At 35.0% G+C, this 114689-nt stretch overlaps 1 protein-coding gene and 2 long non-coding RNA genes across 25 annotated transcripts; 2 read left to right on the top strand and 1 right to left on the bottom strand.

The window, feature by feature from the left end:
- Positions 1 to 15346: 15346 nt before the first annotated feature.
- LOC116216438 (uncharacterized) lies at positions 15347 to 63620 on the top strand. Of its 23 annotated transcripts, XM_085220415.1 has the most exons (10): positions 15358 to 15487; positions 15949 to 16122; positions 19826 to 19882; positions 29922 to 30042; positions 31418 to 31583; positions 34951 to 35052; positions 35976 to 36082; positions 36913 to 37031; positions 51808 to 51862; positions 57286 to 57696. In XM_085220415.1, exons 1-4 carry the CDS (start codon positions 15431 to 15433, stop codon positions 30039 to 30041), a joined length of 408 nt encoding a protein of 135 aa, XP_085076541.1. In that variant the 5' UTR covers positions 15358 to 15430; the 3' UTR covers position 30042; positions 31418 to 31583; positions 34951 to 35052; positions 35976 to 36082; positions 36913 to 37031; positions 51808 to 51862; positions 57286 to 57696. The 23 variants fall into 23 exon arrangements, 20 of the variants coding, with proteins under 20 accessions (XP_085076534.1, XP_085076535.1, XP_085076546.1 ...); XM_085220402.1 differs by lacking the exons at positions 29922 to 30042; positions 31418 to 31583 and adding an exon at positions 60854 to 63620 and having other exon boundaries at positions 15352 to 15487; positions 34951 to 35132; positions 57286 to 57585; XM_085220411.1 differs by having other exon boundaries at positions 34951 to 36082.
- Positions 63621 to 95835: 32215 nt separating this feature from the next.
- On the bottom strand, positions 95836 to 102739 carry LOC146544630 (uncharacterized). The gene is made up of 3 exons (XR_014882345.1): positions 102651 to 102739; positions 98957 to 99068; positions 95836 to 97118 (listed from the first exon to the last, which is right to left on the bottom strand). It is a non-coding gene; the product is annotated as an uncharacterized LOC146544630 (long non-coding RNA).
- Positions 102740 to 102962: 223 nt separating this feature from the next.
- On the top strand, positions 102963 to 110876 carry LOC146544631 (uncharacterized). The gene is made up of 4 exons (XR_014882346.1): positions 102963 to 103051; positions 105788 to 105857; positions 106486 to 106631; positions 110799 to 110876. It is a non-coding gene; the product is annotated as an uncharacterized LOC146544631 (long non-coding RNA).
- Positions 110877 to 114689: the final 3813 nt, after the last annotated feature.

Genomic DNA, 114689 nt, shown 5'->3' on the forward strand with positions numbered 1-114689 from the left:
GACAGGATGCTCTGATGGCAAGACACAAGTTAACTATGAAGATGCTCTTCCTTCTTTTCTTGTGCATAGAGCCTGCCTTTGTTTCCTCCTGAATTAGTCTGGTCTTAATCAGTATTATCTTTACTTTCAATCACTGACCTATGGCTTTTCTCTTCCTCTGCACATCCTTATTTTAGGACCCCATAATACTAGAAAGTCATCTAAAATGTTCTTGTCTTTATTTTTATCGAATATTTCACATAAATGCTGGTATATGCAATATGTCAGGCTTTTCATCCAGTCAAATGATTGCAAATGGTGTTAAGAAGAGAAAACTGTTTTAATGAATGAATTTTGAGAGCAGAAGACCTTGAAACTCAATGTATATGTATTACAACTTTTGAGATAATATTTTGCATATGTTTAGGGTGATAAAACAGTGGGACCAATAGAATTTTCTTTTTCTTATTGCATTTTTTTTTCCTTAGAGACATGGGAGGATGTTCTTGATTTAATGAGTCTGCTTGTAGATTGAGGGGGATGAGTGTTCTTCATTTATAATAGTTGTAAGAAACTAGTAGACTCTGATTACCCTGTTCTAAACATAAGTGAAGGTCATCTTCTAAAAGTGAATCAAAAGGAAAAAACTTTTTTAGCCAATATTTATGTAATCATTCCATGAAATGAAAAGAAATGTCTGAATTGTCAGTAGCATGACTAAGAAAAAAAACCAACAGGACATTAAATAACTGCCGAGAACATGTTGAAGCTGTTAGCAAAGATAACATTTTCTCTTGTTAGATTCCTGATCTATTCAAGAAAATAGGGTTTAGGATATACTTTTTTAAAAACATCAAAATATCAAAGATGTTAGTTTTCTTCATTCCCTGCAACAGAACAACATGTGGGGCCCTGAATTTTAGGTACCTGCTTGTCTGAATGAATGGTCACAGACATCTTTGAAACTTACTGATTTATTTCACAAACATTAATTTCAAAAATTTACTTACAATTATATCATGCTGTTTTTTGAGCCATTGACATGGAATTAATAGCTTCAAATAAAGTTTTAAATAATTCAATTTCTAACTCATAGAACAGAATAATATCCACATACTTTCTTTGCTTTGGTAACTCAACACTGTAATACAGTGAGGTAAGTAGGATTAGAAATACTCTTCTAAACCTGGGCACTATGATACCTGAGCTTCAGAAGGGTTCACACAATTCAGAAAAAAAAATAGAATTAGTTATTAACAGTATAGTTCCTATACAAAAAATATTGAGAGGAACAATTAATGTTATATTAATTTTTCTTAGCCAGCAAAATGCTAAGTGCTTTGTTGGCAAATGATCAGCTTCTCCAGAATGCAGATACACTTCTGTGCGAGAACCAAAATCATGTTGACTTGAGCTTTTCAAAAATAAAGTGACAATATTAGAAATTTGAAGATTCTCTTCTTTATGGAAATACAATAGATATGTCAACATCAGTTGTGATACCACGGATAACATTTTAACAGTTCTGCTGCAAATATACAAAGCGTATCTAGTTTCCAAATATGCTTACTGCATACCCATTTACTGCTGATCAAATGAATGGAATATATCCTTCTGACAGAAATTTCATATGGACATTTACCCTGGGAACTCTTAGCATAAAACATAACCTAAATATTAATAAGAACAAATGTTCAGAATGCAGAACAGGTGTTAAGGCATGCATCTTGCAGATACAGCTGGTAGTAGCTGCTAAGTTAAATCCTCTTAAACATCTATAACATATTACCTTTTAACTGTTAGACTGTCCCAAAAGATTCAAAGCACTGAGTGATGAGTTTCTTTTATTATTCTCATGTTTCTTTGAAGAGAGCAAGCAGATTAGGTTGGACGACTTCTAAGTTGTACTGAAAAATAATGCTAAATGTCATAATATTAAGAATGAAAGAAATGAACAACTGGAAATCAATAGAAATGGAACCTGAGGGACTTGAGGGAGCAACATGAAGTTGCATTATACGAAGTTCAGATCAAATGTTAGGAGAAGATTCTTCACCAGAGGGTAATTTGGCACTGCATCAGGCTCCCCAGGGCAGTAGTCACAGCCCCAAGGTGGCAGAGTTCAATTAGAATTTGGATGATGCTCTCAAAAATATGGTTTGATGTTTACATGGTCCTGTGTGGAGCCTGGAGTTGGACTCAGTGATCCTCATGGGTCCCTTGCGACTCAAAATTATCCTGTGGCACAGCAGTTCTTTAATTCCTTGTCAAGGTGCTGCAAGTGTTGGCTGTTCCCTTCAGGCTGTGAGCCGGAAAGCATAGGGGATCTTGAGGCTGACAGAGAGCTGGCCTTGCCAACTAAGGCCTGTCCCTTAACCCACAATGAGGGCATATATTTTACTAGAGCACTGATGGTTTCAAACTGCTAATACCAGTAATTTTGAGATATTTATGTGCCAGACTCGGAACTGATAGTAAATCTTTTAGTGGATTGACTTTATTATAGTTAAAATCTGGATCTGTGTAATCTGAGGAGGATTTTCTAGATGGGGAAACAGTGATACTCTTTGGGATTGATATGGTAGTGCTGAATTTTTAGAATCAGTATATCCTCATCACTGGTGAAAAAAAAAAAAATAGACTTTTCTTCCCTTACATACTTCTAGGAAAATAATAAAATAATTCCTATTGATAAATGTAGGTTTTCATGAGCACTGATGATTATGACTGGAAGCACAAGCAACCAATCCTATCTGTGCCAATAGAAAGTAAGTTTCTAGGATAAACTGTCTTTCAGGCTCTCTGGAACATGGAAGAGTGCATTGGTAAATCTGGAGAGTAAAAGAAAAGAGAAAACAAAATTTTGGTTATATGCGTAGTTTGAAAGTCATTGAAAATGTAAGTTGTAAGAGAGATGACTCAATTCCTTTTCCATTTTTTTCCAGCATGATACCAGAAGGTCAACTGTGCTATTGCTATTGCCACTAGTCAGCCAAAACAGCATGCTGAAAACTGCATGAAGCCAGTGCTATTTCTTTGGGCTGAACTGTTGTATCACAGAGGCTTAGCTAACCTAGTTCCCTCTAACAGTACCATAAAATAAAAAATTGTGTGAACAGAACAGGTACTGTAGCTGAAAATATAATTGTAAATTTGTTCTTTTTGCATTTTTAGGACTATATAACAGTAAGTCAGAAACTGGTCACATCCAAAGTAATACCAAGCTATTACCTAGAATTGAACAACCACTCATATATAGAAGATTGGCAGAAGAGGAAAAGCAGTTAAAACCATGGAAACCTGTACTATTTTTTCTCCTTTTTGGAAAGACAGGAGATAAGTATCATCATCAGATGATATGTATTTGCAGTTAAACTATAGTCTTATTTTTTTCTGAAGTCTGTGTAGCATGATCCATTGAAACATTAATAAAGTTTCAGTGAAATGGTCAGTTATGCTGGAATTGATATGTAGAAGAGTTTGACAGTATCTTACCACACCTAAATATCAGTGAAGCTTTAATTTTTATAGAGTGAGTAGTTACACACACACACACACACACACACACACACACACCACACACACAAAAGCCTATATGGCTATATGATATTAAACTTGTAAGCACTTAAGAAATCATAAATCACAGAATTGTAGAGATTGGAAGAGACTTCTGACAGTCATAGAGTCCAACCCTCTGCTAAACCAGGTTGTCTACAGCACGTTGCACAGGAAAGCTTCCAGGCAGATTTGGATATCTCCAGAGAAAAAGGCTCCACAGTCTCTCCGGTCAGCCTGTGATAATAAAATTCAGCAACATAAAATATTAAAATAGAACGTGTCCTGAAGCCATTAGCAAGACAATCACTTTAAAAACCATTTATTCAAGGCAGCTAGCAAAATCTTGTTGTGATGTCCCTAATTCATCCTCATCTTTATATTCTCATATTTAATTCCTCTGTTCCACATGGAACCATGTACAAAATGCACTACTGTTGAACACTGGAGGAAAAAGAGCAAGATTTTTAATGTTCTTAACAACCCCAGAAGTACTCACATAGTAGAATAACATTAACTTCTGAAAATATACTAAATGATTGAAGTCAGAAAATCATATTAAAAGTGCTACCAAAATTAACAGCCAGTTTACAGATGGTAAATAGGCTGAGATAATAATAAGTTGACGTAGGTGTTTGAAAGCTGTGCTACAGATGCAGTGAGGAATAAAAATCAATGTATTGAAGCAGTTACCATTCACTGATGCTCAATATCCTACTTTGTTTCACTGACCACAGAAAACTTTGCAATGGTTTCTGAGTGGACAGTTTTAGCTTGGTACTAACACCAACAGATCCTTGTTTGAGTATCATAATGTACTAGGAAGTGTTTCAGGACCTGCTTTGTGAGCCATTCTGCCTTATGAATGGCCATGAGAGTTAAACTTTCATAAAAAAATACAAAAATCTTTTTAGTTCAAAACTCAAGTTTCCACTAAAAGTTGTGTTTGTTTGCTTTACTGTTTTATTCTTCATTACTTTTCATGTTATCATTTTCTTCTAAAACATATTCCTTCTTATTAAGTTCCAGTACTTGAGGACAGTGCACTGTCTTCATCTGCCTTTCCAATTCACGTGTAATTGTTTGCATGTGCTTTTTTTGCTGACTTTTTTCAATTTCCTCTTCAAAATTTTCTGTTTAAAGGGAAGAATATAGGAGAAAGGTGAATGGAGGGGAAGAAGTCTTAGAAAATCTTACTCCTTTTTTTTCCATATCAAATTAATTTGATATTGTCACCGTAATTATTTGAATATCTAGATTGGGTTTCTGATGATATAACATTGTTGTAATGTTGGCGGACAGTCAGACTTCTACAGAGGCTCTGAGAGACGTCTAGAAAATTGCTTTCATTAACCACAGACAGAATACATGTAACACTTCTTCCTTTCTCCGCTCTTCTACATAACAAGTAGCAATTAGTATATTCTTCTCAGTTTCCCCCAAGTGAACAAGAAACCTGCAGGATGCTTTCTGCAGTCTGCTTTCTTTCAAACATCATACATCAGTAAAATGTTCATAAATAACATGTCTTGCAAATTAATGAGACAGTGCTTCTTTCTCCATTTGCATCCCTGCAAGGAGACAGCTTGAGACCTATCCCACACTCATTGTTCCTTTCTTGCTCAAAAACGAACAAACAAACAAACAAATAACACAAATTACAGTTAATTTTTATCAGTAATGTGAATCAAAAATAACTGAGGTGATATCTTGGTGAACCTGAACATCATTTGGGTGTGTGTGTTATCGTGCATACAGAACATGCAGAGGACTGTAGTGTTAGTATTTTAATGTACTGTCATCAGTGTTGTGAAATACAGAGGTTATTTATCACAGATAATATAGTAAAAGCTGGTTTAATGACTTTTTTCATGTGTGTCTGTCTTTAAGGTCAAGCAAGAAAACTCTACTTTCAAAAGTTTATTAAAGAAAGAGCATTTGATAGCATTTCCATGGCAACAAAGAGAAACAGGGAAAGACATCATTTTAGCTGAGCATTGTCCTGAGGTGTTTTTATTTTGTTTACAGAACAAGGAAAAAAAATCAAAGCAGCACAAAAGCATTTTTTATTTTTTATTTTTTAATAAAGCCACTGCAATGAACCATCTATTTTTGATGTTAGATATTTAGTCTCAATCCTGTGGAATAATAAAGAGAAGAGCATGGAGATGTAGGTCACAAAAATTCCAGTCCATTTCCAATTTTCTTTTAAAACACATTTGTGGCATACTTCAATTTCAGTATCTGTTTTGACCTCTGTTTTTTGTTGTTGCTGATTTTTTTTTCTATTTGAATCAGAAGATTTTACAGGAATGTATCATGATCAGCACAGAGACAGAGACCAGGATACACAAGATAACTGAAACAGAGAATTGCAGGGGTTGGAAGGGATCTCTAGAGATCATCAAGTCCAATTCCCCTGCTCAAAAATGTTCCCTACAGCAGGTCAGACAGGCATCTAGTTTGGTCTTTGAAATCTTCAGAGAATATTCCACAACATCTTTGATCCTGTTCCTGTGCTCTGTCACCCTCACAGTAAAGAAGTTCAGATGGAACTTCCTGTGTTCCAGGTTGTTTGTTTAAATAATATAGGAAATTCATCTTTTTTTGTTGTTGTTTTGTTTTGTTTTGTTTAAAAGAGTTGCACTTCATGCGTAGTTATTTTGCCTTATATATTCTGTTTTAGAAAATATTCTTTTTAACAAACTGTGTTGTCATATACCAAACAACAAGCACCTTATGTAAATCATTTTTTGCATTACTTTGATGAGTGTAATGGGATGATTTCAGAGGATTGGAGAGAAGATAAGAGTGTATTGACCAATTCACCCTGCTGCATAGCAATTACTGAATTTGCCCCGACTTTTTGAACTTAAAACAAGATTTCTCTGGTTCTTGAACCACAAACAGACATGTAGCAAAGCTCCTGATTATCAGGCCAGAATATTCACCAAGTGAATATTTATCTCATTAACTGTAGAAGGGCACACAGATACATAATGCGTTACTGCTCACAATGTGCATGTGCAGCTTATCTTTCAAGCATCCTAGATAAATGTTTTGAAATCAATCCAGCCATACTGTGAGGGTGACAGAGCTGTATTCAATAATACAGATGTTCTGCTGTCCCTGGTAATCCCTTGTTGCCTCCATGCAAAGTCCTGGGACTTACCCTTAGCTTCCCTAAGGGTAATCAAAAGACACACTGTTATATTCCTATTAGCTTGTATTTCAATCTTCTTGAAAATGGATCTACACACACAGTTTCTTTTTCACCAAATGGTGAAGATCTATCAGTCAGCATGATCATCAGACTTCTATGATCCTATATGTATGGAAGACAGAGTCAAATATCTTCTGTTTTAGAATGCAGTTGCCTAGCAAAGTATTGTTATGAATGCTGATGCTATAAAGAAGAGTTCTGCTTTTTGTGGGCACATAATCAATCAATCTAGAAGATAAAATGCAAATGCAAAATAATAAAACTTGACTAAAGCATTTTATTTGGAAGATATTCTACAGCAAACCCCTCTTTCATTTTATGAAATAAATAGGATTGTTAGCATACCTCTGAGTTTTACATTTGTACTAATTGTAAAAGTGTTTCTTATGATTCAAACAAAATCACAAGGAATGGTTGAGTATGGAAGGGAGATCTGGAGAACATTGAGTCCAATCTCCCTGCTCAAACAGGAACACCGAGAGCACTCTGCATAGAATTGTGTCCAGGTCAGTTTTGAATATCTCCAGAGAAGACTCTACAGCCTCTCTGAGCAGCCTGTTCCAGAGCTCTGTCACCTTCACAATAAACAAGTTCTTCATTTTCAGATGGAACTTCTTGTGCTCCAGCTTGTGCCATTGCCCTTTTTTCTGTCACTAGACACTGTTGAAAAGAGCCTGGTTCCATTACACTTGACTTTCACTCATACTGATAAGATCCCCTCTCAGTCTTCTCCAGGCTGAACAGTCCCAGCTCTCTCAGCTTTTCTTCATAAGGCCCCTCATCATCTTTGTCACCCTCCACCAGACCCTCTCTAGAAGTTCCCTGTCTTTCCTGAGCTAAGGAGCCCAGAATTGGACACAGTACTCAAGATGTGTCCTCACCAGTGCAAAATTAGGGGGGAGGATCACCTTGATCTGCTGGCCACGCTCTTTCTAATGCATCCTAGGATACCATTGGCCATCTTGGTCAAAAGGACACACTGATGGCCCATGGCTCATGTCCATCAGGACAGCCAGGTCCTTCTCTGCTGACCTTATATTTGTATTTCATATATATAATACATATTTAATTATATTTGTTTGTCAGTAGTTTCCACTTACCAACATAGGTAGAATCACAGAATCATTAAGGCTAGAAATGACCTCTAAGATGATCTAGTCCATCTAACTCTGTTTACTGATCTTTCTAGTTCTTCTTGATAAGAGATTATTTGAGATACCTACTTGTATGTTTAGTAGAAAAATATAATGAACTAAGTCAAGACCTTCTTCATATCTACTTTTATTTCACTTTCAGTCACCTACTTAATCAATACTTTTCTTCTTGCATTTGCCACATGAAAACTTTGTATTTCTTTATTCTTTGACCTACATCCAAATTAGATTATTCATGTTGGAAGTGAGTTCATATTTAAAACTAAAGGAAGATATTGTCATTTGAGAGTGATGATTAGAATAAACAAACAAAATCTTGTATCACTCATCCGGTTTCTTACTGCCCAGCTCTCCAAATGGATGTGTAGTTAATTTTTTTTAATTTTTTTTTTTATTTGAGGAGTGTGGTGTAAGCTGTTACGATTGCTTGGGAACTTCACCAGCAAAGCATACTGAATTCTTAAAGATTTTATGTACCATATAGGCTTATGTCTAATTTTCTAGCAGTTATTCCAGCAGACAAAATTAGCAAGCAAATAAATGCACAACGAGCCTGCCATTGAAGATAAATATTTATACTAATAGTGGAGATTACTTTTCACGCTGACATTTTTCATATTCCTTAAAGCGTGAAAACAACTATCTTCTATTTACATATCCGGTATGTTACACTATGTCTAAACAAGAAATTAATCCATCTTGTTTGTTTGTGGGTTGGGTTCTCTCTTTCTCTCTTTTCTTCTTTCTTTGTTTCTTTCTTTCTTTCTTTCTTTCTTTCTTTCTTTCTTTTTCTTTCTTTCTTTCTTTCTTTCTTTTAATTCAACTTACTGGTGAATTATTTTCCTATTTGTGTCAACATAAGTAATTGCTCTGGGCAAGGGGAAAAGAGTAACAGAATTACATGGCTTTATTAACATGACTAAAAACTGAATTATGAAAACAAACAGTAATATTTATAACACAAGCACCTTAAAATAATGATTTAAAAACACAGATATGAAACAATATTTGAATGGTAAATTAATTTTCCACATTTCTCTTCCTGGATATTTCCTGTTAAATTTTTTTCTGTGTTGTTGATGCCAAAAATGATGAAAATGTGAAAATGATTATTTTAATAACATGAAATCATTTTATTGGGCATCTTCTCTTCTGAAAGCTTTCTGTGTGTTATTTACTCACAGGAAGACAAAGTGTTGTGGTGTCTTCATCTCTATTAACTATATAGAATATGGCCAATCAGTCATTTGATTAGTAACTTTTAATAGAGGTTATGTGACTGAGGAAGGGAACTATTCTGAGAGTTTTCAGAGGGTGTTTATTATCAACCCATCTTCTAAAATGGATTGCAATCTTTCCCTTGTCCTAAGGGAGAACACTCTTAAACTAGTAGCTGCATATAGAAACTGCACTGTTTTCTGTCATGTAAACATCTTTTACACACTTGGTCAGTAACAAACAATAATACTTTGCTCTGCTGAAGGTAATACTTTTTCAATTTAAAAAAAATTTTAAGGATTTGCATTACTCATCTCTTACATTTTGTCCTCTGTAAAAACATTACACTATCATGACTCTATTGAAGATGAATATGGCACAAAGGCAGGCAGAGGCACCAGATATGCTTCAGAAGAGTGCCAGGAGGAATAGCATCTGGCCTTTTTCTTGCACTGGCTCTGTGTGAAGTGGCAAAAGTGTGCCTGTTAGACTACTGGAGCAATTCCCCTGCATAGAAATACACTGAGCACAGGATGCAGACTGTCTCAGCGTTCTTTGCCAGAGTTTGTCACCTGACTCCTTAGAGTGATACTTTTTGGTCTGCTCAATCGTACAAATATTTGAAAAGAGTGCACAAGTGATAACAAAAGATAAATCAGGGTGGTTGAGCAGATCATACCTTGAACAGTCCCCATACTAGTAACAGGAGGACAGTGCTAGAGGTCGGCAGAGGAAGGAAGGAAGGAAGGAAGGAAGGAAGGAAGGAAGGAAGGAAGGAAGGAAGGAAGGAAGGAAGGAAGGAAGGAAGGAAGGAAGGAAGGAAGGAAAGAAGGAAGGAAGGAAGGAAGGAAAAGGCACCATCTATCCTCACCCTGAAGCAATCTTGTTCAGTAGAACAACTGGCTAAGCTTTTACTGGAAACCTTTGCCAAGAAAATATATGCAAATAAGTCTTAATTATGGTATAAGGATCTAAAACTGGATATACACGTATGATTGCATTTAAAAGTGTTCAGTGAGTATTAAAATGACTCCAAATAATGTTGTGATGATTAAAAGAAATCACAAAAATGCTTTGAAAATGTAATTTAACAAAAAGTATGTCTTTACTGCATAGAGAAAGGAATGCAAAGATGTACTTTTGTGTGTTACTTTTAATTTTTTTCTAAAACAGGACATAATACTTTCTTGAATTACATTCACAATGTTTTTCATTAATTTCCTCAGTCCCTGAATTCCTACAGAGATAGATATTTAGTTATATAGATGTACATTAAATGTAGAACAAGCAACCTCTATTTAATCCCACGATATACTTACGAAGAAAGAATTATAAGGTGGTTGATTCTGATATCACTATTCACAATAATTGGTGTCTGAGACCAGAAATTTTCTTGCTTAACCTGATGGACTGCTTATAGATGAAACAAACAGGCAGGATTTTGGTAGTATCTGAAGACAGTTATTAATATAAGAATTCTTAAAGATTTGGCTATTTAGATATTGAGTCCACAGACATTGGTCTGAATATATTACATAGTCTTCTCTAATTTCAGTTTCTGTACATTGATGTTGTTCTATACTTCTGTTACTATGACCCAAAATATAGACCATCACTTTCGCATTGAATCACTTTCATACAGCACTGTGTTTCTGGCAGCGAGAGAGAGGCTGAGGGACAGAAATCCACAATATCCATCTTAGTTTTCCTGCTATGTATCTGCAGAGTCAAGGACACATTTGTTTAATCTCTTAACCCAAGGAAAATAAACTGCATCAGTTAAAGAAGAAGAGAAAGTGACTGCTGAAATGCTGAACAAATTACTTCCCTATTTGCATAATCACAAAAAGAAATGTGTCTTATGCCAGAGCATGTCTAGAGAAGCCACAACTGTTTCTTCTTGAAATATTTAATCATCCATTGCAATGTCATTTCTGGATTATAAATGTGCCTTGCTAACTAAGATGTTGCAAGAAATGTCCCTTCCATGAAAGAGAGAGGAGATAGTTACGAAGTGTAAACGTATGGACTGGTAATTAGTCAGTTGCAACAAAATGATTTTAAGAACAGGGAACAAAATAAATAATTTCAAATTTTTTTTCTTACCCCTCGTTGGAATATTTACGCGTAACAAATTAAGCTCTCTACTTTCAGTCGGGTGATTGAAAACTAATTTTCCAAGGAAGTTATAATAAATTGTCATATAAAATATAATGTATCTGCTACAAAATTTTGAAATTTTGAATTATAGCAGAACGAATAAATTTCAGGTAGGAAGATGTGTAATTGAAAGAAAGACTAGTAGGACTACTGGACAGAATTTTCTGATTAATTTGAATAATAACAAGAAGTGGTTATGTTTACTATGTTTTTTTTTAGTGAAGTATTTGTGAACTTTAACAAGCACATCACTGAATATTAAGTATATAATGATGTTCCTATCTACAACATGTAACAATTTTTACTGTTAGTACCATATCAAGAATATACCAGCACATTTGAGAAATAATTCACATGCATATTTACTTATTTGACATTCACATAGTGCATTTGAACATCTTCTTTTCATAACAAAGATGCAAGCCTTAGCTTTTTGCATAATTTCATCTCAAATCACCACTCTTGAGCCTTACATTGTGACCATGAGCCAAGGGAGAGCAGGGAAAACAGCTGAGACACTGGATCGATATTCCTTAGCCTGTAGTGAGTGTACCTGTAGTAGCACTACAGTTAGGACTTGGAGAAGTAAATATCCCAGTTACCCCTAAGAATTATACTTTGTGTTAAATCATTTGAAGAACATGGCCTCCATTCTCTTAAGCTGAAAATGAAGAAGCAAGTGAGTTCCACGTATTTGCCTAATGCACTCTCATTGCTGTGGAGCATTTAGTCCACAAGTATAGACCGGTATGGAGTAGGTTTTCACCGTTTTAAGCATGCACAGCATCAGTGTCAAATCCTTAATGCCATTTGCTCAGGTCACAGAGATATGTTTATTTACTCCTTTACTGAGGGGGAAAAAAGCTGTCAGTTAAATGGTTATTATTTATTAGCAACAATGAATTCTTTTTTTACTCATATTTTGTTTAGATTAAGCAATGCCTGAAAATAATAGATCAGATTTTTCTCTTTTTTTTTTTTTTCTTTTTCCTTCGAAAAAAGCTCCTTCTAAAAACATTTCTCATTTCAGATGTAGTTCAAGTAATCTAATTTTTGCAGTAGCAGTGTATCTTATCCAAATTAGTCGGCTCTGCAATATAGAAGAAAACTGTCTTTGGTTAAAGCAAGTTATTTTCAACTTCAGATAATGGCCTGTGTTGCAGATGGTGCTTCATGATTAGGTAGTTAAAGTTCAGAATGTTTTTTTTTTAGGTTCAGCTGTCAGTCTAGGAAGAAAAATACTAAGTGATTTTTTGTTTGAGCTCCTTCTGACTTCCTGGTTCAACATAGGAGCTTTTCTGTCAAAAGCCCTGAAGACAAGAAAACAGTGGAGTGACTTTGGCTTATGAGAAGACAATGCTCTCCACAAATATATAACGAATAAAAAATGAACAACTCACTCTGCCAAATATTTTTAAATATTAGATCTTTCAGTTCAAGTAGAAGATGGCTTCAGCAGCTCTCACTACTCAGCCATTCAATCACTTCTAAAGAGCTGCTGCAGTGGATGAGGAAGGCTGTTGTCTTCGCATAATCCTGATGAGTCACACTGTGACACCCTCTGAACTTGATATGCAAAATTCTGTAGTCCTTTATCCTAAGAGTCCACGCAAATCCTTTGTCAATTTTGATATACATGAATTTGCAAACTGAGAGCCCTGCTCTGAATCTGGAATGCAATCATATGCTTACAGGCAAAACAAACCACTACACAGCAGCATTCCTTTTGTTTCGTGTGTAAGCCACGCAAAGCTCTGAATTGTGAATGTTTTTGATGTTAATGTATAAAGAGGATCACATTTGATTCTGGGTTATTTGAAAAGGTCAGTGAGTCATTAAAAATTATTCAATGAGCTGGAGTCATAATTGAGACTGTCAACACATTTGAGCCCTCATGAATGGGACTTAGGTTTTGTACTGAAGTTTTGTTAGAATGTGTTTGAGGATAAGAAAAAAAGATCATTTTATTTTTATTGCTTTTAACAGAAATATTGAAAGTGGTGTTTCTTGAGTCAGAGAAAGAATTGTGAATCCCCTTAAGGCATCTTATGTGTCTCTGTTTCGAAATAAGATCCTGAACCAACAGATGGTACTGCTATCCTCAATAATGACACTAGGTTGGAAACTGTGATATGTTTAATGTATCACTGTAAAAGAGGAATAAACCTGGAAAAGAAGTCTCTTATGACTGGATGAGCTGCTTTTAATCCTTAGGAGTTAAAGTTTCTTATCTGTAAGTGTGTATAAAAGCAATATCATTAAATGACAGAAGACAAACCTGTTGGCTATCTTTATTTTGCGATACAGAGTTTCTCTGTAGTCTAATTGTACCATAAATCAACATTTAAATATCTGACATACAATTGTAATATGCATTACATTGTTGGTGTGCTTGTATTGAGAGACCAGCTCTTGTGTGAACCAGGATTTGAGGCCAGATTTGTAAAGTATATACAAATTAATATCTGCCTTCCGTTCTAGCACTGGCTATAGCACCTCAGGCTAAACCTCTTGTAGGATGAGATCTAAGACAACAGTCAGACTTGGAAGATGAAAGAGGTGCAGGCTGCTACTAGTTCTGAGTGGACTAGAATTGACCATATAAATACTTATGTTTCAGAGCTTAGTTGAACACACTAGCTTCAACAACTTGAGGACTCTTCACTAGGTCAACATGATGGATAAGAGCTCTTTCTGTTTTTGACTGAGAGGTGGCACCAAGAATCACTGTCTTACAGTTAAACCAAGTATACATCAATAGCAAGGAAAGAACATGCTTGACTTTGAACTTACTTTTGTAGATCTACAACAGCTCGCACGCTTATTAGCCAAGATAAAGTTTCAGGATAAGAACAGACGTTTAGTGAAATCGTACATACTTGGAAGCAGACATTTATGGAGCCATAAAAGGTCTTTTGGGAAAGATTACAAATGCCTGAAATAATTAGGCTTTAGATGGGAATACAGTTAAATCTAAAGGTATAACTGAAGTTCATATGGATATGTCTGATTTAACATTAACTGCATCAAGGAATTATAAAAGTAATTTATGTCACTGGGGGATCAATTTAAAATGTAAATTCTGTCCACTGTCCTGGATAAACCCTTAGAAAGCTACACTGTACTCTACTACTTGCTTGACTGAATTATTAACAGGACTCAAAAAACAAATTTTCATACCACATTTTCTTCAGTTTGGTCAAAGACTAACAGTAATGCACAATGTCATTACCTTGCCTACAGTGAAATATGCAATTATTCAGATCCTGGATAGAGTCTGAATAAATGAAAAATGAAAAAACAGGGAGCAGAATAATATAGATGACATGACATTACTGAAATGTCATTTTGAGTCAGAAGTCATGCTCAGAACAGAATTAGTTTTCGTTGTGATATTCAAAAAGAATATTTTTTCTTTATCATGAATTTTATGCTCTTAAATATATAGTGCTAATCAAATCAAATGTCATGCAAGGTCAAGAATTATTTAATCTGTGTAAATTATAAAGTGAATAATCAATATAGTCTGTATTTCTGAGTCCATATGCAGAGTAGAGACTAGAGCCTTATTTTTTTCCATGTAAAAGAGAGCATTTTAAAACCGGGATTATAAAAACAATTGACACCTTTTACTCATCTAGACTATGTAATACTCTATAGTATACATAGCCATCTTGTTGTTCCTGTGACCAGATGCAGTATTTCCTGGGAATACAACACTTTCAATCTGTATTAACTACCCTTGGTTTCCCTGTAACTGTGTCTTGTCCACTCTCCTTGAAAGTAAAGAAGTGGATATGCAAGGGAGGTAATATCACGAGTTGGATTTATGCTTCCTTACTCTTTCCTCTCACTTCTTTTTGCTATGAAACAAACAAACAAACAAGCAAAAAAAAAAAAAAAAAGGAGGGCCAATGGATAAAGGAGACAGTGATTACTTATCTGACATTCAGTTTCTCTGACGCAAGTTACTTTTTCAGTGTATCACATTCAGTCTACTAGAATGATTGTAATTAAAATGCTTCATGTTGCTTCAGTGGAAACTTGGCATCATGATGTCACTGGCATAGTACATGGCATATAGGAGATACATGATTCTCTGATTTAGAGGCAAACAGGCAGAATGATGATTTCTGCATGAATGCCTGGGAATACTTCCCTCCAGATTCGCAATAACTCAGAGCTGATAATTGTCAAGGTATGGAGCAGAGGACAGCTGTTGAACTACTGAAGACGTTGTAAAGGTTTGTTCTGAATTAGAAAACAGGTGAAGGAACTGTGAGAGCTGATGAAAATTTAGTTTCATTTATCTTGTGAAAGACAGCATGCAACTTTTCAAAATTTGTATATAAAATGCCAGAGAAAACATATTGCTGAAATGGGAAAGCTCTACCTTTTGTTATTAGTTTTTCAAATAAATCCCTGCATGAACATTTTATGGGACACCATTATAATGTTCAAGATTAGCGTTAACATTACTGATTACAATTTTCTGTATTTACAAATGCATCGAAAACATAAATATTTCTACCAATTAACTTTAGTTTCTGCAGACAAAAAAAACATAACACTTGATTTGCCAACTGGTGCATTGAGTTGGCTTTATTGTTGTATGGGAACTGCTGAATCACAGTCTGAATCTCTGATTGATCACCTGAGGCAAGCAATGAGTCAGCCACGGGATCACAGGAGAAGACAATTCACCTGTGCTGCTGGAAGGGGTGGAGCCTGGTTCCACCTCTCCTAGACTCATTTAAGAGCCAACAACCAGTAGGGAAGGACATTTTTCTGGAGATCCCTTCTTTGGAGTTTCACAGCAAGCTCAGAATGAGGGTAAGCACTCTATTTATTCTCTTAGTATAATAGCCTGCTTAGCAAGTTCTACTATTTATTTCATAATTATAACATCTGTATATTCATTGATTATACAACTGTTCATTCAGTTTAGCAAGTTCAGTCTCTTATTGAAATGTTTTTTTTTAATTCGTTATCACTTAATCACTGCTATTAATTTAAGTATTAATTTTAATAACTGAGCAGACAAGTTGTAGTTTTTTATTACTTCTAATTTGTGACATCTTAGCAGACCAAGAACAGTGCTACTTCTTTATGAGGGTTCCCTATGACTGCAGAGAAGAAAAAAAAATCCAGTGGAAAATTGCTTGCCTGTTTGCTGGAAAGTCTCATATGTTTTTTCATACTGACTAAAAACCCTAGCATCTCTTCCCATACCCTGGCCCCTTTCTTCCTCTCTTTCTCTCTTGTAGATACTAAGTTGCACAATTAAAAATCATGTGTATGAAGAATAAAATGCATGCTGCCTAGCATCATTATACTGGTCTACATTTATGTGCTGGTGTGGGCTGGGATAGAGTTTTTTTCTTCTATATTTAGATGTGCGAGAAAAACCGTGGTAATAACACATCAGTGCTTTAGCTGTTATTGAGCAGTGTCTACACAGAGTCAGTTCAGCTTCAACCTCAATGATTGTTTCTGTGAAAAGTTTGAAAAAACTAGATGCCTGAAATAACATTACAAGGAAATAAATAAGCAAGAAAAAAGAACATATTCAGTCCAGACCAGGCTCTGAGTAATCTAATCTAGCTGTAGATGTTTCTGTGCATTGCAAAGCAGCTGGACTAGATGTTCTTTAAGGATCTCTTCCAACTCAAACAATTTTCTGATTCTATGATATTAGAAACAGATAACCTAATATTATGAAGAGATTATTTTTCCTATGAAAGGATAGTAACATTAAGACACATGGATTTCTGGATTTGGCAGCGTAAAAGGTAGACACTGGCTGACACTGAATGCCCACTCTTACACATCCACTCCTCAACAGGACAGAGACAGAAAATAAGACAGAAAAGATTGTGGATCCAGATAAAGACATTATTAACTTACCAGTTACCATCATTCCCTCTCAGACACTTCCTAGATACTGAAAATGCCCTATTCCTGGACCCTACAAGACCTCATTATTTTATAAACTTAAGATTTTAAAAAAAATTTTATGTTTAAAACTGTCACCAAGGTGTCCACATCAGTCCTGCTTTGGGGAGTTTGTGAACACCCTTGCGCTGTTCTCTGTGTAACATTACTTACTGCAGAATCAATTATAATAACACTTAGGCCTATGGAAATACATGCACAGCATGTGCCAGTTAAATTAAAACATCAATAGGTGTTTTTGTGTTTTGCTTTTCTGATTACTCATTCCTTTCCTCTCCCGGTAGTAATGAGATTGTCCCCTCAAAGATAAATAATATTCTAAAAACTGTATTTTTGAGGTCCTGCTTCTCAGTTTTATGGATATGTAATGCTAGAGAAAAGATGTGTTAGAGCACTTGCTGGTTCACAGTAAAGAATTTGACTAAAATCCACCCCTTTTGAAGAGAAGCATAGCTTGTTATTGTATTTCTACCCTCTTTATGTTGTGAATAGCATTGTACCCTACTCAATAATAAGGCTATCAGCCCTCAGGATGACCATTTATAACTGTTTGTAGCTGAAGCTGTGTTTTCTGCACTGCTGGAATTATGTCTCTTTACCAACTTAAGTATGACTGAAAAGTGTGAAAAACTGTATAGTTGTCTAAGAGAACTTTAAGCCCTCAAAATTCTAAAATTGTCAGTTCTCAGCAGCTGGATTAAGACTTTTTATTTCCCTGAGGTAAAAGTGACAGTTTCTACATGGTATATGGCTTTTCTATTGTAAATGTACCTGGAATTATACAGTGAAAATAACATAGGGAAATTATTTTCACTCCCAGTAAAATAATGAAAATGCAAAAATCAATATTGACAAATTCAAAGGAAAAATGTATCCTAGCATCAATATCGAGTCTACTTTTAGTAAAAATCTTATCACTTTTCCAGTATCAATTATAGACTTCTGAAATGCAACATTTCATAAGAATTCTCCAGAACTGTGCATTTCGTGAATGCTTTTATTGAATATAATTAGAAGTAGTTATAATAAAATCTGTACCCAGGTCATCAGCTACTGAACTTTTCTGTAATACCAGTTAAAACAATGAAATTGTAAGAGATTAAATAAATTACAAGATGAGTGATGGTTCTTTTCCTGCTGAATTCTGACTTCAACACAAGTAGGATTTGGTCTGAGATATTGATGTCACACTAAAAATGCCTTCATAATTGGCAGTTCACATACATATATATCATATATCATTTTGGCAGTTCAGTATCTAAAACATAGAGATATATTAGGTCAGTTGAAACACTAAACTAATGTAACTTCCTGGTTTGTTTCTCAGAAATAGCCCCTGTTCTGTTGTTTTTTGCAAAAGATTATGAAAATATATTCAAGGGGAGCATTGTAGTTTTTGTACCAGAGTGATGAAAATGAGAATCAGAGACTGGAGCAAGTCTCCCAAGGAGTGAGAGATTACTTTTTCTACACATTCTTTTTTTTTTTTTTTTTTCTCTGGAAGTAAAATCAATGCTATTTTAAACAGAAACACAATATGAGCTGTTGCAATTAGACTGTGTTTTGGGAGGTTTGAAGAGACTGAACCATTTCTTGATTTCTGAGTCCTGGGTATTTGCCAATGTACTGACCATGTGTGTGACTGGCTGGAGCACTTCTCTGCTGAGTGTCCCTTTTAGGGCTGTATAGCACTTAGTTACTCTTAGATTTACATAATACTGAAACCCTTCTGTGTGACTAGGCTATCAGAACCCTAGACTAAAATTTCTCTGTAGCCCAACAAACTATTTTTAAATGTTCTCGTACTAATCATACTTGAATTACTAGGAATAGCTATGCAATCAGATGATGTTAAAACTGACAAAGGAATGCAGCATGACTGACACTGTGTAGCACAGCAGTTTTTTGCACTGCATGGCAGTACCACAGCCTTTATTCTTCCAGTTCTTACAGTACCCAGAAGGTACTGTAGAACATCTTTTTATGGGTAATTTGAATTATGTAGCATTAAGCAAGAATGACTGAAATATCATCATAGGTAGTGATTTTAGCTTTTTTTTCCCCACTGGAGGCTGGATTATGTTGAAGGGTGAGGGGAGGAAGAAAACATATTAATTGGACTAATTCCTAAATTCTAACATGTGTTATCCGAATCTCCTCCAGGAGTCTCTCTTTCCACTGACAACATTAAAAAAAAAAAAAAGTCTGGTCATGACATTAATATTTCAGTTAAATTCTGTGGGTGACTGCATAGTCAATGCTTCCTTTCCAACCAAATAGATCACCTTAGCCTCTGTCTTCCCTCTAAAAACAAAGTGTTCATCATTTTCTTCCTCTCTTGTTCCTCTCTGTGATAAGTACATGAAAAAGAGCATTCCATTCAGAAAGCAAACTCTATCCATGAAAGTTTTAACCCACGATACTGGCTTTGCGTGGTGAAAATTAAGTGAAATTGATTGCATTTTTATACCACAAAAAATCACTATTGTATTTTAAAGATGATAGATTCCAAATTAATTAGCTGGTATATATTTGACTTGCAATAGCTCAGCAGTGAACAATTTGTTTTTTTCTTTTCAAGGTTCAAAAACAGATGGATTTTCAGAGGTGCTGCATGCTTCTATCTCCTACAGAAACTGTAAGTCATTTTCATAACATCATGCTGGCATAGAAACATATGTTATAAAGATCACAGAGTGGATTTTCTGTTCAGAAATAATTTCTGTTGCCAAAGAACAAAGAGTTTGGAAGAGGGAACTGATGCTTTGTGGCTTGCTATATAGTATCTATTCCTAACACATTAACCATTCATAAAGAAAGAGGAGAATTTTAGAGGGATTCTTCTCCTGGCTTTCCTGGACATCATAATTTCTATACATGTATTTATATTTTCTAGGTTAAATCATAGAAATTGAGTGAAATATACACCTAATGTGAGGCATAACTAATAGAAAATGTTCAGCTTAACTATACGCCTTGTTGCCAGCATCTCTCTTCAAGGTCAGGTTCCTGCTGTTTCATCTCTCAACACATCCTCTCCACTCTATGTAGAAGGTACTTGGGCAAATGACTGGGAGGTCTCTTGAGATTAGTGATGAGGGCAGCCACTCTCAAAGGCACAGTTTCTCCAATATTTTGATGCTATGATCTGTATCTTTGTTGCACTTTCTTACCTGTAAGACAGTGAGATAGCCTTGTGTAGATGAATACATATGAAGCTGTAAACCATGCAGTTATTATAGAAACAGAATGTTGTCCAAGTGGCGTTGAAGAAAACAATACCAACCAGGGGAGGTTTTAGAGTAACACAAAGAGCAAGGATTACAATAGAGAGATGCTACTTCTTTGTCTCCCCAGAAGTTTTCCAGCTTCCACTCTTCCTAGAACAAATTACAAGATCCAAGTAGATTTGTTTCATAAAGGAGAATACCATAATGATACCTAAATATTGACTATTTCAGTCTTTTGCCCATTCTTTTTCTCTCCTTGCGTGGATTCCAGGCTTTTCAAATATGTTCTGTTTGATATTCTTGTTTCACTTCCTTTCTTTTATTATCCCAGCTTTTATTTTGGCATCAATTCTGTTTTAACTTCACTGGAAATAAGCACAGTGGGAAGCAAATTCTCTGAGACAATCACTGTCTGTTCCACTTGCGTAAAAAAGCCTAGCAGTTATTATTTTTTTATGTAACTTAGTAAGTTTGATACACTGGAAGTAAAAGTGAAAGATTGTGTGAACTTTATTAAGGTTGCTGTGGTAGTCTTCTTTTCCCCACTGTTATTGCACAGGATGGCAAAAGTGAAACGTTACACTTACACAGCTCCTCCATCCCCCCTCCCCTTTTGGCACCCACCAAAAATGGAGCTGGATTTCAAAAAATGTTATTAATTTCTATTAGCCTCACCTCTGTGCTTGGGAAAATTGTGGAGCAGATCCTCCTAGAAGCTATGTTAAGGTACATACAAGACAAAGATGGTTTGAGACAGCCTGCATGGCTTCACCAAGGGCAGATCTTGCCTGACCAATCTGGTGGCCATACCAGCCTCGGTCGGCGGGTGAGGGGTGATGGATGTCATCTACCTGGACTTCTGCAAAGTCTTTGACTTGGTCCCTCATCACATCCTTCTCTCTAAATTGGGGAGGATTTGAAGGCTGGACTGTTCGATGGACTAGAAATTTGTTGACTGGACACAGCCAAAAGGTTGTGATTAAAGGTACTGTGTCAGAGTAGAGGCTGGTCACAAGCAGTGTCCCTCAGGGGTCACTTGGAGAAGAGAAGGGTCTGGGGACACCTCACTGTGGCCTTCCAATACTTGGAGGGAGCATATAAACAGAAAAGGGAATGGCTGTTTATGAAGGTGGATAGTGATAGGACAAGGGGGATTGGTTTTAAACTGAGACGGGAGGTTTAGGTTAGATGTTAGGAGGAAGTTTTTCACTCAGAGGGTGGTGAAGCACTGGAACAGGTTGCCCAAGGAGGTTGTGGATGCCCCATCCCTGTAGATATTCAAGGCCAGGCTGGATGTGGCTCTGGACAGCCTGGTGTGGTGGTTGGCGACCCTGCACATGGCAGGGGGTTTGAAACTAGATGATCATTGTTGTCCCTTTCAACCCAGGCCATTCTATGACTCTAATTTTTTTTTTTTTTTTTTTTTTTTGCCACTAGGACTACACTGAAATATGAAATATCACATCCCACATCTTTTTAAAAATGCAATAGACTCGCATTCATGGAGTCATCAATGGTTTTTGTAAATAAGACTCCTTTCTCTGCTCCAGATACTTTCATGGAAGAGTAAAAACACAACATGTTTAGGAAATGATGCTTAGCTGAGGAAATGTAGATGAGCAGTATAAAAAGCTGCTTAAGCTACGCACTATCAATCATCAAGCTTATATCAAAATAGTAAAATAGAATCTGAATATTGGAAATATTAATTTGAAGTGTAATTAACAACACTGATGTATGCTTTGCTGTGAGATCAAAAAACATGCTGTTCTTCAAAGCTTATTCAATATTCTTTTCATCCGAGATGCACCAAGATTAGTGTTAATAAATGTAATTGAAAAGAGTTAAACACCTGGAATGCCAATTTTTGAAGCCCTCATGCAAATCCTTTCCAAGTTGGTAGACATTTTCATTTACTTGGAAGATGTATAACACATGGCCTGATTCTCTGCTCCTCAGGTGCTAGAAAAAGTGTGAGAATGTCATGGGCTTATAAGTGATGTAATACACTAAACAGTTGCTTTAGTACACTACATTTGTCATTATCTTAATCTGTTTTGTTTTCTTAATATTGAACATAATGTACATCCCCATTTAAATGTACTAAATAGCATCATATATTGTTAAGAATAAAATGGAAGTGTGTATTATTGCTGGAAGTAAACCAATTCAGTAATAACCCCCTGTTGCTTTAACACTCCACATGATCACACATTGTTTCTATTTCCAACTTATTTTTCATGGTCCTCCTACGAAATACTTTATAAAGACACACACATGATGTTTTTGAGGGGGTTGCTGTCACAATAAAAGATATGTTAGAATGAAAGTTCCTGTATTTTAATTAAGGAAGATTAAGGAAACTTATTCCAGTATAAGAATTCGGCTATAAGAGTTCACAATGTATTATATGGCCAATAATTTTAATAAACAGAAAATTGTAGCCCCTTTTGATACCAGCTGTCATCTTCCAGTCAATATAATTTTAGCAGTAAGTAGTAAGCCTCAGGATCAAGAACTGATGTGTATTTTGTACCCTTAATTTTGAAAGAGTAAATAATTAAAAAAATGTTTTAGTGTAACTTTTAGACTCTTCCAGAACATGAGACTTGGTAGAACCATGTACAGTGATGAACAGTGCTTAAACACCTTGATCTCCAAGAAGACTGGAAAGCAGATCCACCAAGATTAATAAACACTTCTTTTTAGTGCTGTTCTATAATGTTTGCTCAGACTTGAGGGACATTGCAGATGCAACAAATGTCTCTCCTCCTACTTTATGTATATTGCTCATGAGAAAAGGAGGTTATGCTTCTGTTTCTAGAAATTGTTGTTTCTAGAAATTGTATGTGAAATATTTCCTTTATTTAGATAGAACACTGTTAAGGATCTGAGCAGATAAAATATCACGATTTTGCTATCTGTCTGTATCATGATTGAGGATGATGGAGTAGAGGTGGTAATCATTAAATTTTCGTAAAAAATCTCAATGATGTATATGGTTCTACCAAGTCTCATGTTCTGGAAGAGTCTAAAAGTTACCCTAAGACATTTTTTTTTTTTAAGTATTGTGTAATTTAGGTGGTCAACTTCAAAATTTTGGCTTCATTTTTCAGAAAACTGTTTTTTCATTGTTCTAATTTCAAATACATTTGTTTGCACTTCAGTACTGAGCAACCTTATGAAACGGTCTTTGAGTATTACATATGGGATACCTTTTTCCTATTTTAAAAGTTAGTCACAATGTTTCAATCATCTAGTCTGCTCATCTTTCTAACAGCTTATTTTGACCTAGATAATACTAAATTATCTGGTGTCATCTTCATATCCTGACAACTACTAAATATTCTGACATGAGGAAACTTCTACTAAATCCCATTTTTCTGGAATTCACACTACGAGTTGATTTGGAATAGAAACATTCCTTAGTTTTCTTAATTTCTTGTGGCTCTATCAGTATTTTACATAGGTTTCTAATTCTTACTAATAGTTTATGCTAAGACTATGATTTCTAAAATTTCTTTTGGCACTGACTTCTGTGGAATTATGCATTAAATTAGAAGGTAATTCCTCTTTCAAGACTAGATCTAGAATTAATTTCAGCAGCACTTTAAGGTCAGTGTTACATGTACACGTGCTTATTTCTTAATTTATAAAATTAAGAATATATATATTTGAGATATATTCCGAGGTAAAACAGGACTGTAATGCATTAATATATTTACTTTCAAGGTCCATTGATGTTTCTACAATCTGCATAATTAGAGGGAATACTGTCTGACTTAGACATCCCCACAATTATTTTGGAAACATCTAGCATACATGCTTTAACTAACAATCCAATATCTACATTAGAGCAGTCTCAAAGTTGCTTGTTTTGTTTTTGCAAAATCATTCACATTGCAAATTTTTTCATCAGTACATAATCTTTAGTTTTCGTGTGGGGCAATTACTACAATATTAATTCACGTTATATTTCATGTCTGAATCCTTGCGAACACCACAATCATCAAGAGTTATTGTGTGAATTTGTCAGCTTTTATGTTGAGATCTTTTCACTCTTGCTCCAGAATGTGTGCAAATCCCTATGTATTTTGTTCACCTAAGACAATATATTTTTTGCAAAGTTTTTGACATTCTATAAATCAAATTTCAATGATGATAGTTGTTTTGTCTTTTGGTAGTGTAGCTATTTCCAAAATCTTTATATTTACCTTATTGATTCCCTGAAGTATACACTGAATTTCATTTTAGTTGACTCAAATAACAGCGAACAAAAAATAACTTGGGATATGGATTAAGGCTTTTGTTTAATCTTCATGGAACAGCACTGCTAAATTAATTTTATTGATGCACAGGATACACTTTACAAATTTAGATCATGCTTATAGATGGCTTTCCTTTCTTGGTCTGGCATGGCTGCTGTCAGGAGGGTGTTCAGAGAATGCTGAGATTTCAAGAGAAAATTCTAATTGTCATAAAACCCTCTGCCAGTATGAAAAAAACTCCATACACTGTGTAGTTACCCTAAGAGTCTGGTGTGAATGGAATTTCTTGTTTGGATAACTAGGGATGTCTCTTTGTCAATGTGTGCTAGTATTAGTTGGGATAGTGCAGGGACTACTTGTGGGTGGGATTTTTGAAAGGACTCCACCTTATCATAATTTTCCCTGTACTATGACAGTTCTGCTGATATCACTGGCAGCACTGGGTTACAAATAAATCAGGGAGCATATTTTCCATTCCTTCTTTCTTTCCCACTTCCCTCCCTCCCTTCTTCTCTTCTTTTATTTCATTTTATTATATCAATGTATTTTTTTTTCCACTTTTGTAGTGAAACATTGTTCCTCAGCATCTGCCATCTAGCAACATCAGAGCAGTTAAACAAAATGAAACAAAACAAACAAACAAAAAAAACCAGAAGATCCTGTTACAGTTACAAAATAGCTAATATCAAAGGGTAATATAGGTTTAGATTTATGATATGCTTGAGCGAGGTTTTCAGCCTACAACCAGAAATTACTGTTCTTGTCAGTATACACGGCAAAGATAAGCTTGTGCTCCTTTAATTTAGAACAGCCAACTACTCTCAAACAGCAGTGCAGAATTTGAGTGCACAGATAAAACTGAAGATAAATACAAGCAGAGGATCCCAAATTGAGCAATGCTTTCATAAGTTATAAAAACAATTTTAAAATCAATTTGTCATTTGATCAAATTGCACTTCAGGCTTTGGAAGATAGAATTGAAATGCTGAGTCCACTCGAGTTAAAATCCTGCTAACAACAATTCTGCAGCTTGAATCCTATAGTATTTCTATTGAACGTTCAGGATGGTTCTGAAATACAAGCTCTGCACCACAGTACTTTGTAAATTATTTGTGATGATTGCCTTTCTGAACTTCTCTGAAGGGATTTTTTGGGTACTTTTATATGAGATGATTGATCATGGTTTCAGTTGTTAAGATGTGGGTGTGCAACTTGTCATGAAAATGGACAAGTACATATATTGCCATAGCAGCTCCCCTGGAAAAAAAAAAAAACAACAAAACAGTATGACTTTAAACATAGTTGTGAGTGGTGTTTGGGTTTTTGATGGTTTCAGATTTCCACATCCTATCCTTGCTTCAGGGGTGTATCTGAGTTATATCAAAACTCCTTCCCTGAATTCCTTGCAAGTTCTATAAGAGTAGTTGCTGCCATTTGTTTCTAATTGCTACCCACGTTAAACTGCATCATGGGTGTATGTCATTTTGGCTTTCCTAATCTTCACTGAGTGAGGAGGAATTGTTTTGGGCTGCACGATTACTCCAAAAGTCATGCTTCCTATTTATTTCCATGGAAACTACCACAGATACAAAGAGCACTCTTAGCTACAAAACATTATTTTCAGCACTCCCACTACTATTAGTTATGCATTTTTTCCAGCAATTAAAAAGAGCCACTGTTGAAACTCATCACCCACCATTTCTCTGTGTTCATATACACTTTTGGTCTCTATAAATGTTCAACAGGTGTTGATGAATGTCAATGGATGTCACTTCTTCTATGTGGAGGTATTCACTTCCATACCTATGCACCTCCACATTAGGCATCATTCTGTCAGACTGCCTCTCTGCTGCCATCTGTCACGAGTCAACAACATGCAAGGGAATATTGGTGGGAAAGTTCATCCTCTGCAGCCACACCACCAACATCTATCTCTGACACTGTGGGCCAATATAATGAAAGAGGAGATATTACTTTCAGAGCAGCCCTTGTAAAATATGCAGTGTTGTTAACATATAAGTAACAAAACATTTTATTTTTTAACATTTTTCTTAAAACAAACAAACATAAAACTAGTGGAATATTTGACCCTGTTTTTATGAAACAAATTCCTCAAGCTGGTCTGATATAGTGGTTGCAATTCTCAGGAAAGTCTCAAAGCGCTCTTCTATTTTTTGATGAAATTTTATTCTTTGCTTTATCCTTGAAACAGTTGTTCAGATATGTGCGTACTGCCAAAAAGTAATGACAGGAATAAGGTGAGATTGTGAAGGGAAAGATACTTTTCTCTGCTAAGATAGGAATTGTAAAAGTTTGAAGAGACATGAGCAGTATTATTAGTTGAATATTTGGTTGCAAGTCTATACGTTTCATTTGAAAATTTGAAGGTAATGTATTTCTATCAGTTGAAAGTTATGTCACAAGCATAAGTTGATGATTTTTTCAGTAATCTTGAAACCTATTCTCAAATTCCTTCATCAAACCAAAAAGCATAGCCATGTATTCTTTGTTCAGAGCTGTGTTCAGCCAGTGTATCAAAATGCATATAGTTATTTGCTGTCACTTGAGTCAGTGCTGTATAGCACTGCTCTCCCCATGCCCTGATTTTAGTTGACACAGTGTTAATAGCACACTGATGGTTTAGTTGTTGCTGAGTGATGGGTGTGTGCCAGGAGCCCCTCTGGGGGGGAACAGGTGCTGGCTTTATAGAGTGAGGAGTGGGGCAGGCTGCACTGTGAGCTGTGCTGGGCAACATGTGGCCCACGGGTCCTGAGTTGGCCATTCCTGAACTGTATGTTTCCTTTTGCAGTTTCCCTATACACAGGGTAAAGGGCACCTTGGACCCAGCTGCACTTCTAGCAATCTGCACAACTGTCAGGCAGGGCTGAGGCTCTCTTCAGAAGGAAAGACACAGTAAGAACTATGACAGAAATACAGAATCAGAAGAGTGCAGGACAGTACTTCTTTCCATCTGGAGGCAGGACTCTTAAGAGTCACCTCCCAGCAGTTTAGTGTCCCTGTTTTGTGGAGTTCAGAGGCCAGAGCCCTTCCAAAATCTTATATTTGAATCTAGGATACCAGTTCAGATCTAGCTGTAACATCCCACACGTGAAAGGAGGGAAGTGTGACCAGAATCACACATCCTCCCCCACCTCGTTAGATTGAAGTGAAAGTAACATTCTAAGTTCAAACATAACCAACAGTTTTAATGAACATTTCCGTACTAGAATTAACTAATCAAGTATTGGCAGTCTCACAATTATAACTGTCTAAGCTGGGTGGCTAAACTATGTGACTTTATAAGGAATTGAAACAAGACATACTTTACCTAACAACTCTGTGAAAGAGAAAGAAGAGGGACATGGAGCTGTGGGGGAGAAAGAAATCACCAATCTGGGTTCCAGCACTGAACCAGCTAGTGTGACTGAGTGAGGTTCTCAGTCTGTGAGAGTTCTCATCCAGAAGTTCCAAAGTCTCTGTCTCAAAGCCTCAAAGTGCTTCTCTTGGGTATCCCTTTATGCCGCCTAGACTTATGAGGTTAATCATCACCAAGTTGGCCATAAAGTTTGCATTCAAAACTTTGCAGTAAACAAGAGATTTTAGGATAGAGCAAGGCCATGCTGCTGTCCTGTCTACACAGTGCTTCCTCCTCTGACCAGGCCTTCAGTCTTTAACCTGTTGTCATGGCAATGATCTCATCTTTCAAGTGTGAGAAAATTTGAGACATAATACAGATGAAATTTTTTTTTTTTGCTACACCAGCCTCTTACTTAGAAGCTTTTATTCCATATTTTTCGTCCTATAGAGCTATACCTTAAATGGGAACCATAGGAGAATTTCAGTGAATCGTTGTATAATCCCTAGAGAAATATTCTCCTCTGCTTCTGTTTCCATATGGAAGGGTAGTTTTGTGTGCAGTGTAGAATGGGGGCTTTTCAGTGCAACTTGAATACTTGTGCAGGTGCGTGATTTTTCTTAACCTCAGAGATAATACATATTTATTTTCAATAAAACTACATTGAATTGCATCTTTGATTATATGGTCCCTACTGCATGTATGTATAAATATTTCAAAACTACGAAGCAGGAAGCTGGTGAGCAAAGATTTTGCTGAAAGTTATTGCAAAGTAGTATTTATCATTCTATTCAATTAATAACGTGTTTCTCTAACACTGTTGGGGAAAAAAAAAAAGAATATTTTTTGCATCTATATGCTCTCTACTAACAAAATTCTCTTCTGGAATTATATTTTATTTTTTATGTATTTAGCATGGTGGAAAATGAGATTTTTTTGTATACACATTAAATGAATACATTATCAATTATAATACAATTACATTGTTTACAGCAAGTATCATTGCTAGAATCACGATAATATAGTAATCCTGCTTTTAAATCAAGGTATTCTAGAGCTAAAGTAAATCTAAATACTTAAGTCTGCTATTTTTCATGTTTACTTTATGCTATGAGATTAACTTCTTATGCCATGCAAAATAACACGAGATTTTTCAGTATAAGATATTAAGTTGGAAGATAATAATTCATTACATTATTGTCCAATGGTTGTGTCATTTCTGTTGTATAAGAATATATTAAATCAATAGGCATATTTCCTGCTAGTAAGCATATACAGTATCCCTACTCATCTGCCTTGTTCATTGCATACAGAAACTGAGGAATGCTTTTCTTTAAAAAAAAAAAAAAAAAAATGTCTCAATGTACTTTCAATTATACATTAATCTTCTAGCAAATATCTTCAACTTCATAAGGCTATTTCTTAGATTATAAAGATAAGATGACAAGGAGTGTTCTACAATGAATGTTCTTTTTTTACAGAGGGTACTTGCAGTTAAAATTTTCCTTTGGGAACATGCTGCTCACACATATGATGTCTGATTACATCTATTTTTTATTTACTATGTAGATGTGATCTGAGATATAATAAAGATGTAAAATATTAAATCTTCACTCCATAGAATTTCACTAACATATGATATAGGGAAAAAAACACTTTCCTGAATTCTAAATGGCAAAAAAGTTTTTGATTAGCCTGATGACCTAGAACTGAACTTGGAATAAAACTGAAAATGCTGGAGGAAGGCTATGTTCAAACTAAGTGCATATGGTTTTCCATCAAAAATATATTGCTATTGTCCTGATGAACCCATTCTCATTCCAGCTAATGGACCCATGGAAGATGAAGGTGGGGTATGGACATCATTACGGAATGTGTGAATTGCATTCATTGTTCTCACTAGCAGAAGAGGAAAATGATTCTGCAGCTCTACTCAGTGACTAACGTTTGTATTTTCAGAATTCTATTTGTATTTTGAATTTCTTCTGTTGCCAAATTTACTTGAATCTGGCCTCTAAATTAAACAAAGAGTAGGAAGCAGGGAGGGGGCTGACAGATAAGATGAATGGTTAAAACATGCAAATGCATAAGCTTCATTTCCTCAGAAAAATAGAGTAAAAGAATGTCTGCATATACTTGTTTAAGGGCATACTTAGCAGTAGTTTCAGAACCAGCACTAGTTCCCATTAAGAGAGCAGATGCAGAACAAATCACATGATAAAGGCCATTAAATTTCTTTTCATGAGATGTTATTTTGAACTATTGCCACCCAGGGGACACAAGAAAGAAACAGGTAGGGAAAAATGAGAAAGTCCAGTTCTGGAATAAAAGACATGAGAAGAGCACAAAGCTTGTGCAATAGGGCTCGTGTCAGAACTTTCACTGAATGTACTAATGCCAGGGGGTTTACTAATAACAAGGGACTCAAAGGACTAAAGCTTGAAGTTTCAAAGGGAGAAATCACTGGCAGCTCCTGCGAACTTCAGATGAAACTGCATCTGAGAGAAATTAGAATCCATGTAAATGTATGTTTTGTTCTCTTTATCGGTTAGAACAACAAGTTCTCATTGGCAAAAGAAACTCCATGCAAATGGATCCCAAGATCTTTTCCAAACATGTTGCATATCTAACATAAGTACCTGATACTTTCCAAGTTGTGTGCAAATATTAAATAACAGCTTTCATCTGAAAACAATGTCATGTCTTGTTTTGTCGTACTATTAATAGGATGAAATTCTTTAGACAGGTAGACTTAATTTCAGCATGGCCATTTATTTCTGAGTACTTAAATTTAACTTAATGAACATATGAGTAGCAAAAGAAGAGAGAGCTACCCTTCTGTTCAGAAAGATTGGACAGTTAAGACAATGAGGGATATGGATTAGTGACATGGTGATGACTGGACTAGATGATCTTGGTGGTCTCTTCCAACATTAATGATTGTATGATTCTCAGACAAAGAACCTTGTTTAAAAGTGTAGCTTCAACTAGGCCAAAAGCCATACATGATGCATCTTGCCCAGGGACACAGAAAAACTCTGAGTAGTAGAGCTGTGATTAGTAATCTCCCAATGCAGATTCACCAAATGATGGTGAAGACTGCTGAATGCCTTTCTCCCAGTGACACAAAATTACTGTTGATAAACTGGGATACTTTTGGAGAAAGCAGTTGAGATTTTCATACCAAATGATGTGGAAGGAAGACAGAAAGAAACTATGTAAATTAGCCTTCATCCAAGACATTAACTTTCACCTCTATACTGTCAGAGTAACAATGCCACTCTTTAGATAAGACAATAATACTGTCTCATCCTCAATAGACTTAAACACCTGGCATGGATATCACTTCATTAGCAGCTCAGCAGGAAGGCTGCTATCTGCTGAATTTCTACTTGAGTATTCTCTAGAGGGATTTCATCTGAGCACCGAGTCAGCCTGATGCTAAGTATCTTTTGAGATCTGAACTCGCAGCTTGAGGTGACACAGGTACAACTAAACAGTAGTCATGGTTAGGATGTTATTTCTATTTTAAGGGCTTCATTTCTGATGCTTATAACTTTCCAAACCAAACTTTTTCATACTTTTCATATTGAGCTGAAATACTTAAAAATTTTGATTAAATAACTATTTGGTTGCTACTAAGGTATCTGAACATAAGGTTAAAGGGGAATGAGGAAGAATTTTATATTACACAGGTTATGCATTACAAATAACTTTTGTTTCTAGAAATTATCAGTTTAATTAATATTAATGCTGACACAATTCAAGCTATCACAAAGCTTCTATCTCTATCAGATAATAATTACCCCAAATACACTTTGGCTTATCAGAAGAGGCACATTTTTTTTTGTTATCTTTTGTTCTTTTTGCGTTAAAAGAACTCAGTGGAAAAAAAAAACAGAGAATATCTATTTTTGCTAGTGAAGGTGAAAATTGCTTTGCAAACAAACAAAAAATACCCTGGGAAGAGATTTTAGTCCTTCATTAAGATAAATAGTAAAACTGTTTCTATATTATTTTTTACATTTTCTTGTATTCTGCCAGCAGGAGAGCCTGAACACAAAACATTCTATAGTCTCAAACAATCCAAAAATTCCAAGAGTTTCTCTAAATTCTTTTGAAATCAAAGCAAATGTGTAAAAATCTTGTTTTTGAGCTTCAGTAATCCTGAAACAAGGTATTCACCCAAAAATGAGCAGAGAAGACCAAACAGAGGTCTGAAAAAAAAAAAAAAAAGAAAAATTATTTTTTAGGCTGCTTGAAGAGAAGATAATTCTTATATGCTACCTCTCCATCTGAACCACCAGATATATAATTCATTACATACTCCACAGTCCTTCCTGCCTGTTTTCCTGCATCTCCTCAGTCTGCCATATGGCTCTTATGCTCCTTTCAGAGGTTATTTTCTATCCATCTCCCTGCACTGCAAATTGACAATTGTTTTGCCTGGAGGCATGGTGATGGTCTCATTAAAACACCCAGGAAGTCGTGGCTCCTTTGTTAATAGCAGCTGCACTTCCACAAGATATTTGAAAAGGCAGTTATCCAGTTAGCAATGATTCTATCAATATTAATAGAGTATGAAAATCATATTGAAAAAGGAAAAATTCATAGACTTAGCCTTTAATCATGTTTCCATGTAGCAGGCAACTAAAACTCGTTAGGCATGTAATATAAAATCATTATAATTGACAGCACTGCAGCTGCATTCCTGGATCTTAATATACAAAGCTATTTAAAAACTACTGCAGCTTAGACCCTTGTTCACTGCAAAACAAATGCACTCTTATCAGGTTTCTATCTATTTCTTACACTGACATCACAAGGCTACAGACTGTAAAATGTGATCGCTTATAAGATACAAATTAAGACGACCTCTTGAAAGACAATAGTTATATACAGAAAAATATATAGAGAGGAATCACAGCACCTTCCTTCTTTGATAGGTACTTTGAAAGGAATGGATGGCATTCAAAAGTGCTCTGGGAGGGAGACGCTGACAATTTTGTTGTGGATAGATAGGACAGAGAAGCTCTTTGATTAACATGCTCCAGAGTAGCAGGCAGGAGGGAAGATGAGAAATATGAGGACAGTCAAAGATATAACTTCTACTTTTAGGTTGGACTTCTGTGAGGGAGAAGAGTACGCAAGCAAAGTGGAGATGCAGAATAATATGAGTTCATTTCTTGAGTCATGTGTACATTCCATTTCTCTATGACTCCTTGATGACCAGTGGAAGGAAAAAACAAGTTCCAGAAAGTACTAAAGAATTGTTACAGATTCCAGCTTCTGGGAGAAAACAGTGTGGGAGGCATTAACCAAGGAAACAAATGGCTGCTAAAACTCCTGGGCATAGGGATAATCATCATGGGAGAAACACTTCTTAACTGTGCTCCCCATAAAGTACAATTGAAATATGGGATACCCTCACTTCATGCAAGTAGGAAAATTGTCATCCAAAACACGTTAGGGTTTATGTATGACAGCTTTCTCCAATAATTAAAAACCAGAAAAAAATTCCATGTAACCACTAGTTGCAAAATCAGAAAATGTTTTCTTAGCCTAATCATTTATGATTTTTATAGGATTACTATGATTTAACTTCTTATACTGTTGGAGAGGGAAAAGGAGAAATATAGAGATTAAGATGAAGATAATGAAAATTTTAACAATTTTAATTAATTATAATAATTAATTAAATATCATATATATTTAATTAAAAATTAATTAATTATTTAATTTTTTTCTGGACTATGCAACTTGTTAGCCCTTCTGATGTTAGAAACAGTCTTGAGATGCTCTCTCAACCACTGTCAATGTATAGGCTGAGAAATAATTTCTACAAATTTCTACACTTGTCTTTTTATCCAGTTGCAGTTTTGTGCAATATCAGGTGGTCAGATAAAGTGAAACAGATGCTACCTCCCCATATTCACTTGTAACTTAGCATGGGAATCATAATCCCTTCTTGGCTTTTGATTTTCTTTCTGTATAAAACTTTGTTGGAATATAAGTTAGTCCTGGACTGAAAACTATTTAATAATTCAAAACCAAACTCCACATATTGTGCACAATTGTCCCTGTAGATACTGTATATACAGGAATACATTTGCAGACCCTAATAAGCAACAAATTCCATATTTTGGCACTGAGACTGAGTGCTTAGTCAGCCTTGAGCAATCAAAATTCAAATAGATTTATTCTTCTGCTATTATGGTTTGATTTTCTTTTTCTTTTGTTGCTGACTGCTTCACTGACAAGTCAACATAAAAATCAGGTATTTTCACTCTCCTCACACTTTACAGTAAGTTATTTTGCCAGTGAACACATAGCCTGGTAGATTATGATAAAAGAAGGGAAAATGGTTTCAAATTGAAGGAGGATAGATTTAGATTAGATGTCCAGATGAAGTTTTTCACTGAGGGAGTGATGACAGGCAGGCGCAGGCTGCTTAGAAAAACTGTGGATGCCCCATACCTGGAGGTGCTCAAGGCCAGGTTGGAAGGGGCTCTGGGCAACTTGATCTAATCTTGATTCAGTGGTTGGCAACTGCCCACTGCATGAGGGTTGGAACTAGTTGACCTTTCCAACTCAAGCCATTATATAATTCTATAATATGTTATTTTCAGAACATGATTATAAGCTCCACAGTGATTTGAATGGGTCACTGTAGTTAAAACTTTCCTTTTAAACATGCATTCTTTTTTTATTTATATATATACATTATGTATAATTTTATATGATAGGACACCCTACTTGTGGCCTGAAGACAGGACACTTTATTGTAGAAGAATTTGACTAAGTGGTTATCACTGTTGTGATCATTGATGTTTCTTGTTTCACGATCCTCCAGATGAGACTGCAAGATGGACAGACTATTCTGGTAGACCACAATCCTTTCTTCTTGAAATTTTGTGATTTCCACCCAGCATGTAAAAGGAAATATTCCTATCATGTGAGTGAATTCTGCTGCCTACTACTGAATGGTGGGACTATGTATTTCATTGGAGATCCTTGCTTTGGCTTTTTCTTGGAGTAAGTAGTGGTTATGGTAGCACAAGAATTAAGTAGAAAATGAAGCTTACTTATAATTCCAGTTTCTTACATGTAGATAATGCTGTTCTGGGGGGAAAGAATTGAAGAAATAAGCCCAGGATGGACATATTAGAAACTGGAAGATATTTGTATTGAATGATTACACAGAGTAAGCTTCTGTGGACTGAAATATGATTTTGAAATATTGTCATCTTCTAGATGCCTTGTTTCTGAAATATTGGGAAAAGAACTGAGATTTATATGGCTTAAAGCAACATTTAGGAAACAGTTAAGTTTCCCTCTCAATATTCTAGTGTTTGGGAATGGAATTATTCTATTCTGGAACTATATATATAATGGAACTATACTATTCTGATGAAAATATTTTTAGCTTTGAATCGTGATACACAACATATGATAGATTTACTGAGCTCTTTGAAGGTGACAGAACACAGTTGCACTTCAGAAAGGTGTTAAAATATAATGGTATTGAAAGGAGGGGAAAGGACAGAAAGCGTGGAAGACTTTTTTGAATATTGTCAAACTTCTTTAGAAACAATTTGTGCTTCATCATAATGTCTGTTTCTTCCTTGACACTTTCTGATGTATCATTTCTTGCTGTTAATTGCCAGTGAAAAGCATAGAGAAGTGTGAAGCTTTGGAAAATGTGGAGCAACACTCTTTGCGTATTAATTGCTGTTTACAGATACTGTCATATATAATGCACATAGGCTTTTTTTGTGAGTGTTCACTAAAGGAATATCTCAATAAGGTATTAACAATTAGTTTTTCTGCTTGTATATTTGATAAAAATTAAAATGGTCTTTCTCAATTTTCTTACAGCGATATTTAGAATGAGTGTTAGACCAAAACTCTTACAAAACCAGAACTCTTGGATGTCTGTAGCTAACAATAGTCATGGAGGTGAAGTTTATACTTGCATCTAAAAGGTATTTACATATGCAGTTGAAATAGATGATGAAATCTCTGCATAATTTTCCTTGCTTTGTATAAAAGTAGTTTGAAAATACAGCTACCCCAAAGTTTTCAATGTTACTGAGAAATGACAGATAAACAGGATAATTTCATTTTCTCCCTTACTCTTCCAATGTTATTAATGAATGGTGACATAAAATGGAATTAAACTCTAAAGGAGAGTTTAAGGAATAAGTGTAAAAATAACTGGCTTATGTTAATTAAAAGTGAAATAATCCTTATATTATATTATATATTATATTATATTATATAAAATTAAATAAATAATAAATATTAAATATAATAAATAAATAATAAATATTATTTTCTTTTTAAGGTCAGAAATTTCGATGTTAAGCTACCATTCTGGCTTCTCTCTTTAAAATTATATGTATATTTTTGTTTATTTATTTATTTTCATGTTCTGTAGGATTCCTGAACCACTGGTGTGTGTGCTAGTATTTCTTGATTTTGCTGGTGGCAATTTTGTATTATTACGAGACTGATTATAGCCCTAGTGATCCAAAATTCCTTGCAATGTTGTGGCTGCTTACGTTGTGGGTTGTACATAACAGTTTGCTTCCCAGTAGTTTTAAAGAAATCGATTTACTAATCTTCCATATTCTTTTGTAAACTCTGTGATAGCCTGTGTTTTGCAGACAGATGGCATTTCTGCTGTCAAATTCTGGAAATTAATTTTCTAGAAATGCTGAACAACACTTTCTTTTACTATGTAGAATTATAATTATTTTGACCACTGAAAAACTGCCAAACTGGTTTGTAGCTATATTTTTTATCTTTTCAGTGGGGAAAAGGTCTTCTTCTCGGAAAATGTTATAGTGCCAATTCTTGGCAATGAAATGTAAGACCCATTGGATTTCATCTGGTTCAAGTTAATTTTTCAGGAGGATAGCTAGAACAAGAGTAAGTTCTAACTGAGTTTCTTCTAAGATCAGACTGCTCATGAAACAAATTGTCTAGAAATTAACTGCATTAATTGAGAGCTGAATTCCTAGAAGTGGCAAAATACTGACAACATTCACCTGACATTCACCTGGAAAAAACATCTTTTCTATAGAAACCTCTTAAGCCTTTATTGGCTAGTAAACTGCAATGATGCCACTTAGGAGGGCATTGTAAAAATAGTTACTTTTTGGTGGGGAAAAAAAAAAAAAAAAAAAAAAGCAGGAGTCAAATTGTAGCAGATTCTTTCTGGCACTGGAATACAAGATCAGGAAAGAAGACAGAAAATTATTTTCCTGTTGTAGCACATTGTTGTTCCCAGTCACCTGATGTATTGTAAATGGATTTAAGACAAACTGTATTATTTTTTCCCTTCCCTTCCTTTTTTTTTTTCTCTTGCTTGCTACTCAACACTAGCCTTGAAGTGTAAAATTAAGCTGACTCTTATTGCCCTAGTTAAGAAACTTCACAATGCACAAGATGTATCCTCAGCAGTAAGATGGGTTTTCAAATTGAATATAAGGCTCCTGAATGCCACACTAATAGATGTACACTAATAGATGCCTTTATAAAGTCATTAAAATAGCAAATACAAATAAGTGGCATGCATCAGTATTTAATACACATAAGATAATGTTTCATTTCAACTAAAAGTTAAAGAAATGCCTCACAGTCAGTGTTGTGAGGATGACATAATTCTGGAGGAAAAATTAGATTAATCATTCTGTATTTACTTCTGTTGTACACTGATTCATTTTCCATCTTGGTATGTTTGCTAAAAGCATCTATAAACTACAATCATTAAAAAATTTCAGTTTCTATTTCACAAGATTGCCTTTAAGAACAAAAGCTCTCTCTCTCTCTAAAAAAAAAAAAAAAAAAAAAAAAAGATTTTTACATTGTACAATCATCAGCTCCCTCAAAATGAAAGATTAATTGAAAGATTAATCAAAATCTTGTGATACCACCTCTAAACTAAGTCTATGCAACATTATTTAGCCAATTTAAGCCATCTGTAACTACTTTTTTATATGCAGCTGGAGCACAATGAATCTGTTTCCAGAATTTCAATTTAGTTTAAGGATTAAATTTAATTTTAAGATTTCAATTTAATTTTAGGATTTCAGTAAGTGAAGAATCTAGGCAGGATCATGAGATATAATGCTGAGCCAGTAGTTCAATGGGAAATCTCTCATTGACTTTAATAGTATATATTTATGCTCATCATTATTTTGTATTTATATAACTAATCATAACAGTAATAGTATATAACATCAACAGATATATTGGGCTCTGATCCTGAAAAGACTTACATGGCACAGATTCCTGTCACTTAGAGAGAATCCTCTGATCAAGTGAGAGCTAAAACTAATCATTACTAACTTTTTTTTTTCCCTAGAGACAGATGTTGTTTATAAAAAGACCACATAGAGAGTCTTCAGCAAGAGGATTAAGAACATGTGGAAGCGTCTGGCTAACACAATCAAAATCATTTGGTTAAAATTTCACATTCAAATGTTGTGATACAGACAGAAGTATTTAAGAAGCAAGTTAGAATCTTATATGGCATGGATGTGTTATATTTAAAATAAAAATTTATGCAGATGACTCAAGATGGGAGGTAATGTCGATCTGTCTGAGGGTAGAGAGGCCCTTCAGAGGAAACTAGAAAAAGCTGGATTGTTGGGCTGAGGTGAATGGGATGAGGTTCAACAAGGCCAAGTGCCAGATCCTGCACTTTGGCCAGAATAACCCCATGCAATGCTACAGGCATGAGGATGAGTGGGTGGATGACTGTGAAGAGGAAAGGAACCTGCGGGTGTTGGTTGATGCTTGGCTGAACATGAGCCAAGTGTGCCCAGGTGGCCAAGAGGTCCCATGCCTTCCTGGCCTGCATTGGAAATAGTGTGGCCAGCAGGAGCAGGAAGGTAATCATCTCCCTCTACTCAGCTCTGGTGAGGCTGCAGCTTGAGTATTCACCATTTGAGTGAATATATTGAGTATGGAGTTCAGTTTTGGGCCCCTCACTACAAGAAAGACATTGAGACCCTGGAGCATGCCCAGAGAAGGGCAACTGTGGGAGGTCTGGAGCACAAGTCTTATGAGGAGCAGCTGAGGGAGCTGGGATTGTTTAGTCTGGAAAAGAGGAGGCTCAGGGAAGACCTCATTGCACTCTACAACTTCTTGAAGGGAGGTTGTGATGAGGAGGGGTTTGACCTCTTCTCCCGGGCAACAAACAGGACCTGAGGAAATGGCCATAAGTTGTGCCAGAGGAGATTTAGATTAGATAAGGAAAAACTTTTTCTCTTAGGTAGTAGTCAGGCACTGGAATGGCCTTCCCAAGGAGGTGGTGGAGTCACTGTCTTGGTATTTGGATGAGGTGCTACAAGATATGGTTTAGTAACTTGTGGTAGCAACAGTAGTGGGAGGATGGTTGGACTGGATGATCTTCTAGGTCCTTTCCAACCTTGTGATTCTATGACTCTATGATTTGCACTACAAGACAAGCAAGCATCAGTCCTTGGCATCCAGTGCCTAGCCTAGCAAATATGTTCTGGTTGCCTAGGTACTTCTATTTTGCTACATCACAACACTAACTAAGCTGAAAACTCAAACTTCTAGATTCACATCAGAGAAGACAACAACCTTTCTCTTTATACAAATAGCACCAGGATGCATATCAGTTTGAAGACTGCAAGGCACATTGTCAGACTTGGCTGGAATGTCTTACCATATCCCCTATACCGTCTGGATTTGGTACCTTGTAACTTCCATCTGTTCAGGCTGATGAAAGATGGACTGCATGTGCAACATTCTCCTAGCAATTATGCCATCATTGCAGATGTGAAACAGTGTGTCATCTGGTGCAGATTTTTGCAAGCACAGCATGCAAGCTCTTTTTCATCACTGTTGAAAATGCATAACTAACAGTGGCGACTATGTTGGAAAAGAAGTGCTTTGTAGTTGAGAATTTGCTCTGTCAAATAGTGTTTTTTGCTCTTTGCATCTGTTGTACTTTCCATGGAAATAAATCGGAGGTATGACATTCGGAGCAACCTACATAGCATATACCAAGGTCCAATCATTTCTAGACTGCATCAAACAATTGTACATAACTACAAAAAAGAATGGATGTCACACTACGTCCTCTACTGTGACTCATGCGGCTGTTTGACTTCATAATTTTTTATCTGAAGACAGCTGTAGCTAGCTAGATTTTTTGCAGCATTCCAGTCACAGTCGCACACTAGCGTCTGGCAGCTTTGACTGGGTTAGATGAAACAGACCTTTGGAGCTAATTCCCTGTTATACAACAGTTCACATCTCATTCTTCCCTTTCTCGTGGTCCCAATCTAGCTGTAGTAATACTGCTATTCTTATTATTATTTTTAGCAAAAAACCTCACTATGAAGCTGGAAGTTTCCTCTATTCCTTTAAGAATCTGCATGGAGTATACCAGTTAACAGGTTTTTTTGTTTGTTTGTTTGTTTGTTTGTTTTGTTTTTTTTGTTTTTATTTTTCCAGTTTTGAATCTAGTACAAAATAAGCAGTGAATACTGAATACTACATCTTGTGAATAAGAAATGCATTAAAATATATTTGGCATCCCACTTGTAAACATGTTTACTAGTACTTCTGATCCTTTGAACAGTTGCAAGTTACAAGGAATCCTTACTGAACACAGCACACCAAGTAAAATCTCTACTGTTGGAACAAACAAACCATAGGGATATTCCCCACAGGGGAAAAACCCAGATGAATTAGTCAGTCTGTCAGCTTGAGTGTTTCAGGTCTATATCAGTTTACAACAAAACACACTTTTTCACAGAGGAATATTATTTCTAAATTACTATATTGCTTTACTAATTTCTTGTCTCTGAGACCCAAGCATGGCATACAGTACTGCCACTTCTGGTACAGAACTTCAGAGTTTAACTTTGTGATCTCTCATTCTTCAGTTATTCCCTAATGTTAGAACTCTTTTGAGCTTTCTCATTTCTCCATAACTCTTGTAAATGCCTCAATATTTTTTTTCATGTGAGATGACTTTTCCCTAAAGGGAGAAACATTAAAGCACACAGTATAAATGAGCCAAGCTAGAAAAGCAAGAAAAGCTTTTTCAAAAAACATAAAGAAAATATTTTGATCCTTTTATTCCTTCATGGAGAGTTTTAATGCCATCAGAAAGAAGGGGCCAAGACACACATCTTAACTATGGATGTGAGCTCATTTGCTGTCTGAATCCTTCTTTGTTTTTGGTTCAAAGCTTGCTTTCTGAGGCATTTCTTGCGATAAGATTCTGACTTATCTGGGAGATGAGAGGTGGGTGTTGTCATGTGGCAGTAGACATCACTGCGTGGACAATTTTACATTTGGAAGCATTTTTCTGGAGCTGTCTGCCTTCAGAAGAGAGTGCTCAGGACTGTTTATTGGTGGAAGATCTGGCCTGTGACAAATAACTCCAGCTTGTTACGGGAGATTGTGGGGTGATACCATGGTATCCTTTGAAGGCAACATAGACGTAGGCACCTCCCCTCTCTCTTATCTGCCAGCAAGGCCCAGAAGATGGAAACAAAAGGAGTTCCTGATGAGGAAGCCGGAAGCTGTCACTCCAAAAAGAGCTGACTCTTTTATTTAATAAATAAATAAGTTTGTACTTCCACTGGAAAGCATTACCATTGTCACCATTGTAACCATTATCTCCACTATCACAGTCATCCATCATCAACCAAACAACAATGCCCAACAACCCACCACTACTGAAGATCAATGAACCACACTGGATCCATGGTGGTGACTATCTCTCTCTTGCTCTCTATAAAGACTCCTTGCTTTTATTTCCTCTCTTTTCTAACACTTGTCTCCCCTTCCCCGTCTCCCTAAATGACTAGGATTTCTAATAAACTGGTTGGAGCAACATTTAAACCATTGTTTCTTAATCTCACATTGGGTGAGAATTAATATCAAAGAACCTTCTCTCCCTCCTATAAATTGGGTGACATAAGTCCCCATGGATTTAAACATTTTAAACATCATTTTTGCTCTCATTCACGATTTTCAGTAAGATTTTTACTTGACAAGAACATGACGGGGTTTGTAGCAAATAATTTTAAGCTACCTCTGATGAATAGTTGTTTTAATGAAGAATTTTTGTCCCACTTTCTTGAAGAAATGAGGTGCATGCCATTATAATATTTTTCATCTTTATATTTGTTCTTCCTAACTACTTTGAACATGTTGGTCATTTCTTTTGAATTAGTCAGAGACATTATTCTACAATTCAGCTAATTAAAATTGGCAATTGAATAAAGAAACATTATTGAGAAAAAGCAGTGATAATTTCTCAGGCACAGGGAACTATGTTAGGAGAGGGTCAGATTGGGTAGTCTATGTGGTGCCAGGATTTGGACTTCACAATCCTTGTGGATCCCTTCCTACTCAGGATATTCTATGATTCTATGGTACTGATTCTATATCTTCCGGAAGAAATTTAACAGTTAGCTAATCAGTACACTTGTTACAGCTGTTTATTAAACCCTAGATTTTGTTTGTTTGTTTGTTTGATTGTTTGTTTTCTATTGATCATAATGAGAAATGAGAAGGAACCTTGTGCAAGAGAGAGTTTTAAGGACATCAGCAAGGACCAAAGACACTCATGAGATGAATGATTAGGAAAGTGTAACACTTCATTAAAAAATCAATTTCATGATCTCTGCTTTTTGAGTAATGACTTTTCTTGGAAGGAATTGTCTAGAAGGTTGCAGCCAGAGGATTTAGTCAATAGCTCTATGTTGAGCTGGAGGCTGGCAATGTGCAGTGTTCCCCAGGGGTTCATCTTGGGTCCAATGCTCTTTAACATCTTCACCAATTACATAGATAATGGGATCGAGTGCACTGTCTGCAAGATTGTTGATGACAGTAAGGTGAAAAGTGAGGCGATAGGGCAGAAGGGATGCCATCCAGAGGGACCCTGATTAGCTCGAAAGGTGGGCCCTTGTGAACATGATGAGGTTCAATAAAGCAAAATGAACTTGGGTTGAGGTAATCCCAGTTATGTATACGAACTGAGAGAAGAACTCCATAAGAGTAGCCCTGCAGAGAAGCACTTTGTGGTTCTGGCTAATAAAAAACTGAAGATGAGCCAGCAGTGTGTGCTACCAGCCCAGAAGGGCAATGGCATCCTGGGTTCCATCAGAGGAGGGGTGACCAACAGGACCAACAGGGGGTGATTGTCACCCTCTATTCTGCCCTCATAAGGCCCCAGAGGGAGTATTGTGTTCAAATCTGAGGCCCCCAGTATGGGAAAGATATGGAGTTTTTGGAGAGGAGGGCCCTGAAGACGATCTAAGGGCTGGAGCACCTCACCTATGAAGATAGGTTGAAGGAACTGGGCTTGTTCGTTAAGGCTGGAAAATAGAAGTCTGTGAGGAGACCTGTGGGTGGCTTTCCAATCTTTAAAGGAAGTTTATAAACACGGTTAGATAGTGATAGGACAATGGGAGATGGTTTTAAAATAATGGAAGGGAGATTTACATTAGATGTTAGGGGAAGTTTTTTACTGAGTGATAAAGTGCTGAAACAGGTCACCCAGATAGGTTATAGATGCCCCACCTCTGGAGATGTTTAAGGCCAGGTTAGAAAGGGCCCATGGGCAATCTGATTTAGTACTTGATCTAGCGGCTGGCAACTCTGCCAGTGGAAGGAGGTTAGAACTTGATGATTCCTGAGGTCCCTTACAACCCAAGTCATTCTATGATTCTATGATCCTGCGATTCTATGATTCTATGATTACCTTCAGTAGCCATATTGTAAAAATACCATCAACAAATGAGAAGGTAACAAAGATCAGAGAGCTAAGCTATTACAATTTTCATAGTTTAAGTGCCTTTAAATGTAAGGATGTAAGAAATTGATATATCAGATGTTCCTGGCAGGTAGTGCGGATGTCAAAGACATCATGGGGGGATTTCACTGAGTCAGGTTATTAAATGACAAATGGCAGCAGATTTACCAGTGAAGCATAGTATCTTGAGAGAGGCATCATTTCCTGGTATCCACTGATCAAAAAAAGGGAATGCTAACTCACTCAGGGTCAAAGTGCAGCAATTAAGATATTTGGACTCCTTTTGTTCTGAGAAGCTTCATTTTCAAGATTGCTGTTGCATTTTATCTTCAATCTGAGAATGAAAAAACAACACCTGACAAAGAAATTGTGAAAGGTTTCTGATCTTGTGTTGTGACATTTACTTTGGGTGAAATCCAAATAAAAACTTTTTTTTTTTTTTTAATTGGTTCTAATCTTTAATGAAGAACTATTCCTTTCTTAATTTGCTGCAAGAGAACAAAAAGTCTGGAGGTAAAAAATAAGCATATGAAATGTGCATTTTCTTCCAGACCCCTGTTTTAGTGACAGCTGTTGAAATTGAATCCAAACCAAAATTAGAACTCGATTCACCTCAAAGCCAAAACCTAATCTCCTATTTGGTGCCATTCATTTTGCATAGCTGTACTCAAAGAACTTAAATGACTCACTAGCACATTTGCTTCAAATCTTTCTGGAAAGGAAGTAAATAGCAATTTTGAATATGCTTCCACTGCATATATGAGAGCTAGCATGAACAGACAGATGGATAATTGGACAGACAGGTAGAATTAACTATGATCAAAATAAAAGGTGAACAGAGAAAGCTGTCAAAGATTATGTCTGCCCTCAAAATACTGGCTTTGTGGAGAGACGCTTGTTTCTGTTCCCCTTCCCTTAATGTCCAAGAGTAGAAATTATTAGAAGAGATTTTATATTGGCTTGCATATGTAAAATCTATAACCATTTTTATTTATTTTATAAGCGTATATAAAATAAAATATATTATATTTATATGGTAGAAACTCCCTGTGCAAATAGTCATGTAAGTAATATATAAATATGAATCAGCATATATGCAATAAATAGAGACAGAATTTCCCTCTCTGATCCGCATTGCAGATATCCTCTCTATATTGGAGAAATGTGTTAGATATTCTGTAGTCATTTTGAGTGCCACATAGTCTAACAAAATTTGCATTAGATTTCTACAATTTATATGATGGATATAGTGGCAGTCGTTTGCTTTGTAGGCATCTTGCTCTTGGTATTTATTTATTCATTCCTTAATTATAACACTTACAATGTAGAGTTTTGTAAATTGAATGTTTCAGAATATGAACATTAAAATATACGTTGTTGAAGAATTTCTGTTCCGTTTAAATTAAAAAAAAAAAAACAAAAAAAAAAACAAACAAAAAAAAAACAAAAAACAAAGTTCTGCCATGTACTCATGTACTCCAATTACGACTCACCTTATTTCTGAAAGAGTTTGCAGGATCATGATTTGATCCTGCAGGATCTAAGGCATCTTTTTCCCCAGTTAACACTTTTCAGATCTAAATGAATTATGTGGGTTTTTTGTGCGTGTGTGTGTCAATGAAAGGGCATTACATTTTCAAACAGAACTTAGTTATATTCTTGGGGATTAGTAATTTTAATCTTCAAAACAGTATTTCAAGTATATAATGGAATATGTACATATTAATATGTTCATGAGCAAACAAAGATATCTTAATGTCAATTGATTTCAGACAAAGTTAATAGATTAGTTAAATGGAAAGCATTTCACAGGAATATTGGTGGTACCCTTGTGTATAGCTGGAGTTAACGATGCCTCAGACTTTGTTATCAATAATAATACATCTTACTGAAGACAGAGGATTTGACACTTAATATTTTGACTTCTTCATGAATCTGCAAGCAAATAATACTTTTTCCTTCAAGGCAATACTGCAATAAAATCTGGTGCAATGAAAAATGAAGGTCTCAATTTTCAGAGAGCTTCAGGATATTGGTCTGAATCCTTATTGTTTTAAAGTAACTTCAGAGTTTCTACAAAGTTACAGCTTTTAGTACAGAATGAAAGCAGGAGTCATTCTTCATCTCACATGAACTTTCAATTGTTTCGCTGTTTTTAAGTCTTGAAAAGAAAATATAGTCTGAGAATTTATGATGGGAATTACTCTTTTGGCATGGAACTCAGTTTAATTGTTTGCATGTGCATCAACAAGTGTATTGCAATTACTTCAACCTTTGGCTGCCTGAAAATTCAATACAGATATTTTGCTCTACTGAAATGTTATGCAGTAAGTCTTTTCTTCAAATGTAAATCTATACAGAGACTGTATACTCTTCCTTTTCCTTGCATTATGATTAAATGTTGTGACATGAATCTGTCATTTTCCGTTGGCCATACTTTATAGGTTATTTGCTACAAGAAGTTTCCCAGCATATATTTATTTGTGTGGAAACCAGCATTTAAGACTGACACTGCTCTTCTTCACAAAATGTAGTAAAAACCTACTTAATATACAACATCATAAGCACTTTATGAGAAAGAAAATAAATAAATTATAATTGTGCTTTGGGATGTAGTGAAGAAAAAAAATTGTATCTCCATGACAAGGGAAGATCCTTCCAAATAAAAGAACTACAGGAAGGTTTAAATACTGTAAACAACAACCAAGTAAGTCCTTCATATCATATTTTCAAACAAAAAAAAAAATTCTTACCTGTCTAACAAAGCAGCACAGGACAAAATTACAAAGAGGTAACCTGCTCTTAATAGAGAACATAAATAATAAATAGTTATATTTCATACATTTTTAGCTTGGAAGGATTTGCATTAAAATCAATTCTCTCAATTGAATACAGTCTAAAGGAGAACATACTAAAAACAAATTCTTGCTCCCTTGAATTAGACAAAAGTATGTAAAAACCTTGTGAGAAAGGAAGAGGTTGAGACCAACTTTTCAAAATTTCAACTTATTTTACTTTAGCAAAAAGTATAAACATATTACTTACAGTCTCCATTTCTTCCCCAAATCTGCCTCTGTCATCACTCATTTTTTTTTTTTCAAGTAATAGAGCACGAATATGTGAGAGATGTATATATACATTATAAAGAACTAATGTATATAAAGGAAATTAAAAATCTGTACTCCTTCTCCTGATTTATGCTAATAATTGGAGATTTCCTAATGGACTTAACCAAAGTAACTCAGATCTTCAATAAATTTTCATTTTTCAGATATGAAACACTGATATAAAATTAGAATTATAGAAACATAAGGAGTAATAATTAGTAGTGACAATTATTATTTATAGGACACCATGAAAAAACATGAGAAGTTTAGATTCTTAATTAGATAAAGTCTTGGTGATTTGGTGAGGATAACAAAATTTTATGGGTTTTTAAGAATATCACTAATTCCATCTTATTCTTCAGTGGAAACAATGACCATGATGGCTTAACAAGGGCAGACCATTCTAATCTATGACAAAATTTATCTATTAAAAATACAACTAGCTAATATCTATTCAGGGTGTATTTTCTACTTCTTCATCATTCACTTTCATTCATTCATTCATTCGGCCTATAAATCAAAAAGAATTCTTCCTTCTACATCTTTCATTTTACAATTCTCTTCAAGGTAGTTTCATAGTGCTGCTTCTTCCAAATATAAAATTATTGTCCTTTGCTAGTTGTGAGTGTTCCCAGAAGACTATGTGTAGTACCTTAGGCAGCAAGACAGAATTCATCTGACAAGGGAAATATCATTCAGCAGATGATGTACGTTATGATGTTCTCAACATTTAGGAGGGACAGCAACAATAAAAGGCAGCAGTTTCCATTCCTCTGCATCTGTACAAGTCAGCTGTCATTACATTCAGCTATAGTAACAACAGCCTCCTGCTCCTGAGCTGCAGGTGAGGTATATTTTTCTCTATCAACTTGTGTTTGTACTCTGCTTTTTATTTAAGGTAGTGTCTCACTCCAATTTATTGGAGAGAGAGGAGGTTCTTTACTCGACATGAGATTAAGAAACAACAGTTCAAATGTTAGTCCGACCAGTTTATTACACATCCTAATCAGGGAGATGGGGAAGGGGAGGCCAGAGACTATTATGAATTAGAGTGATGGGGTAGGGAAAGCAGGCAATAGAAAAGATAGGAAAGGAGTAAGAATTGCGTAAAGTGGGGTCAGTCACTACCAGGATCCAGCAGCATCCTGCTGCATGCCGTTCCGATGGTCCAAGGCAAAAGCGCAGGGGGAGAACAGAGTGACCAGCCTTGGGCAGCAAGCAGGTCCAGGAGGAAGCAGCAGGTCTCAGGTATCAGGCTCAGGAGAGTCCATCAACATCCAAGCATCAGCTCGTGAGGCTTCTGATGTCAGAGACCTCTTCTTCTTCAGCACACAGGCATCACATGAGGAATCTATTGTCAGAAACCTATCCTCATGTTTGTTAGTCTCTTTTTTTATCCTTCTGCCAATGTGGCATTCCTGGGCGCCTGGGTAAGAGCCATGTGCTGTACCCCCTGAGATGGCCATCTTCTTCTAGATAAGCCCACACAGAAGACTGCTTCATGACCATTAAGTTGCGGCTTCTCTCTCTCTAGGTGCCCCTGGCCTGCAAATCTTCAGACAAAAGATTTTCTTCGACCAGGACTTGCCTGGACTTGTCCATCTGTGTCCTCAACAAGCTTTGAGACAATGGTGCAAAAGAATGATCTCATCAGTGATATCTCTTTATCTTCTCCTTCAAATTCTAACTCAGTGGCAGCACAAAAAACACAGCATGAGAATTCGGGAGAATAAAAATCAGCTTTGTTTTCTCTTCAACAAAAGGAAACAGCAAGAAAACAACACCAAAGTTAAAGCAAATAAATGAAATGAAATACAAAGCTGGCTGAGTAGGGCACAGTGCTAGATAAAATATACAAGAAAACAAAAAAGAAATCAAAAGCTTTTAAGAGACTCAGTTAAAATGTCAGCATTTTCTACAGTATAGCATAATAGAAAAAAAAGTTACAGGCATACCTCTGCAATCAGTTGATGAACAAGGCCTTTTTTTAAGGAACCACAGATAGACAAGTCTTGTATAGATCTTCTATTTATTTTCTTTCAGTGTTTACATGTATTCTCTACCACAATAAAAGCTGATCATGAATATTTGACTCAGATGAGAACTACAGAGCAAGAACAAAAGAAGCTCACACAAGAACTGCCAATAGATTCAGCTAAAGCTAATCGAGTGATTGAGGAATGTAATGTGAAATGAGAGCAGCCAAAGCAGGCTCTTGGAGATGGATTCTGACTCAAAGATAATAATTTCTTCCTTAGTGTTCTCCTCTCACAAACGTAACTCCATATCTTCTCTGGATAAACTGTAAAGCAGAAGAGAATACTGTACACATCTACACATACGTACATACATATGTAGTAGTAGATCTTGCAACGTATTAGTACATTTTATCAAACTGAGACTGCTGTTTCTATAAGTGATTGATCTAGTTGTGATTTCTAAATGTAGACAATGATGTGGAACTTTTCTCCATCAGTGTCTCAGCTGTTGTTCTAGAGCCAAATACTGGTATCTGTGATTCAAAGTCAATTTACTGAAGCTATCTTGAGTTGCTACCATTCTTCTGGAGAGAGATCATATTCTCTAGACTCTAAATTTCTTGTAGCATTGAATTTCTAGAGAAATTTTAAAGCACTCCTAAAATTTTGGGGTTTTTATTTGTTTGCTTTAGTTTTGTTTGGTTGGTTGTTTTGTTGTTGTTGTTGTTTGTTGTGCTGTTTTGTTTTGTTTTTCTGTCATTATAAAATAAGATTTCAAATATTTGAAAAATAAGACATCCTTTTGAAGTGTCCTTTCCAGCATAGCCAAAGGTTTAAATGCTTCTTTCAGATGAGGAATTTCCTTCTCTGTATACAGCAACTTTTTCTCTGAAGGACGTAGAAAAGAGACAATACACTGATGAAGACTGAACTGTATTCCAAGATTTCATTACAGATGTACATAGGTCACTCCAAAAGAAATGCTTCCTATTTCTATGGAAACTATGACAGATGCAAAGAGCACAATAACATTATTTGATAGAATTCTCAGCTACAAAACCCTAATTTTCAATGTAGTCATTACCATTAGCTATGTATTTTCACCAGTGTTAAAAAAGAGCCTGCATGGTTCCCTCATAAAAATCTACACTAGTGGAGCAGACCCTCCATCACTGTCTCCGCTTCAGAAATGCACCACCCACCACCTCACTGTGCTCACATCCACTGTTTCATGTCTGTAAATGTTGCGTAAACATCTCCTTTCTTTGATTGTGACAGTTTTCTTAAATGATTTGAAATTGGCCTTGCTTGTCATTTTCCACTGGCAACAGGCAATCAATCCTGTTCGGCAACTTGAGCTTCCATAAAAGTGTTAAGGACTGTGATGATCATATAACCTTTTTTAATAAGCTCAACATTACAATGGCACTTAGGCTTCATTTATTCAGGAACTGAAATAACTTAAGCCTTGTTGATTAAAGAGTGACGTGATAGACTTTAGACAACTACATAAGGACTGCAGTGTATCATATATCACATATACTCAATTTCATACCCGTACATACGATCATTGTCTGCCTGGTTCAAGTACCATTTGTTTAGAGCTTATAAATATTCTGAAAATAAATATCATGAATTGCAATTTGCAGATACAGTAAAATTCATTTGAATTACATGCATCTTGTTCATTATGCAGTCTTAATGACATATTAACTCTGTTTAACATTTAGCTCAAATGCTTGTTTGCATTTTATGAGCTTACAATCAAATAGATCTAAACTGTTACATCTCAGGTTATCTTCTCTCATTTTCTTTAGTTTTTTGGGTTTGTTTTTTTTGTGCACATGGAAGAATCCTTACAGAAATAGTATATAAGGCTTTGTTTTTCTACATTTCTTCCTTGTGAACTCTGAAAAGCATTCTATGGAGACTACATTGCTGGCAAAATCTAAAAGCTACTTGTTAACAAGGCATCTGTAAAAGTGACGATAAGGGGATGATACATATTTTTGCTTGACAACACTTCTTTTCAATTTAATAAAAGCAAGAAAGTGCATCTTTAATTGCCTTAGGTGCTGTGAATAACCACACAAAATAAGAAATATCACCTCTATTTGAAGGTTCCTTTTTAAAAAAATAATAGTTTTATTTTATTATAAATAAGAGCAACTACAGATACACAATGCAGTATGTCAAAGCCCATTGTTACATAAATCCTTCTGTGCTGTGCAAAGCTTTCTGCACTGTAGGACCATTGGTGAGCACAATAAAATGTTCTCTATCAATCTGTGTCACAGCACATTGTTTGTTGCCTTCAGTATAGTGTATAAGCCAGCCAGAAGGCAATCTTTTTTCCTGTAGAAACATAACAGCTGTGATCCAGACTCTGTATTGCAACTGTCAGAAGTTCAAATAAAACATGGATACTGGATGACACCTACAATGGTTTGGGAGGAGACAGCAAAGCCTTTTAACCAACTCTGCTTTCCATGCCAATTTGCGAGATTTTAGAACTATCCAGAAACATATATATGTGAAAATATTTCATTCTCTCTACAGTATATGGATATTTCTGTTATCATGTACATAATCCACACGCACTCTTTTACTTGGGATAATGTATTCCACCTGCAATCATTGTAGTTATGTTTGTAGTTTAGATACATTTAAACACTTTTTTTTTTTTTTTTGGACAATCCTACAATGCCTCCAGAATTGCACATCAGTATTACTAGTTGTTTAAATAGATGTAGAAGATAGCAAGCTCGCTAATAAGACTTCTTAAACTAACATTATTTTTCACTTAGGTTTCACTGCATTCACTGCACCAGGATGGGAAGAATGAGGAAAGTTAACTGTACGGTAGGCACTTAAAATTTCATGTGATAAATAAATACTTCTGTTGATGAAAATAAAGGAAAAATAAAAACAATATTCATATATGCCTCACAAATCAAAATAAAACAAAATGTAAAACAGTAGCTACATTGTTTGTTGTCACATAGACTGTTCAGGTTGCCTTTTTATGGATTTGATTTAGTGAGCTATAATCACACAGCTGGAGCATTACTGAGCTCTGTGTACCCATAAAAAGCTCAAGGAAGTTTAAAAAAGACAAATTTATATTTATAGAAGAATCACACATGAATTAAATATACCTATACAAATAAAAATTGTTTTGATCACAGTTGAGAAAATTATGATTTAGTAAAGCTAATTTTTGCACATATTACTGAGTTTGGAGAATAGAAAGGGTAGCCCTAAAATTTGAATATGTATTTTTTTTTAAATATATATTTTTAAATACAATATCCTATATCATGCTCACATTTCATAAGTAAAGTAAGAGAGAAAAAAAGAATATACACCTCCAGAAAGTGATTAAGAGTTCTCACAGGTCTCACATTCTAGGTCAATTTTACAAAAGCACTTTTCACCTAACTGTAATATCTAATCCTATAAGGGACAAAAAAGTGTATTTTCTCATAGACAACTTTAGACATAGGTACGCTGTGCATCCACAGTTCACAGATTAGGTGATTTGCTCATTGTCATTCATCACACATAAAAAATAGGTCTCAGAAATCATATGGCATCAGACCCTATGCTCCCTAGAAAGCTAAAGAATAGATGACGTTTTCAGATTGATGAAGATCAATGAAGTTTTTGAACCTCACGAGTAACTTCACTAGCAACCTAAGGACATGCCCGGAGAAAATAATGTCATCAAGGTCATTTGACTACTTGTCAATTTGCTGAACTGAAACCCCAAAAGGCATTACTCCAGAGATGCACTGCCAAAGTGTGGCAGGTAATGCTTCTTGTAACAGCTGCAGTGCTTCCAAGGAATTCCTTTGATTTATCTGTCCAATTACTTTTCATCTGGTGTCTGAGATGGCACTTAGAACACACCATGCATAAGCACTACAAAGTCTTTGTTAAAGACAGTACTTCCCTTCACTCTGAGTGATCAAAATCCCAAATATTTTGACAATACTTTTCAATTAACTTGAAAACCTTTCTGTGAGTAGGAGTCCGGGAGGCCTCTGTGCTCCTCAAGCAAAAAAAGTATAATCAAAACATAACATTTTTCCCAGCAGCTGCTGATAAACTGCATGTCTTAGATCCAACAAACTCAGAAAAACCTTTTGCAAAGGCCAAAGCTTATTCTTCACTTAGAGGCTACGCTGACATAGTTTGGAATGAGAAATTAAACTAAGAATGCCATAACATTAAATCTGTACTTACAGTCTGCCAAGAGGCCAACTATCTTTTCTATATAAACATCTCTCAGTATTTATGTATGCATGCTTTATGAAACTGCATCCAGTGGGAATATTAATTTACATGAATGTTTACTTTAAAAAAATACACATTTAAATGCACTGTTTTTAGTTGTCAATCTATAACTAACTCAACAGAATCAAATCATGAGATGCATGAATTCATCTTAGTAAACATGTTATCAGAAGTGCAGGATCTGTTGAATGGGACTCTGAGCAGCCCAATCTAGGGGAAATGTCCCTGTCCACAGCAGGGATTTGGAACTGGATGGTCTTTATGGTCTCTTCCAACCCAAATCATTCTATTATTCTGTGATTTAGCATGTTTATCGAGCAAGGTTGGATTATTGTGTGTGGCTCACTTTTTAATTGGTTAATAATTGTGCTAATTAATTTTCAAGGCTGAATACTTTTTTTGCAGGAGAATATGAGCATATTTAAAATGTAAATTTAAAACCAAATTTTAGGTCAATGTGTTTTACTAGGAAATCTCCAAGAAACCTAATTTTAACTGTCATACACTACAGACATTATGGACATCTTCAGTGTTAGATGCTATCAGACTGTAAGCATTTTTCCCATTAAACTCTTTAAAATGTCAGATTGGAATTGAAAAATAGAAAAAAAAAAAAGCACACATTAAAATGGAAACTTTTTCCTAAGTTAAAGAATACATTTTAAATCACTAGTGGAAAGTTAAGTAGGCTTTTTTGTTTTTTATTTTTTATTTTTTTATTACACCATACGAGCTATGCAAAAAGAGGAACAAGAAAGAAAGTGGTGCTCATCTACATACTATCTTTAATTCTTGACACTTATCTTGCTCTAAATGTAGTTAGTAATTCCAATATATTTAAATATTTGTTGATCACTTCTATTTCAGTTCAGTGGGATTACACTACATTTTATGCATCATTAAACATGAGAACACACTGTTGTCTTCAAAATGAAGACTGATCTACATACAGAGAAAACTTGCTGCTTGCTCAGCAAAGGCACCAACACCATTCTTGACCATTTCCTTGGCTGTTTTCCACTCTAAATGAGTAGGTTGGTTGTTAGGACAATAAAGTTTTCTTACATGTCCTAATGATGTGATAATGCAAATGACAACAGTCCTGCACTAAGGGCTTTCAGTACCAAGCTCAGGCAATCCTTTTGAGTGTTCTCTAAGCAAAATTTCTCCACCTGCCCACCCTCTGCAGTGCACTGCTATCCATGTTAGAGGAAGAGGCAAAACATCCACATTGAGAAGCTGCAAATTGCCTCCTAGAATGTTAGATGGAACTCAATTTTTAATGCTATGTTAATATGCTGAACTACCAACCATGGCAGGTGAAAGATAGCCATTCCACCCATTCTGCAGCCTATAATGCAACCATGTAGTTGAGAGCTGAAATTTGCTGTCTTTTAGCTAGTAAATAATGCAGGACTATAAACTAGAATACTTACATTCATGATACTTTGGTTTGGTTCAGCTAAATTAATTGTGGCTTCTTCATATCAGTTCACATTTTTTGAAACAGCTCATTGAGCTCATTTTTTATTTCAACCTCTGTCCTAAAATTACAGGCTTGGATCAATAAGAAGCTCAACAGGCTCTCCAAATAATTGAAAAAAATAAATTCCCTTTTTGAAAGTACAAATTAGCATTCTGCAGTAGCAACAACAGCAGGAACAAAATAGTCAAGAAAATGTCTTTTTGAATTCTGACCTCCACAACTGCTTCCTACTTTTTTCTCTTTGCCTTTTTTTAAGTAGTTAGAATTTTGCTAAAATAGCTTGCACAGCTGTGACATTTTTTTTCACAAGAGAATACATTCAGAGCACTGGAAGGTTTCCTTGCTTACATCATCCTCCATGAATGAAGAACCTTACCTTATTAAAGGTTTGTAATGCAAAATTAAAGAAAAGCAAAAATCATTTAACTCTTCCATAGAACTTTTCACTCTGTCCACTTGAAAGTTACGTTTCTTCTCAAGGATACCAACTAAATTAAGATTCATCAGGTATAACAGACCAATATCTCTTAGTTTAAAAGGTTAAAAACCATTTACCAATACAAGACATGGTGCAGACTACATAAATAACTTATTGCTGCTGGTTTACCGATTGAGGAGATAAATATTTGATATTCAAATATATAACTGTGAAAGCTGTAGAAAAAGCAGGAGTTATTGCTATTGTTTGTTTTCACAAACATGCAGAAGTTCTTTTCACCTATGAATGCATACAGAAGGAAAAAGTATTACATTCCTGTAAGTATCACACAAACAGAAGTCCTTGTGTACTTGTGTATGAAGAAAATTTTACTAAAATTCACAGGTGATGAAATAATGCTGAAGGAAATGTTCTTGTACCATCTTGAAATGAGATCATAAATTCTGAAATAAATTAGTTTGGAAGATACAAGAACAGTTTAACAATTACAGTTGAACAGTGGGGCGCGATATGATTATGGTGGAAATGTTTGTAAGCAGTTAATTGCCAACGCTTGACTGCCTTGGTTGGATTGCTCTCTTTGCAAGATGAATTGATAAAGAAAATACCAAAGTTGTGTACATATGAATTTGTTCAACAATGCTTTGTAAACAGCAAGATATTGAATATAAAATTTATTGTGTAGTTCACCAACATTACCCATTTCACCTGGGAGGTGCTGAATGCTTTTTTTGTTTGTTTGTTTTTCGTTTTGTTTGTTTGTTTGTTTGAAGAACCAAGACAGAGGAACTGTGAAAAGGAATTGAGATTTTCCAGTGTCATTTTCTTACTCAGTATTTTTATCACAAAGATCACTGGTTCTGTTAAGAGAAATTGTATCCGAACACAAGGAAGGATTCTAGTTGGGTTAAGGTCCCAGCATCTGATATTGACTTTATCTCAATACAAAGAGGACACAGTGGTGGCCTTAGATTTAGATAAGCAGCTATCAACAGTGGGTTGTATCAACCAGTGGTAATCATGTTTCTTGAAGAGCTCATTAAAAGATTGTTAATGTCTCTCTGTGTTAGTCAAAAGAGCAGGAAGAGCAGTGAATATGTAGCTCAGCCCAAAATGGGAAATAAATCCTAAACAATAGATAAAGATAGCAACAGGCCTGAGTTCATTTCAACCTACATATTCTTTCCTACTCAGCTTTTTGATGGTAAATTTATAGAAAATGATACTGGGAATTGTATTTGTACTGTGTTCTAACCACACCCTGTGATTGCTACATTCTGCTTGTACAGTACTTGCAGTACACTGCTGTATACATTGTAAATATTGATTTTCTAAATTAATATATTGTGTAATATTAATCATTTTCTAATAAATAACTACAATATTAAATATTACATCGTCCATATTTGGAATGTCTAAAAGTACCTGGTCAGAAAGTATTGGACTCTGATGTTTTTCTTTCACTCACAAATTCTATTTAAAATATAAGAGTTAATCGGAGAAATGATTTCAGCTATCTGTACATCCAGTACAAAATCCAGTAAAATGCTACATAGAAACAACCAAACCTCATAAACATCAGACAGAAATGCATGTCAATTGTTAAGCATTGCTGGTGTATAATTATGGGCAAAGATTACAGCTGAATAATGAAGATGTTATAAAATCTGCTAGCTAGCCAGCCAAATGAAGAAGGTAATACTTCTGGGAAACTTCTTTTTAGTGACCAAGCATGCAGTGCTGGATAAATGGTGAAATGATACATTCTGCAATGTCTCAGTTGGTTAAAAGTCATGCTTATTGCTTTGTCTTTTTAAATTAAATTTGTTTTACAGTAGTGCATATGAATAATAAAACAAGTACTAAAAAAAAAAAAGCCATAAAAGACCTAATGTTTGGAACTTTACTGTTCTTCTCAGATGGCTTACAATTTGCATCAATTTACAGTGTTGTTGGTGATGCACGGATATTTCAAGCTTAAGCTTAATGTCATGCATAGCGTTTTGCAGGAAACCACATAAAATATCCTTAAACTCTTCACATTGGTATCCTTCCCCACAGGTCCTATTCCAGGATTTTTTAACTTTTTATTTGGAATGATAAGCCAAATAGTATTTTCAGCATTTCAACATGAATACCACCTGTCATTTGGAAAGGAACACCACGTGCCTATGAAGAATAGCCATTTTGGAAATTTCTAAAAATGGACAAATAGAAGTTCAGTCCACAAAAATACTGCATGGACTGTAATTTTGAGGCAACGTACACATGAACTCTAAGAACTTTTCTCAGTACTGATGTCAGATTGCCAGAATGTGACCTTATCTTACACCTAATAGAAAATCTGCTATAGTTGCTGAGGTATGTCTTTCTATTTTTACTATAAATAAAGTCTCTCACACTGAAATCATGGCAAATAATGGAGAAAAAATCTTTTGTTATTAATTATGAAGGTGAGCAGAATCTCTCAAATTCAGGATAAATTTGTATACTGCTTTACAGTCATGCATGTTTCATTACACTAAATTCAGAAAATGATATCTGACACGTGATGAACTCCATGGGTAGTCCAGTTAAACAAATATGATCTCTCGTGAAGTCCCATCTGGATTACTGCATCCAGACCTGGGTTCCCCGGTACAAGAAAGACACAGAGCTCTTGGAGTGGATCCAAAGGAGGGCCACTAAGATGATCAGAGGGCTGGAGCACCTCTCCTACGAGGAAAGGTTGAGGGAACTGGACTTGTTTAGCTTGGAGAAGAGAAGGGTCTGGAGGCACCTTACTGTGGCCTTCCAGTATTAAAGGAAGCATATAAACAGGAGAGGGAATGGTTGTTTATGAGGGTGGATAGTGATAGACAAGGGGGAATGGTTTTAAACTGAGACGGGGAGATTTAGGTTAGATATTAGGATGAGGTTTTTCACACAGAGGGTGGTGATGCACTGGAACAGGTTGCCCAAGGAGGCTGTGGATGCCCCATCCCTGGAGGCATTCAAGGCCAGGCTGAACGTGGCTTTGGACAGCCTGGTGTGGTGGTTGACAACCTTGCACATAGCAGGGGGTTGAAAGTAGGTGATCATTGTTGTCCTTTTCAAAACAGGCCATTCTATGATTCTATGATCACTGTCATATATAATCCTAACAATAGTCAGGAGTATTTTCAAGATCTGACATATAAGCATATTAACATTTTTAATCTATTACAGAAATCTAAGCATATAAAAATAAACTGAAAGTATCATTTTGCACAATATTTTTCATAAATGATATTGGATGAATATCACAGCATAACTTGTGAAATTTCATTATTAACTGAGGAGCATAATTAAACTCAAGATTGAAAAACTATACAAGGATTTATTGTGACAGCCAATTTTTGAATAATAATATACTGTATTTTCAGAACAATAGTGAAAAGAGCTCTGTTTCCCCTGAAAGAAATTTAATTAAGAGTGCCCTATATTGAATCAATTTCCAAGACTTTCAGTGATTCGTAAATATATTTTTGCAGCATTTCATATTTTATTGTACAAGTTGTTGATGTCCAGTCCTTTAAAGTGTTGATTTTTCTCCAAAATCTAAAACTCAAGAATAAAAATATACCTCAGGTTTTACATTTAATCAGTGCCAGCTGTTCAGTTCCTTATTGTTCTGAGAAAACTGCACTATCTTCGCATCTGAAAGAAAGTTGAAGTTACTTAATTTGGAAATACTAATCTACACCTCTTCAAGAAATTGCCTCTTTTTAGATCAACATGGAACAGAAAGCTAGAAATACTACACTGAACACAAAATAGAGGTTTAAATGTTCATAAGGGACATTTCATGGAGTGATCATTGAAGGTTATCAAGCATTATTAAGTCTTTTACTACCTAAAGAACCAATTCCAAATCTTGCAAAGAAAAACCTTTTGCAACTCATAAGCCTTAAATTAATTTCTGAAAGTCATCTCTACATTTTTCACAAGTCTGTGAAATATAGTTCTTTTTCATCTAAATATCTGAATACTAATGACAGTTACTTATGTTATTTGTTTTTTTATTACTTTCATAAATTTGTAATTTTTAAAAATACCTTATCTTGGAAATTCTACAAGGTTTAGTTTTTTTTGTTTGGTTTTGATTTTTTTGATTTTTTTTTTCTTTCTTATGGCTAAGCACAAAATGAACTAGAGAGTGATTAAAAAGAGACAGCTCAGTGATCCTGAAATCAAACATAATAATGACTAAAACAAATACGGTGAATAATTCACATGTAGATTCACTGTGTTACAATTGACAAAAGTTCTTTGGAAAAAAAAGTCTTTCACAGTTCTTTGTGCAATTAGATTATCTTTAGAAAGACAGGAATGAATAGCTTCTCAAATGCTTCCTTGAGCGCTGACAGCTTTCAGTCCTGACATCTTTTCTCCTGTTTCTTTAAATGACATGTCAATTTCCCAACTCTTGGCAGGTATACGCTCATACAGTCATCAGTGAGTCTTTGGCATCCCATTTTTCCCTGCCCCTGTCAATAATCACTCCCAAAGTTGGCAGATGCTGATGATTTCTCCTTTGCTTGCTTTAAAATAGCTTATCTCATTTCTATGACTGGATCATGTTGCATTTTCTCTGGCACTCTTTGTAGCATGGGAATCCTCTCACGTCATTCTTTACTAATGTCACTCTACTGCACAGCTCTAATGAGCTATTTAATTTCCTGATTTATGATGACTGTCACTACCAATGTTTTCAATACTTACCAGTAAGCTGATTCCCATAGACACAGATACTCATTACTCAAGTTTTATTATGAGTGGCTGACTGTTTGCAGATGCAGATACCTGTTTTTCATATCTTCAATTGTTCTGTGAGTCTACAAGTACCTGAACAATCATTTGCCTTAAAAATTTAGTGGTAGACAGAATATTCTACAAGCTAATAATTACAATGGTCTTTGAAACACAGACTGGGAGCCTATATATTTTACCAAATTTCAAAAATGTTGACACAGGCCAAGGCATGTAACTAACATAGTTTTTGTTGTGAACACTATAGCTTTATAACTCTTTAATTCTTTTAAGCAGGTTGTTCTAAACTTAAAATTACATGATATTAAATTTTACATTTATTAATTGACCTATGGACTGATGCAATGTATGCAAAAGAATAGGCTGAGGATTCACAAAACACAGTAAAAAATGGGGTTGCTTTTTACTTTGAGAAATATATTATATATCATTCTTCTGGGCAGACTGACTGTTCTTGGCCTTCCACTAAGGTTTTCTTTAGCACCTGATTTAGAAACATACACATTTTCCATAAGATAGAATTAAGAGCTAAAAGCAGTATTTCCTTGATGTCAAATATTTTACTCAAAGAATCAGAAGAGGAACATTGAGAAGATATTAAATAGGAGGAATTTAATTCTGGTGGAAACAGATCCCTGAGCTCATAAATTAACGAGATCAATTTTAGGATAGAAAATTCTTAGTTTTTTTTTTGTTTGTTTGTTTTTGTTTTGTTTTTGTTTTTGTTTTCTTTTCCATCTGAAATATGTGTTTACGAAAAAAACAGTAGTTTTGGTATGCTTCTCAGCATTGCTACAATCTTGTTTCTGTTTCATGGTTTCCATACTTGCGTCAGAAGTAGCGGAAGTAGATGTGACTCCACTGTGACAACACCCATCAAGCCTGCAGGCAGGACTTCTTTGAAAAGGATGCCTTGCATAAAGCTTACATAAAGAGAAATACTGACTCTGCTATACAGACTGATAAAGGGTTGGTATGAGCCTTCTCTTTTTGGAAAGTGACTTAATTGCAACCACGAAGTCATTTAATTTGTTTGGTATTTTGTTTAAACTACCAGATCCATTTTCTCAAAAAAAAACCATAAACAGAATATGCAATCAAAAGTTGGCTCCAACTTTAATTATACATACTCATTCAGAAAAAGAAATGAAATATAAAAGTTCCTACTGTGATTGTTTCAATGAGAAATGCTATTTTGACTCATTCATAGTTGATATATTTTAAAATATTACTTTAATCAACCTATGTAAGTCCACACAAAACAGTTCCATCTATCTCGGTGTTCTTTCATTAGAAGCTAACAAAATGGATGATGCTCAAAGGAATCATTCCTTAAAATGCATTGTTTTATCTATATTCTTTCCACAGTTAAAAATTGTTATTATGTTTTGAATAACTACTGGCATAAAGCAAATATCTTGAAAGAAGTCATCCTAATTACAATCCTTAAATTGAATACAGTGAATGTTATAGTTACTATACTATGAAGGACAAACATATGAATAATATCTAGACTTTCAAAAAATGCATTGACAGTTTGATTGATGAGATTTGGCCACATTGCTCTGGAGAACTGCAGAGAATACTGTGTAATTACCTGATAATAAATCGACTGGAAATACCAAAGGAACTGCAAGCGAAGTCTGCGGTATTAGTCTAGTCAATGCCCACATTTCTACTTCTATTGATTTTTAGAAATGATCATCTGTTTCATCTTGGGCATGACAGTCAGCATGGGACTGAACCTGTTAACTCAGATAATTTCTTGCTAAGGAAACAATGAAGTGAAAAATCTCTGTCACCTTTAATCAGCATTTACTCTTCAGTTTCTACACAGGAAGGTGTTAAGCCAAAACAAGAGTGTATGGGAACTGCTGCATCACGGCCTGAACCTCTGATTGACCACCTGAGGCGAGCAATGAGTCAGCCACGGGAGCACAGGTGAAGAAAATTCACCTGTGCTGCCGAAAGGGGTGGAGCCTGGCTCCATCTCTCCTAGGCCCATTTAAGAGCTGGTTACCAGCGGGGAAGGATCTCTTCCGGAGATTCACTCTGCTGGAGTTTTATAAGTGAGCCTAGGATATGGATAAGTGTCCTATCTTTTCTGTTTTGGTGTAGTAACTATCAAGCCAAGCTCTCTGATATATCTCATAACTATAGCATCTTAATATTCATTGATTGTACACAAGAGATAGCTCAAGAGCCTTTTCGTTTAAGAAAAATACCCTGGTTTGACAGGTGAATTCCATTCTACTTCTCAGACCTTTATGAGGTACCATGTATTTTTTTTTTTTTTCTATATAATTTAGATAATATATATCATAGTAGCACATCAATATAATAGAAAAAAGTGTTCTTATTTTGATTTGAGCAGTGCAACTAGCTATTTAGCTGAATATGTGTAATATGGGTGTTGAAATGTTTTAAGTACCACAGACATCACCAAATTTCATGCAAGATGTGATTTTGTAATGCTGTATTAACATGGTAGGGATTTAAAAGCTATTTGCTGTTGTCTTGGTTGTTGTTATTATTATTATTATTATATTTGTTAATCATATTGATTCCAAAATAGAATGATATATTTCACCTTCACCAGCCCTAATTTTTGCCAAGGCTCAGGAAGCACAATATCAATTCTGATAACTGGGCAACTGTATCCTGTCCCTTGATAACAGTCCTCCTACACTGTGCTGTTTTATCAGAAATTCAGTGGAGTCTGAATTGGTATCTATAAAGACAAGACTGCTTTTAGATTGGGTTAAAGTCAAGCAGCACTCTTTTTTTTCTGTGTGTAGATTTATTTATTTATTTTACTTTGTTCCAAATCTCACATGGGAGATTTGCCTTCCTATAATGTCCATTCTTTGTCTTTATTCATTCTTGATTCTAACAGCCTTCAGATCATATAGTAAGACATTACTCAGCCATTTGCTACAAGCGAAACAGAACAACTGTTTGAAGAAGAACATAATCTATATACTGGAGAAAAACCCAGGGAAATAAAACTCTAGGAGGAGTTTACAGGCAAGGGAAAGATACCCAAAGGCAACAGTACTTAATGCAGTAGCCTGATTTCAAGAATTCCTTTTAACTTTTTTTTCCTTTCTGAAGACTTGAAAAACAAAATATTCTCAACACAGTACAGCCTAGGATTGCTGCATATGCTATAACTTTGGTAAAGTAACCATTCAAATCTCAAGAAATTCAAGTAGACCAAAAGCCAGAAGCTTATTCTCTCAGTCTCTCTTCTTCATCAGCCTTGGAAGAATACTGCTCTTTAAATGAAGAAGCATGGATTGAAGTTTTGTCACATATACAAGTAGGATATCTTTTTCATTTAGTTTTCAAGGTAATTATAGCATGAAACATTGATCATGTGAATGCAGCACTGAGTAGAGTTGTCTGGTACCACTGTAATAAATCCTTGCTTTAAGATTTTCTATCTCAGGTGTTGAAATGCAATTTGGTTGCTACCTGACACATGCGAATTCAATGTTTGGAAGAATGGTTTATACTGGCTGTGAGGCTGTGACTAAGATGTTATTCGTTTCTTTCTAATTATTTATAGGCTCATAAAATGCATTTTCTCCAGAGGATTTCTTGTTTGCAACTACAAACACACACAAAAACCAGCTATATTCTATTTCATAAGAAATACAACTCTTTGTGTACAGAATTCTGCCTGCTGTTTTTCATAGACGGTAGAAAAACATCTAATTAAATATGCACAATGATTACTTTTCCTTATGATAATCATTATTTTACTGAAGATCTTCAGATACAGTTCCATATTGTTAAATAATTAAAAAAAAAAATCAAAAATCCTGAGAGATTTAAAAAGTTTTATTGACTAAGATCTTAGCTTCTCAACATTTTGAATTGTATGACTAGATACCTATGGTTTCAATTTTTAACTGGCATATTTGTTTTACTACTTAAAGTAATATATTTCTGTGAGTTTTTCATTTATTTTTTGACAAATAGTTAGCCTGTTGTTTTTTTTTCCAAGGGAAACATTGTCAAGATGCTTTTTTCCATGCAGTGAAGTTTGTTTCACTATGGGTAGAAGATACTATTTACAATGACATGGAGTTTATGTGAATAATAAACTGTATATTACAACTAATGAATATTACCATAGACTCTTATAAGGATTGTCATTAAATTCCCAACAGGTCAAATTAACCCAACTTCATTTCTGCTACAATTATTTTTGACTGTTACTACAAAGGGAAATGGTTACCAAAGTAAGAGAGAGATACTAAAAAAAATTAAGAGGAATTTTTTTCTGACTAATGAAAGCGCTTCACTGAAACTGCTTTTGCAAAATTAGATCTGGAAGACATAAATGACGCATGCATATTGCTGCTTTTATTCCTTTAGCTTCCATTTATTTTTTTCCCATCTAAAGACATGGAATGTACATTTTCTCGGTGTTTTTTTAAATGCCAAAGTATTTTTTATTTTAATCAATGTGGTTTCTGTTTGGTTAGCATTTTTGTAATAGTACTTGCATTTTTCACTGATGAAAAGGGATTTTTACGTATGTACATAAAACTTTATGTGAAGTGTGCGATTTTTCAGTGTAAAGTAAGATATGCTGCCAAAATCAGAGCCTTTGAAGTTAGTTAGGCACCTAAAACTGCTGAAGTTAAGTTTTGGAATTTGTCAAATGCCAAACTATATCTGCCAAGTTAAACTTGTTGAAGCTCTGCATTTTATATTACAACCAAAAAGGCTTTTACATACATGAAAATAGCTCATTCCAGTGAAAATTTTGTAGAAAACTTATGGGTTTCTTATAGCTCTAAAAGCATTTCTCAACAAACTGTTTACATGCCAAATAAATCATCAAAAAGATATAAATAACTATTTGTAAGCAATTTAAAAGTGATTTAAAAAAAAAGAAATGAGTAAGTAAGCATATTTTCAGGTAAATTTCAGTGAGAATATGCTTTTCTAATTAGTGAAGGAGTTGACAGAATACCTTTTTGTACTTGCTCAGGTAAATTAGACATGTTACATTTAAAATTGACTACTTATATGGAACTTTATTTACTGAAATATGGATATATGTAGTTTATTTAGAAATTCACCTTTTAAAATTTATCTCCTGCAGAATAGTTCTGAGCAGAAACATCTAGAAGGCACACAATTGCAGACAAGATGGATACAGGAAAAAAAAAAAAACATAAGCAAACAAGCAAATCTTCCTTTCTTTTTTTTCTCATTTAATTTATTTTGACATTTATTGATAATCTGGGATGGGCTGGTAATAAATGTTCTGTTAACAGATATATTCAGGTTACTGCAAAGTAAAATTGCAAATGCTTAAATGTTCTGGAACACAGATAAGGATAGGATAGAATACATTTGACTGTAGCCTGTGTGTTAAAAGCTCTTAATACAGCAATAAAATTTAATTTTTAAATCATACTTAGACTCTGAACAATAGTTAGTAAACTATAGTAAAAAATAGTTAGACTGACAGATAAAAATTGACTGATATTGGTCTTGCTTTATGCTTTACCTTTCTTTGAGAATTCCCTCTTTCTAGTAGGCAGGATATAAATCAAGTTAATTCTTAGGAATACACAGAACTCATCAAAGTACTAAAACAAGTATACAGCTGAAAATGTAAAGAAACATCTTGGAACAGAAGCAGGGTTCAAAAACATCTGGTTCTTGTGTACCAGCTTGTGCTTTGCAAGTACTTTGCAATTTTTGTCATGAATTTTCTTGAAAAATGACAGAGCATCAAGAGAACTTACATTTGCAATTTTTGTCATGAATTTTCTTGAAAAATGACAGAGCATCAAGAGAACTTACAGTTACAAAGAAAGCACTTGAAAAAAGTATAAAAGTTGCAGCAATCAGCTGTGTACCTGAACAGCAGTAAAATCAGTTTGCTTTAAGAGACCTATTCAATGAGGGCAGTATAAAGAAATACCCAACCAATCTACTATTGCTGCATATTAAATGGGAGAAACAACAAATATATGCAAGGAGTTTCTTTCAGTGTTGTAAATTGCCCAGGAAGAGTACTCCTTGTGCCTCTTCCAAGGACAGAAGTGAAGGCCAATGATCTCACTCAAGCCCCACAGTCATCTATGAGAAGGAAGCCCAGGAGAATGATGTGTGGCTGCAACATAAATGCTAGGGCTTTACAGTCTACATCAAAGAGCTTCTGATTCTCACTATCCTATGGCTGATCACCTGCATTTTGGGCAGCAGTGAATGAACTTCTTACCTTCCTGTCTTAACCTTCAGGATAGAAGGAGAGGTTTTAAATGCTTGCCTAGTTATTTTTTTTGTTATTTACCCCTTCCTTCCCCAGGCTCTTCCAGAGGTGCCCATCTGTGATGGGGTCACTGGAGCTGACTGGAACTGTGTGTCTGGCATGGAGCAGCCCTGCAGTACCCACCACTACCAGCATCTGGGCACCTACTGCCCCTCAATCTTGCAATCCCACATTCCAAAATTTGTTATTTGGTGGTATTTTGATATTAGAAATCACGTATTACAAGATCTTCTGCAACAGATTTTTTTCACTGCAAGTATGTGTGTATACACATGTACAACTCAACCCAGGAACTCAGTTGGTACTTGTTCTATTACCCTAAACCTTCTTTTATGGCTATGACCATGAGTAGAATGACTAAAATAAGAAAAAACCTGAGAAAACAAACCTCAGCTGTCACACCAATCATAGAATTGTTTCAGTTGGAAGGGATATTTAAGATCATCTACAGGATATTTAAAATCACCTCCCTCTAGACCACATTCTCAAAGCCCCACCCAGCCTGGCCTTGAATGCTTCCAGGGAGGTGGCATCCACAACTTCTCTGGGGTTTCAGTGTCCCACCACTCTTAGAGTAAAGAATTTCTTCCTGATATCTTCCAATTTAAAACCATTTTGCCTTATTCTGTCCCTGCCTGCCCTTATAAGAAAGCCTTCTCCAACTTTTCTGTAGATACCCTTCAGGTACTGGAGGACTGCTATAAGATCCCCCTGAGCCTTTTCTTCTCCAGGCTGAAGAGCCTAAACTCTCAGCCTGTCCCTGTAGCAGAGGTGCTCCAGCCCTGTTCATCTCTGTGACCCTCCTCTGAACCTGCTCCAACATCTCAATGTCCGTCTTGTGTTGAGGGCTCCAAAATTCGGTGCAGTACTCCAGGTATGGTCTCACAAGAGTAGAGGGGCAGAATTACCTCCCTCAACCTCTCTTGATGTAATGCTGGATACTATGGAAACTTCCAGGAAGATGGAGTTGATGCCAGCTACTACAGTCAGACTAGGGCTGCTGCTGAGAGTGGGACCAGTGTGAGTGAAGTAAGTGAGGGGCACTAAACTGAAAGCTTGAGCTAGAGTGAGTGAGCATCTGTGTCTTGATCAAACCATTTGTGAGGGGTCTGTGCATGCAAATTTCAAGTTGTACAGAAAAAAAATAGTTGCACTGAAATTTCTTGAGTAAGTTTACAATCTTGTGATGATTTTTAAGCTTCAACACTAAAAAACAACACACAGAAAGTCTCCTTCTTCTTCATACATAGGTTCCCAAATTCAAACATAAAAATCATATACAAATAAATTTTTGATGATTTTTGATGAGTCCAATTGGCAATTGATAATCTTTACTGATCTGTGTAGTAGAAAATCTTCCTCCCCCCCCCCCCCCAAGTGTCATGTGGTTCATTGGATTTTATATAGACTGAAAAAAAAAAAAAAAAACAACAAAAAACAATAGGCAATACTGTTTAATCAAGTCTAGCATGAACTACTCCATGAATGAAAAACATGTTAAATTACAGTGCCAACACTTACATCTGTTACTCAGTAGATTTCCAGAACAAACTGATGCAAGATGATGATAAAAATGTGATACGATAACTTGAAATGTGATGGTCTGTACTTATCACATGAGATCAGGCAAGAAAAACAGGCTAATTTTCTTTTCTCTTTTTGGCAGTTACTTGATTAAAAAGACTGGCATTTTCTTATCACTTTCAAGATGAACAGCCTCTGCAAATTGAAATAATCAACAAGCATAAATCACATAAGAGGAAATTACTGTGAACTTCTCAGTTTAAACTGTTCTATCTATGTAACTACTGAGTCTATAACCAATGCTAATGATGGCTTTACTGCAAAAAGCAAAAGCATCATGGATGATAAGCAGTAAATGCTTTAACCAGACTCCCTTAGAAGTCCTAAATTTTTAGAGGAAGATTGGACTACATGTGTAGCTGCTGGCATATTTTAATGGAAAGTTTGGAGTAATGAGCTAACCAGAAAGGGGAATTGAACTCTTCCTTCACTTAATAAGACCTCTAAGCTTGAATAGTTTCTGGACTCCCAAGAACAGACTACATGTTTGTGCTAATTTATATGGGCAGTTGCAGATTGAGTGGCTGATTTTTCCAACCTGTGTTGCAGAAGTAGGCAGATACAGAGCTGCACAGCTCTCTGAACTTCTTATATATACACTCATGGTATAGCATAAATCTCCAGTCCTCTGTTATGTTGATTAATTAATGTCAGAGACATTGACTTTGTGAGGATTGGAAACAGGCAGATATTAAACACCAGGCACCTCACTTATATCACGTCAGTGCTAGAATAAAATTAAAACTGGGGGGAAACATTACACATACTTAGTAAAAGGTGAAATGTTTTGTAATTACTTGTGATGCTTTTCTTAAAGTGGAATAGAATCTGATAAATGCGTCTCCACTCATTTTTTTTACTCCAGCTTCTAGACTTGGAAAACTGTAATTGCCACTAGACATTCAAAGAGCTGGCTTCTGTCTGCTAGCAAGAATTTGCTTAGTATTAAGAAGGGATGTTGGCTTTGGAAAATACTTCAGTTGCAAAGTAGCAATCTTGCCAGAGGACCTCTTCAACTCAATTTTTCTCAAGTCTGAACAACAAAACCAACCCAGGTCCCAGTTTTGACTTTCAAAGATCCATCCTTTGAGGATCTCTTACAAGCTAGCTCTGGTCGCAGACTGCCAATAATACCATGGCTTTCTTTGTGGAAAGTCTTGGTCCACATCTATAATTTTTAAAAATATTTGATGAGCAGCCCCAGACATTTTGTAGCTCAACTGTTCACATGAAGCAATGGTTTGCCATAATTCCATCAAATCCAACAGCAGTGAGTCACCAAACAACCACAAACAAACATCTCATACCCTGACCTGATTCTGTACCACTAGGGCAACACCTATTTATTTTTGAAAAGTTTCCTAGGCCATGGAGATTGTTATGAAATGGGTGAAAGAAAATAAATCAAGGAAAATGCAGTTGTCATTGGTGCTAAAGAGGGGTCTCTCACATACCCCTTTTTTGTCTGCCACAGATAGAGGAAATTAATCCTTTAAGTGGATTGGGCCCTCTGGTGTGAGACTGAAATTCAAAAAGTAGAATACCAGAGGCTGAACACCAAAGTGAATGTGAGCATTCCCATACCCATTGGGCAGCCAAAACAAGAATCTTTATTTCATCTCTCAAATTCACTGTTTACAACAACAAAAACCATAGGGGAGATTTTAAAATATGTTTTACCTACAAACTACGTTGCTTATATATTGTATTTCCTGTCCTGATTATGCTCTGTTATGATTATGAGGCTGTAGAACCAAATGAACAAGAAAAATAAACTTTTTATACACATATACTTTGCAATGAACAGGAAAAATGAAACATACAGAAAACATCATATTGAATGAACAGCTGTTCCCAAATATGATGGTCTTTAAAAGAAAAAATTTAATGAAGTACCAGCAGTTCTTTATAGAGGCAAATATCCATTCTTGATGCCATTAGCCTTCCCTTGCTATAAAAAGCTTAATGGTGCATAGAAATTTACACAAACCTTTTTCAATAGACTCTATTGGATCAATAACATAAATGGGGACATGCAGAAGCAAATATACAGGTGTGGAAAGAAATCACTTTAGGTTAGATCTGCTATAACAGAAACCTAAAAATTCACCAGATCCTTAACAAATGCAGTTGAACATATTTGATTTCTTTCTTAGTACTTTATGGTGTATATATATATTTTTTTTCTTTCTGTTAAAACGCTTGCTTCTTAGTGCTGTCCTGGTAGCTCCACGGGAAGTGTGGTAGAACTATATGGAGAAGGAAGAACTTGCTTCTGAAAAAACTCTCAAATATTTGTATAGATAAGCTTTCAGAGCATAAAGGAAAGACAGCCATGAGAAGAGGAGATCAAGTGTATGAGAAATGCAGGCAGCACTTAACAGCACAGTAGAGAACAGAAAAATGTTCCAAAGCAGAAGGCATTGGAACAAGGTGTCAGTGTTAACACAATGAAAAAGACTCAGGAAACCCAGAAGTACCTGTGCAATGTCCACTGTAAATCAGAAAGTCTCCAAAAGGCTGCTGGCCTCCATATACCAGGAATAAAGTCAGATTTTTGATAGAAATACTGAAGGAGAGTAAACCTCCTTTACTGTGTCACTTCTGTTCAGATGTCCTTATAGTATGAAAGAGGTTCAGTCAGCACTATGTACAACAATTTAAAGCATAGAGTTATTACTTATTCACTAGTATACACAGTATGTGTGTAGGAGGACCATGTTACTATGGCTAGGTATTACTATATTGCTGTGAAAATCTTTCAACTATGTCTTACACTCAGCTCTTCTGACAGAATTCTCTTAAGTTATTCCACTTGCTCCCAAAACTGCTAGCACACTGTAGTTCTGTAGATCCCGCTCCTCATTTTCCCTTATTTGTCTCAGATTTTCCCTTAATCTTTCCTTTATACCTTAGCTCTTCTAATTCCATTAAGTCTGTCCTTTCCAGGTACCTTCTGTCATTTTGCCTGCTCAGATACTTGCTGCTTTCCCTCCCACTACTAGTTCTTACTCCAACTCATTAAATTCCCCCAAATCAGCTGACTTCTGTGAGGGCAGGAAGGAGGGACAGGGACAGAAAAGGATCAGCCACCTGGTAGTGCTCATTTCTTCTGCAGCTGGGGCTGTAGAGCTTCCCAAGGAGACCTTTGTCAGGCTTTGGAAAATAGCCACTGGATTGAAGCATGCGAAGTTTCTGAGCATGTATAGCACATTTAAGGCAGATGTGATGAGGGCTTTATTTGCTGTAAACACAGCTGCCATGTACATTGCTGCTCCTGAAGAATGAAAACCTGGCCAATGTGATTAAACGCTATAATCTGCTGGAAAAGCACATCTGTGATATAATTTATGAAAACAAGAGGAGCAATACTCTTGCCCAAACACTGACATCTAGCGCCATTTTTTGGTGCTCTGGGTTATGTGAGATATCTCCATGGGGCCAGATAGAGCAGAGAGGAAACCATGTTTTGTAGATCACAAGGTATTGGAGGCCAGACAATAGACATTACTATCTTCAGTGGCATTATGTTTAGGTACTGGGCTACTGAAATTGATTCCTTGACTATTGTTTGCACAGTTGTGAAGAGTATGCTGTAAACACTGAGAATAAATTGCAATTATTTTTTTCTTCTATTGCAATTTTCATCCATCTAGTGCTTTGCTTATTATAATAAATTTTATTCCAAATATGTGTGTTGCTCTGTTTTGAATCTGTGCAGTTTTGATTTCAAAGGGATTTTTCTGCTATATTCATAAATTCCTTATAAATACACGTATCTATATCTATTCCTTTCTTTGTAAAACTGTGATAGAAATACATATATTTTATTGTACATTATTCTCAATAATAAAAAACCATAAAAGTTACAACAAAAATTGAATTTCTTAAACCGTAGTGCAACCAAGTGTGACAGGAGTAAGCATATGAGAAATAAAATATGATGTAAAAAAGAAAAAATAACCCAACAAGACTTAACAGAAGCAGGCAGCTTTACTGTAAGTTGTATGTGGTGACTCTATTACTGACTGCACAGGAGTTAAAAGCATAAAATCACACACTAGAGCTATAAACATGAAGGAAATTGTCATTCCAGGCACACTTCTATACTGCTAGTGTAACTCCTTCCTTGTGTCAGCATAACTGTGAATACGATGAAACATTACAGGGAATTCATAGAGTTAAAAGATTTTAGTGCAAACAGAAGAAAATATTTCTCAACTATTCTAGTTACTGTTTCTCCAGTATCACTCTTTGTATAATTGCACAAAAAATGTTCCTACAAAAGACATTTTAGAGAAATGGAATGCAAAGGATGATAAATAAACAGAGATGGGTAGGGGTTCCTCACTAGTCTGGGCAGCTTTACCATCAAGTGTTAAACTATAACCAGAAAGACAGAACAAAAAGAGTAGAGATTGTTCTCTTGTTCTGTATTTTTTTCTTTTATTAATGGAGGAATAAGTAAAATTAATGTGAAGGAGTTTGCAATGAGCCTGATTTGCTAAAAACCTATGAAGTTTCAGACCAATTATTTGGTTATCTGAAAGGTACCTTTTGTAGATATTGATTTTTATGGAAAGGGAAAACTACCTTACATAGTTTTATGACTGGCCAATGAAATAAGCCACCCCCAAATTTATTGTTAAGTCTATGTAAGTAAGTAGGCACATTGCTAAAGTCTTCATTACAAAAAGTAACATTTAAAGAGAGATTCCTCTCAAGCCTATTTTTCATTTTTTCCCATTAGATAAAAAATATATTTTTTTACTTCGGAGTATCACATTCTTGCAAGATCTTTTCATAGTATTCTTTTTTTCATTGTATCCCTGTGTATAATCAATGAATGTTACAGTAACAAAATAAACAAGAGAGTTAGGCAAAGCATGTTTTAATAACAGAAAGAGAATAGAGAGAAAGCTTACCTGTAGCCTAGGCTCACTTACCAAACTCCAGTAGAGTGGATCTCCAGAAGAGATCCTTCCCCACTGGCAATCAGCTCTTAAATGGGTCTAGGAGAGGTGGAGCCATACTCCACCCCTTCCTGCAGCACAGATGAATTGCCTTCACCTGTGCTCCTGTGGCTGACTCATTGCTCACCTCAGGTGATCAATCAGAGGTTCAGGCCATGACTCAGCAGTTTCCATACATCCTGCAATTCAGTCTCTTGCATCTTCCCTTCATTTCTCTAGCAGCTAACTTTCCACACACTAACCCTTCTATGCTGGAACTAGCCTTTCTGGTCTAAAAAATGCTGCAAGATTATGAAAGAGGCAAGTCTGTTTATGAGGAAAAACTGGAAAAAAAACAACTGCATCAGTTTATGACAGAGTTTTCCTTTTGTATTATTTTTATGTGACTTTATCATCTGAAAAATGTGATAAACAGAAGGCAGAGAGAGGTGCAAAAGTAGGCAGAAGAAAGATACTCACTATCTGGTAAACATGCTCAACTCTCCTTTTGAAAATACAACCTTTTTAAAACAGTTCTTTTCTATATATACATCCTTCCTAAACTGGAATGTTCTGGCCCTACAAGGTGCTGCAGTAAGTTTCTGAGATAGAGGGTGAATTAAGGGCTCATTGTTGGATTTTTGCCCCATACTCAAGAATGAGATTGTTAAGAGAATTGGATCTGCCTTTCTCATTTCAAACCTTTTGGATGAATGTTCAACTAGCTTCACAGCTTTGAAGATTTTCAAAGCTGTTGTAATAACATACTCTTGAAATTGTTCTTAAGATCATCTCCATGCAACAGCTATGTGCACAATTAGCAGTTGCATCAAATATCTAGGACTGTCTGCATTGCAAATTCCCCGTATTGTCCTGTGACTGGGGAAACTTGTGATTGCTACAGCACTGTGTGAATGGAATATGCAGAGGGCAACTTGAATGGGAAAATCACATCTGATAGGAATAACATCAGCTTTATTCTCGGGAGCATTACTGCGGGGATAATAGTTAAGGTTTTCTGAAGTGCTAAATCTACATTTTCTTTGTGTAGTAAATTTCTGCAGTTAGAAAAAGAGTATTTCAAAGAGAAAAATGTGTCTAAACTACTAAGCAATGTCTTTGAGTGCATGTAAAACTATCTGGGGAAAATACTATGCACTGGGAGGTCTCTACATATCTTATGGTATTATATTTAAGGAAAACAGAAACTTTACAGATATCAGAGGCATAAATGTTGGGAAACTCAAGTTCTGAAAATGAAATAAAGTTATGAAACATGATGGCTTCTCTTTAAAAATCATCTGATAGTGCCAAATATAGTTGCCAACAAAATGCAGCTGTTTTAATCTTCCTGTAATATGGAATGCAAGATACCTTAAAGCAATGTACAACAGACACTTCCTTTCTCTTCTTTGAAGAGGTAAGCCAAGAAGAAAAAAAAATAAGGGGTGGGGGGGAAATCTATAGTATGGATTGTGGCTTCAAAGCTAAATGGCAGCACTTACACCAAAGCTACTCCTGGAAATCAGGAATGAACATGAGTTAGACAAGGCTGAGACCTGCAGTAGATCAGAGAGAAGTATGACTCCACATTCCTAATTCCATTCATGAACTCATTCCTGACTTTATCCGTCAAACAATATTATATCTGCTATCTAGAGTGCCATTTGTGACATATACCTATATTTCCTTAATTATCTATCTATTTAATTAGTTGGAGAAGTCCATCTTCTCCTTAATTATCTATTTAATTAGTTGGAGAAGTCCATCTTTCCTACTTTGTTCATGACACTTTTCAAAAATAATGAGAAGAGGAACGGGGCAAACATCCAATCATATTTCCTTAGTGTGCTTTGTTGGTCTGCAGTGGTTTGTGACTGAGAATGTCTGGATCCTATACGATATCTTGGTTCTTTCTCATTTTTTGTTTGTTTGTCTTAGTTGAGTTCGATTTGGTTTTGGATTCAGTACAAGCACTTCGATTTCATAGCGTGATTCTGTGCAGCACCTATCTAGGACACAGCAGATCATCTGCAACCTGGCATGCACAAAGATTTTCAACCTGTAGTGAAGTATTGTACTTCCTCTGGGAACTACTACAACACAGCAAGAATAAGATCAATCTATAGTCAAAATATAGAGCTGCTTTATTTTTTATTAGCATTCTTGATTCCAGTTCCCTTAAGCTAGAAATACTTTTTCACTAAGAATGAGCTTACCTTTTCCATTCCCCATTTTCTTTCCAGTAATACAAAATGAAATGCATGGATTTCATGTAACACTATTTTGAAAGTATCAAATATTATTTTTATTAGAATGTATGCAATCACATTTTCACATGTATGTGACTGTTTTCTGGGTTGTCTTTAATGTTCTATTTTTAAACAATTATATTGGCTTGGGAATTCAGAGAAATCTAACTCAAACTACAGTTATCTCTAAATCCTCTAAATACAAGTTGAATGTACATTCAAGTCCTTTAGGATTTTGTGAAGAAACAAAGAAAAATAATCATTTATCAAATGCACCCAAAGACATTATGTGTAATTGCAGAATACTGGACAGAGCAACTCAAAATCTAGAAGCTGCAAAAGAAGGTAAATGGGGTAGAAGGAAATTTTTGAGGATGAATTCAAAGCTTGCTATTTATATAACATCTAGCTCCACTATCAACTAAAGTGGGAACTCTGGAGACAGATGTGTTCACAATGTCATGAAGAACAATTATTTTAAGTATAGAACTTCTAGGGAATGAATGCTAAGAGTATTTGAGGACAGAAATAGGTTGCTTCAGCTAAGAAAAGCATGGATGGATTGTTACCATCAAGCTAAAACTAATCATATCTTGTATGTACTGCAAATATATATACCAAGGAAAAATATAATAAAATAATTTGAAAATTCAGACTTGTAACCTCAGTATTACTTTAACTTTCTCTACTCGCTATATTTGGATGGTACTACTGTTAATGCACTTATAAAAAAGAAAAAAATACACTTTTTTGAAGCGTTGATACATTTACTGCAAACAGGAAAAAAGCTGCATTTATTAGTAGGATTTTACTTGCGTCTGTCAAAGATACATCAGCAAAATGCTTGATGTGTCCGCTGGAATGTCAGTGACTCAAATGAATGCACAGGCATCTGCAACCAATCTGTATGAGCACAAAATCTCCTGAGTAATTTCAGAATGCAAGCTCTGTTCCAGATAGAGCCAGGAACAAAATCAGGTTAAAGAATTACAGAGAAAGAACAAGAAAAGGACCCCTTGAAATACTTCCAGGAATACTAAGCCTGCAAAAATGCAACTAATATAGAAAGAATAAATTTTAATTAAGGAACTCAATCTGCACTTATGCTGTTAAAGGGTGCATGTGAATTCTGATTACATCAGTATATGATGACTGTGTCTTCAAACGCCTAATAGATGGTAAGCAATGAGTAGAAAGACTCATGTATTGGATCAGTTAACACTTTTGACTACTTACTATTGTGTAAATAAAAAGAGCTGCTTGTGCCAGTATATAAGAGACATCGTAACTGTTTTCTGCTTTATATGTGTATGTCACCTTCCCAGAGAGAATGCATCCAAAAAATTTGCAAACGCAAAACAGGAGAAGATTAGGCTTGGGATAACTCAAATGGGGAAATGAAAGTAGTATCAGATCAGTTCATTGTAGTCGTGCAGGATGTGAAAGTGAGGATGTACTTTTTTTTTTTACCAGCTGAAGTAGAATGAAACCATGTTTGATGGAATTTAGGGTAAAGTATGTCAGAAGGGTTTCAAAATACTCAGAAATGCATTTAAGGAGCAGATGTCATGTTTGTACTCGGACATTTTTCTCATTGAAAATCTGGATGAAATGAAGTGTAGCTAGTCAGGAGAGCTCAAAACAGCTCAGTGTGACTAAAGAGGAGACAGGTCTTCCTAAATTGCCACCTAAAAAAGAAAGAGTAATTATTGAATGCTCTGATACTAGTCTTCTATTATTTTCTTTTTAGTTAACAATTTAAAGCTCCTTAGAGACACTCTGAGTTTCTAGACCTTGCGTCTACTCAAGGAAGAAAAATTTATACATGAATGAATTGCTTTCATAAGCTGACACTGTTCATATGCTGTCTTTCGTGTATGTTTGGAGTATAAAATACTACCACAGTCCATAATCAATTTATTGAGTCAGACATCTATTTGTGTTTAATGTGTTAGATAGTTTTCTTTCAAGGCTGATTGAACCTTACATTGTAATACAAAACAATAGATTTTACTGTTTTGTAATATAATGCCTTCAGTTAAACTTAAGAGCTATGTCAGTGTACGGATCTTAACAAAGAAGTATTCACTGAAACCCATTTAAAATAATGCTGCTACATTAATCCCAAGTGATCCAAGTCAACTTTTGCACAGAGTAAGCTTGTATCTCCTGTACAAATATGACTGCTCTATTTCTACTTTACAGTGCCTATCTTGACATTCAGAAGAAATGTGTCTTCATATATAGTTTTAATTTTTTTTCCAGATTAAAATATAAATCTGATTTAATCTTCGGTAGTTTCTTTCCAGATTAGGAACTGTTTAATCAATGGATATACAGATAGTACGTAGTCAATAGATATACAGATGGTATAATATATATATCCAGGAGCTTGGCTAATATAATTTATATTGGAGAAATGAGAGAAAGTCACTCACCCTGTCCTGGGCTCGCAAGATGAACTCCTGATGGAGCAGATCTCCAGAGAGATCCTTCCCCACTGGCAGTCAGCTCTTAAATGGGTCTAGGAGAGGTGGAGCCAGGCTCCACCCCTTCCTGCAGCACAGGTGAATTGCCTTCACCTGTGCTCCTGTGGCTGACTCATTGCTCGCCTCAGGTGATCAATCAGAGGTTCAGGCCATGATTCAGCAGCCCCATACAGGAACATAATCAGTACTTATTATATTCAGCAGTCATAAGACAAGGGGTGGTTTCTGGTTTTGGAAAACTACTGTTTGTATCTTGGGCTGATAATATGCCTTAAGATATTACCCTGCCATCTGCACACTGAAGTTATCTATCTCTCCTACAGCATTTTCTTACATTGTGCTTCGCCCCCCCCCGGTCCTTTCTCCCCGTCACTGTCCCCAGAATAGATCAAATCTCTTACTGATTTAGCATTTCAGTTTTTAAATTTGTTGTTTTGAATAATAGGATTAGATTTCATTGTCTACATGATATGCCTATTGGAATATACAGATAAAGAATGGTTCTACTACAGGAAACCTATTTTTTCCCTGTTCATTCTGTGCTGATTGCAGTATGCAAACAAAGTACTTGTAGCAACACTAGAAAATATATAATTTAGTCTTGTGAGAAAAATGCAATGTACTTATTTGGAAAAGATATAGACATACTGTAAGATATATATTTTCTAAATAGTCATCAAAATACTTGAAATTGTTTGACCTAGAATTTTAATTATTCTTAAAAATAAACTTAAGAGTAAAAAAAAATGCCCCTAGGTATCTTTAGGAATTGTTCATTTATCTGCTCACAGTAGATAAAAATAATGATCTAAACAGCTCTTTTTATTAGTCAGATAATATTAATAAAAGTTGCATAGATGGAGGAACAAATTGACACTGAGAAGGACTAAGAAGTTTTTCTTCATGTCTTGCTGAGCACATTGAAATGTTCTAGAAGTGAAGACACCACTGAAGACACCAAATGTTCATGTTGCTGTGCTGAGCGATAAAGCAAAACAAAAAAACCTAAATCATATATATAGTAAATTTTCAGTTTGCATAAAATAAAACAATTCTTTTTATTCTGTTACTCTGCAGAACCAAAGGTAATATAATTGTCTATCTGGTTCTCCACTGACTGTAATTAAACTTTGAAAAACAGTTATCTAATTGGACAGATGTCGACTGAAGTTTTGTAATCTGGACTGAAGGTCCACTGAGAATCTGGAAATCCTTCATTGTGTTAACATACAGAAATATATTCTGAATGACAATGGAAGTATAATGAGCTTAATAAATGTCATTTCCCAGGTTATGTAAACCGCAAAAATAAGTTCTAATATTGTGAAATATTTATATGTATATCACGTTATTTAAAACATGAATTGCCTAGAAAGGAGAACACTGGAAGGGGATCTTAACAATGTTTACAAATATGCATCAGGAGAGCAATGAAACAGGTTCCCCGGGGCATTAGTCATGGCCCCAGGCTGCCAGAGTTCAAGAAGTGTTTGGATAAGGCTCTCAAAAACGTGACTTGAATTTTAGGTGGTCCTGTGTGGAGCCAGGAGTTGGACTCGATGAATCTTATGGGTCTCTTCCAACTTGGGATATTCTATGGCTCTATTATTCTATGAATACTGGTGGAAATGAATACTCTTGTCAAAGATGCAAGAGCAGAAGTGAATATGGATGACTTGAACATATTTCCTCATACTATTTCAACTTATTTTCCCTCTGTAGGAAAAAAAAAGCCTTAAACAGCCTAAAAACTTCTAAGTATTTTGGAAAAGGCCTTTCTGTCTCTAAAAATCTGTGAGAAGGAAAGAAAAAGATATCAATACAATTTCATGTTATGCTTTAATGACTTGCTGATTCTTTCTGTTTTCAAACTTAAGGATGTGGGAAAAAAACACAGTAAAAAACAGTAGAAAAGTCTGCCCATTTCTCAATTATCTGCTAAAATTTAAAAGCAAGCAAAAAAGAAAAAACTTCAGATAATAATGTTTCCCACTAAATTGTTGAGAAATTTCCTATCTTTTCTATATTATGTCATGCTGGGTTTTATCAGAAAAAAAAAGATGAAATATGGAACTGAATCCATATATTGCTAACTTCAGTGAGAACATTGCACACACTTCTTCCATTTCTAATCAGAAAGCTTTAGTATCACACTGGCCTGCAACTGTAGTCTACTCCCACATATATTTTTACAATAGAACAAGTGTAATCTGCGTATTACTCATTCAAAACAGAGAAAAGTATATTTACATTATATAAGGTATTTATTTTTCAGTCCAGTGACTGTTTTTAGTATGACAAAAGAGCTCTTTCTATCTTAATCTTCACGTCGCAGCTTAATGGTACAATCTGATTAATATCCAGCATTCTTTTCTTACTGAACTGATATACTGGTTGTACAATCAATGAATATACAGATTATATAATTGCACAATTGTACAGTCCATGAATACACAGATGATAAAGTATATCCAGGAGTTTGGCTGATGTAATTACTATACTAGAGTAGGAAAAAAGGACACTCACCCTATCCTGGGCTCACACAATTGACTCCAGCAGAGCAGTCTCCAGGAGAGAACCTTCCCTACTGGTAGTCAGCTCTTAAATGAGTCTAGGAGAGTGGAGCCAGACTCCACCCCTTCCTGCAGCACAGTTGAATTGCCTTCACCTGTTCTCCCATGGCTGACTCATGGCTCACCTCAAGTGATCAATCAGAGGTTCAGGTATAATTTTCTTTAACTAAAATTATTTGGTGCTTGAAGACAATAATCTCAACGTTTCACCAAGGTAGCATATGCTCCCAGATAGGAATTCAGAGCCACTAAGCAAGATAAAACTTTATTAAATGTCAAATTGTATATGTCCTCAAAATATATATTTCTCCCCAGCCTCCAGTTTTACCTCTCTGCATTCGCATTTCAGCTTGTCTAATTCATTTCAGAACCACTGCCTCTGTAGAAAAAAAATATGTGTACTCTAGAAAGCAAGAAGTTCAGATAGAGGTTTCTGTTTGTGGACTATGAGTGTTGTAATCTACACTTTTGTAACGTACACTTTCGATTGTGGACTGAATATCAATGCTGAAAGGAGTCTCAGAAGAATTATGCCTTATGGAGTTCAGATGGTAAGGCATCTATAATTAATTCATAACTAGGATCTTCTCTAAAATAACAATAAGATCCACTTCTAATCCTTTAAATATGTTTACAGTAACACAATCAAATCACAGAGCATTCCTATTGACACTGATGACAGTAAACATATGCTGTCACCACTAAAGGCAGTGCTGTTGACAGATGTTCATAAGTGTCTCTGAAAGTAATGCCTCCTATTTTTTTTCATGGAAACTACAATAGATACAAAAACACAACAATACTACTTTTGTAGAGAGCAAATTCTCAGCTACAAAACATTACTTTTCAACACAGTCACAACCATTAGTTATGCATTTTCACCAGTGATGAACAAATGCCTTCATGACACCCTCATAAAAAAACACATCAGTGGAGATGATCCAGTGTTACTGTTACCATTGCTGAAACACACCACCCACCAGCTCCCTGAACTCACATTCACTGTTTGGTCTCCATAAACGTTCAGCAAGTGTTGATGAATGTCAATGAGTACAATTTTTTTCACTATATTATTATTATTATTATATTATTATTATTATTATTATTTGGACCATGAAAAGCAGTCTGTAAGCTATCAGTAGTATGTATCTATGCTGTCTATTGAACGTGGTCACCTGGGAAAGGAAAGTTTTTAAAAATATCTGGAGCATAGAAGAGGCAAGTTTATACTTATCCCCTGTACAGACTATAGAAATACTCTGAATTCTAAAATAATTCTCCACCTCTCACCCATTACCCCATTTTAAAAAGAGCTTGTTGCATAACATGAAAATCATTGAAACTTTTCATGACATTTCTTTCAATTTTAGTTTTGCACACATACACAGACGTGCATTATTTATGTTTAATTTTTATTTTAAATGTCAAGAAATCTATTCAATACCAAGTAATAGCGTTTTTAAAAAGTTTTTAGGATTTAACAAGAAAATTCACACTATTATGATTATATAAAAATAAAAAAACAGTATTCCAAAGTAAAATCACACATGTATAGTGATGGCCCCTGTATTACAACTATGCTAAGAGTATTGAGAACATTTTAAAAAAATTTATTCTGTGGAATATTTTTGCTTGTAGAAATTAGACAGTCAGTTGAACTGGAGTTCAGTTATTTGCCTTTTCTTTCCATTTTGGTAACTGCAGATCTCCATTAAGTGTAAATAAGTTTTTCCTCCTATTTTTTTTTTTTTTAAATTTCTGAAAAATAAAAAATTCTGGATCATTAGAATTATAGATTTATAGAATCATTAAGGAAAAGAACACTAAGATCTGTTTAGATAGAAATCTTTGCACTGAAAATCTGTATCCAACTAAGGACACATTTAATTCTGGTGCAGAAAACTAAGTATTTTTGAGATTCTGATCTTAGTGCCTCTGCCTCATTGTGATGTTATTGTAAGTGTTACAGAGAAAAACTGAGCTGTTCTTTAATAGAATTATGGACAAAAAAAATATATAATTATTCTGGTGTTTTAAGTCTTTCTTTTTAAATATTATTTTATATTTATGTATGTAATACAAGCATATATACATGTATGTATATATAGAGACAGATCTCATCAATTGAACTTTTTAAATATATATAAATATATATATATACACAGCTGGATTAGTGACTGTGCAGTTCTAGATGAATAAGAAATAAGTTGCATACTTTATCTCATTGATAAAATTAAATGTGGAAGACAATATGAGATATTTTGATGTTTTCTTATGCTTGTCCGTTCATAAGATTTCTTATGATAATTGAAATGATGCATAATTGTCTGATATGTATAATTTGTATTGCTTTGCTTTTACTAATTGGTTCCTGATTCCTTCTCATTTGACTTCCATAATTTAAATAATTACAGACATCCAGCAGTCATATAAGCCAATATTTGCAAATTAATCTGTAAACTGAGCTCATCATTTGGCAACTGATTAAATGTTTTCATCTACTTCTGTTTCTCAGCCTCTTCTTTCTATTTTATCCGCCTCTGACTTCCTATGGTTTCTTCCATATGTTCTCCTCAGAGGATGATGTTATGTATTATTATTTATTAATTTTTAACATTGTCATAAATACTCTGCATTTACATATTATGAATAGTAGTTTTTCTCATTTTTGTGTTGTTTGCTTTAACATATACCATTATTAACTGTATTTCTGTTTTTCTTTCACTTCATATTAATACATACAAACATTTAAGAGCGAACTTACAGTGTTAATTGTACAACATGGAGGAGTTCACTGTTAGTTTTGGATCATATTCTGTTCAGATGTTATTAACTTTATAGTTGACACAAGTTTTGTCTTCTTATTGGCCAAATGGTGTTTAGAATTTTACAAGGAGACTAACAATATTCATGATGGTAGAAATTTCCTTCTACTGAAAACAAGGTTTTGGTTTTGATCCCAGAAGTATCTTCTCAAATAAAATAGTTTTTCTTGCAAATTACTTATCTTGATGGAATGCTTACTGGTCTATAGAATTTCCTTTTTCATTTAATATTTCAACACAGTCACTTGTTTAGATACTGTTAATACTTAAAACATTATATATATAGTGTGTGTTCAAAATACATTAATAACCAGATTTAAACCATTGTGGTCATAGTCAGAAGAAACCTTTTAACAAAGCTTCTTAGTGTGATGCATGACACCTATTCAGTCTAAAGCAGATAGTGTAGAGGTTCAGTGCAAGACAGGGTCTACAGGTGGAAAACAGCAGCTCTGACATGTACAGAAAGGAAAACAGGCAGTTCAAGACAGTTATATCCTGAGATGGTCTTCTGCAGACTGAGAAGGAAAATCAAGTATGTCTGATAAAAAGGTTTGTAGAATGGTATTTACTGGCAACTCTAGTAGGTCTGGCTGAGGAGTTATTTTCTTCATGGCATCCTATATTGTGCTGTGTTTTATATTATCATACAAAAAACAATGTTGATAACACAGAAGTCTTTTGGTAATGGATGGAAGGTGCTTGCACACATCAGGATCTTCTCACCTTCCCACACTATTCCCCAGAAAACAGACAGCAGTAGGCAGCAGACTGGGATGGGGTGCAGTTAGGGCAGCTGATCCAACAGAGCATATAAAGTCATGTTCAGCGCTAAAACTGAGGGGCTGTTTTTCCAAAATATTTGGAAAATTCCAGAAATTGTCTGGAAGTAACTGCCTGTCTTTGCACCTCGTCTTTTGTTGACTTTTTCTTTGTTTCTTCATTTATTAAAATGTCTTTATCCCCAACCCATAAGCTGTTGCATTTCTTCCTTGTTTTCTCTTTTTTTTGTTGTTGTTGTTGTTGTTTGTTTCTGTTATTTTTTTCCTTGTTTTTGCCCTTCCAATTCTATCCCTCATCCTGAGAAAAGGAAAGGAGTGAGGTAGCCCTGGAGATTACTGCCGGTCAGGGTCAACCTTCCACACCAGTATAAAGCTGACCTTTTCACATGAACTGCTGGAGTGGCTCTTAAATGGTTCAATCCTTTGTGATGCAGGACAATGGTGTTTTTCATCTGTGTAAAGACTCTTAAAGTTGATTTCAGTGAACTGTTAAATGTATCTTCTCTCTGTGAAAGGCCTAAAGTTTCTAATTCTGTAGACATATGAGTCTTTGTGATCTGAATTCAGATTTCCTTTGTGATAAGCTAACTCTCCTAAGCATTAGGGTGAAAGGGAGACACAATATCCTGTGATTCCAAATGCAGGACACTGACTAGGACTGGAATAGAGTAAAATAAGATAGCTTAGTTGGAAGGGATCTTCAAAGAGTGTGTAGTCCAGCTGCTGAATTTCTTCATGGTTAAATGCTTTTTTAAAAAAGAAAGAGAGAGAGAAAGCATCTTGTCAACATGTAAAGTATGATAGTTAAAAATTATGAAAAGTATCTAATTTTCTTAACTTTTTTTTTGTTTGCGAATCTCTTGGAATCCATATTTTTAATTAGTTTTTGTTTATATATTCATTTTGTTGGATAAAACTGAGCTGATACTGGACCCTCAGAACTCTCTGGAGAGAAACAATAGTGACAGCATGAACTGCACGGACCAACAGCTGTCTGGGGACTGGCAGGGCCTGGATGGTAGGACCCATCCCAGTGTCCCACCAGGAGCAGGACACTGGGGGCACTGGGGCACTTCCCTGAGGTCGGGAATGGGCTGAGGCTGGGCCATGGGCCCAAAGGGGGTTTGTCTGGGATGGGGCCCAGATATCATAAAGATATAATGAATTGTCAGAACCCCCTTATATATAGTCTTAGACACTGTATAGAAATAGCATAGTAGTTGCATAGATGTTCTTTCATTGGTCTGTGGTTAGAAGAAGACCAGAGATGAGAAACTCTACCAGCAGAATAGTTCTTTATCTTTTCTCTCCCCTCTCTGTTGCTTTCTGTAATGTACAATTCTTCAGCTAATATATGCTGCTGAATTCAAAGTTGGCCCTTGGTTTTATTTCCTACAGTATACAGTCTGTGAATGGAAGACATAATCAATTCTCATCACAAGCAGTACATTTTGTTTTCTTTCTAAGGAATATACTGAATATTATTTGAGGCTTTATCACTTTCTCTAACATATGGGGCTTCTTTAGAATTCACCTAACCTAAATGTGGTTAAAAACTAGGTCGCAATAGCTGATAAGAGACTATGATACGTTACATTCCCATGTGAAAGAATTAATATTTGTTTCTCTTTCGTAGAGTGAATGGGAAACTATTCTGCCTGCAGAATCATCCTTAAGCAAATGCATAAAAAAGAGGAAATCTACAGTGATTTTCTAAAATTATGATTGGGCTTGCTTCAAAATTTTATTCAAATGTCTGATTATACTGGATCGTAGTAACTTGGAATTTTGACTTCATAGATCTTTTCCTCTAAAATACAGTAACAAGAAAAGTTTCTATATTAGCTAGCAGTGATTAATGGCAAATGTCTGAAATCCTAGGAATTTAATCATTCTACAGTTTCTTACTCCAAATATGAATGAGATCCCATGGGCTGCATTGCTTGGCATTGTGGTGTTTATAATTTTCAGTTACACTAGGAACAGCAGTAAAGCTCCTTTAGGATTTAAAATACAGATCACATCATTTTTTAATTTTTTTTTCTGTAAAAGTAATAACTTCTTAGTCATTTTATGGAATTATTAATATGCAATAATACTTAAATTAACCAATACATTAATCTTTCTAAATCAAATAAACTATTTTGTAATAAAGCAAATAATTAGGTCAAGAACACACAGTTTATTTATTCTTCAAATTAAAACATAACACTATTAAGAAATGAGCAGGTGTTAATAAAAACTTCCAACTGTGAGCTAATCAGTAACTGGCTATACAGTGTACACATTGCAAACAAGGTGTTGTTTAAAAAAAAAAATAAAAAAAAAGGAAACACATGAAATGTACAGAGAGCTGAAAGTTAAATCAGAGTTATGCTATTCAAAAGAGTAATCTTTTAAAAGGATACAATTCTAAGGGATTACATGTACCACAGCAAATTTCTTCACTTTACAGAAAATTCAAAAGCAAACATTTAGACAAATAGTTAAGTGAGCAGTTGTGCCAATGGGAACATTTTTTTTCCTCTGGGTTTGTGTTTCAAATATGAACTCCAAGTGGATTGCTTGAGATATAAACGAGGCTAAGTCCCCAAAGCAGACTTCTCCTTATTGTGGGGTTTTACTTTTCCCTTATCTGCTCACAGAAAAAAATGCTAATGCAAAATTAATGCATTCCAGCCACTTCTCTTTCTGTGGATTTGTTGTAATTAGATGGCATATTTAAGAAATATTTGAGAGTTAACAAATAGATGGACAAACAGCATAAAGGAAAGAACAGATGATCACTTACATTTTATTTTCACTTGGCCTTCTGATCTATCTCTGTATATTGAAGGTGGATTTTGTTTATTTGGAAATGAAATACTCTGAGACTTTTTAAAAGAAAATTCATGAAACTTATAGCAGTAAAATTTGTTTTATTCTTTAGTTTATAACGTATGATTGATGTTTTGTCATATCAGTCACTATTTTTGTACTTTAGTAGGCTGAGGAGACAGAGCAATCTAAAAACTTTGTTCATATGTGCAACAGAGAGGTTATATTGATGAGCTATTTTTGCTCATCAGCAGTGTTAGTTATTTGTTGGTGTTAAGAGAACAGAGATGTGGAACAAAGTCAACACCATTTTTATAAGATCTGTAATCTATACATTCTGTGTAAATGAACAGATTGGATGGGAACTTCTGCAATTTGGTTATGTGACAGACCCATAGCAAAATGACTGTATGAGAGCAGAGATTGAAGCACAAATTCTGATGGCAATTTGGTCAATACATTCACATATATCAGAGTGTCACTATGTTCTTCACCAAGGCTGAACACACATTTAGTCTATGCCTTGACTGACCATAATGGAGTAAATAGCAGACGTTGAACATATTGGGATCTGCTAAGCACATTCAACCACCTTTAACTTTTCAAAGCTTCCAGATCCCAAATGAATCAAATGGTAATCAGTAACTTTGTTCAAAAAACATGGCAACTTGAACACCAATGTTTCTTCATGTTGTTATTGTTGTTGTTTAATATAAAAAGTATAAGATATCAAAATGGCCCACCTGCTTTCCAAAGAATCACTGTAGTTTTGTGATGTCTGGAAATGTTTGAATGTAGCACTTTCCTAAACTAATATACTTCCACTATATGAGTGAATTAATTCACAAAGTGGCATGCTTGGATTTTCAACAGCTTGTAGCAGAACCAAATAGTTTTGACTAATGATCATTGAGAGTGGCCTTCAGTGAGCAGAAAAGATAAGCAAGTTTAACTTGGTTCTAATGATCACTTGCTGGGATAATTCTCTAAAGATTCAAATACATCATCTACATTCAGAGAAAAGAGATCTGAAACTCCAGCTGTCTTTCCTAGTGAGAAAATTTGCTGTGATAATATCATTTTTCTCAACACTGTACTTTATTCAGAACTTTTAAAAATGTATGTAGGATGTAGATTTTTTTTTTTTTTTTTTCCAATGTTCAGACTTTTCTGGAAACATATAAAAGATATGCAGATATTTAATATATGAATTGAGTACTTGAGAAAGGCATATGCAAAATCTATAATATCAATATGAGGCACAAAAGTACTTGCTTGGCAATAACACAGCTATGTATAGTCCCAGGGGATGCTTCATTTCACACACCACTTTGTGTCATTGCTCAGCTTGCCGTATGGAAAATCTCAATCATACAAGTGCTGAACTATCATAGGGAAAGAAAATAGGAAATACTGTTTTGTGGAATTCATTTTCAGACAGTAGAATTAGGCATAATAAAAAAAAAAAAAAAAAAACAAGGAGTCACGCAAGAGTAGTGATGACAGTTAACAAGCTGCTAGACTGCTGGTAGAGTCCAATGACTTTTAGCAATAGAAAATGTGCAGCTATATTGCAAAGTTCCTATAGTTTGTCAGGTCCCTTTTCTTTCTTTTCAGTTTTATTAGAATCTTGAAAATTTTCATCTGACAGTAAGAATAATGCAGAGGTCTTATTTTTTTATGGTGCCCAGATTTATTTATTTATTTATTTATTTATTTGTTTGTTTGTTTGTTTAGTGACTAGGATCTAATCTGCCATAAATTCTATTAATACACTTTAAGTAACAATAATGAAGTAGCACTACCTGAGTAGTATCTGAAACAATTAAAAAAATTAAAAATTAAAACAAAAGTATTATAAATTTATTATAAGTTATGAAGTTTCTCTGTCATAAATTGAAGTGATTTAGCAAAACAGATAAACAAGTGTTATTTTCAGTCTTATTCTTGTCTATTAAAGATGAAGCATATAAATAAATTAATTTGCAAAGTGAAGAAGTCAGCCTTGCTGCCTTGTTCTCTCAGGAAAGCTTGCTTTCTCTGCAAATTTGTGTGGATATCTTCTACTCAAAGGCCACTATTTTAGAAAATTTGAATAAAGAAAATATGAAAATATAAAATCTATATATGTTTGAATCATTAGCTTTTTCTAAAATATATGTAAGAAGTCTACAAGCACATCTTAACCATCTTTCTATATTATTTTTTGCACTAAGTAGTAAAAAACCTGCTGCTTTCCTATATTAAATTTTCTACTCCCTATTCCATCTCCCCTTCTCACATTCAATTCTTTCAGTCATCTCCCTTAATTACCCAGGGAAGAGCAGTAGTAGAGGCAATGATTATAAGGAAATTCTGCATTGACTCTTATAGAAGAAAAAAAATTGCCATCAGCAGTTTCTTCTGAAATATCTGATGCTAAAATATCTTCACAAAATAATAATGTCATTCTCTGAGGCCTCCTGCCTTAGATAAGGTAGTAGAAAAATGTGGTCCCCAATTGCTAACTTTAGTCTCCTAAATCACTGGAAGAATAGTTGTTTTGATTCAGATGTTAAGATGAAGGACAAAACCAAATGCTTACTCTCTATATCCCAAACTAATGTGCCAAACACTGAAATGTTCCATCTTCATGTGTAACACCACAGAATAAATAAATGACATCAACAAACCAAAAGAACCAAGTTTGAAGGAACTGCAAGACATATTTGAAGGAGCACTCTCTCAGAAATCTAGCTCATCTCTTGGATAAGAATTTGGTATGATTCCAGAGCAGCAAAAACCCCTCAAATAGAACACTCAATCAAACAAATGGAAAAATAAAGAAATAAACAAACAATCAAGAGATGGAGATTCAAAGTAAAAATGGAGCTTTGATCTATATTAACAGCTAACTTCTCTGCTATCCACATAGAGTAATCAGAAACTTCCACTATTCACATAACTTATATCCAAGTTTGTTTTTCAAGGACATTGTAGTATGAGCCTAAGTCCCATCACTGGAATAGAACTCAGTGACTGTACTAACAAAAGGCTTCTATATTTTCATTTTTGCATTAATTTCAGAGCAGTTTATGTAGTCTAAAGGGTAATTTATGAATTCAAGGGCATTTTATGCTGCTACCTAACTGTTAAAACAGCATCATAATTCAATTTACAATTGTGCAGAATTCAGGACCTTTCTTTCATGTTAGTTGTGTTATTTTAAGTGAACTGTGTCAGGTAATATATAAATGTCTGAATAGCAACACATTTTAGATTTGTGTTAAATGTTAAGTAGTTCTTTCTATATTTATTAAAGGACTTGACTGCCTGATTTGATAAAGTGAAAATTCAGATTTTAAACATCACTTTTTGGCAATATATCTCCTTTGATGTGCACAGACCTTTCTGAGATTTTAAATTACCCTCATCTCCAACATTCCTTAGAAAAGCTTTTTAATCATTGTTTTGGAAGGTCTTATTATCATAAATATCTGCTACTGTATTCTTTTCAGTTTTCAACTGAAATTGCAAAAAAATCCTACATGGTTGTTTCTTATCATTCGATCTATGGTTGTTTCTTATAATTCCATCTACTATCTAATATCTAATCATACAGATTTCCATTGTGATTCCCATAGTGGCTAATCTTATTATTATTTTTTAAATAACTTTCAGGGATTCTCTTTCTCTGCATAGCTTTCAGTCTCTCAGCCAGTTTTGGAACTGAACAATCATGAATCCAGCACAAGAATTTTGCTTTTTGGAAAGAGGAGAGACTTAGATATTTAAGTTCTTTTATAACCCAAGAAATTCTATGATTCTATTATTTTATGACTTTATGATTCTATGATTTCTATGATTTCCACCATTTCTAAGAGTGGAACTTACAAGTTTGTATTCTCTTTTATTTTCAAAGAAATAAACATTGTAAAGAAGAGATTCACAACATTTCATTTAGGCAATGGGTATGATCTACAAAAGTGGAGCCCAGTTTAGCCTATTTTTAATACGTTATTTTTTAAAGGAGAGAAGTTCCATTGCAATTACAAAAGAATTAGAAGGAGGTGGAAAAACCTCTCCCTTGCCCTTTTTCATGTGATCCAATTGATCTCAATATCATTATTTATATATAGATATAAATAACAATAATAGTATAGTTATAAAATTTGTAATACACTAAAGCAATAACTAATTTATTAATAACTAATATATGTAATATATAATGATAACTAATAATTATTCAGGATAATTATTTTGTTAGTCCTTTTCTAGCACTGCAGCTATGTCTCACTATTAGAGACAAGTGGAATTGTGTTTAAGAAAATAAGGGAAAAGATCAGTATAGCTTTGATGGGCCAAAACATACATGGTAGATCATGAAGGTGGTGTTGAAACACAAAGGCTAATGTATCACCTTAAACATAATCCTGAACAAAACCTGATGTGCCCCAAAATCTTCTAGAAGATTAGTAATTAGAGATATTTAAAAAAAGAAATTTGCTGTTAAGACTAGCTGAATATTTTGCAAATCTCTGTGCAAAAGGCTACTTAAAATATCTTTTCCAGATGAGGTTTATTTGTGAATAACTGCACAGTTAGGTTTGATCTAGAATGGCTTAGTTACATTTTAGATTGTTGTTTTTTGGCAGCTACTGTGAGTAATCCCTCCATAATCCCTCCATAAACTAAGCTTCCAGGTCTTTTCCCCCCGTTTTGTTATTTTAATCTTTAATGCTCCCAATCTCAGGTCCCTGGATGTCTTTGATAAGCAGACTTGTGCTCAGATTCTCTACCATTCTGATATTACTGGAAAAATAAACAAAAACGTAAAACAAATAACCAACAAAAAAAGGCAAAATGGATAACTGACAAGTTCTATACTTTCTATACTAATCCTAACCTCATTTATTGTTATTTCACATAATGTATTCTGTCACGTCCATTCTTGAAACTTGTTCATGTTTTCCAGTGTCATTGGAATATTTACAATCCACCATACCAATCTTAGAAAACACGGACTGTTGGGGAAGAAATTTCTACACGTTTTGGTACGGGATTTGAAATTACAATTTTCACAGGAAATGGGGAGGGGAGGCCTATGACACGTGGTGTTTTCTTCTGCTGACAAAGACAGCTTCCCTCAACTTCAGTGGGATAATGAGAGAGTTGGTAGAGAAGTTGTAGCTCTTTGTAAATATTTCCTCTTAGAACTGTTTTGCCTCACATGTTTCATGAACATCTAGCACACACAATGCATGCTCCTTTTTTTTTTTTTGTGTGTGTGTGTGTGTGAAAAAATATTCTTTTGTTAGTGTTTCTGGAAGGATGGGGAATTGTAACTTGATGGTAGAGGACCCAGTAGCAGATAGGAGGTAGCAGGTAGCCAAGGCATCTTTGCTTACATTATCAAAATAGAAAGGATTATCAGGCCCTAGGCAGGGAACAAGACACTTTTAGATACATCTAAAGATAGTAGGGCCTGACCTGAGAATTGTAACAAAACAATATTCTTGATGCTGTAATAATTTTGCAAATTCAAGCAGCTGCATTTTGGGGCAGTTTTTCTTAGATTGACCAACTCCTTGCTATGTGAGATGCTCATTAACAACTTTAAGCATTCAAGTAAGTGCTGATGTGCCCTCAGGTGCTGATGCACTTTCTCCTGCCAAGTGTGGGAGAGTCCTCTAAGCTTTCTGACCTTTGTGCAAAAGCTGCTTTTCTCAGAGGTTTTGGAAAAGTTTCAGACTGCTTATACACTCCTACTTTGTTTAAAAAGCATTGTGATTTCATATGAAGTTTATGGCAGATAGTAAAGCTGATTATATACCATTCAGATTAATACTGTTCTGCTACATAAAATTCATATTTCATACATTTGGAACACAGCGGTTGAAACCTTAATTACTGCTACTACTTCTGAACATTACTGTGGCTGCAGAAAGCACTCTTTTTATTATCTACTGCTTTAATGCTCACAGACCTTCATTATTCTAGTAAACTAAAACTAAACTAATATAAATCCTTCTATTTAAACTCTTTTCTGCTGAAATGTTCATAACTGGAAAAGATCACCATTTGCAAACAGCATTTGTTCAAGCCTTAATAATTTCTGTTTTCTTACATCTTCCTACTGTTGGAACAATGATGACTCAAATGCATCTCAGATGTGGGTGAAGCATTTCTATTTTCACGAATCATTTCACTATTTTTTTTTTTTCCACTATGGCTTCAAAGCAGTATTAAAATGAAAATGCATTCCTTAAGAGAGACTACTGTCCTGTAAGTTACTCTTTCTTTATCTTAAGAAAACTGTATATGAATTGTGTTGTCCTTGCTTTATTTTCTTTCTTTTTTTTTTTTTCACTAAATATGAAGTGACCAAACATATTGATTTTAGCTAATAATATGAAATAGCTTTCTTTACATTTTCTTTTTTAACTGATACAATTTTTGATATCTAAAATATGAAAGGCTACGCTTGATTAGTATTAGTGCTCTTTTCTCTTTTGCCTTTCTAATTCTGACAGATTCCAGAAATTTCTCAAATTCAGTGGATATTTATGCTTATTTATACGCTTATGTTTCAAGGTTGTGGTAATGAGGCATTATTAGTAAGTCTATATCCATTAATTTTGAGCTAATATATAACTACTTTCTGAAATAATAGTTTCCTTACTCTGTTTTCATCTTCTTGCTGAGCCACATCTCTTTCAGTATCACCTATGATATTTAGTATTTTATTCCCTTAAAATAAACTCAAATCTAGTCATCTAGTCATAGATTAAATGGGATGTGAGATAACAATTAAAGCACATAGAACAAATTTAATATTATGTAGTAGTATTGCACCCCAAAGTGGATTTACATATACAAAAAATCAATACAAATGAAGTTGAGGTGTGAATTTAAGATTGATTGGTTAACTGCGCTAAATCCTTGTGTGGACAGTGATTTAAGCATATTTTTATTTTTACTTAATTTGTCTTTATTAACCTACTGAATTTTCCAAGTAAGAAGGTAATGAGATTAAACTAAGCAAATTTGTCACTCTAATTAATTTTCCTGAAGGTTCTGTAAGTACTTGCTTACAGAAACCCTACTAGCAAGAGCTGTTCCTTTACAGTATTTCCATTCTTCTGAGTCTGGAAAGCACAAGATGTGAACAACTGTCTCCTTTAAATGACTGAATTTGATTTCATTTCAGAAATGATCTCAGATTAGGGGAGATGCACAGTATTTCTCCAAGTGTTATTTTATTTTTTATCTATCTAGAGAAGTTTTATGCCCATCCCTTTGGATTCTGTCAGACGTGATTTGAATTCAGCGGACTTAAACCAACAAAAGCAGAATCATTCTCACTCAAAACAATGTCTAAGAAAACACAATTGAAAATAGAGAGATTGTGACTCAGGATGTGTTAAAGTCACTGCATCTGGAAACCTAGTGACATCTAATTTTTGCTTCTTTTCAAGGCTTACAGAAACGATCGTGCTACAAAATTTTCTACTTCTGATTTCAAATGGAAAAATGCAATAAAACAATAAAATGGTGTTTTTAATTGTATTTATTTTCCAAATATAAGCAAAATATGAACCTTACTGTGTTTTTAAAGATAAAAATTGAGGTAGCTGCCGAAACTCAGTGGAGCTGGACCTTTATTTGCAGACTTTTGTAAAGCAAACCATTTATTTGCACACTCTGTTTTCAGTTATAAGATGTCAACTGAAGTATTCCGTGACAGATGTGAATTTTTTCTCTATTTTCTTGCTTTAAAAAACTATATTTTCTTATTCATTAATAAAGCCTTTGTATGTTTGTGAGGGAGGGAAAGGATTTAAAACACAAACAAACTAACAAAAACATTTTAAAATTTGCTAGATAGATCAAGTAAATTTAAGAAATAAGTTATATGGAATTTTATCTTCATTTCTATATGTTTCTAAGTATCATACCACTTGACAAACTATCTCTTCACGTAGCATGCTGTGCAATATTTTTAGTTAGAAAATGATGAATCTGGTGCAGAAGTCCGCAGGTTTTCAAGCACCTGGAATGTATATTTTTGTGAAGTGTCAACTACAAAAATTTGAATTTTGAAAACAAAAAGTGCACAACTGTTATTTAGATTGGGACGGTAATCTCTTTTGCTAAGTGCGATAAGTACCGAAATCATTTCTGTCAAATGTTGTCTACTGACATCCTTTAGTCTCAAGCAAATAAGACAGGTCTGAGCAGACTTGTAATTGCTGCAAATATATGAAATTGAAATAAAATAAAAAATGATCTGAAATAAGACTATTAAGCTAAAATAAATATTATTGTGATAAAAATTTTGACGTTGATTTAGCTCTTTCTAGTGCTCATCAAATGCAACCCCCATTTCTACTGCTATATTTCTAACTGACTTTATATTAAAATATATAATTTGATCTACTCTTTACCACTCCATTCACCTACTAGCACAACTAGTCCACAGGTATTATCCTTATAGGAAAATAGATGAGAAATACATTCCCGCAGCTTTCTTTACAATATATACTTTGACTAGTAAAACTGCATCCTCTGCATCTTTTACCACCTCCTCTTTCTACTTCTCCTCTTTCTCCACTTCTCCTTCTCCTCCGTATTCTTTTTTCTTTAAACTGAAAGTAAAAACCTTTTTTTTTTCTTTCTTTTTTTTTTTTTTTTTCCCCTGAGAAGTATGTTGTGTAGGCTAGCAAATAAGATTTAGATTTGTTCTGGGGCATACAGAATTTAATGTCCTTTTGGAGATCTGCTGTTCGTCTGAGAAGAGGGAGAGAAGATTTTTGTTTCTTTTTTTTCTCTGTCACTCTCTTAAAATCATTTTCCACTATATTGCTGGATGTTCTATGATATTTGAATCATATTAATTATATGATGCTTTCTACAAATCTGTTGTATACAATGCATGTGATGTGCATTGCATTAAAAATATTCATTATAGGCACATGAAAAACAGGTCAAAGAATATCCATATGTTGCTCACCTAAAAGACAATTTCGATGTCCTTCATCATTGTCAACTATTACTGACACTTAACACTATTATTCTATATTTGGACTTGTTTTTTGTCTCTGTTATATCCAAAGATGTAAAAGCCAATATCTTCATTATTTCTTACTCACTAAAGTCAAAAAATTTGAAGATATCTATTAAAAGTGCAGGTGTACACGCAGTGAAAAACTATCACATTTTTGGCAGAGTTTCTTTTTTTCAGCTTTTTTTTGGAAATAATAATAATTGCATACTATTCATTTTTCTGCTAGTGCATGAGGCCTAGGTGATTTTGTAACTAATTTCTGCCGTCACTAGACTTCCCACAAAAATAATCATCAGTTACCATATTTTCTGAAGAGGCAGGCAGGAAGGAAGGGAGGGAGAAGGCACAGAATTGTTAACAGTTTGACAGAGATAGTCCAACACGTGGCTGAGAAACATGTCTATTTTTACTGTTTTTTTTTCTCTTATTTTTTTCTTCTCCTTACCTATTGCCTTCAGTTTATGAGACTAAGAACAAATGCTAATGAGCTTATAACTGGTTTAAACCACAGCAGGTCAGTCACTTCAGGGAATTTGTATTTCAAGTGCATTAGCTAAATTTTTGCAGATAATTAGCAGGTCAGTTAAACAAAATAATTTCCTGCTGCTGGTAGGCATATAGAATTAAGTACAGCCTTATTTTGTTCCTAGATACACCTGCTTTAAAAAAGCTGAGAATTAAAACCAAAGAGTGAATAGAGGAGAAAATGCGATTATGGTCAATAATGATTTTATTTTTAAACTGAGAGGTGATGCTCATACAGTTTTTGCTTTTTTACTTTTATGCATGTTTTTCTTGGAAAAAAAAAATATTGCACACATCAAGGCTTTATTTCCTTTAACCAATTCTGGCATTGCTAGAAAAACAGATGCATACTTAGCTATTATAATGCAAAAATAATATTGTTTTTATAAAATTGTCATTACATATTTCCTCCCTACTTGCATAAATTTAGGAAATCCTAAAAGGAAAGATACTTTCACAAAATTCTCTCCAGGACTCAGCATCTTTAAGGGTCAGAGAAGGCCAGGAATTAATATATTTCAATTAAAATAGTCTATTTCAGACATAACTAACTATAGGACAGGAATTAATAATGGCCATATAAAGAGCTTATTTATTCCAACAATTTTGCATTCACAAATTCACCATACAGAATTCCAAAACCAGATATTTCCCTGCTTTTCTAACTCTGCTAATATGAATAGAATACATCTTGTATCCTTTGCCAAAGGTATCCATTTTGGAGTTCTGTTTCCCTACTTCAGTTATGTTCATCACTGAGGTGAAAACTTTCTAGAAGTGAGTTTGTACTTGATACTTCTCTGTCCTTTGAAATCTTCATTGCTCAGTTTGAATTGGTCATGGCAGTATGAAGGAACAGGAAATGTAGCTGGAGAGATTTAAACTACTGCAGAACCTCTGGATACTATTCAAGAAGAATAATAGCAGATTGAGCATGATCAACTGCCAGATTCCCTGTTGTGGAAATAAAAGCATATACGTTAATTTTCCAGATATATGGGCGTTCATTGCTCTCCATTTCTAGCAGCAATAACAGTGGGATTTCATGGCCAGGAAAGATGACATGAATATGCTATAACTTCAGAAACATACACTTAATTCCTGTGTCAAGAAGTTCTTTCATTAGAAAAAAAAACATCCACAGATTGTTCAATGTCAATGTCAAAAAAGCTCATCAATGCTACAGGAATGTGTGGGTATCACAGGATGGAAAGTGACAAGCACAGGCTACTGCTGGACCATAGCTAAGGTCATTATACGAAATTATATAACACTTTTTGCTAATGTGTCATTGGTATTTCTTTAATAAGACCTTCTAGAAAAGTCACATTTTCTATTTATATTAGAACTGGACAGCTAACAGCTCAAGGGAGAGTGAGTTTTATTAAATTAGAGACATTATTAAACATAGCACAGATGAGAAATTGAAAAATTCCTAACCATATAAAAGAAATCAGAAATGACAGAACTGATGAAACTGAGGGGGAAAAAAAAAAAAAAGGTGGGGTGAAATTGAATTAGATAAAATGATTTGAAATTGTTCCTACAAAACAACAAAAGAGGTGGACATCTGTTAATCAAGTAACTATATATGAGGGATTCAAATAAAGCATCTATTTGGAGAGAGCAGTAATTCCAATTCCTACTAGTTACAAAGTGAATTAAATGATATAAACTAGTAGTTCATATCATAAAACCTCATTTTAAGACCATCCTCTAAGATGTAGGACAGAAAGTGGTAATACCTACACAGTCTTTTCCTATTCTTCTCTACCTCTTTCCCATGGGTGTTTGTGATGTGACATAATAAGTTGGAATAGAAATGAGTATAAGGGCATGAAGAAGAAGCAAGAGATAAAATACGACCATCTTCTACAGGGTGGAGAGAGAGAAAAGAAGGCAGAGAAAAGAAATTGCAACTTACGAAATACATGTATGTTAGATTCCATATTTTCAACTTCAATTTAATTCCCTGACTGAAGCTGAAATGCAACTGACACTAGGCCTTAATACTTACAGTACATTTGATTAGTAAATTTGTTAAGTATAAATATTAGACTACATTTAACCCTCAAGAGCTGATGTCAGCATACTGCTGAGGCCTCAACCAAAGATCTCCTACTGTACTCCACTTTAGTTGAGTCTATGGTTGCAGTATGGTGCAAGTGTCCAGGTTAGTTTCAATTAGGCACAGGTTCAAGTCTATGGTTGACCATTGTGCCTAATACTAACCTGTCAAATGACAGTCATTCTGCATTTATGATATTTTTAATGTAATATAGCACTTTTTAAGTTTAATTTTGAATCTGTATTTCTGTGGGGTCCAGACAAGATCATCTTTACTTGATACCTAAAGCACTAAACCACCAAAACTCCTGTGAAGTTCTACAGAAGTCCTCCCCATATCTGCATCCACTGAAAAAGCACAACAGAAGAATTCTTTGTTTTACATCACTGTAACCTAATTGCATAATGGGTACGTACGCATGATGGGAAGAAGCTCTTCTAAACATTCTCTTTGTCTGTAGCCAGACAAAATGCTATATCATCTCTGTAAAGTTTCCACTCTTGCATTTTAAGAGATTTAGAAAGCAGGAGTTGATTCCTACATTACATTTTTTTCGCTATTTAAAATATAGATTTTAAAAAGCCTTAGATTAATATCTGTCAGCTTTAGAGATGTGAAGAGAAGGTTGTAGAAATGAGAAGTAATTGAGCAAAAACAAGTAAGGTACAATTAAATAATGAAACAGTTGATGTTCTAGCTTATTCCTATAGGATGCCAAACTCACTCTGATATTTCCAAGTTTAGGGCATGCGACATGCAGAGGCAACCTTGTAGTTTGAAGGGAGTTGAACACCTGGAGACTTGGTGACAGGAGAAAAATCATGCTGAATGTGTCCCTAAAAAATGAATTTTATAAATAAAAAATGTGTGCCTTGGGCTTATTCTTTTCAAATAGTAAAAAACAAACTTTCAAATATGGTTGATTTAAAATTATTACTTCACATTCCTTTAGACACAAATCTTCATTCTTCCTCCTTGAGCTCATCAAAAACACTTGCTATAGTCAAATTTTACATAGTGAGAATAATCACAAAAAAAAAAAAAAAAACAGTTGCATATAAGGTGCTATAGTGACAATATAAAAATGAAATGCAAAATGAGAAATGGAATGACTTTAAGGAAAATTTGTCTTTCTTGTAGGCAGATTGACTCCACAAGCAATTGCTTGTAGTAAAATGTATGAATTACTAATAGAAAAGCAAAGCTGAAGTTGATCCAAATGATAGAATCTTTTCTAAAAGAATTTTGCTTATGTTGTGCAATTCATTTCTGCATTTGAAAATAATATGAATCAAGTGTTATTATTTTAAAAGAGGCATGAGAAAAGAAAAGCTTTGTTCTTGAGACATCCACTGTAAACTATTAGGAAAGAAAACATATTTTCATGTTAAGATCAAGAATCTTAAATGCCAGTGTGTTAAAAAGGACCGTGACACATTGCCATTTTATTCTTCCCCACACACAAGATAAAACCAAAGTCTTGTGCAATTTCTGGAAACCTTTCTGCAGTAAGAGATCTTCACACTTTTCATACTTCTGTGACATTCAGAAATGTTTTTCACTAGCTAAATAATCCTTTTTTTTTTTTTTTTTTTTTTTTTTTTTTTCTCTTTAGTAACACACAAATGCTTTTTCTTTCATTCCCATGATACATGTAGGAACAAGAGACTGAAGGTGTTACATGCAATATGCAAACCATTTTCTGGAAAAGGTGGATGTAGCAATGAGGAAATACCTACCACTTCAATTTTGTTACTATGTGTAAACTAGGTAACTCTAGAAATTAAAGTGTTAGGGAAAATGGTCTAATTTCATATCTGAGGTATTAAGATATAGTTATGTATAGTCTAACATATACTATAGTATATTAATATATACTATATATAGTCAACCGTGCATGAATTCAAGGTCAGAGGAAAGATTAATTATATAGTCTGCCCATAACATCTCAAGTAGTTAGTGAACATTAATGAAAAATTCCTCATATATTTAGTACCACAATAACTTAAAGAATTACAGGCCTGCTGTAGCTCATCCTGGGTTAGCATCCAGCGTATTTATTTACGTCATTAATTGCAAAGAGATATCTAGCTTGTTCTTAAAGCCTTCTGGCATCACTACTGGTGAATCAACAGATCTCTTAAAATGCATCTTCCAATTATTTGTTCTTACTCGATAACAGTTTTTCTTAATGGTTTAACTTTTATTATTATTATTATTATTATTATTTATTATTTTTATATTTATCTTACCTTTCTTTACCATAGCTATCTTTTATATATCAAAAAGCTTCCTTGCCTATCTGGCTTGTGAGCTTAAAGTCTTATTTCCTGTTCTGTTGAACCACCACTTTCCCATGCTGCTTTCCATTCTGTACCCTTTTGCAGTGGATTATTTCTGCACATATTACATTTCTAAAGTATTGTGAGATGTGATATATATAATACGAACATTGAGTATACCAGCAATCTATGAAAAAACATCATTAATTAGTTTACCTTTCTTGATGTAGACTTCCCTTTCTACTAAAGAGCAGACCACCTTTTTTTTTTCTTTTTAGTAGTAGTTCCTGCTACTCCTTGTGTGATTATATTTTATAATTTTCTTGTCAATGTTCTGCATGTTAATTAGCTGTATTTCAATATGTGTTTTAGTCTTTTTTAGTTTGTTTCTAAATGCTACTGGTGTATTTTTCTGTTTACTCTTAGTCATCTGATACATTTTTCACTTACTATATGCTTATTTTACATCTTTATTATCAATGGAATACTGTAGGTTAATCTTGATATTTTATTATGTATGTTATCTATCTGCAGGGGAATGCTTGTTTTTATTTCTAGTACTGCTTCTTAAAGAAATGGACAACTCTCCGTAAACATTTAAATATATGAGATCACATGTCAGTTCTCTGCAAATCTAGTTTCATAGTGTACATAGTGATTCCATTCCACTATCGCTTCTTCTTCATTGAGGAACATAAAATCTTATCAGTCAGTTCGAGTTTGTGATTTTTTCTTCTATATTAAATAAAATCAGAATCTACATGTCACATTACATTACATTATTCTAGTTTTCCTTTTAGAGTCTGGCATTTGGCTTAAAAATAAGTAAAGAAAGGAAAGGAAAGGAAAGGAAAGGAAAGGAAAGGAAAGGAAAGGAAAGGAAAGGAAAGGAAAGGAAAGGAAAGGAAAGGAAAGGAAAGGAAAGGAAAGGAAAGGAAAGGAAAGGAAAGGAAAGGAAAGGAAAGGAAAGGAAAGGAAAGGAAAGGAAGAGGAAGAGAAGAGAAGAGAAGAGAAGAGAAGAGAAGAGAAGAGAAGAGAAGAGAAGAGAAGAGAAGAGAAGAGAAGAGAAGAGAAGAGAAGAGAAGAGAAAGAGAAGAGAGAGAAGAGAAGAGAAGAGAAGAAAAGAAAGAAAAGAAAAGAAAAGAAAAGAAAAGAAAAGAAAAGAAAAGAAAAGAAAAGAAAAGAAAAGAAAAGAAAAGAAAAGAAAAGAAAAGAAAAGAAAAGAGTACATCAGATGCTCCTTGTAGAACAGAAATAAAATTTTTTGAAAAAGATAGATTAGAGAAAGTATGGTAAAGGCTGAGATCAACCACAGAACAAAAAGAAAGTGGTTAATGATGCAAGATGGCCTGGCATGTAGTTCATGGACAAAAATGTTAAGTACTGAGAGGCAAGGTTAATATCATTATGTATGGTTATATTGTGAACATAAAACAAAGAAAGATACTAAGAGAAGAGGACAAGGAAGGACATGGACTTAACAAAGCCAGCTGTTAAGAAGGCAGTTAAGAAAGCATTCCCATGAGAAGTTTAGTGAATTGTGCTTGCAGAAGAAAGCATTCAAAAATTCTTGGAATACCTGTTTATAATCATCTATAATGATCTTGATTATTTGAGTTTAATTGAGTAGTTACTTAATATCTTTCTAAGACCGTTCAGTGTACTTTTATCTTAATGAGAAAGTTAAATAAATGCAGATGTATATCATTTTAAATAAAATGACTATCTACTGCAGAGTTGTGAATATGCTTAGTCTCAAGCATCTATCAATACTATCTGTCATTGCATTTCCTGTCGAAAAAGCAAAGTTGTTTGTCATATAATGTATAAAGTCAAATTTCCTAATAAATGCAAAATTTATATTCATTGAAGTGAAATAAGAGTACATATAGCAGACTCAAAATCCTGGAAAAAGCTTTTAGAGACTTAATCTTTTAACAGAAATTCAATAAGAGGATCACCACAGTGGATCAGGGGAGAGAGTCAGAAAGGAAAAATGAGAAAACTTGTGGGTTGAGATGAAGACAATTTAATTACTGAAGTTACATTCACAAGCAAAGAAAAATAAGGACATCATTCACTATTTTTCATAAGCAAGCAGCCACTTATAGGATACCAGGGCTTCATAATACTTACATGAGAAGGCAGACACCATAACTCTAAAGTGTCTCCCCTCCCTCCGGCTTCTCACATATTGCTAAATACAATGTTATGTGGTACGAGATATCCTTTTAGCTGTTGCAATCAGCTGTCTTGGCTGAGTACTCTGTTAATGGGCAAGCATGAGAAACAGAGAAGACCTTGTTTCTGTTTAAGAACTCTTCTGCAACAACTGAAACATTCCTGTGTTATCAACACTGTTTGCATCACAAATCCAAAACAGCAACATATGTGTTATGATGAATGAAATTAAATGTATCTGACCAAACCAGTACACAAGTAAAGATTCTTGCAGAATGATAGTGAGGACAACTTCCCAAGACACCCTTTTCAATCACTGACATTCTAAAAGAAGAAGAGGGGATCTGAACAAGCAGGTCAGTTTCTGTTCTTCATGATCTCTTGGTGGGTTCTCAGAAAGCTAACAGCAAAATTATAGACATTCTTATAGGAGGGTATGATACATTTGTCTATCACTATCTATTTGTTCTCTTTTTATATGTTTATGTCTTTTTATATGTTATATATATATGGCATATATTTTATATATTATGTATGTATATAATACATAAATTAATATTATATATTATATATGTATTGTATTTATATATATATATATCACTCCCTGTACTTGAGCACATCTTCTATCCAATCTTCTAGATCTGAATTTGTATAATGTTATAGTTCTCTGTGCTCTACAATATAATGTATATAATGTATATTGTTTTATTATTCCTTCTGTACTTTTATCATAACTATTAAAATTACCTTGGCTAAGGCATGACTCAATACTGTCACTGAAAATTAAAGGATTTTATTATTATTTGATGATCTCATGTCCAGACACAACAGATTCTCGATGAACCTCTTCCTGTAGTACCTATTGATGACATACAGTGCAATGGAGCAGTGGAATGAAAATAATGCTAAGTTTACAAGTTACACATAATAATTGGTTTTAATATTGTTGCTTTTTGCAGCAGTGACTTCCCGTATCTTTTTTTTTTTTTTTAATAAAACCATTATGAGAAAAGAATAGTTTCCAAAAAAATGTTTCAACATAATTATTTTTCAAGGTACAATAATGAATTAGAATTGTTCTGAATCAGTATTAAATTGCACATGGAACTGGAAATAAGTTTTCAAAGTTTAGATTGGTGGGGGAAATTGGTAGAGGGATAACTTGAAGAATTTGAACTAGTTCTTTCAAAAATAACATCTGACAATTTAGAAAATATTATTTTTTATTTTAATATTTCAAGTTACTTTACCTTTGTTGTCAGGTATATCACAACTATGATTAGGTATCTAAGCCCCTAAAGGAATGCTTTCCATCTTAGTTTTCAAAATTTCCCTGATATAGAATTCCCTGTGATATAGAATCAGAATCACAGAATAGTTTAAGTTGGAAGGGATTAAAGGTCACCTAGTCCAACTCCCCTGCAGTGAACATGGATACCTACAGCTAGATCGGGTTGCTCAGAGCCTGGTCCAATCTGGCCTTGAATGTCTCCAAGGATGAATGTCTTATTGTCAGCTATGATGGAATTGTTTTCTTCAGAGTGTATGATACAATGCTATGTTTTGGTTCTAAAAGAAAAACAATGATGGTAACACACCATTATTTATAGTGGCTGCTAAGCAGTGTTGTACAAAGCCAAGGCCATTCACAGCAAAGGGCCAAAGAGCTGTGAGGGAGCAGAATAAGGACAGCTGGCTTAAACTGGCAAAGGAGATATTCCATACCATATAACACCATGTAAGTGGAGTTTTGAAGGAACTAGGAGTTCATCTTGCTCTCTTCCACTGCTTGGAGGGCTAACTGGGCATCAGTCAGGGGGTAGTGGAAATTCCTTTGCATTACTATAATATACGTATATATATATATAGTCATAATTATTTTCCTTTCCCTTTTCTGTCTTAGAAAATAGTTTTATCTCAACTTTTAAGTTCTACTTTGTTTTGTTTTGTTTTGTTTTATTTTATTCTCTCCCTCACCTCACTGGAAGTGAACAGTTTGCATGGTGCTGAGATGCCTGTTGAGTTAAACCACAACAATGGTGCATCCATCACCTCTTTGGACAATCTGTTCATGTGCTTCTCTACTCTTATCATATATATATTTTTTTTCTTACATCCAATCTAATCTCCCCTTTTTTAGTTTTAAACCATATCCCCTTATGCTATCACAACAGACTGTGCTCAAGAGTCTGTCTCCTTCATTTCTGTAGCTCCCCTTTAGATACTGAATGGCCACTATCAGGGCACCTCACAGATTTCTCCAGGCTGAACAGCCCCAGCTCTCACAGCCTGTCCTTCTCATAGGAGAGATGCTCTATTCTATGGATCATGTTTGTGGCCCTTCTCCAGACACACTCCAACAGGTCTATGTCTCTCCTGTATTGAGGATTCCACATCTGAATGCAGTACTCTTGGAGAGGTCTCTCCAGTGCAGAGTGGAGGGGCAGGGTCACCCCTCTCAATCTGCTGACTACTTCTTTTGTTGCAGCCTAGGATACAGTTGGCTTTCTGGACTGGAAGGGCACACTGCTGGTTCATGTCCAGCTTGCCATCTCCTAGTTTCCCCTAATCCTTTTTAGTAGGGCTGCGCTCAAGCCTTCCATCCCCTGGTTTGTATTCATAATGGGGGTTGCCATGACCCAGTTGCAAGATCTTGCACTTGGCTTTGTTGAACCTCATGAGGTTCTCTTAGGCCCACTGCTTAAGTCTGTCGAGGCCTCTCTGCATGGCATCCCCATATCAAGAAATACAAACCGGGAGTGTTAAAGTCTACCTTTTAAGATTGAAAAGTGAATGGTTACTATCTGTGTCATCTTTTACTTTTTTAGCACCACTTATGGAAATCTCTCATTATTCTTCTGCATGTCTAAACGTTCAGTGGTATATTAAGAGTAATGTTGTTTCAGAGCCCCCTGTAAAACTCAACACAGTTAGCATTTAGATATAAGCTCTATATCACTGCTGGTATTCCAGATTTCACTACATTTTAACAGTTTTCTTAGTAAAACTGTAGTAGTACAAAGGTTCTGGAAAACAATACAAAAGCTAAGGTTTCCCTCATAATTTAATTGAAAATATTTTCTTGTCCCTAGCTTTGTGATTATAGCATTTTCCTGTTGTGCCTCTGCTTGACTTGTGAATCATCAACAATTTCTAGCTCTGGTATGTATTCACTTTTGTTGACTTTCCTCTCTTTTATCACATATCAACTTCACTGAAGCTGAAATAGGTATTCTCATTTTTTTTCTGCAAACCTAGACTTTTGTTTGTTATGCAATTTACCTTGTTCCTAAATTTTGGGATTATAGTCTTTTAAGCACAGAACAAAATACTTCTTCTCAAATCTTACTTACTTCTCACATTTTTCAGCCCCACATATGCACATCTCCAAGGACATCTGGACTGTTTTCATACACACCATATCCATACCAGTACTCCCAAGTCCTTTTCTGCAGAGCTGCTCTATATCTTCTTGTCATCTAGCCTTTATTTATGTTTGGGATTTCACTGTTGATCTGTGTGTTGTTTGCAGGCCCCCCTACAGCAGGCTGTACAGGTAGGCATTCAAGTAGGTCTTGAATATCTCCAGAGAAGGAGAATTCACAACCTCTCTGGTCAGCCTGTTCCAGTGCTCCACCACTCTTACAGTGAAGAAATTCCTTTGTATATTCATACCCTTGTCTTGTCCCCAATGACCACTGAAAAGAGGTTGGCCATGTCTTCTTGACTCCCACACTTCAGATATTTATAAACATTAATAAGATCACTTCTGTGTCTTTTTTTTCTCAAGGCTGAATAGACCTAGGTCACTCAGCCTTTCCTTACAGGGGAGATGCTCCAGGCCTTTATCATCTTTGTGGCCCACTGCTGGACAGTCCCCAGAAGATCACTGTCTTTCTTGTACCAGGGAGCCCAGAACTGGATGCAGTACTCCAGGTGAGGCCTGACCAGAGCATAGTGAGGGGGAAGATCACCTCCCATGACTATGTTCTTTTTAATGCACCCCAGCATCCCTTCTTGGCCACAAAGGCACACTGATGGCTCATCATCAACCTGTCACCCACCAGGATCCTCAGGTCTTTCTCTGCAGAGCTCCTCTCCAACAAGTCATGCCCCAACCTGCACTGATACTTGCGGTTATTCCTTCCCAAGTACAAGACTCTGTACTTGCTCTCGTTAAACCTCATTTTGTTTATTGCTGCCCAATTTTTCAGTCTGCCCAGGTCTTACTGAACGGCAGCACAGCTTTCCAGTGTGTCAGCCATTCCTTCCAGCTTTGTATCATCAGCGTACTTACTGAGGGTGGAGTGGATCCCCTCATCAAGGTTGTCAGTGAAGATACTGAACAAGACTAGACCCAGTTCTGACCCTTAAGGATATGGTTGTCCCAAAAACTCCATATTCTCCAGTTTGGAGTCAAGGATATCATGTGGAACTGTGTCAAATACTTTGCACAAGTCCAGGTAGATAGCACCAGTTGCTATTCCCTTATTCAAAAATGCTCTAATCCCATTGTAGAAGGTCATCAAATTTGTCAGGCACTTTATCCACCAGATGAAGTCTGTAACTTCATCCATTACATCATCTAGTTCAAGCACCTACTTAGAGCAGGGTTGCCTAAATGAGGTTTCTCAAGGCTGAAATCAGTCATATTTTAAATACTGCAAAAGACAGGAACTCCACAACCTGTGCAGACAACTTACGTGCTTGATCATGTACCCGAAAAGAAGTAATGGCACTATAAACTAAATATCAGTGAATTCAACTGTCCAAGAAATCTCATTAACTGGTAAATGCACACTTAAATGTAATGTATAAAACAGTAATTTTCACTGTTGCATCCAAAGTTCTAGAAAAGGTTGCTTGAATTTCTACCAATTTTTTATACTTAAAAATGTATTGCCAAGAAGAATATGCCATATAAAGATTTAACCATCCTATCAAAGAATAACTGTCATCTCAGTGGGAGCTACACTAGCACTTTTCCTTATATACAGTTAAAATGAAATACACACAAACTTTTTAGTAACTAATTTTTTCTGGTGTTAAGCTTATCCATTTAAACTTCAGGCAATCTGTCAGATCAGCATTTATGGCCAGTCGTTGGCATCCAGAGTCCTTCACCAAGTAGAGTAGGAAGTTGAGATTTGTTTTCTTCCTTCATACGTTAGGATACATGTAGTAATTTTTGCACATTTGCATGTACTTTACTCCTTGCTTTTTCTCCACTAGTCTGTAAGGCTGTGTTACATACAGATATTTTTTTTTGATGTTGTGTTTTTCATATGTTGGAGCCTTGCTTTTTATTTATCTTGGTATCTCTAGAACTCCTAAGGATGCTTTCTTCTTGTAAGTGACAGCTGGATAACTGGTGAAGAAGAGTAATTCTTGGAATATTGCTTCTTAAAAATTCTGTGGGTAAATAGATCTACTTTTGAGAATAGGATCAAAAATGAAATCACTAGCAAAAAAAAAAAAAAATAGTTTTTTCATCTTTAGAAGCCTATGGGGAATTTTTTTTCTGATTGATCATTCTACATTTAAATAATCTAGAGGTTGATTCATGCTAGTATTAATCTATTAATCACTATTTTTTTTTTTTTTTCACTGGGAGCTAAATTTAGTAAAGGATATAGAAGAGGGAGAAACCAGACATAAGAGAAAAATTTTAGTTAGAAATCTACAGGGCAAAACAGTAATAATTTTCTAAAAGATGCTTTCTAATTATAACATTATACATGTAAAGCACATGGAAAATGTAGAAATTCCATTCATCTTCCCTACCAGATTATTTCTAGAAGTAATGTCACTTGAAAAAAAGAAAATACTACTTTCATAAGACAGGTAACTACATATAATTGGACCTGGAAGAATAAAATTATAGTGGCCATAGATAAATCTTTTTTATGAATTTCAGACATTCATATTATTTCTTTATTACCTCACCAGAATACAAATATCTGTGTAAATTTATGAAATTTGTTAACGAGGTAAAATCAAGATTATCAGGAAAGGCAACAAAAGCTAACATAGTCAATATAACCTCTGGAATTGTTTCTCTGTGCTATGTCATTGATGGTATGTTTAAAGAAACAAACAAACAAAAACAACAAAAAAAAAGCAAAAATAAAAAAAAAGGAGTATTGTATCTCTCTAAGTTGTTAAATTCAGTGCATTATCTATAAGTAGCTAGACTTACTGACAAGAATAAGAGATTCCCTTTTTTTGGGTCAGTTGGTCCCATGGAACGTTTAGGGATCAACGTTGATGAAGTCGATACATTTTGTGATTGTTCTGACAAAAAGGCAAAGTCAATTATAGCATTTCTTCTCTTGGAAGTTCCTATTTCTACCATAACATAATTAAGAGGTCTGCTTCCCTTTAAAACAGGCTTAGTAAGCATGAGAAGAATCTGTGTATGCGTTCCTATGTGTTTATGTACATGAATGTATGTAATCATAGTGTAATTTATTTTACCCTCAGTCCTTTGGCAAGATGGTTAATTCTCTCTCAGAGAACCTTTCAGAAGTGTCAGTGACTAAGCCAGCCCTTTGAAATCATTTTTGCTTCAGGAATTTAAGTATGTCATTTTTAGAATGCAGATTAACATTAAACTAAGTGGACAAATTATGTATTGAGGCATCAAATCATTTTCATCACAATGAGCTCCTTATGCTTCACTGTATTTTCTAGATAACCTGAAGTAGATAAAATATGAAGAATTCAAGACCACTTAGCATACTTTCTTTAAAAAGAATGATGTTCCAGCAATATTCCATGAAATAAAAACTTGGAGAAAAACAGCCTTAGCAACTTATATAACAGTACTGCATAGAGATCTCTTTTCAGAAGATATTCTTAAACAATGATGTTCTTTTCACAGAGGACTTAAAGCTATGTGTAATTTTTAGAGTGAAGCCATACATTTCTCCTATAGGTAATCCTCTTTTCTGCACTATACTTATCCAATGCTTACATCCTACAAACACTTCTTTCTGTGCTATGATTTCTTCTAGCAGGATTGCACTGCTGTTGTTTCCTGTGTTGTTATTCTCTCTGCATATCATTGTTACACACAGACCTCTACAATAGGAAACACTTGGAAATGCCTGTTCTGCCTAAAGAGCAGAAATCAGAAGCAAACGTGGTATGGAGATATTTAAAAACGTAGTTTCTAAGTGTGTAACTGACTGCTGCAGAGACTGAAGAGTATTTTTTAATGCACATGGATGAAGTAGTTGTCATGGCTTACTTCAATAAAGGTAATACCATTAGGACATTTCCACTAGAATAATAGACTGAATATACTGATTGCTAAAATGTGGAGTCTTCAGCTAGAGAAAGTTTAAAAAGAGATTGGATAGACACCTTACAGAAATAACTAAGGTATCTGTGATCCTTGTTCAGGGCACAGAATGATCTTGTTGGCCTCCTGATGTTCCTTCTGATCCTATAGTTTGTGAATCTGACTGATGCAATGATGCCATGAACAGAAAATGAAGACATTGAGATGAATGTCTATGCAATCTGAAGTCTCTCATGAGTAGAGTATTTATTACATCAAATATGTGAACATGACAGTGGCAAATTACCTATGTGCACTTCCTATCAGTGAATAGAAAAAGAAGCCACCAAAAGCAATATCCCTCCAACTACAATGCATAAAACATAAGAAGCTACTATTACTACTGCTTTTATCCCCATCAACTTTCAAATCCAGCTTTGGCACCTTGTGTTCTTTCTCCTGACTATTAAACAAAATACTACCCCCAGGATTTCACTGTCCATCTACAACATTTAACAATTATAACCAATAAAGAAAAGTAAAAGAATAAAATGTTATTATTTGAGAAAGATGACTGTCTTTGGCATATGTCAGTAGTCTTGCTTTATTTCCATTATATTCTCTACAAATACTTCAATAAGCAATTATGTACCAGGATCCATAAAAGTACAGAAAATGACATTCATCAGAATATTTACAAAATACCATTGGAGAAATGTTTATGAACTATAAAGTAACATATTCACGGCTGGTTGAAAACAGTCTTTTTGCATCTACACAACAAATGCTTAATAACAAATACTTTTTTTTTTTCTTAGTACAGGAAGATCCTTCAGAGCAATATGAAGAAGAGATGTTTAGTTAAGTATAAGCTGAAAGATGGTATGGATGCCAAAATTGATCTTATGTAAGCTGTTCTGCACTTTTCATAACTGTATGAAAAAATAATTTATTTTATGTACATAAAATACCTACTGTATTTGTTCAGGTAAACATCATCTTTCAGACTAAAATTGCTAAGCACTTAGTGGTGTATGTAACAAACAGTAGATAAGCACTTACAGTAATTTGTACAGAGGCACTGCTTCTTTAGTAACTTTATTTGCAATAAAGAAGTACAATGAGACAGATTTCAATTTATCAAGCCATTAAACCAGAATAAATCTATTGAAGTCGACACAGAACACCACTGTAAAAAAAATATCATGTCAGGGGAGGACAGTAAAACTAATACTGTGGGATATGTTGAAGATATCATAAGGGTTGGAAGGGATTTCTGGGGATCGTCTACTCCAACCTCCCTGCTAAAGCAAGTTCTCTATAGCATATTTATGGGAAAGATTCCAGGTGAATCATGAATATTTCCAGAGAGGAAGACTCTATAACCCCCCTGGGCAGCCTTTTCCTTACAATGCTCTGTTATCCTCACAGTAAAGAAGTTTTTCCTCATGTTCATTTGGAATGTTCTGCGTTCCAGTTTTTCCTTTTGTCCCTCATTCTTTTGCTGGGCACCACTGGAAAAAGCCTGGCCCCATCTACTTGATACGCACATTTTGGTTATTTATAACTGGTGATGAGTTTCCCTCTCAGTCTTCTCTTCTCCAAGCTGAAGAGTCTCAGGTCTCTCAGCCTTTCCTTGTACAGGAAATACTCCAGTCCACTAATCATCTTTGTGGCCCTCTGTTGGACCCTCTCTAGAAGTTTCCTGTCTTTCTTGAACAAGAAGAGCCAACTGAGAACTGGATGCGGTACACCAGATGTCAAATCACCTAGGGCAGAATAGAGGGGGAGGATCACCTCCTTTGACCTGCTGGCCATGCATTTTTTGATGCAGTCCTGGATACTATAGGCTTTCTTGATCACAAGGGCACATCGCTGGCTCATGGTCAACAAGTGGTCTGCCAGAACTCTTAAATCCTTCTCTGAAGACCTTGCCAGAAGGCCAGCCCATAATCTGTTTTGATGTTCACGGTTATTTCTCCCCACACGCAGGACTCTGCACTTGCCCTTGCAGAATCTCCACTCATGTTTTCCATGACCTTCCAAAGATGACAGGAAGTGGTTTGGCAGTCACTCCTGCCAACTTGCTCAGCACTTCTGGGTGCATCCCACCAGTGCCCATGGATTTGTGTGTGTATTGACTTTACCTAGATGACCTCTGACCAAATCTTCTTTTCTCCAGACTCTCTTTCCTAACTCCAAGGGCTGGAATTTCTGACGAGCTGTCTTAACAGTAAAGACTGAAGTAAAGCAGACTTCTCAGCATCCCTTGTTATACCTCACTCAGCAGCTGGCCCACATTTTTCTTAGTCTTCCTTTTGCTACTGGCATACATTAAAAAGTCTTCCTTGCCTTTGAATTCTCTAGTCAGAATTAATTTCAAGTGGGTCTTAGCCCTCCTCATCACATCCCTGTGTGCCCTGACATTGTTCCTATACTCCTCTAAAGGGGTCAGACTCTTCTCACATTCCACAGATCTTCCGTATGAGCTTTTCATGAGCTCCGTGCTCATCTATGCAAGTCTCCTGCCTACTTTCCATGATTTCTTACTGATGGGGATCCACCAATCTTTAGCTCAGAAGAAGTGATGTTTAAGTGTTGACCACCTCTCTTGGGACCTCTTATCCATGGGATACCTCCAAGAATGTCCTTGAAGAGCTCAAAGTTGGTTCCCCCGAAGTTCAGGACTGCAATCCTACTTATCAACTTGTTTCTTTCACATAACATCCTGGACTCCACTGTCTCATGGTCCAATTTTTCCAGGCATGAAAGCTTTTCCTCACATTTGACTTCAATTATGTGATACCATTTTAAATGATTCAATCATTAAAATTACAGTGACAGGAAAAATTATGTAAAAGGAAAAAAAAATAATTGATCAACATAGTCCTTAATATTGATAAAAACTTCCAAAATGATGAAATTGTTATATCTGATCTTTTCTTTTCTAAAGCTATCAGTATAATTTCTCTCTTCCCTTGAAGCAGTTCCAAGCAAAAAGTGGTTCTGTTAGGACATGTTCAAACATCTCTGCTCACGAACAACTAATCACAATTAGGTAAAATGGTTCAAGGTTTCATAGCTATAGGGAAAGTGATTTTCAAGAGATTCATGTCATTGGCAGGAGGTAGCAATCAGAATGCTCCAATCTGTGTATTCTGTGACATAGAATTTTTCTTGAAGCAGGAGGAATTTTCCTGGGCAAATAAAAGTGTGTCATCCATGGTTTATTTAAGACTCAGAAGAATAATACAAATTAATTTATTGAGAACTTTCTAACAACAGCTAATATTCTACTTGGTAAAATTGGCTAATTTGCTAATAAACATTGATAAGCACTATAGGTAAGAGTACTTTAGTGTAGGCTTCATTTCTATGCTAAAAGTTCTAAGACAATGTTAGGCAATGGCTACTACAAAGAATGAAAGAATAGAAGAAATAGAAAAGATAAAAAACAGGGAAAGAAAGACAGACAGACAGATAGATATACAACCACAGCTAAGCAAAGTAGTTCTCCACTCCTTGATCCAGCAATGTCTTGGTATCAGGGAGTGCTGATCTTACATTTACAGTATCGTATTATAACTCTCTTCTATCATAGAAAAATCATGAAAAAAAAATTGTTGTATTTGTTAAATTATTTATCTTTTTTATTATAATAATATATGGGGCTGGCTGCAAAAGCTTCATTTTTACCACACTGTGATGTCACATTGTACCTACAAAACAGTTTATTTACATTTAAAATTTCTGGAGAATGGAGATCTGAACATATTGCAAAGTTGGACATTTCAGACACTGACAATAACTTCATCTTGCTGAGAGCTTTGTAATTCAATTTTTAGTCAACAAATATAAATGCATACAAGAAGCCCACCTACATTCTTTAGAAAATCTTATATGGCAGCACTAACTTAATTGATACCCACTAAATCACAGCACATGAATGTGACTGCTAAACTTCAAAAAGATACTAGGCTAAACAAAAAGTATAACCAAAACTTCCAATTTAGACGTCACAGATCATTCACATGTTTCCAGTGAAGGTCTCCTCCTAGTGGTCTGATTAGTCTGATGCCATAGCTTAATAGCTATAATAATAACAGCTTAATAGCTTAAAGTAAAGATCATGCATGATTTACCCTCAGTAATTCCATTCTGATTGTTCTCAGTCAATTCCTTCATCTGCACGTACCAGAAGTGAGCCCCAGGCAGATCTACTCTGTGACTTTCCTAGGAGCTGAAGAGGAACCTCTCAAAGGTGATACAGAGCAGCCTTTCTAACACACTAAATGTATTTCTTGGGAGTTTCACCCACCAGGAATTATCTGTGGAAATTGAGCATATTCTAGAAATAAAACAGTAACTGAGCATCAGATAGAAAAGCAACAGAGCAATAATACTACACAGGACTATACTATCAAACCCATTAGACTAACCTGTCATACAACTGATTAATTTTCACATTTGCTAGAAGAACCCCAGAAAAAAATGCTCAGTGGGAAAATGATGGCAGTATGAGTCACAATGCTTTTATGATAACAAATCAGGCAAGTCAGTATATTTGACATTTGCTGACATCTGATTTCAGAACACTTTGTCAGAGGCAGAAAAATATTAAACTAAAAATAAAACTTTCAGTCACTTGTGTGTTATCAAATTAAATCAGCCATTGGTACAGAAATCCTATGTGTTTGAAATGTACATGT

Source organism: Meleagris gallopavo, chromosome 3 (assembly GCF_905368555.1).
Source record: "Meleagris gallopavo chromosome 3, MGAL_WU_HG_1.1, whole genome shotgun sequence".
Taxonomy (NCBI): Eukaryota; Metazoa; Chordata; class Aves; order Galliformes; family Phasianidae; genus Meleagris; species Meleagris gallopavo.

What these genes read in the sequence shown, in the direction of transcription:
- LOC116216438 (XM_085220404.1), top strand. Translation starts at nt 15,431, where the DNA reads ATGCCTGGGAATACTTCCCTCCAGATTCGCAATAACTCAGAGCTGATA. An exon ending in CAGAGCTGATAATTGTCAAG is followed by an intron (nt 15,488 to 15,948) that starts GTATGGAGCAGA and finishes TGATCACCTGAG; the next exon opens with GCAAGCAATGAGTCAGCCAC. An exon ending in TTCTATCTCCTACAGAAACT is followed by an intron (nt 19,883 to 34,950) that starts GTAAGTCATTTT and finishes ACGATCCTCCAG; the next exon opens with ATGAGACTGCAAGATGGACA.